Genomic DNA, 117435 nt, shown 5'->3' with positions numbered 1-117435 from the left:
AATTACAACTCTCTCTCTCTCTCTCTCTCTCTCTCTCTGTGTGTGTGTGTGTGTGTGTGTGTGTGTGTGTGTGTGTGTACATTAGAAGTGCTTAACTTCCAGTTTTCTGCTTTGTGTGTTCATCTCCACTCTCCCACTTGCTTGCTTACCAAGGCCTGTTCTAGAAGCCACACCACCTGTCTTAAGAGACTTCGTCTCTCAGCCTCCCTTTCAGAGGTGTCAAATCGACTGTGTTCTGACCAGATACACGTGAGCAGACATGCAACAGGTGTGGAATAGCACTGGAAGGGATTTTATTCAGCTTTTGTCCCATTGCCTGGTGTTTGGATTGGAGGCTGGAATTCTGTGAATGTCTTGGACTCAAAAGGATTCCTTGAGGAAGAAATCACAGACCAGTGACAGCAGAATAGAAAAATACCACTTTGTCCCTGATGGCAGTAAACTTGTAGCTAATGCTAGACATCTTTTTTTCTAAAAGTCTATCTTGCTAAATTATGTATAATGTGTTTTTTTGGTTTTTTAGTAAATGTTACTGAATTTTGTCTGTCTGTCTGTCTATCTATCTATCTATCTATCTATTTTTGAGACAAGCCCTCACTATGTAGCCTTGGCTGTCCTGGAACTCACTGTGTAGAGCAGACTCACCTCAAAAGAACAGAGATCTCCCTGTTTCTACCTTTTGTGTGCTGGCATTAAAGTTGTATGCTACCCCACCTCTCTGTAGCTTTTCCTTGAGATGGGTGTTAGGTATGCAGGGAAGAGAGTCATTTGATGTTGTGGACTCTTGTGTTTCTTATGATTTATGCAGTGGTTGAGTCTCTGTTGGCCAAGGGTCCAGTGTCTACCAGAGCCATCTTCCTTGCATACACAACTACTGACCACACTTATCTTTGCAATGTGTAGGCCGGACAGATTCTCCCACATTCCTAGGATTCTCCAGTTTATACCTCCTGAAGTAGCTACTGAATTAGCTCGAGGGCTCCTCTCAGGTGTGCTGGGCATGTGGGAAACAGCCATGGTTCTGAAATCCAAATAGGTGGACTTGGATTCATACTTTTTAAAAAAAAGATTATTTGTTTTATAAGCACACTGTAGCTGTCTTCAGACACACCAGAAGAGGACATCGGATGCCCTTACAGTTGGTTGCGAGCCACCATGTGGTTGCTGGGAATTGAACTCAGGACCTGTGTGACAGGTAGTGACACATCTCAGGCTCAGAATTATCAAGCTCCACATTAGTGCCCTTTGACGAGCTCTGCCCTTGGACCCTGAGGCTGGGGGTCACTTTCCCCTGAATGTCACTGCCTGCACCTAGCTCTTTCTTGCTTGTACTTTTTAACTTGTGAGCATTTAGCTCATGTACTCTTCACAACCTCCTCCCGGAGCTGCCAGTCACGCTGGGTCTGAAGTAGGTTGAATTCAGTCTAACTGACTGGAGGCCCTTCCCTGATCTCAAACCCCTAGGGCAGCTCAGTTTCGAACAGTAGATTTCATGTCAGGATGGCACCAGCCACAGCCCGCAGAGGTCGGGAAACTCCTCTCCATGGCTGACTGTAGCGGTGAATTGGTTAAACCCCTTTGAGCTCCCTCCAAGTAGGTGATTAAGCCTCTAGCCACCCACCAGAGCTGTCTGGATTCCCAAATGAAAGAAACACACACGCCAGCTAATTTTGATATGCTTTGACTAGCTAATGATTGGGTACTTCTGAACCTCCCTGTGGGTAGCACACACTTCCCTCCTGTATTCCTGAGTCAACGTCTTTTAAAATCTATATTTCATCTCTGTTACCTTAGACATAATCAAGGAGTGGCCCCTAGGGCCACTTTCCCAGAATCTTACATTCGACAGGCCTTTAAGTCTGTTTTCCTTGCTCCTCCATCATGGTGCTTCTCCTCTGCTCTTCTCCTCCTTGGTCAGTTGTCCACATAATCTAAAAGTCTCACCTTTGTCTCCCTGTCCAGCCATTGGCTATATGGCAATTCTTTATTACCAGTCAAAGCCAGCTAGGAGCAGGGAAAACTTTTGGGAGCCAAAGGAAGGACCATCCAGGCACTGCTCCAGTTGGGGATCCATCCTGTCTGCAGACACCAGACCTGACACTGGTGCCGTTGCCAAGAGGCACTTGCTGACAGGAACCTGGTGTGGCTGCTCCTTTGAAGGTTCCGCCAGCAACTGACCAATGAAGATATGGATGCTTGGAGCCAACCATCAGACGGAGCTCAGGGACGCTGATGGGGGAGCTGGTGGAAGGACTGGAGGAGCTAAGGAGGATTGCAACCCCGTAGGGAGAACGACACCAGCTGGATGGACCACCCGGTGCTCCCAGGCACCAGATCTCCAACTAAGGAGTGTCCAGGGAGGGGTCCAAGGCTCCAGATACACAGGTAGCAGAGGATGGCCTTGTCTGACATCAATGGGAAGGGAGACCCTTGGTCCTGTGGAGGTTTGATGCTCCAGGGTAGAGGGATGCTGGAGGGGTTGGGCAGAGGAGGGTGGGTGGGGGAGCATCCTCATAAAGGCAAAGAGGAGGGAGGTGAGGGCAGTTGTGGGGAAAAAAGAAAAAAAAAGACAAAGCATTACAACCATTTTTCAATATCTCAACCTTTCTATAGCAATAAAAAAAAAAGACTCTTGGGGTTGGGGATTTAGCTCAGTGGTAGAGCCTTTGCCTAGCAAGCACAAGGCCCTGGGTTCGGTCCCCAGCTCCAAAAAAACAGAAAAGAGAAAAAAAAAAAGAAAAAAAAAGACTCTTCTATCAGATTATATTGTGCGTAAATGTAACAATTAGGTAAGTTACAAAGTATGATACATAATTAATGCCCAGTCCATCATATTTCTCAATTAGATAAAGTACCCTGTCATTTATCCTGACTTAAGGAGCTTACAATTCTATATCTGAATTATGTTTAGATTTTAGCTTGCATTACCATCTGAAAACCATTCTTTCAAATCTATATCATCTCTATCAATGCTAAATAACCTGAGTTTGATTATGAGACTATAACGAGTCCTCAACTCTGTCAGAAGTCTGAGAACGAATTATTACCTGAATATGTATATGAAGCACAAAAACATAGCTTCCAGAATCTAAACAAATTGTAGAGAAAGCTGACTACTTGGACAGTCCCCTATTACTCAAAATGTCTTCAGACTTCTGGCCCAGAACCATCTGACAGGCCTTGAAATGAAGCAGGATCTATGAAGGACTGGTTTACTTTGTCTTGGCAGAGCTAAGCTGTCAACTATCCTGTATCCTGCCCTTTACTGGACAGTATTTTTTGTCTGTAGATGAACAGGGCAATTTTTGTCAAATGGCTATTTTGATAAGACTGGAGTAACTCCATATAGAGGTTTTGATGTTCAATTTCTTCTTTGAACAAAAAGGGGGTATTGTCAGGAGTAGACATGTCTCTAGTCAAATGATCCTTAATAATGAATTAATATTAAATGTCATATTTTGTGGTTTTGATGTTTTTGAAGACTATCTATGTAAAGTATATCTGAACTGTTACATCTTTTTTTTTTTAATCTTTACTAACTTGGGTATTTCTTATTTACATTTTGATTGTTATTCCCCTTCCCAGTTTCCAGGCCAACATCCCCCTAACCCCTCCCTCTTCCCTTCTCTATGGGTGTTCCCCTCTCCATCCTCCCCCCATTATCTCCCTCCCCGCAACAATCACGTTCACTGGGGGTTCAGTCTTGGTAGGACCAAGGGCTTCCCCTTCCACTGGTGCTCTTACTAGGATATTTATTGCTACCTATGAGGTCAGAGTCCAGGGTCAGTCCATGTATAGTCTTTAGGTAGTGGCTTAGTCCCTGGAAGCTCTGGTTGGTCAACATTGTTGTTCATATGGGGTCTCGAGCCCCTTCAAGCTCTTTCAGTCCTTTCTCTAATTCATTCAACCGTGGTCCCGTTCTCAGTTTAGTGGTTTAATGATGGCATTCGCCTATGTATTTGCTATATTCTGGCTGTGTCTCTCAGGAGAGATCTACATCCGGTTCCTGTCAGCCTGCACTTCTTTGCTTCATCCATCTTATCTAGTTTGGTGACTGTATATGTATGGGCCACATGTGGGGCAGGCTCTGAATGTTCCTTCTGCCTCTGTTCTAAACTTTGCTTCCCTTTTCCCTGCCAAGGATATTCTTGTTCCCCTTTTAAAGAAGGAGTGAAGCATTCACACTTTGGTCATCCTTCTTGGGTTTCATGTGTTCTGTGCATCTAGGGTAATTCAAGCATTTGGGCTAATAGTCACTTATCAATGAGTGCATACTATGTGTGTTTTTCTGTGATTGGGTTACCTCACTCAGGATGATATTTTCCAGTTCCATCCATTTGCCTATGAATTTCATAAGGTCATTGTTTTTGATAGCTGAGTAATATTCCATTGTGTAGATGTACCACATTTTCTGTATCCATTCCTCTGTTGAATGGCATCTGGGTTCTTTCCAGCTTCTGGCTATTATAAATAAGGCTGATATGAACATAATGGAGCATGTGTCTTTGTTATATGTTGGGGCATCTTTTGGGTATATGCCCAAGAGAGGTATAGCTGGGTCCTCAGGTGATTCAACGTCCAATTTTCTGAGGAACCTCCAGACTGATTTCCAGAATGGTTGTACCAGTCTGCAATCCCACCAACAATGGAGGAGTGTTCTTTTTCCACATCCTCGCCAGCATTTGCTGTCACCTGAGTTTTTGATCTTAGCCATTCTCACTGATGTGAGGTGAAATCTCAGGGTTGTTTTGATTTGCATTTCCCTTATGACTAAAGATGTTGAACATTTCTTTAGGTGTTTCTCAGTCATTTGGCATTCCTCAGCTGTGAATTCTTTGTTTAGTTCTGAACCCCATTTTTAATAGGGTTATTTGTCTCCCTGCGGTCTAACTTCTTAAGTTCTTTGTATATTTTGGATATAAGCCCTCTATCAGTTGTAAGGTTGGTAAAGATCTTTTCCTAATCTTTTGGTTGTCATTTTGTACTGACAACAGTGTCCTTTGCCTTACAGAAGCTTTGCAGTTTTATGAGATCCCATTTGTCGATTCTTGATCTTAGAGCATAAGCCATTGGTGGTTTGTTCAGGAAATTTTCTCCAGTGCCCATGTATTTGAGATGCTTCCCCACTTTTTCTTCTATTAGTTTGAGTGTATCTGGTTTGATGTGGAGGTCCTTGATCCACTTGGACTTCAGCTTTGTACAGGGTGATAAGCATGAATCAATCTGCATTCTTCTATATGCTGACTTCCAGTTGAACCAGCACCATTTGCTGAAAATGCTATCTTTTTTCCATTGGATGGTTTTGGCTCCTTTGTCAAAAATCAAGTGACCATGGGTGTGTGGGTTCATTTCTGGGTCTTCAATTCTATTCCATTGGTCTATCTGTCTGTCTCTGTACTAATACCATGCAGTTTTTATCATTATTGCTCTGTAATACTGCTCGAGTTCAGGGATCGTGATTCCCCCAGAAATCCTTTTATTGTTGAGGATAGTTTTAGCTATCCTGGGCTTTTTGTTATTCCAGATAAATTTGGAAATTGTTCTATTTAACTCTCTGAAGAACTGGATTGGTATTTTGATGGGGATTGCATTGAATCTGTAGATCGCTTTTGGTAAAGTGGCCATTTTTACTATATTAATCCTGCCAATCCATGAGCATGGGAGATCTTTCCATCTTCTGAGGTCTTCTTCAATTTCTTTCTTCAAAGGCTTGAAGTTCTTATCAAAACCTGAAAATCTGCAGGAAATGGACAATTTCCTAGACAGATACCAGGTACCTTGGTTAAATCAGGAACAGATAAACCAGTTAAACAACCCCATAACTCCTAAGGAAATAGAAGCAGTCATTAAAAGTCTCCCAACCAAAAAGAGCCCAGGTCCAGATGGGTTGAGTGCAGAATTCTATCAGACCTTCATAGAAGACCTCATACCAATACTATCCAAACTATTCCACAAAATTGAAACAAATGGAGTGCCACTGAATTCCTTCTATGAAGCCACAATTACTCTTATACCTAAACCACACAAAGACCTAACAAAGAAAGAGAACTTCAGACCAATTTCCCTTATGAATATTGACACAAAAATACTCAATAAAAATTCTGGCAAACCGAATCCAAGAGCACATCAAAACAATCATCCACCATGATCAAGTAGGCTTCATCCCAGGCATGCAGGGATGGTTTAATATACAGAAAACCATCAACGTAATCTATTATATAAACAAACTGAAAGAACAAAACCACATGATCATTTCATTAGATGCTGAGAAAGCATTTGACAAAATTCAACACCCCTTCATGATAAAAGTCCTGGAAAGAGTAGGAATTCAAGGCCCATACCTGAACTGTTACATCTTGAGTACTCTTGGCTATTTCTATTTGAATACTGTAGAAAGCGCCTTAATACAATTAGATCAGAGTCTAATATAACCATGAGTTTACTCTCTGGCCCTTATCCTAAACAGTTTGTTATAGCAGTTATTAGAAGGACTGGGTCTAAGTCTTGCATTCTTAATTGAGTTGTATAGGCACAATGCCTATGTAAGGGTAACAATATTAATTTTGTATCAATATAAGAAATGTATACCGATGAAACCTTAAATCTGCCTCAATCTATAAATTCTGTACCCACTGAAAATTGTAGCTTCAATTTGTATCAATTATAAAGATTTCTACTAATGTAAGATTGTGGCTATATAATGCTTTGTTTAAGAATAAATTTAGCGGGGTTGGGGATTTAGCTCAGTGGTAGAGCGCTTGCCTAGGAAGCGCAAGGCCCTGGGTTCGGTCCCCAGTTCCGAAAAAAAGAACCAAAAAAAAAAAAAAAAAAAAGAATAAATTTAGCAATCCATTCTATCTATTCCCTTCCTGTTCAAAATCATGACCATTTACAAATTACCCCTTCAAATGACAACCTATCCACAATTTATAAAATGACCATAACCAGACACCCCAACCCAAGGGCAACCCCAGGGTGACTCTCCATAGCTTCTTCCTGCTGAATAGGGCTAACGAAAATTCTTTAAAGGGGTGTGGAGGGGTAGGAAAATTAGAAAATTTGGTTAGCTTAGGAAAGCTAGCATCTGCTATCCAGACTCTGTATGCTTAGAAGACTCAGGGCTTGACTGAAGTTCTAACTGGATCTGTCTGAAAGGTTAGATGAACCGAGTCCATAAGAAATCAGCAGCAGTGTCTGAAGCTATTGTGGAGGCAAGTCTCTGGACAGAGTCAGGAAGCAGAGGGCAGTAACAGAAGGTCACTTCAGCATCCCTGAGGATGAATCTTGCCAGAGCTGTATATGAATCTCACAACAAAAATTTTACTACTATTAAGATACCCGTATGGATTGTGCAATGTCCACGGATCAGTTAAGGATGAACTTTGTTCCTTCTTTGAGCAGGTGAAAGACATCTATCTTTTATGGTTTAATCTGATCGATAACCAATTGTGATAAATCTTCATTGGTGCCATATGCAGGAGGGCGTGAAGACTCATAAGGATTCCAAAACCAACAAGATTTATTGTCTAAATTTAGGTGACATTTTGGCTAGAGATGCTTTTTTGTCTAAGCCAGTTATTGGGCTATTCTTATGTCAAGGAATCAGCAGATTAAGTTACCTTTCCTGTATGTTTTTTTTTTCTCGAATTTTTCTTTTGTGTTGCTAAGATATTCAGGGGGTCTTCCTCTGTCATATCTGATCTTATCATTCTGGAAGGAGTCCAAAGCTTTTTTTTTTCCTTTCCTGTCAACATAAATACAGAGACTCTCTCCCAAAATAGCATGTCCTTGGTCCATTAACCAGAAATCATTAAAGGTATAGAGTGAATTAAATTAATAGCTTGGCCTCTCCCAAAGGATTTTTAGTATCACAAATACCAAACTTTTAATCTTCATTTTGGTAATGGAAACAACTCAGGGCGATTAAAGCATTCTCAACAAATGTCTGCTGAGATAGTGCTGCTCCACAATCTCCTGTTTTGTTCTTACACAATTAATTTTTAATAGTAAGATCAAGGTCTAAGTTTCTATTATCTGAGATAGATTAGGCTCCATATCCCCTGCTTTTTGACCTATAATTTAAGATCAAAACCATCAATTATTTAGATATATAAATATATGTACATATTTAAACCCTCCCTTCTATGGAGAATAATATCTCTGTGGGTACATATGTCTCCTTCTCTCTGTATAATTTGAATTAATGTAAAGTTTCTTTATCTGTCCGAGATACCTTTTTCCATTTATCACCTGTTCTTTGACCTGTAATTTAAGATCAAAAGCCTCAATTATTTATTCATCTATGTATTTAATTTTAATTAAATTCCCTTTTACTCATTGTATAAGCCTATATCCAGGCTCTACTTTTGTCGTACCAGGCTGAACAATCCCAGAATTCCCAGGTATGCCATGTTCAAAGGAATCTGAGTATTTGCCCTGGCATAGGCCTTTTCAATTTTTCTTTAAAGCATTCTTTTTATTCAATCTCCCTTCTATCCGTGTCCCTTTGTTTAATCTGTCTGTGGGAGGCAGGCGACTTCTATTGTGTGCCTCTCTCTGCCTTCCTCTGAGCAGCCAACCTGTCTCTTTGCCTAGCAGGGGCTCCCAGCCCCTCTGAGCTCAAGCTCTTTGTATAGTTCTGAACTGCGGGAAGAAATCCCCATGTGGCATGGGTAAAATCTGTAGACTGCTAGGAAGCCAGTTCTCCCCTCCGCCTAATTTTATATCATGGTGTGTGTGTATTCCATCTGAGAACCTCTAAATAATTTTAAATAATGAGTTCTATATTTCATCTCTGGTGTCCCAAACATAATCAGGGGAGTGGCCTGGAATCTTACGTGTTGGTAGACCTTTAAGTCTGTTCTCCTTGCTACCCCATTATGATGATTCTCCTCTGTTCTTCTCCCCCCTCCCCGCCCCAGTCCCTGTCCGAGTAATCTAAAAGTCCCGCCTCCATCTCCTGCCCAGCCATTGGCTGTATGGCAGCTCTTTATTACTAACCAAAGCCAGCTGGGGACAGGGACCCTCAACATCTGGAAGCACAGCTTTCGGGAGCTAAATTAAGACAAAGCGTTAGAACCATTTCCCAACAGCTGACCCCATCCTGCTGGAGGAGTCAGGCTTGTCTTACAGCTTGGACTGTCATTCTCCTTCCACTAGGACTGCCAGGTCATCTTTTGGATAAAGCTTCTGCTCTCCTCCTGTCCAGGAGAGCCACACTGGGATTGTGCTCAGCTCAGTTTTCTCCTTGCTGGTGCATTGCCCGTTAAATGTCAAACTTGCCAGCTGTCCTGTCACTTCTATGGGTTTCCTAAAGCTTTCTGTCTCTTCCTCTTTTTGGCATAGAGTCCATTTTTTTTCCCCTGATACTGGCATTTCTTCTCTGGTGGGTCACATGGAGGAAGTCTGCCATTCTACCCAGAAGTCTTGAAATATTATCTTTTAAAATAGAAAATTAAGAAAAAAGTTTTTAAAAAAATTAAAGAAAATAAAACTGAGTATGCGGCTTACACACTCTTATCTAGCATGCACAAAACCTTAGGTTCAATCCCTAGTATTCCAAAATTAGTGGGGATAGTAGAAGAAGAACAAAGAACTAAAATGTGGGTGGGAAGTTTGTTCACACACACACACATACACACACACACACACACACACACACACACACACACACACACACCACAGAGAGAGAGAGAGAGAGAGAGACCATAAAGCAAAGCTAGAGTACACTTTTTAAAGATTTATTTATTTATTTTGTATATGAGTACACTGTAGCTGTCTTCAGACACACCAGAAGGGGACATCAGATCCCATTACGGATGGTTGTGAGCCACCATGTGGTTGCTGGGAATTGAACTCAGGACCTCTGGAAGAGCAGTCGGTGCTCTTAACCACTGAGCCATCTCTCCAGCCCTAGAGTACACTTTTAAAAATCCTTATCCTATGCATTTTTCATATCTCTATACATTTAGCATGCAAATTAAAACTAAAGAAAAAAAAAGGAACCTAAATTATGTGAGGAGCTACTGGCTGTGTGTAGCCAGGATAAGATCCTTAACACTAGATGGACATTTGTGGGGCCGTAGGCTGTGAGAGGAAGCCTGGTAAGGTTGAGCTAAGGTTAGAAGCCATGGAGAACCTGAAGGGATGGTAGGAGTTTTGCCTGCTCCCGGAACCAGGCCCCTGTAATGCAGGCATACCCCTCCCCCCCTTAGAGAAATTTGTGGCCATAAGTCACATAGGGATAGCACCCCAAGCCCTCCCACATGTAGATGAGATATTCCCAACCTCTCAGACCAAGCCAATAGGAAGCATCGGCTGTCAGACCCACCCCCAAACTGTATATAAGGATCCTATCCAGAAAGAATAAAGGTGTGAGAATCACTCTGTAGTCTGAGAGCTTCTGTCATAAGAGCTGTAACACCACAGCCAGGGAAGAGACCTGCTCTCCTGAAACACCACCCCTGCACCCCTAGCTGGCTAGTCAGCCTCGCACTGGCTCAGCCCAGCCCACTCAGAGCAGAGCGCAGAGCGCGGAGCGCCAAGCGACCCGACCCGTGCAGCAGCGCAACATCTTGGAGCAACAGAAGGGACAACAGAGGAGGTGGAGGTGGAGGCAACTACAGCAACAGAGGAGGTGAAGGTGATTCCCCCTCCCTGCTCGCATTCTCTCCTCTTCCCCTGAACTCTTGTACCTGGCCGGGCCAGAGGTCTCCGAGGAAAGCCTCCCGTACACAGGCCCACAGACATTGGTGACACTCAGGAGGCAGAAGGCTTGATTTAGAGGCCTGCTTGGTCTATAGAGTGAGTTCCAGGACAGCTAGAGCTACACAGGGAAACCCTGTCCCAAAACTAAAACCAAACCAAAACAAACAAAAAGCAATCCCCCCCCCCAAACTCCCAAACCAAACCAAAAATAAGATTCCTAACTCCTATTACTAATTAATAGAGAATACACAAGTTAGAAACTTGTTTTGAAAATGCAGACTTGGGGACTGGGAAGCCGCTCAGCAGTTTAGCCTGTGTGTATACACCTTGCCCCACTGTGTGCATGGTCTCCCCTCTACCTACTGTGTGCATGGCCTCCCCCCTGCCTACTGTATGTATGCCCTCCACCATGCACTGTGTGCACACCCTTCCCTTCAACCCCCAACTGTATGCATGGCCTCCCCTGTCTACTGTGTGCAGTACTGTCTACTTCCTTTGACATCAGCAGTGAAGGATTAAAAAAAAATCAGACTCAGGTATAATTTATACCTGTAATCCTTGATATTTAAATATTCTCAGCCATGACATAAACTAAGATAGGGACTATTTTGTATGGGTATGCATGTGCTTATATGTGAGTGTGTGTGTGTGTGTGTGTGTGTGTGTGTGTGTGTGTGGTGTGCATGTTCTATGGTCCATCCTTCTACCACCCCGCAATCAAGCTCTGGGTGTTAGGCTTGCCAGCAGGCTACCTGCTGAGCTGTCTCACCGCCCAGTGAGCACTAGATTTGTAGATGTATTCTCTGTCGGCTGCTGTTTGTTCCTTTACTTGGACGCCCCACCAGATGGGTCACTCTAGACTGGGAATGCAGCTGGCTGCCCTAAAGGGGCCTACCTCGGTCTGTTTCTGCTGGACACTTGTAAGCCCCAGTTTGATGCTATTACCTTTCTGTCATTACTTGTTCTTTTACTTGGAAGCCTTTTGGAGGGGTCACTCCTCCTCTCAGAGCTCTATTGTGTCAGTGGGCTTCCTAGCTTTCTGTTACAATGTTTTAAGTCTCTGATTTGATGATGTTGGCCCTGCATAGCTCACAGGGCAGCTAGCCTAGCAGATGCTGCAGTGAACAGTGAGTGGCCCTGTCTCAAGTAAAGGGAGGCAAGGGCAGCAAGTCACTGGGGGTTTTCCTCTGACCTGCACACATTACTGTAGCATGTGTATGCCTGCCTTTGTTATATGACCACTCACACACTCACATCACACACACACACACACACACACACACACACACACACACACACACACACCATAAACCAATACAAGAGTTGTTTAACGCCCTACTATACATTGTTTGAGAGCTGTCCTGTCCTTTCTGTGCTGTTTCCAGCCAGACTTGATATTGTATCAATGGGATGACATTGTATCAATGAGCAGTTGGCATTCTCCACATGGCCTTTAGGAGAGAAAGCTTACCTACCACAATCAAGTGTTTGTGTGTTGGTCAGGGAGGATCAGGGTGAAGGCAAAGCCTGTCCCTGGATAGGCCTTTGCTGTCCTCATTTCCAGGAATGGCTGTGGCAAATGGAGCAGCTAATCTCACTTGGCAGGAAAGAAGGAAGCCAAAGGCTGCTGGAAGTCACGGAGCATGGGGGCAGCCAGGGCTTTGAAATAGCTGCCTCTGTTTTGTGGGTCATTGGAGAAAATCTATACAGAACTTGAAAACAAGTAGTAACAAACTGTGCTGGCTAGTTTTATGTCAACCGGACACAAGCTAGCGTTATCTGAAAGGAGGGGACTTGAGAGAGGAAAAGGTTGCCTTGAGATCTGCCTGTAGGGCATTTCCTTAATTAGTGATTGAAGCAAGAGAGCCCAGCTCATTGTGGGCGGTGACATCCAACAACCACAAGTGGTCCTGGATTCTATAAGAAAGCAGGCTGAGCAAGCCAGTAAACAGCTCTCCACCATGGCCTCTGGATCAGCTCTAACCTCCAGGTTCCTGCCTGGATTTCTGTCTTTGATTCTGTTCAGTAATGGATTTATGATGTAGAAGTGTAAACCAAATAAACACTTTCTTTCTCAACTTGCTTTTGGCCATTGTAATTTATCAATAGTAATAGTAACCCTAACTAGGATGCAGACCTCCTGCCCAATATGAGCATAGGTCTGTGAGGCATTTTGTGTTTTCCAGGGTTGCCTTCTCAGCTTTAGTTTCTCCTTCCTGATTTCTTTACTTCCTGGATGCTTTGCTTCTCCTCTGGGTATACCATTTTGCATAGTCAGTACAGAAAAATGCACTTCCAATGTGCCTTCTCATCTCCTCTTAGATGTCCTTGTCATCTACAGCTAACAGCTTATCTTAGCTTCTGTTAAATTGCTTGCCTCTACAAAGTCCCCACTCTCCTGAAGCTCCCAAGCAGGATGCCAGAATGTAGTTTCTACCTTCAAACACCTCGTGCTCTGGACACTCAGGGCCATACTTAGTTCTCAGAATACTTGGATGTGGTCCCAGGGGGCTAGAATCAAGACTTTAAATTGGCCATAAACTAACTTCGTCTGAGTGGTCATCTCTGGTGGTCTAGGTCTACAGTAACAATCAGACATGGAGATGTAGAATTTGAGTTTGCCCTGATGTTTTTGGTCTTGCTTTGGTCCTGTCCTTTCTCATTATGCTCCCTTTTCTCCCTATTAAAAATGGTAATGCATATTCTATGCCATTGTATGTTGGAAGTGTGTGATCTTTTTGATTCTGGCTTTATAGAGGGTTGCCATGAGTCTCAGAAAAGACTTTGGATTTTTTCTTATTTATTTATTTATTTATTTATTTATTTAACTTACTTTATAACCCACTCACTGCCCCCCTCCCAGTCACCCCCTCCCACAATCCTTCCCCCATTCCCCCTCCCCTTCTCCTCTTTGGACTTTTAAACAGTGTTAAGACTGTAGTAAACTATGGAGTCTTTTGAAGTTGGACCGAATGTGTTTTTGTATTATGATATAGCTACAACGGTATGGGGATGTAGGAGTGGAATGTGGTGGCTTGAATGAGAATGGCTCCCCTAGGCTAATATTTGAATGTTTGGTCCACTGGGAAGTGAAACTGTCTGATATGATTAGAAGAATTAGGAGGGGCTGGGGAGATGGCTCAGTGGTTAAGAGCACTGATTGCTCTTTCAGAGGCCCTGAGTTCAATTCCCAGCAACCACATGGTGGCTCACAACCATCTGTGACAAGATCTGATGCCCTTTTCTGGTGTGTCTGAAGACAGCTACAGTATACTCACATACATTAAATAAATAAATCTTAAAAAAAAAAGAAGAAGAATTAGGAGGTGTGGTCTTGTTGGAGGAGGTTTATCACTGGGGGTGGGCTTTGAGATTTCAAAAGCCCATGCCAGGCCCAGTCTCTCTCAGCTGTGGATCGGGATGTAGCTCTCTGCTACTGCTCCAGAACCATGATTTCTACCAAGCTCTACACCATAATGATAATGGACTAAACCTCTAAAACCGTAAACAAGCCCCTACTTAAATACTTCCTAGGAGTTGCTTTGGGTATGGTTATGGTTTGGTTATGGTTATGTTTTTGGTTATGGCGTTGTTGTAAAATTATATATATATATATGTATATATATATGTATGTATATATATATGAATGAAAAGCCGTCTTTTTTTTTTTTTCTTTTTTTTCGGAGCTGGGGACCGAACCCAGGGCCTTGTGCTTCCTAGGTAAGCGCTCTACCACTGAGCTAAATCCCCAGCCCCAAAAAGCCGTCTTTTACTCCCACTAGATCTTACACCACAGTGCCCCAAGATATCTAGTAGATATCTTGCCAGAAACACACATCCCAATTCCATGGCAGTCTAGTGTCTCTGCTGCCACACACTCTCCCAAACTCAAGTCGCCACAAGAAAGAACACACAACACAATAACCTCTGACCCAATTGATAAGATATAATTGCCCACCTAAACATACAAGGCCCTATACACACCCATCCTTTAAGAATATTCATAACAGGGGCTGGAGAGATGGCTCAGTGGTTAAGAGCACCGACTGCTCTTCCCGAGGTCCTGAGTTCAAATCCCAGCAACCACATGGTGGCTCACAACCATCTGTAATGGGATCTGATGCCCTCTGGTGTGTCTGAAGACAGCTACAGTGTACTCATATATATAATAAATAAATAAAATATTAAAAAAAAGAATATTCATAACAACCTGTAAATACACAGAGTGGAATCTTAACGTCAGCCTCCATGTTCTCTCCACGGCTTCTCTCCCAGTCTCTTCCCGTCTCCTGTCTCCTCCTCTTTCCTCAAACTTTTCTCCCACCCATCCTTCCTTCTCATCCAATGACAGGCCTCATTCTATCTTGTACCTGCCTTACCTGTATGACATCATCCTACAATGGCGTCTCTTCACAGAATGAGAACAGTGACTAAGACACCCTTCCACCCCTAATCAAAGTTCACCTTTCTTCTTTCTTCTTAGGTCTTTCCTTTCTGTTACGTGGCAGCTAGCAGCTAGCTCTTTCAACACCTCAGCCCATGTGAGTTTCTTACTTGTATGATGTCACTGGCTCATCTCAGCTAGCCATTCTGGAGATAGTGATGGGCTCTGAGAACTGCTTAGGAAGATTTTATGGACAATATTCTGTGGTGACACAGTATTCCTTTATCTGCATTCAGGTAGTAGCAGCCCCCAGATCACCCTGTGTAAGATCATAGGTGATCTTCATGCCTGACAGAATTATTCAGGTTTAAACAGTGTAACTGAAGAAGCAGGGAAGGTTCCTATCTATGTTTGGAAATATTTTATTTCCTGTTTTATTTTGGGGAGACACAACTGTATTTTCTCCATGAGTCAGATCTTTCTCTCCTTCTATACACCGTTCCCCACCAGGATTTCTAGTTGCCTTTACTCTTCCCTTAAATCTCTTTTTCCCCATTCCATTCCACTGTTTTCGATCTCATGTAGGTCATGTTTTGTTGGTCTGTGTTGGGGACTTCATTACAGGATTATTTTAATCCTACCCAAAGAATATAAAGCATGCTGAAGCCTGTCATTTGTCAAAAGGAGGTCTGAGTCTGAAAGCGGGAATAATATGTAGTATGATATGGGTGGTATTTTGGCTGTTTTCCGAAGTAACTGAACACCCCCCCTCACCCCAACCACCACCACCTTTATTCCATCAAGGTATCCATTTGTCATGAATTTCTCTTCCAAAGTTATCTCGGGTGATGGGAGCTTGTTTTGTGTGTAGCCTGGGAAGAAAGACATATTTATGCCCCCGCCAGCGGGGACTCAGTTATTCGTGGGGGTCGAGGGGACCCATACCTGCGGGAGAACGAGCGAGAAGGGGGTTCCTGGGAGGAGCTTCCTGTTTCTCAAGATTGTTCTCTAAGATTTTAATCTAACTTTGTGGTCAGCTAGTTCCTGGGAGAGAGTTGTCGAACCGGCCGATGTAATTACCCATTCTATGGTCCTAGGAGAAGCTTCCTGGAACATACAATTCCAGGGCCTAATCAGTTTTTTTCTTCTACTATGAACTTTTGTCTAGGGGTGGTGAGGCAACCTTAAAACTTCTACCTTTCATTCCCCACTTCTTCTAGTGGCTAGTTCTAAATTAAAACATGATACTGTTGGCATAACATCAAAATCTGAACAGCACTTACTCTTTCTCTAATGAAGGTAACTAGCTTATTTAACACACATGGACTTATAATCAGAAACAGAAGCAAAATTAAGAAGGGTCCCATAAGGGGAGATATCAGAGTAGTCATCCAAGGAGATCTACTAAACCAGCTCTCGAACCATCCCTGATGGTCTCTGTCTCTCTGTCTTTTGTCTAACCTCTTTTTAAGTTTACTCATGGAGTCTTTAATTACTCCTGAATGGTCTACATAGAAGCAACATTTTTCTTTTAGTGTAGCACACAGACCTCCTTTTTTAAGGAATATCAGGTCTAATCTACTATTCTTAAGGACTACCTCTGAGAGGGAAGTTAGGGATTCTTGGAGGTCAGCTAAAAAGTCTTTTTTACTCTTTCTATATGTAAGTCAATGGCAGTTCTGAATTCTCCATAATCCTTGTGTTGCAGGGCAACAGCAGATGTCCTTGTAGCTGCCCTTGTAGCACCTAGACTCAGCCTTAAGATAGCCCTAAATAATTCTCAACTCTCTTTTGTGTCTTACTAAGTCTTTAGCATCAGGATTCCAATCTGGACACTATCTGAACCTACACACAAAGGTCATGACTGCCTTTTAGAACTTCTAAACTTATACAAGTTGTGATCCCTGAGGCACAGTCCCAAGAAGTCTCAGGAGTACTAACATATACAATGTTACATCATTTGCAGTAGAAATCAAGCCTATCCCCACACCTATCCTGATGGAACCCAGGGCAAATCTGAAATTCTTGTTTCTAAAGCACACTCCTCAAGTGAACATTATAGATTTCCTGTCACAGCTACTAACAAGCATCTCAAGTGGGATGGTGAGAAAACGAGAAGAGAGTCCATAAAATAGAGGTCGGCTGAAAAGGACAAAAGCATTCAGTCACACAGAAAGACAATCCAAAGATTAACAGACAAAAAAAAAAAAAAAAAAAAGTGCGCACAAAACCAAAAAACAATTGGCTGCAAGATTGCCACAAAACCGAACTGATTCAGGTGGGAGCTTCCATGAGCTCACCAAAGACAAATGAAGGGGAGTGGATTCCACATCACTCCTCCTGCCCAACCAGAATCTTCCCATTGTCAAAGTCACAAGTAACACAAAACAAATACCTAAGACACACAGACAAAGACCACTCTGGAAATAGAGATGGCTGGGAGGGTGGGTCTTTTCTCCAATCCAGGAGAATCACTGAATCCTCACCGGCACCCAGACGGGAATCTCCCTCACCGCCTGGGAGGTCTCCCAGGGCAGTGCAATCGGTGAGCCCCTGGCACGTCTACCGCTCACACTCGATTCTCTCCTGAGACACGAGCCTCCCTCTCAGTCTGAGATGGGAGCGACTGCAAAACCAGAACTCCAGAACTCACGAGCAAATACAGACCCAGAGTAGCAAATACAGACCCAGAGTTTAGCCAGCACAAAACACAAAGACACAAAGATACAGACACTATCTCCTGAATCGGAACAGCCTCGGATCCTTTTTCTTACAATAAGTCATTTAAACACTTTCCAACCTTGTGCCAACTATAGGAGCTAATTTCTGGTCCTTCAATAATAAACCAAGGACAAGTTTCTGACACAAAGACAAAAAATTTAACAAGATCCTTTGTCTTAACTCTTACTCCCCTTTCCCTGAGAGAAGCCTTAAGGTCTTTGATAAAGACTGCTTCCTTAGACAATTTTTGCCCATTCTCAATTAGACAGAAAACTCTTACCTGCTACATCTTTCTCTCAGGAGCAGTGAGAGCACGCGGCGGTTAACACCAGATCAGCACAGCTACTGTCACTTTATCTGCGTCGGTTTCTGGACAAATACCTGGGGACCTCAACTTCTTTTTCTGTCCAGTGAGGGTCTGTACCTTGAACCTCACGTTGGGCACCACTTGCCCCTGCCAGCAGGGACTCAGTTATTCATGGGGGTTGAGGGGGACCCATACTTCCTGGAGAACGGGCGAGAAAGAGGAGCGAGACCAAGCAGTGTCCTTGTCAAGGTCTGTTTATTGAGAGGAGAGTACAGCATTTAAAGCTCTGAAGCAGGAATTGAAGCAGGAACTGAAGCTTAGGGCGGGGGGAGTACTGGGAAGTGCCCAAGAACATAAGGTGAATCATTAAACCATAAGATATTCTCCTTAGACAATGAGGCACCAGTCTTCCAGGGACATGTTCTTTCTTTGAAAAGGTCAAGCCCTTCTCAGGAATCTGCTCAGGGCAGGGCTCTAGCTTTGCCCAGTCTGGCAGTCCAGTCCCAGTCCCCAACATATTTATAATTTAAAGTTATACATCATGCAGAACTATTTCTATTTGCCTCTAGTTCCTTCCCTCCAAAAAAGGGAACAAACAAAACTCAGCCAGCCATTCCCCCCGCAAAAATACCTCCACTTAATGGTACATTCTGTGTTTTTAACTCCAGCCCCAGGTAAAGGAAGAGAGGTTTCCCAGTGTTCTTAGGGGTATCATAGATAGTGCAGACAGTTGTATGTAGAATAGTTAAAAGATACTGAGTTTAAAAAACAAAATTCTAAGTTGCCTGGCATTCAAGAATGCCACGTGCATCCCAACTTTAGGAAGATATTCTTGAGCTGGGAGGATGGCTCAAAATGTAAAAGCACTGCTCTGCAAGTATAAGTTCAAATCCCCACTGCCCATGTAAAAAGCTGGATGTGGATCTCTCTCTCTCTCTCTCTCTCTCTCTCTCTCTCTCTCTCTCTCTCTGTGAGTGTGAGTGTGTGTGTGTGTGTGTGTGTGTGTGTGTGTGTGTCTGTCTGAAGTCTAGCTTTGGTGAAAGGCAGAGAGGTAGACCCTGTGAGTCTGGCCAGCCAGCTTAGCCAAAACAGGGGGGTTGTGGGTTCAGTAAAAGACCATGTCACAAGGCAATAAGAATGAGAGTGCACCCAACTCTAAACTCCAAGTCAAGGTCTGAGGATTTATAAAGTTGCATGGAACTAAGGTTTCTGTTGGTAGATTAGTGTATGTAATAGGTAACACTACCATGAGAGTCAAGAACAAGAATTAGCCAAACAATATTTACTGTCACAGAGGAAGGGTGTCTTATCTTAGTGTTCTATTGCTATGAAGAGACATTGTGTCCATGGCAGATCTTATAAAAGAAAAGCATTTATTGGGGCTGTCTTACCGTTTCATAGGTTTAATCCATTATCATCACGACAGGGAACACAATGTTATGTAGGCAGTCATGGTGCTAGAGGAGTACCTCAGTGTTTCATATCCATTTCACAGGCACCAGGAAGAGAAAGACACGCCTGGCTTGGCTTTTACCACACACATCCTACCTCCCAGTGACACACTTCCAACAAGACCACATCTCATCCCTTTCAAGTAGTTTCCCTCCTCCATAATCAAGCATTCAAATATAGGAGTCTATAGGAACAATTCTTATTCAAACTGCCGCAAGAGATACAAGATACATGCTGTTAGGTGCTAGAAAATGGAACAAAAAAGTATGAGGCCCAAAGACAAGATACCCATCCAAACAAATCATCACAATTTATTAAAGAGATTCAAGAATATAAATGTTCATGCACAAGAAATCCGTGGTGCCAAAAGTAGAAACTGAATACGTGTGTGTGTGTGTGTGTGTGTGTGTGTGTGTGTGTGTGTGTGTGTACATACTCAGGAGGAACCCAGCCCAGAGTTACCTATCTTTCCCCCTCCCCAGATGACAACACTATACTTTGTAGCAGGCAAAGGTTGTATCTAAGCAGCTTGTATCTAAAGTTTATATACAAGCCTGTCTGTAACTGCTTACTGCTGCCTAATGGGAACAAATAGGATTTCCACTGCTGTTGGCAGAGTTCTGCTGTAAAATTTATTGAAGATGAATGATTCTGTCCATTGTGATGTAAATAGATGCATTTATGAATTCAGATGTCACAGGCAATCGAGTGTGGTGGTTAAACATTGTCTTCTGTGGAATGCTGTACCCAGTACTTAGTGGGCTGTGTAATCTTGGATACTCATCTATAAATTGAAGATAAACGGTCACATTAATAACCTCATAGGTTGGGATGAGAACTAGGTATTAACATTTTAAGTAAACATCCACAAGAGCACTTGGTACAGAGTAAGCGCTCTTATTTTAACATTATCCTGGCTTTTAACCAATTCACTGGGCAAAAATAACCTGGAGTCTCATAGGTGCTGGAGGAATCCTGTAAGGTGCGTATCAAGATAAAGTTTATTAAGAAAAATGAGGGTGGGGCTGGAGAGATAGTTCAGCCATGAAGAGTATTCGTTGTTCTTGCCAGAGGACCAGGGTTCAGCTCCCATTCACCTACACGGTGGCTCGCAATCACATGTAACTCTAGCTTCAGGGGATCTGATGCCCTCTTCTGACCTCCTCAGGCACCAGACATGGCGTGCATGCGTGCATTCAGACAAAACACTCAAACAAAATAACACCAAAAAATGTAAAAAAAAAGTTTTAATACTGGAAAGTGAGCCCATCCATGAATTTATGACACATTTATTGTATTTGGGGCTGACTTTCGTTCAGTTAGAATATTAACTAAGGACAGTTTTTTTTTTCACATTAGAGTGTGACCTGGACTCTGGCATAGTTAGGGTATAAACTAGTAAACATTGACTACAGTCTGTCTTCTTCTCTCTTTCCCTCCCTCCATCCCTCGAGTGTACTCTGTGTAGCTTTGGCTTTCCTAGAACTCACTCTGTATACCAAGCTGACCTCGAACTCAGAGATCCACCTGCCATTGCCTCCCAAGTGTTTGCGATTAAAGGTGTGCACTCCTTTTATATAAATAATCTTATTTGACCTAGTTGTGGCATTTTAAATTAAGAAAGGGTAGAATGGGAAGAACGCGCAGAAGCTTTTAATACAAGAAAACTTCAGAACACCCAGTATTAGGTATATATATCATCAAAAACAACTTTTTTTTTTTTTTGGTTCTTTTTTTCGGAGCTGGGGACCGAACCCAGGGCCTTGCGCTTCTAAAAACAACTTTTGAACTTGTATCACTGGAGGAAAATATGAGAGTATGGCTTACATATGGGAGTATGACTTAATGAATTTCTTCGTCAGGTAACTTTAGACCCGCTATGATACGAACACGAGCCGTGCAATTCATGTTACTTGGGCTTGACAATCAAAATATTTGGACAAAACTAGTCTTGCAAAATTCCTCCTCTTAGGAAGAGCTGACACCTCAGCTCCACGCCCGAACCTTGGGGGCGGAGCTACCAGGGCAACGCCTGGCCTAGGGGGTCAAGTTAGAGTTAGGGTTGTGCAAGTCTGTATGGTGGGCAAGCGCGGGACTCTGGTTACAGAAGCCGCCGAGTACTGACAAGGACAGCCGAGCGTTGCCGAGGCGCCTAGACTTGCCGAGGGCTGCTGAGGACAGCTAAGCGTTGCCAAGAGCAGCCAAGCGCTGCCAAGGTGCCGAGCATTGCATAGGTCTGGCAAGGACTGCCGAGCGGCGCCGAGCGTTGCCGAAGACTGACAAGACAGCGGAGGGCCGCCGAGCGCGGCCGAGCCTTACAAAGGGCTGACTAGGATAGACCGTAGCACGCCCGTGCTATGGGTCCGGTGGTGGAGCGGCCGGCCGAGCGGTGCACGAGCAGCGCCACGGAGCTGGAGCTGCTGAAGCAGCGCGCGGCCGAGCGCATCGACGAGGCGGCGGAGCGCCTGGGCGCGCTGAGCCGCGCCATCTGGAGCGCTCCCGAGCTGGCCTACGAAGAGCACCGCGCGCACGGCGAGCTCACGCGCTTCTTCGAGCGCGAGCCGCCGGCCGCCTCGTGGGCCGTGCAGCCGCACTTCGGGCTCCCCACCGCCTTCCGAGCGGAGTGGGCGCCGCCCGAGGCCGCGGCGGGGCCCGGCGCGCTGCAGCTGGCTTTCCTGTGCGAGTACGACGCGCTGCCAGCCCTGGGCCACGCCTGCGGCCACAACCTCATCGCGGAGGTCGGAGCGGCTGCGGCGCTCGGCCTGCGGGCTGCGCTGGAGAGCATCGCTGCGCCGCCGCCGGTCAAGGTAAGCCACGCCGGGCCAGCGCGGGGTGTGCTGGATCCAACCCGGAGTGCCAGAGCAGTAGAGTACCACACCAGTTATTTTTGGTGGCTACAGTTTGCTAACTAGGTTGCGTGATCTCTGGAGGAAATAAATGTTGTCGACTCAGCAACAACAACAACAACAGCAGCAAAACCAAAAGATTTTGATTTGAGTAATTGGTGTTTCGTATAGTAAATTTCAGTGTTTAGAACTATCAGACTGCCAACCCTCTAAAAGAGCAGAACTAACGGAGAAGCGAACAAAACATTTACTCCGTAGATGGGTTCTTGTTTAAGTGTACATTTTTATTTCATATTAAGCAGGCGTCTTGATTCTTTAAGCAGGAGAAGGTCGTGCTTGTCCGTCTGTCCTAGGCAGGTCTGATCTTGTGTTTCAGATGGTATATTTAATTCTGTGAGCCAAGAACCAACCATCTGTCACTCAGCCCGGTTCACCCCACAGGGGCAGTAATCCTCTACAGCAGTTCATCTCCCGTGGCCGGTTCCCTTTCACTCCTGTCTCTTTTATGCCTCTGGGTTTTTGTTTTGGTTGGGGGAGGAGGGCGTGAGACAGACTGGACAGACTTAGGGCTAAGTTCTCAGCATTTGACAATGGGCCCAGTAGATTCGGAGTAAGGGGCAACTGCTCAATACGCAGGAGCGGTAGTGCATGCCAGGCCGAGCTGTGTTTGAGGTCAGCCTAGACTACATGAGCTCCAGGACAGTCAGCGTTACATAGAGACTCTGTCTTACCCCTCCCCCCAACAGCAGCTCAATTTAAGATAATTTATAAACTTAAAAAAACAGATAAAGCCAGACTTTGAGAAGTATACCAACTTCTAATTTCAAGGGGTTGTTTTCAGCAACGTTCCTCTCTTACCAGAAAATGGAATACGAGTGGATCCCTTTCGCAAGCAAAGCCTTTAAAAAAAAAAAAAAAAACTCATCTTGTATCATTGTATTTTTATACATGACTTTAACAATACATTCATTTTATACAGATGATTTGTCTTTGCTTTCTTAAAAATTGTTTGAAAAGTTAAGCTTAAGTATCAAAGTAAAACTTTTATTCTGTCAAGTTCTCTTTTATTTGATTAGGTGTTTGGTGACCATTCAATCTTCCTGGTTGAACTGGTGGAATTGAATTAGCGGGTTTGTGTAATAGTTGGCAATTTCTAACCATGGCACTGAGATTGTTAAATGCTCATCGATGAAAGATTAGTAAGATTAATAAAGATTGAAGTGGTTTCTCAGTGAGGAATCAGAGTTCCAACCGGAAGCCCAGGAGAGCCATCTAAGAGAACTGTAGCTCTGAAGGCTGGCTCTGTAAGCCAGGAAGCCTACAGCCTGCCCGAAATGATACAGACTTCTGACTACCTCACAGGTTTCTCGTGAGGGCGACAGGCCACTTGCAAGGTCCTCACCAGTAAAGCTTATGACTAATTATACCTGTTATACACATACGCTAACAGGCTTAGCCACGAAGAAACTTTAACAGATAAGTCCTCGCAAACGTTGAAGTACATAGAATTCTACTCTTTTAGGTCTTTATTATAACTTAATTTAAGTTAAATATAAAATTGGGGAAATTTTCCTATAGCATTTCTGGCATGTATTCACACCAGATTACTGTAACAATACAAATTAAAATTTGTGGTTCTGCACCGTGTGTTTTAATTCATGGTATAAATGTCCGACTATAACTTCTCTTCAGGGGTTAAGGACTTAAACACCTACTCCAAGTGCACACACACTAAATAAAACCCATGTAACGTTTTCTGGCTAGGAATCTCTTTGCTAACATCTGCATTTCCTTGTAGGTAATTGTCCTGGGAACCCCTGCAGAAGAAGAAGGTGGTGGCAAAATTGATCTAATCAAAGCGGGTGCTTTTGAAAACCTTGATGTTGTTTTTATGGCTCACCCGTCTCAAGAGAATGCCGCCTACCTGCCGGATGTGGCCGAGCATGAGTGGGTAATCACACTGAAGATAATCTCTTAGTGGGCAACAGACTGAAGAATACTCAGACCTAAGGCGAAAGCATTTGTCATGCAAGCCTAGAGACCTGAGTTCAATCCCCAGAACCCATATCAAAACGGAGAGAACAAAGTTGTCCGTTGATCTCCATAGGTGTCCCATTGCAGGCACACACACACACACACACACACACACACACACACACACACACACCCGCCGCCACATGCAGATGTAGTTTTAAAAAAGAAAGAAAAGTAAGTCAGACCCCAAACCTCTGCGTTCATACATTTAAAGTCTAAAATGAACTGGACACGGGCTACTGGGCTACTCTCCTATCATCTAAGCTAAGGCAGGAGGAGTGTGAGGCCAGCGTGGGCTGCACACGAGACCCTGGGCCTGGATGACACTGATGGGAGGTTTGCTGCGCATCCTCGCCTCTGATCCTAAGCTGTTATTATGGTCATAAGTGAACTATTAAAGGAGTAGCAAACACTTGTGTTCTCTCCTGAACTTAGTGTGGCTCCTGGAAAACAGCTGTCCTTTGGGAAGGAATTGATTGTCTTTACCAGGGACAGCTTTGTTAAGATTTGAGAAGAAAGCACTTCCTCATGCTGTTTTTAGCTTGGTTCTGTGGAACTGGAGGAGGGGTCTCTTTTGCATCTAGAGGGATGCACCTTTGAACTGGCGTGTGAATTTTTAACCACTAAGGACAGTGAGAGTAGAGACAGCTGTGGTATGCTGGGCTGTGTCAGCTAATTCTGTGGTAGCTGGGACTCTGGGGTGTGATAATAGAACTATCCGTGCAGTGTAGCTGTGCTAGGGATTTCACTTCTCTGAGCCTCACCGGACTCAGAGCCTCACTTGTTTTCAGAGCTTCCTTCCTTCCTTCCTTCCTTCCTTCCTTCCTTCCTTCCTTCCTTCCTTCCTTCCATTCATCCATCCATCCATTTATTTGCTTTTCCAGACAGGGTTTCTCTGTGTAGCCTTGGCTGTCCTGGAACTCACTCCGTAGACCAGGCTGGCCTCGAACTCACAAAGTCCTGCCTATCTTTGTCTCTAGAATACTGGGATTAAAGTACTGGGATAGCACTGCCCAGTGGTATCTTTGTTCTTACCAACTGGGAACTGTTACTGTGAGAGTAGAAACAATTCTCTTTGTTTGGGGGCGGGGGCAGATAATAATATGATCTCTGTACTTCTGGAAAATATTAGAAGTTACCAATCTTGGCCAGTACTTGTGGCTGGAAGAGGCCCGCAAGCTGTAGGCAGTTTTCCCAGACTACTAGGATTATATTTAGGCCTTGATCTCATGTTTGTCTTGATCTTAAAGTCAACCCAATTGGTTCCACATATCCCAGCCCCTTGGTTAAGGTCTGGTATATAGCACAGGCTTGCCTGGAACTCACTATGTAGTCGGGGTTGTCCTTGAACTCCCTGCCTCTGCTACTGTAGCACTGTGATTGCAGGTATCTCTGTGTGTGTGTGTGTGTGTGTGTGTGTGTGTGTGTCTGTCTGTCTGTCTGTCTGTCTGTCTGTCTGTCTGTCTGTCCATGTCTTGTTTGTGTGGTGTTGGGGAGCGAATGAGCCTAAGCCTTTACACATGCCAGATAAGCACTCTGCCATTTGAACTGTGTCCAACCCAGCTTGGTTGGTTTGTGTTTGTTGATTCAAACAGTCTCATAATAGCCCAGGCTAGCCTCAGATTTGCTATGTAGTTGAAGATGATCTTGACCTTCTGATCCTCTTGCTTTCCCAGTCTGGATTTCAGGTCTACACCATTATGCCTAGTTGTATATGGAGTTAGATTGAGGCCAGGGCTGCGTATCTGCCAGGCAAGCATTCTACTAGCGGAACTCTGGTGGTATCTATACTACACACACACACACACACACACACTTTACTCTCTTTACTATGTAGCTTTGGCCAGCCTGGAACTCAATATGCAGTCTAGGCTGGCCTTGAATTTGTAAAGTTCTACCTGCCCCTGCCTCCTGAGTGCTGGGATTATTTATTCATCGTTAGCATGTAGGTATGTGGTGAGGGGGCATGTATGTCTTGGTACACACGTTGCAGTCAGAGGACACTGGTGGAGTTGGTTCTCCCTGTACTGTTAAGTGGGTTCCAGGATCAAACTCAGGTTCCAGGGTGTCAGACTTTCTTGGCAAATGCTTTTCGTGCAGAGCTACCTTACCACCACTGCCCTCCACTTAACAGTTTGTCTTAAAAATAATTATATATCAGTTAAACAAACTGCTATTTTATCAAAAACAGACCTTTGAAGTTAAAATACTACTATGGATATAAAAGATACATTAATATTTCTTTTTCTTATTTACTGTTCTTTATGGTTTTAAACTTTGTGTTTAATATAGTCAAATAAATTGACAACCTCTTTAATTTTTTTATTGTGTGTGTGTGTGTGTGTGTGTGTGTGTGTGTGTATGTGTGCATGCGCACAAGTGTGTTCCATAGGACAAAAATGATAGCCAGAAAACATCTTATAGGGGTCAATGTCTCCTTCCACCAGTCCCAGGAATCAAACTGAGGTTTTTATGCTTAGAGCCAAGTATCTCCCTGCTGAGCCACCTCACCAGCCCTTCATAACCATTTATATAGTAGAATAATTCATAAAGTTTAAAAATATTACTGATAATAACCTTTTTATAACATAAAGAAAATTTTGGTCAGAAATAGCTGAGAGTGTTAGGATACCCTATAAAGATATGATCCTTGGATTTTCAAATGTTGTCCTAATGTATTTTAATCATTTTCTCGTTCCTTGACCTTCCTTCTCATCATTTTTCCCTGGACGTAGGGTCTCACTGTATAACCCTGACCAGCCTGGAATTTCCTATAGTTAGCCTTGAACTCAGAGATCTGCTTGCCTCTGCTTGCTGAGCACAGGGATTAAAGGAGTGAGCCACCACTCCCACCTGACCTTTGGAAGACAGGGTTACCTGAGTCCTTGCAGCTTTTGATACAGAACTGTCTCACACAACACTGTGTAAAGGATGTGGCCGTGTTTGTGCTCCGTGTTTGCTTGAGCTCAGTTGTTAGGCAGTCTGCTTAATCTGCGCGTGGATTTTTCTTTTCTTTTGTTTTTTTCTGTCTCTCTAGAAATGGAATGCAGAGCCTTCCACACGGTAAGCAGGCACTCCCAGGGAACTGCGTTCTCCCTCCCACATTCCTATGCTTTTACTACAGATGCTTTTTCATTTATCAGTGGAAACTGCTTCACCTTTGAGCGCTTGTATATGAAACTGTGAGCATGAGTGTGTGATTGTGTTGAAGTGTCTCTGCTTTCTTCTCTTTGGCTCTCTTTGCAGAAGTAGATTAAGTTGGATTAACTTTTTTTTTAAATAAGTGAAAGATTTATTTCACTTATTTTATGTATATGAGTACACTGTAGCTGTCTTCAGACACACTAGAAGAGGGAATTGGATCCCATGACAGATGGTTGTGAGCCACCATGTGGTTGCTGGGAATTGAACTCAGAACCTCTGGAAGAGCAATCAGTGAGTGCTCTTAACCTCTGAGCCATCTCTCCAGCCCCTACAGATGCTTTTCAAATACATATTCCAATATGGGGGCTAGCAGATGGCTCTGTAGGTAAGAACTGGCACTATGCCGCCAGAGAACTTGTTTGGTTCCTAGCACATATGTCCAGCAGCTCACAACATCCTGTAACTGCAGCTTCAGGGTTCTGATGCTCCCTTCTGGCCTCTTCAGCAGAGCATTCGTGTGTACAAACACCCTCTCTCTCTCTCTCTCTTACACACACACACACACACACACACACACACACACTGCATTCACAAGTACATACTCAGCACATAAACACACACACAACTAATTAGATTTTCTGATCTTACTGATACTGGAGAAAGTAATTCCCAGTGATTTCTTTTGTTTTATTTCCTAGCGTGACTGTGAAATACTACGGAAAAGCATCTCACGCTGCTGCTTACCCTTGGGAGGGGGTGAACGCCTTGGACGCCGCCGTTCTTGCCTATAACAACCTCTCTGCGTTAAGACAACAGATGAAACCAACCTGGAGAGTTCATGGTATGCACCCCCAAATATTTGCTTGTTATAGTTCAGTGCAGTTAAATTATTTAACGCTACATTTTTTAAAATTGGGGGTTGGAAGCTAGGCGGTGGTGGCTCAAGTCTTTAATCCCAGCAGAGGCAGGTGGATCTCTGAGTTCAAGGCCAGCCTAGTCTACAGAGTTCCAGGATAGCCAGAGCTACCCAGAGAAACCCTGTCTTGAAAAACAAAACAAACAAAGCAAAACACACATGTGCACAAACACACATGCACGCATGTGTGTGCTCGAGAACACACACACAAACACACACACACACACACACACACACACACACAGCATGGGGATGTAGTTCAGTTAGTAGAATGCTCACCTCGAATGCACTGCGTGCTGGGTTTGATTCCCAGCACTGCCTAAAGCCTCACATATCACACACCTGTAATCCCAGTACTTGGAGTCAGAAGTCCGTGATCATCCTCAGCCACGTGCAAATGTGAGGGCAACCTGGGATAAATGAGATTCTTTCTCACAAAAAAGACATGTTGGTTACTAGTTTTACTCAGGGGCTATATACTCTTAAAATTCTCTGTATAGAGATAAAGTAGCACAGTCTTTTCTAAAGGGTACACATTTCCTCCTACCCTGTCCGGGATTGTATGCATGAGTCATGACACTAATTTACAATATCCTTTCCTTCCCCCACCCCCTCCCTCCTTTCTTCCCTTCTTTCTTCCTTTCCTTCCTTCCTTCTTCGGTTTATTTCTGTACAATCTAGGAAATCGTGCTTTAATCACTACTTAATTCTAAAGAATACTCAATTTTGCTGTATGCTAAAATCAGTTTGTAGTTGTACTTTTGCAAGTCTCTTGTCTTAATTACCTTTTCTGGTTGGAGTAGCCGGTGGTTTGAGGTGGGTCCTCACTACGGGGTCCAGGCCGCCCTCAAGTTCATGCAGTCCTTTGTGTCAGTCTTCTGAGCTGAGGGTGCAGGGTTCAGGCCTGGCCTATCTTTCCACTTGCTAACTAGATGATTGGGAATTCAGTTTTCTTTCTTCCTCCTCCTCCCTCCTCCTCCTCCCCCTCCTTCTCCTCCTCCTCCAGATGAGGTCTTTTGCTCTTTTCTTGCTCTCTTGCTTCTTGCTCTTGCCCTCTTGTCCTCTTCCCCTTTGTCCCTTTTCCCTATTCCCCTCTCCTCTCCCCTCCACGTGCTCATGGCCGGCCTTTACTCCTCTTCTTTTCTACTCTTCTCCTCTCATTTAACCTCTCCATGTGGAACAAAAAAAAAAATTAAGTCTTTTACAACCTCTGTAGCCAGGATTGTGTAGCCAAGGATAGCCTTGAACTCATGATCTTCCTGTCTTCTCTTAAGTGCTGAGATTATAGATTATACAAGTGGCTGGGATTAGATTCTCCGTGTCTCTTTTAGTTATTAATAGCAACAGATAAAACGTTATTTTGTCTGGTCCCAAACAATTGTGTGTTCTGACAGTTTACAGTACTTTGGAGTCTTTATTCTGCTTTTGTTTCTAGACATGACTGTAGCCAAGGGTCTGAGAAGCAATCGTAGCAGTCTCTACTTGGTATGAAAGTTATTTCTGCACTGCTAAGGGTCACCTAATATATTCATAGGGTTTTTCAAATGTGATGGTGGTTACAGAGCCTCATGCTTGTGTCAAATGTTTTTTTTAAACTGCACAGCTGCAATACAGCCTACAGAGATGAATTTCCTCCAGAAAGTTTAAGGTGCTGTTTGTTTCTTGTGGTTACATAACTCTGTATTTCTTTATAATTGAGATTATAATATCTCCTTCCTCACCCCCTTTCTGCTCCTTTTCTTTCCGGTTCTGGGAATTAAGCCCAGAATCTTACACATGCTGGGCAGGTGTTCTGTTGTTGAACTTTATCCTCCACACAAGCTGTAATTCCTTACATTAAATAGCTTCCTTAGAATAAGGTACACAGAGACAACTTCCCCTTATTAGCTGGGAAATAGGCCCTCTCTGTGCTAGTGTTGTACAGCATGCCAAGATCTTCATTTATCAGTGAAGCTAAGAAGGAATTATTTTCCCTTGTATACTAGTCTTTAAACAAATCATCAAATTTATCATCAGTCAATTTGGTTCTTCTTGTAGGTATAATTAAAAACGGCGGGGTCAAGCCCAACATCATCCCCTCTTACTCTGAATTACTCTATTACTTCCGTGCGCCCTCAATGAAAGAGCTCCACGTTCTGACCAAAAAGGCGGAAGATTCCTTCAGAGCCGCGGCTTTGGCTACAGGCTGCACAGTAAGAGCTTTTCGGATCAATTATGACCTCAGTTATGTGTGGGCTGTGTGTACCTTGGTTCTTTATCCCTTTGGTGATTTTTAGTTTGTGCTGGTGGTGGTGCTGGGAGCCTGTCTGGGCCTTGCCCTCACTGGTGATGTCTTGAAACTGCAGAAGGAGTTGGCTAAATATTTGATGTGAGATCCTTGAATGAGTGTTGGATGTGACAGCCTTTAATTCTTACGTATTTCCTCAGGGTCTGCAGTAGAGGATACTGTAGGTCACCTTACTCAGACAGCAGCTGGGGTACTTAACGTAACACTGTGCCGGGATCCCTGCCTTTCTACATCACTTTGTGTCCTTCCCATAAAGGGCATTTTAGGACAGTATCTGAGTATGTCATTGGCAAGGGTGTGGTATAAAAGTGTGTGTGGCGTGCTGGAGTGGAAGTCAAGATAGACTCGAGCAAAGGAGAGTTTACTGTAAAGTCAGAAACATTTCAGTATCAGCCATGTATGTGGCAACATGGGATGAGGTTCATAGCTACATAGAGTTCAGATACCATAGGGTCCGTCTGGGGAGACAAGGTCTTAGATGTTGCTTTTAGAGAGCCGAGATCTGTGTCTCATGGCCATTAGAAACATAGTATCTCTGAGGCTCTGTTTCTCACTGGAAAACTAGGGACAATCATGCCATTCCTCCAGGTTTCTTGTGAGGGACAGATGAAGTAACATCTGTGAAGAGATCCCAGCCCAGCCTTCCGTTCGTTCTGTCCTTGGTGTAGCAGTCGCTCACATGGTAGTATGTCTTATCCTCACGGTGTGCATCTTCTGTGTAGAACGGACAGTGTTGGATGAAGCAGAGCAGTTAAGACAGTTTCCTGGTGGGGCCTGTAGCTTATCTTGGCCAACACAAGACCCTGGGTTCAGTTCCCAGTCGGTGGGATGGGAGGAGAGGGTTTCCCGAAATCATGCAGACCGGAGTGAGCCTTGAAGGACAGTCATACTTCCACATACATGAACAATAGAGAGATCTCAGAGGTAGGGAATGTGGTCGGAAAGACAAGAATGCGCAAATGCTCATCTTGTGTGGTGAATAGATAAACAGGTGAACAAGACGTGAGTAAGAGAAGGACATGTCCTCTTAGGCCACTTGCAAAGAGATTGAGTGCACAACTATAGTTTCCACACCGAGGGAACTAAACACTTATTTCCTTATAACTATAAATAATCTAAATATTTATAAGTTAGACACATGAACTATCATTAGCTAGTGTCTCAGCGTATTCACGGAGTGAGGGCATAGAAACTGGAGAGATGACTCAGTCAGAAGAGGTGGGGACCTGAGTTTGACCTCCGCAGCCCACTTTAAAAAGAGAGGTGAGGTGCAGTGCACTTGTAACCCCAGCTCTGGGGAGCCAGACACAGGCAGGTTTCTGAACCTCACCAGCCAGCCAGCCTAGCTTACTTGGCGAGCATCCGGCCAAAGGAAGGGCTGGCCCTATCAAAACCCGACAAGGATGAGCTCCTGAGGACTGTCACCTGAGCTTGTCCTCTAATCTTCCACGTGCACACATGTGTGCACGAACACATGTGGAGTTCATTGTCGGATCTAAAGCTATATCTAAGTAGCCTTTCATTAATTTATATTCCAGCTGATTTATGAAATGTTTGCCATTATACCTACCTTAGATGTTGCCAAAAAAACAGAAGAAGTCTGATCTCCGCTGTTTGGTGCTTAGCGTTTGCTCACTGCAAACAAAGACTGTTAAGTGCACTTACACAGTCGCGTAGAGGCTGCTTCTGTGTCTTCGTGTAACATCGGTAAGCAAGGCCATTGTAAGTCTGCCTTACTGGGATGTCCGTATTCTCTGAGGATCCCTTTGAAACAAGGCTGAGAGGTGTCGGGCAGTTCTGGGTTAAGCATGTTGACTTTTGTTGATGTTTTGTTTTTTCCCTCTTGGAGACTGAAATCTAGAGCAGGATCCATCACAGTGGTCTGGAACCACCAGCATCAGAATTACTTGGAGGTTTAGGTTCTGACAGTGAAGTTTCTAGGCCCTCCCTACAGCGTTCTTAGGTGACTGATGTTGGTACTTGCTGGCCAGGATGGAATTGAGGAACTCTAATTTTATGATGCACTCTTTTCTTTTTTAAAGGTAAGAGGTTTGCGAGAGTTTATGTCTGGAATGGAAAATCCTAAAACCATTTCCCGTTGGAAACCATCGCTGTTCTGGACTTAGTGGATTTGAGCTTTTAATCTCAAGCTTTGTTTCGTAATTTTTTTTAATTAGGTAGAAATTAAAAGCGAAGCCCACGATTATTACAACGTTATTCCAAACAAGACACTGTGCAGCGCGTATATGGAGAATGGGAAGAAGCTGGGAGTAGAGTTCATTTCAGAAGATGCAGTGCTGAACGGCCCTTCAGGTAACTGAGCTGCCATAGATTGAGCCGTTTTAGAAAGAAAAAAAATGCCAGTTTATGTTCAACTGAGGCAAGGAGAGCTGTGGCTATGTCTTTCAAGCAGGGGCTTGGTGTAGCTCAGACTGGCCTCAAAATCTACACATAGCCAACATTGACCTTGAGCTTGACCCTCCTGCCTCTGCTCCCCAAATGCAGGAATTATAAATCCATGCCACCAGCCGGGGTTTATTAGATGCTGGAGATTGAACCCAGGCTTCCTGCTTGTTGAGTAAGCACTGCCAACCCTTAGGAATTTTTTTTAAATGTATCTGAGTATTTTACCTGCATATATGCATGCACACTGTCTGCTTGCCCACACTGTCTGCTTGCCCACACTGTCTGCTTGCCCACACTGTCTGCTTGCCCACACTGTCTGCTTGCCCATACTGTCTGTTTGCCCAGTGCCCTTGGAAGCCAGCCCAGGGCATTGTATTCTCCGGAATCTGAGTTTATAGGCAGTTAAGAGCTGCCATGTGGGTGTTGAGAACCAAACCTGGGAGCTCTGCAAAAGCAGCAATTGCTCTCATCTGCCAGGCTAATGTCCATCTCCCTAATGGTATTTTTAATGATATTCCTTCACACTTAGGTTATTGAAAAGAAGCTACTGAACTCTTCAGTGAGTGTTTTTAAAAAATGGTCAGTCTGCTAGGAGTGTTCTAAATATTTCTAGAGTTTAAATTTAATTGTATTTTTTTTCTCGTGATGCTGGGATCAACCCCATAGCCTTATGTATACTTAGCAAGTGCTTTACCACTAAGCTGTGTCTCCAGCCTTTACTTCTAATCTTTAAGTAAGCTACTAAAATGGGAAACGGGATTTTAACTCCTCTCAGTTTATCACAGCAGGCAGGTTATTAAGTATTGGGTGCATATTCAGACTCTGAGGAGTAACCCATCTTTCAGTTCAGCTATATTTGGGATTTATTTACTTACCGAGACCAGGTCTTCCTGTATGTTGTCTAGGCTGGCCTTTGCCTTGTGGTCCTCCAGCTCGAGGCTCTCAATTTTTGGGAGTACAGGTATGTGCCACCACATCCAGCTTACTAGAGTTAGTGTGTGTGTGAATGTGTGTGTGTATGTGCACCATGTATGGGCAGGAGCCCAGGAGGGCTCATGAGATCCCTTGGAACTGGAGATAATTATGATAAATATGGGTGCAGGGAATAAAATCCCAGGTCTTCTGCAAGAGCAGTCAGCACTCTCAGGCACTCAGTCATCGCTCCGTCCCCTATCTTTAAAGTTTTAATTCATTATTATGTGTATGTGAGTACATGATGTATGCGTATGTGCATGTATGTATGCATGCTTGTGTATGTGCGCGCCATGCATGCCTTTAATCCCAGCACTAGGAAAGCAGAGGCAGGCGAATCTTTGTGAGTGTTAAGGACAGCTAGGGCTACTACATAGTGAGACCCTGTCTCAGAACAAAAGGAAGGGGGGAGGAGCAGGAAGAGGAAGAAGAAGGAGAAGGAGGAGAAGGAAAAAAAGAAGATGATCAGCTTTAAATGAAAACAGAAAAAGGATGCAAACAGAAAAGATTTTTATGAGAAAACTGAAGTAGATGAAAAAGAGAAAAATAAGTAAATGCAGCAAGGTTCAGGAAAGAGGGTAAGAGTTCAGAGACCCCTCCCCAGGAAGCTGCTCAGAGACCCCTCCCTAGGACGTGGCCAGCACAGGGACTGAGGAGGAAGGCTGGAGGGTTAAAGGAAAATCCAGTGCTGGCTTCTGCAGCACATAAACTAAAACTGCAGTGAACAGATTTGTGTGGTCTCTGCAGATTGTGAAACTTTCCGTGGATCTAATTAAAGCTGGGTAAAATCAGTGGAATATATACATACCTCTCCTTCCGTGTTCACACCCACTCACAGACACACACCCAAAACATACATTCTGAGACAGGCTCTTAGGTAAGGCAGGCTACTCTTGAACTTGTCGTGTACTTGAGGGTGACCTTGAACTGATCATTCTCCACTCCTGAGTGTTGGGATCGTAGGCATGGAGCACCATGTTGGGTTTGAGGATCAGACCCTGGGCTTCTTGTGTGCTCTTGGCAAGCTCTCTTCCAAAGTATATGCCCACATCATCGGGGACTACATTAATGTAGGATTCTGGTTTGCACGGGTTGTAGTTTTGTCATCACTGGGACCTGTAGGATAAGGGATAGATTGCCCCTCTGATAGCCTCCAGATAAAAGAACAAATAGGTAATGTCACCAAATCTGTCGTCACGACCTAGCAGAAACTGGCTCCAGAAGCTGAGGCGGTCAGCTGGAGTCTGCGCTTTAGCTTTCTCCCTGGGCTTCCTGTGGCCGAGCGTCCAGATGCTCTTCCCCACCGCACTATTTACATCATGGATAAACAATAGCACCGTCTCTTGGAAATGGCCGACCTTGTAGCTGTGCTCAAGCGAACAGTCCTCTGCTTGCACTCGGCTGCTCTATTGTCACAGTTAGTGGGGTCAGACATCCTCAGACAAGGACACTTGGAGAACACTTTAGAAGAACACACTTGGGTCTGAAATGGGGTGGGATCGGGGGAACCATGCTTCCAGAGCCAGCTTCTCAGTGAGCTCAATCAACACGAGACAATTTCCCAAAATACTGTACACCATCGAGTGCTTAGTGTATATTACCGGAAACAGTGTATTTTACAGTGCCCCAAATCCTAACCTTTGTCACATAACTTGTAGCTATGAGACATTTAATGTCTGTAGGACTTGGTTTCTTCCCAAGTAAAATGAGAACCCTTCAGATGTAGATGAGAAACCTGAATATATACAGGTGTACACAAGTATAATCCCAGGACTCAGGAAGTTGAGACAGGAGGATCACAAGTTCAAGACTATCCTGTGCTACATATCAAGACCCTTTCTTAACAAACAAAAGGACAAAATGTAAAATCTTTAAAGTAAATGAGAACGTATATGAAGTTCTTAGAGTTTTAAACAAAGTAGTTCCCGCTGCCATTGGCTGAAGTATTGATTTCCTTCCCTCACATTTACCCTTGTGTGGGTTAACTGCCAGGCACACGGCTTAACCTATCAGGGTTCAGTAGGTAGCCATTGAATTAGCACAACACTTTGCTACTATTAGAATTTAGTCAACAGATGTTAGCTTCTGTCTTGTGACAAGCTGGACATGTGGCAATTTAAAATGCTAATTCTTGACTGATGTATTGTTGGTAAGAGACACTAGCCAAATAACCCAACAGGAAGTAAGCTGAAACTGAAAAGTGGCATGTTACTATTGTGCTTACCATGAGCGCCTCTGCTACAGAAACTACCTTCCTTGGTTTGCTCAGGGAGCAGCAGAGGGCAGGGAACAGCAAGGCTGGGGATGTGGCTTGGTTGGCAGCTCAGCCCCTAGCATGCCTGAAGCCCCGGGTTCTACCTCCAGCGTTCCATAACCCAAGTATAATGGCAGCCGGTGTAGTTCCAGTGCGTGGAAGACAGAGGCAGGAGGCTCAGAGGTTCAAGGTCATCACATACTGAGTTTGAGGCGATCCAGGGCCACATAATACCTTGTCAAAAAAAAAAAAAAGAAAGGAAGAAAGAGAAATTGAAAAACAAAAGAAAGAACGGTATGTGCTGACGTCCCGTTGGGGTATACATGCTGACGTCCGGTCGTCCGGCAGAGCATGGCTGAGGTCCAGCGCAGTTGGTGTAGGGGATTAGTGGAGCTGTCGGCAGGAGATCAGGTTAGAGAGGTGAGTGGACGAAGCATGATTCTGAGCTATCTGCGAGGTGGTGTGAATAGGTGGCCCGTAGCAGAACACGATGAATGAATCTGATTCTCGCTGCACTGAGCCTGCTTAAGACATCGAGGAAGAGCTATCAGGTGGGCAATAGGATTTACAAGCAAGAGGGCTGGAGGAGAACTGCGAATGCATTCCGAGTGGCTAATCTGAAACAATAAGTAGAGAAATATCTGAGGATCTGCTGTGAGAAGAGGGAGGACTGGCATCAAATCTCAAGGAACCAGTCTCTCACAGTCTGTGGCCCTGGGACAGAGAGGGAGGAGCATCAGGGTTCCCAGTGGAGTGCTGGTGTGGCTGGCTTTGTGGCTGGAGATTCCTTCCTTTGTTAGAGCAGCTTGGCCACTGCAGAGGTGGGTGTGGCCACTGCAGAGGTGGGTGTGGCCACTGCAGAGGTGGGAGTAGGCATAAGCAGAGGTGGGAGTGACCACTGCAGAGGTGGGAGTGGCCACTGCAGAGGTGGGAGTGGGCACTGCAGAGGTGGGAGTGGCCACTGCAGAGGTGGGAGTAGGCATAAGCCGAGCATCAGACAGCTCTCCTGGGAAGCGAAGCTGGCCCTGGGAACCATGACAGAGCTCAGGACTCTAGTTACAACCATTCAGAATGTTTAACCAAACACCCCTTTCTTCCTTTTTGTGTTTCAAGGCTCCACTGATTTTGGAAATGTCAGTTTTGTGGTTCCCGGGATTCATCCATACTTTTACATCGGGACTGATGCCTTGAACCACACGGAAGAGTACACAGAAGCCGCAGGTGAGCAGGAGATGTGTGTATGCAGGGTCCTCTTCCTCCTCCTGCTAAGTGCAGCTCTTCAGCCCCGCTCTTCCATAAAATCAGAAAATACTGTATTGTGCTGTGCTGTGCTCAGAGAGTGGAGAGGCAGTCTAGATACTGAGAGGTAGCCCGCGGGATTAAACGCACTTTACTATGTAGGGAGGCATTTTGAGTCGTTTTCTTTTCCTTTTAGGATCACAGGCAGCTCAGTGGTACACTTTGCGCACAGCCAAGGCGCTGGCGATGACTGCACTGGACGTCATCTTTAAGCCTCAGTTGCTGGAAGGAATCAGAAAGGAGTTTAAATCGAAACTTCAAGAAGAGCAGCTTTTAAATACACCAGCATAGAAGGAAGACTTCGGGACCGCTCAGGAAACATTGTTTTGTTTGTTTGGTTTTTACCTCCATTGTTTTTCAATGAAATAGAGCAGTCTTGGTGAGGACAGGAAATAGGAAAGACACTATCTCACTCTAGATTTAATGGAGTCTCTGATGCTTCAGGCACTGGTGTGTGATACCATCTGTTAAGCCAGATGATACCTGATCTGTAACATTTGGAAATGTTTTGTAAATGTATCTGTTGTATAGTGTTACAAGTCCCAAAGGTCCCAGAACTTAACACTCATGAACTCTGTGGTTCAGAGTAGCGAATGTCTTCTCAGGAGTTTAGATTGGGGGGAATTTATTAAGTCTAACTGTATCTGGGTCTAAAGAAAAACTTATAATAAAAATACACTTTCAGACACTCTTAGAATTTCCACTACAAAGACTTAGCTTTTAACACTTAGAGAGGAGAGGAGAAGGAGGAGTGGGAGGGGAGGGGGAGGAAAAGGGGGAAAGGAGGGAGAGGAGGTGATGCTCTTTATTTACACGCAATTACTCCAAGAAGTGGCATAGGGGCAGGAGAGTTTTTCCAGCGGGGTAGGGTGTTGTGTGTTCTTACAGGAGTAGGCAGGGTAGTACAGGCTAGGTGTGCTCTGATCTCCAGTGTCCTGCACGGTTCCCACTACCCAGCAGCCCCTCAGGAGAGTCCCAAAGCTGGCCCAGGAGTAATATGAACCTGTGGCCTTGGAAAGGAGGCTCTGTAGTTCAGACTGTGACTCAGTTAAACTTCCTGAGATTTCTCTGGACTTTCTCTTTTGCCTTCTCCCCTCACTCTCTGGTTTGTGTCGCCACAGCATTTGTAGAACCACAGAAGACAGTTGCTTTTTTCTAGGTGGAAACCTGAAACGTCAGTGGTTGTCAGTAGAAACACTGTCAACAGTAACTCTGGTGAGGAGATGGGGAGGGAGTCAGTTAAAGCCAACAACGTTTCCTGATTCTTACTTTAGCATGAATTTGGTTTTGGTGGGGCTGAATTTAAGACCAGTCTTCCTTTCTGCCTCTCCCCTCCCGCTCTCCTCTAGCTGCAGTCCTGCAGCTGCTGCCTCTCAAACGCTGGGATGATAGCCATGAGCACCGCACACCCACCCTTTAGTGTGAACTTGTTGCACATGATTAAAGTGTGAAAAAGCTGGCGAAACCAACTCTTAGGCGGTTGGGGCGGCGTTCTAGAATCAAAAGGGGAAGGACACAGGGAACATTTGGCTTTTGTGGTGGAAGCAAGGCACTCTCCCTGAGTGACGCCAGCTGTCACCTGGAAGGCTAACCATCTGTGACCTTCCAGTCTCTAATTCCTATTTGATGAGTATTTCAGAACTGTGAGAGGGGTTGCTCCCGGCTCTACCCTGACTTGATATAGGCCGGCGTTTGCTTGCTTACTTGCTTTTGTGCAGCTAGTATACTAAGAATAGTTTTTGCATTTTTAGAGGAAAAATAAAACCACCACTACCACAAAGAATAAGGTATTTACCGTCTGGCCCTTTGGGGGTGGGGGTGGAGCGCTCGGGCCCAGTCTATCAGGTGGTTTCTGATTTCTATTCTCTCAGGTTTTCTTGAGAAGCCTCAAGCCCTGTATTGGAAACACTTGAGTGTGTAGATGGGGCTCCCTGACAGAGCGGTCTGGACTTCCCACTCTCTGCTTTGTCTTTCTAGACAGAAGCCTGTTTCCGCTCCCCTCACCCTGCCCCTCACCACAAGTCCTCAGACTTGCCTCTGTGCACACTACTCTTTCTGTCTTCTCATAACAACATTGAGAACTCGATCTTTCATGACACCCTGTGTCTGGATAATCATAACCGAGTTCATCATATTAAATATGAATTTTGTATAAAGAGGGACTATCAATGAAAGCCTCAATCAAAACATCAGACATGTCAGAGATGCGGTTTTTATTGACCGACTTAAGTCTCCTGAGTAGCCGTTCTATGTGTTCCTCACAGCCTAAGGGATAGGGGTTTTTGCCGATTGCTTTAGTTTTGGGTTTTGCAGGGCTGGATATTGAGACCAGGGCTTCACACACGCAAACCCAGAACTCTCGCACTGAGCTGCATCCCCAGCCCGGGGCAGGGCGTTGGCCTCATTTGCTAGGATCTGGAACCATCCTAGAACAGCTGTTGTTACAGACGTAGCCCAGCCTCTGAGAATCACACAGCTGTGGCTCTTATGTGTGCCCTGTGTTTGGTTTCCTTTTTTTTTTTTTTAAACTAAAATTGAATTTTACTTCTGCATAAACAATGCCAGCTTTAGGTAGGTAAGGATGGGAAGGCGCTATGTTATCTGTGTTTCTGGTTGGAGGCTGTTGTTGTACAGTGGGCCTCGTCTGCTCTTTTATCTTTCCGTGTGCACCACTTACACCATGTACTTACGCATGCCTTCTCCTAACTGTCCCCTGGGGGAGGCATTAAGTCAGTACACTCTAGAACGAGTAAGTTTCACTAATGGTTTAAGTGTAATTACGATCTGAAATTTATTTTTCTTTTCCAACTTAATCTTAAGGAAGTTCGAATACAGGACCTGTACAGTATGTGTTAAAGTTCCTTTTTCCTAAATGCCTGAGACCCGTGGTGTTTCAGATTTTAGAATAAAAAATGTTTTGAAATATTTGCATCTATTATGTAATCTATATTTTATACATATATACACATATGTATATACATATAGGGAGGGGGGAAGAGAGATATGGAACCCAAATAGAGCTATAAAATTCCTTTATGCTTCACACGCACTTGCCCTGTGCACATAGCTTGAGGGAAACTGCGCTCAATGTTTTAGTGTCTGAGGGTGACCGACCTGCAGATCATAGGAGGCCAGTTGTGCGGTTTTCACCCGGGTCATGCCATTCAAGGTTGGAATTCTGGAGCATTTCCGGTTTCAGGTTAAGTGTGTTCAACCCGGACTGTTAACTAGTAAGTTGCTGTGTGTTCTATGACTGTAGCTAATGTTTAGCTTGCCTCAAATTTTTTGAATTGATTTTTAGTCTTAAATTCTCCTTAATGGATGAGCTACACGGGGAATTTTCTTCTTTTTAACCATGTCTCTGTAGCATAATTACTGGGGTAAAGTAGACTCTGCATGTTCTTGTGAGGATGTAAACATGAAGGGGACCCACAGTCTCCCGAGGGTCTGTAGATTCATTGTTGCTGCTGCTGTTAAACTGTGCAGTCTCAACATCTGAATGGGCAAATATTCGCAGAACACTGGAGACAGGCAAAGAGCACCGGACCCTGTGCTTGGTGCTACGTCCTCCCAGGATTTGGTTCATATGGACCACATCCCAAACTGCCTTGGGAAGTTTTGAGGAAGGGCTTCTAAAATATTTTAAAACATGTGAATCACTTCTGTCTGTTTAAACAGAAAAAAAAAGTTGATGTCAGGTCATTTTTAGAAGAATAGTTCTCTCACTTTATAGTATCTTTTTTAAAGAAAGAAAACCTTTCCGAGGGCTTTTGTGTTCTGTGATTTCTAACTTTTACTTGAAGCAGTCTTCTGAAGCATGTCCCACGCCATTGGACTAACTCGATGGGGACTGTCCTCTCTGTGCCCATTAGCAATCTCCAGTCAGCCATAAGATGGGATAAACTACTTTGCTACTACTGTAGGCCTCTGTGGTCTAACAGCATAGCTGAGGATGGTGTGTTCGGGTGTGTCAGTATTTTCAAAAGCAATCTCTGCTATTGTGATTATAATTATTTTTGTTTTAATAGATGCATATTAAAATTTGTAGAAAAAATCTAAGATGTCTGTGTGTTTATCTAATAGTTATTTTTAATCACATACACGCACACACATCAAAACAGAGATTTCATAAAATAAAGCATAAACACCTAAATATAAGGTTGCATACTGTTTTCTTACCGGAATTGTGGAGTTGGATCTTTTCCTTCCTGTGTAAATGTTATATTTATATAATATGAATTTTAAGACTAAATCTTTTAAGAATGAGGTTTGTGCTGGACATAGTAATGCACATGTTTAATCCCAACACTTGGGAGGCAGAAGCAGGCAGATCTCTGTGAGTTCAAAGCCATCCCGGTCTACAGAGTGAGTTACAGGACAGCCAGAGCTATTAAGTGAGATCCTGACCCAAGAAAATAAAACAAAAAACAAAACAATAGATTAAACCAAAGCTGAAATGAGTGTTTTACTTCTCTCGGAAACTGAAAACTGGGCATCCCTGTGCTAAGTGTCAGCTACATAGTTACAGCCTCACACCTGACTTTCACTGTATAGACAGCTCTATCTTCATTAGACAGCAGTTCAGAACAGTTCCTACCAAAGCTGAGGAACTCATGAGAGAAACAAAGTATCCACGGGCCTTTGTGTGAATTACTGCCTGGTCCAATAGAGCTGTCTCAGGGTTTCTGCTGTGAGAGCATCATGAGCAAAAGCAACATGGGGAGGAAAGGGTTTATTTCAGCTCCCAGCTTACAGTCCACTATCCAGGGAGTCAGGGCAGGACCCAAGGCAGGAAGTTAGAAGCAGGAACTGAAGCAGAGACCATGGAGGAGTGCTGCTTGCTGGCTTTCTCAGTCTCCCACCAGCCTAGGGGAGGCATCTTCTACATCGACCCAGAGTGGAGCAGGCCAATGTGGTGGGAGCTTTTTCACAGAGATGCCTCTTCCCAAATAACTCTAATGTGTCAAGTTGACATAAGACCAGCCAGCATAAAAGGTTCCGATCTTTTCAAATTAATTTTTGTCTTTAAGACTGAGTCTTACTGCGTAGCCCTGGCTGGCTGTAAGCTCACCGTCCTTCCTCGGCCTCTCAACATCTAGGATCATAAGCATGTGACACCAAGCCCAAGTCTATGCCCATTACTGTCTTATGTTTGGTTTGAGTATGATTTCTTCTGTTTCGTTATCTGGTATTGGGCAAAAGGGATGTAAGTGATGTAGTATAAAAGAATGACATGTGCTTAAGAGGATAATTCGGGGTCGGTGAGAGGGCTCCAAGCCTGTCCCCAGAACTGACTTCCACACGTGTCCACACTCACACATCACACACACTAGTCATAAGCCTCAAACAACAAGGGGCATTCCCACTGCCCTTCAGTTGACTGCCCCTGAGCCAGACCTCGACCTGCCTTCACCTGGGGTTACCCACCTGCACCACCACTGTTACAATACAAAGCGCAGATTCCTTTTTTAAAAGAAATCATATAATATATTTTAATCATAGTTTCTCCTCACCCAGATCTCCCCCATATTCCTACCCACCCGACCCCATGCCTTCTTTCTCTTTAGAAAATAGGCAAACAAGAAAAAGAATGAAAATTTTAAAAACGAAATCAAGAAACTCACACACACACACACACACACACACACACACACACACACACAACCCAAAACCCTTAAAAACACAAAATCAGAAACCGTAATAAACAAACAAAAGACCAGTAAGATTTTTTTTAAAAAATGCCCAAACAAAGCAATATGAGACAGAAAAGTTAGAAAAGCACTAATGAGTTTGGTTTGTGTTGGCCATCTACTGCTGGCTGTAAGGCCTCTCCTTACGTGTGTGGTTGATGTAGATTTTATTGGTTGAAAACAAAAACAAACAACAAACAAAAAAAACAAACCCCCTATTTTTTCCTGTGCAAGAGGTTGTCCGTGGAAAACAGCTTCTTTGTCACAGATGGGAACTTGTGTCCACTTCCCCATCTTGGCACTGGGGTCCCATCTGGCATGAACTTACGCAAACTTAGTGTGTGCCTCCGTGTCTGAGTACATGTGTGCATTAGTCCCTTTCTGTCTGGAAGACACTATTTCTTTTGAGTCACCCTTCATTTCTGGCTAGTAACAGTCTTTCCTTCTCACTTCCACATAGATCCCTGAGCCCTGGGGAGAGGTTTGACGAAAACATCCCATTTAGGACTGATCTCACCCTGCATATTGCCCAGTTTGGGGTCTGTCTGTTAGTTCCTATTTACTGCAAAAGGAAGCTTGTCTGGTGAGGACTGAGACACTGATCTGTGGGTTTAGCGGAATATCATTATGACTCACAGAGGAACAGCTGGGTTCCTTTAACAGAACAATAGTATTGATTTTCCCCTGGGCCTCTGACTTATCTACTCTCAGGTTCATGGCCACGAGAGTGGTGTTGGGTATTGGTTCCCTCTCACAGAGTGGGCACTGAATCCAAGCAGAAATGCATGGTTACTCCCATGACTTTTGTGTCACTAGAACACCGGTGTATCATGCAAGCTGGTCTTCATAGGGTTTGCAGCTGGGTTGGTGGTTACTTTTCTTGTAGAACGCAGAGCACTGTGGATACTAGTCAGTAGGGGTGAAGTCTCTAGTTAGGCAGCAGCTTGACTTTCTGTGTTCAATAAGCTACGTAAACATGAGTAGATTTCTTATCCTGAGATGGCAGTAAAGCCACTGTAACTTAAAAGGCTTGTTATAGGGCTGGAGAGATGGCTCAGTGGTTAAGAGCACCGACTGCTCTTCCAGAGGTCCTGAGTTCAAATCCCAGCAACCACATGGTGGTTCACAACCATCTGTAATGAGATCTGGTGCCCTCTTCTGGTGTGTCTGCAGACAGCTACAGTGTACTTACATATAGTAAATAAATAAATCTTTAAAAAAAAAAAAAAAGGCTTGTTATACTGTGTATCTGGTGCGTCCCCAAAATGCCATATCAAGATTCGTTTTCACTTGAATCTTGAATTCAGGATGCAGCAGAATCAGGAGGCACAGGGCTATGCTGCCCCAGGCTGCCTTTCCTGGCATCCTGTGAAGGCTTATTTCAGATAGTTCAGAGCTCAACATAGGAACCGAGAAACTGAAAAGCATGCAGGTTGTGTCTCAACACCATCCCTAGATGTGCGCAGGAGATGATCTCGTACCTGAATGGAGGTTGACTGTGAATGAAGCAGGCAGCATGGCTGAGAAGCAGGAGGAAGCATCTTGCCTGTAGCATTCCGTGGGCAGGTAGAGGCAATCCTCCCAGGGGGGTAGAGAAAATTCTACTGCAGGATATATAGGAAAGTCTATAGTATGCAGATTGTACCAGAATCTTTATGATGTAGGGTCCAAGTGGAGTAAGTTAAGTTACTAGGGACATGTTATCGAAGGGACCTTGGCATTCAAGCCCTTCTTCTGCTTGTCTCTGCTTCCCAGCTGCTCTGAGTGCACAGAGCCTATGTTCTTGTCATGATGTGCTACGCTGGCTATCTCCCCAGTCTCCTGAATTTTTTAGATCTAGAGTGGCCCTTTGAGTCCTATCTTTTTTTTCCCCCTGCAGCTGAGGACCAAACCCAGGGCCTTACGCTTGCTAGATAAGTGCTTTACCACTGAGCTAAATCCCTAACCCCCAAGTCCTATGTTTTAAAAAGAAAACAAAATTCATATATTTGTGAATGCATGTGTGCCACAGCACACATTGTGTGACACACTTTTCCTGGGGAGTTGCAAACAAATATCTACTCAACCCAGGTAGATAACCAATGACATACCAAAGAAAGGCTAGCCTCAAAGTCTGATTGGTGAACACACACACACACACACACACACACACACACACACACACACACACAGAGTTTGCTTATTACCAAATGGAGCTGGGCCTCCATACCTATAGCTTCTGCATCCATGTATTCAACTAACTTTGAATCAGAATTTATCAGTAATAACATGCATTCATATTGAACAGATGTAGGCATTTTTTCATGTGTGTGAGTATGTGAATGTGGTGTGTGCGTATGTGTGTGGTGGCTTCACATGATTGCATTCATAAAGACCAGAGGAGAATATCAGGTGACCTGCTCCATTACTGTCCACCTATTCCTTTGAGTCAGGGCCTCTTTCTGAATCTAGAGCTGCCTAGCTTGCTAGTGGCCAGCAAACCCTGGAAGTCCTATCTCCACTCTTCCCCCTATACACACTCACACATGCTACATATGCTCACACATGCACATACATACACTCATACACACATACACCTACACACATGTACACACACATTTACACACACGCTCACACATATACGCATGCACACATGTACACATACACTCATACACACACGCACACACATATTTACACATATACACACACATAAATACACATGCACATAAACACACTCATACACACATACCTACACACATGTGCACACATGCATGTATTATGTACATACACACTCAATACACCTACACACATGTGCACCCACACATATTCACACACACATATACACACACACACACACACACACACACACACACACCATAGCACTAGCATTGTAGGCATGCACATGGACACACACACAGCTTTCTGGATGGGTGCTGCTGACTTCAACCCATTTCTTCAAATTTGAGCAGCAGTGCTCTTACCCACAAAACTGTCTCTCCAGTCCCCAGATTTTTTTCTTGTCATTCCCTAAGTAATATAGTACAACTATTTATATAGTATTAGATGTACTAGGATGCAAATAGATCTCCATGGGTATGTGTTATGGAAATCAACATGATGGTGTTGTGTGACACTGTTCCTGTACATACGTGAACAAACATGTACCCACTCCAGTTAGAAAATCAGTGACAGACCAGAGTAAAGACACCACCAATGTCCAACGGGATGAACCAATGAGCTTTATTGAGGTTATTTAGAGGTGCAGAAATGACTCAAAGACAGTTTCATTACAAAAGCCTGCCCCATCGTGGGTGACAGCTCCCATAGCTGGAAATCTGGAGCTCACAGCATGACTTGCAGGCAGCTAGATGGGTTGGAACTGTCCCTTCTAGGCAGCTTGGCTGGTCTTTGTCTCTTCCAGAATTTTTGGATTATCTAAAAGTGACCTCAGCAGTTCTTATTGTTTGTATATACTTGGGGGGGGGTGATAGCTTATCAGTTTCAGGGACTTCCTGAATTTGTTATTTGTTTCCTGAGCTTAACCTGAACAGGCTTCTTCCCTGTGGGATGGACAGCATCACCTTCTTTAAGTACCTCCTAAGTCCTAAGGAGCTTCCCAAGATGAAGAATTCCAAATTGGAGGAGATCGCTAAAGAGCAAATGGTTTTGAGACAAGGCTTTTAAAGAAGTAACTAAGGTTAAATGAGGCCATGGATGTGGGCCCTGATACAATGTAACTAGGGAGAAAGGGATCTAGACAGAGGTTGTTGCTACAGAGGAAAGAAGGCAAGGATGCAGCAAGAGAGTGGCTATTGGAAAGACAGCAAGACAGGCCTCTGGGGAAACTGCGTCGGCCAGCACCTTGACCTTGGACATCAGTCTCTAGAACTGTGAGAAAATATATCTCTGTTGATTAAGCCATCCAGTCTGTGCTCTTCAATATAGCAGGTTAGCAGGCTAGGAGAGCATTCTACACACTGGCTCAAATGGTGGAGTGTCCCAAACAGTACAAAGGGCTTAGTTACAAGCTCTGGAAACCTAGACAGCTCAGTGGCCTTAGTGGTGAGGAAGAAGACAGTGGCAAAGTTGTTGGCTTTGATGGTAAATGTTTCATAAAATAAAAATGAAAAGCCAACCATTTTAAACCTCACATAGCCCATGCTTGCCTCCAATATGCCGTAAAGCAAAGCTAGCTTTGAACTCCAGACCCTCCTGATTCCACTTCCCAAGTGCATGGGCAAACCATGCTTGGCAAAACGAACGGTCATTTTGAAAATCAATGATAATTACTTAATTTATCCCTCTAAGTCTACCACTTGAGTTTGATAAAAGCTTTTGATGACCTTTTATTGGGGGAAATGAGAGACTGTCTTCTAAGTAGGAATTTGCAAATAGCTCTTTTTATGACCAGAGTAAAGAATAGCCATGTGTATGATACTATTTAGTATTGATCCCTTAAGTTAACCTTGAAATGATGGGAGCTATAACGACATATATGAAGATAGGTTTCGCAGCACAGAGGATGGTTGCCCCTGGACAGGTCTCTTAGACCTCCTCTATATTTATTAACCATATGTTCCACAATATTAAATTATCATTTATGTTTCTCCTGGGATTCTCTTACTGAAATCTGAACACAACCACAACTAAATGGGCCAGGACTTGGTTAAGATGCTTCAATGGCCGCTGGGATGTGGCAGATGCTAAGTAGTTGTCTCTCTGAGTGAAAGACGTGGCCCAGAGCAAATGACATACTGCTCAATACTGTTTGAGCAAGTTCGGTTGGGGCTGCTATATATCTTCTAGATAAAGACTATAGAGGCTTCTATTTTAAAACAATACATCAAATTACAACCCATGGCTGACATCAGTTGCTATGGGCCAGCTTATCTGGTCTATGGGATGCTCAATCTAGAAGATAATTGCTTTCTAGTTCCCAGACAGCACTTGCTGAACGGAAATGAAGATGTCTGTCTGTTTCTTTTGTTTTTCAATGTTATCTTTCTCTTAAGAAACAGTTTGCTTCTCATTCCCATGAGTTAGAAACAGCCTCGAGTTTTCTTGAAATGCTGACTATGCAGAAGAAATGAATACCTCTTCAAGCGCCTCAGTCAGTGATGCTGTCATGCGACTGAGAAAAGATTTTATTTTGAAGAAAGCACCTGCTCTGTGGTAGAGAGGAGGGAAACGGTGACTAGAAGGCGTGGAAAGGGACACGGTTTTCTAGCTTTGTTGCCCCCTCAAAACAGATGAAATGATCCATGTATCTCTATCTTCAAAGTCTACTAGGGACATTTCAGCCATGTAAAGGGCATTTCTTAGAAGGAGAGAGCCATGCAGCTTGTGGAAAAGAACCCTGTGAGCGCCACTGCCTTCCATTAAGTATGGGGATGTGGAGCAGGTGCGGAGACAGACGAAGCCTGCCCTTTCAGCCGAGGGGGTTTATGTGCCTGTGAGCCCAATGCAGATGAGTTTTATTTAGGTCCTTCCCAGATCTACGTAGTCTAAAGAACATGGTCCACCGACGTAGAAACCCCTCGATGTGAAAAGCATCCAGAGCCCTGGCCCTGGACCGCAGCATGTCCACATGTGGCCTCTGTGCTCTTCCTGGGATCTGGGAGCCGCTAACATCAGTTACTATCATGGCAACGTCCTGCAACGCCTAGTATACTGCTGTGCAGACAACTGATACTTAATAAGTGCAAAAACAAGGTGTCTTGTTGGTGCAGCTTTGGAGAGCTGAACAGGGGACAGAGAAAACCCAGGTAGGAATGGCTTTAAACTGTCATTCTCATTTTTACAGCAACTTCTGTGGTGCCTGCCAAGATTTACACAATCACATCTATCTAAGAGAAAATTGACCAGTATATCAGATTGAATAAAATGTAAGCAGCTGGGAAAATGATCCTTGAGTATTTGTCAATGGCGTGGGTGTTGATCCTCATGCTCACATAGCTGCCTCTCTGGCTTTTCCTCTGTGGGGAGCCCCTCTCGGAGGCCAGGGTCAGCTGCACCATCATCCGGTCGGGTTTCTCTCCGTTCTCAGGCATGTAGCCACCCAGGTCGTTCACCTCCCCGTCACTGTAGCTGCTGTCCAGCATCACCCCTCGAGGCTGGGGCAGCCCACAGGTGCAGGAGATCTGTGAACACACAGGGCTGTGTGAGCGGAGGACCGTCGCTCAGAAGCCCGCAAAAGCCCCGTGCATGAAGGGTGTAACCCAGTGGCCTCTTGAGCAGCTGGATTATAGGTTGTTGACACCACACTAAGTGGCACTATTAGAAGGTGTGGCCCTGTTGGAGGAAGTATGTCACTGTGGGCATGGGCTTTCCAGCTGCCTGGAAGCTGGTCTTCTCCTAGTGGCCTTCAGATGAAGATGTAGCCTCTCAGCTCCTCCTGCACCATGTCTGCCTGGACAGCACCATGTTCCTGCCTTGATGATAATGGACTGAACCTCTGGACCTGTAAGCCAGCCCCAATGAAATGTTGTCCTTTATAAGAGTTGCCTTGTTCAGGGGCTGGAGAGATGGCTCAGTGGTTAAGAGCACTGACTGCTCTTCCAGAGGTCCTGAGTTCAAATCCCAGCAACCACATGGTGGCTCACAACCATCTGTAATGGAATCTGATGCCCTCTTCTGGCATGTCAGAAGACAGCTACAGTGTACATATAATAAATAAATAAATCTTTAAGAGTTGCTTTGGTCATGGTGTCTGTTCACAGCAGTGAAACCCTCACTAAGGCAGCTTCTGAGTTGCAAACTGGGAGAAAGGGAGGGTGGGAGGAAAGATCACTTAAGAAATGATGGGCGCTATGAAGAGAAGCTTCTAGTACAAATTATGGTTGTAGACCTCCTCCACATTCCTTAATAACATGTCCCACAAATGTTAAGTTATCATTTAGTTCCCACCTGGGATTCTGTCCCTAGACTAGAGACTTTCAATCTTCCTACGGTTTTGTCTTGCTTCCCTTTAATACAGTTCCTCATGTTGTGGGGATTGCCAACCATGAAATTATTTTCATTCTACTTTATAACTGTAATTTTGCTACCCTTATGAATGTAAATAATAATTATGAATGTAATAATTTATTGTAACGTAAATATCTGTGGGGTTTTTTTTTTTGTTTTTTTGTTTTTTTGTTTTTTTTTTTGGTCTTCTTGGACAATCCCTGGCAACCCACAGACTGAAAAGCACTTCAATACATTCTAAACAGAAGCGCAATTAAATAAACTACGTCTTAACTTGGTTTGGTGGCTGCTAGGATGTAGATGTTGAATGAATTTCTTCACTGGATGAAAGATGTAGGGGGCTGGTAAGATGCTCAGGGGTTAAGAGCATGGTTGCTCTTCCAGTGGACTCTGGTTCAATTCCCAGCACCCGCACGGCAGCACACAACTGTCTGTAACACCAGTTGCAGGGGACCCGGCACTCTCACACAGACATGCATGCAGGCAAAACACCAATGCCCATAAAAATTCTTTAAAGGAAAAAAAGACGTAACTGTCAAATATTAAAGCATACATCATTCCATTTGCTAGTGACCGTGCTTGGAAGTCAGCTGAGGAGAGGGCATTGTAGCCACAATTTACAAGGAGGGCTGGGCCTACCCACAGGCCCAAAGCTAGCCCAGCATACGTCACGGTAAAGTCACCTTCTCCCGAAGCTTCCGTTCCTTCCGCTCCTGCACTGTGGTCAGGTAGTTGACAGCTGCGTACTCCAACACCGAGAGAAACACGAACACAAAGCTGACCCAGAGGTAGATGTCCACGGCTTTGATGTAGGACACTCGAGGCATGGAGGCGTTCACGCCCGTGATGATGGTGGACATGGTCAGCACCGTGGTGATGCCTGCCAATAAACAGTGAGAAAGAAGCATGTGCTTGCCTTCACCAGATACTACAGGCCTTGGCCCTCTGTGGCTCTCTCTGTCTTTTGTTCTCCCTTGGCCTAGACAATTAACACCTGCTCTCTCCTCCTGTCTCTCAAGAGCTGGCTACCACAGTTCTCTTACGGGTCCTCTGCCCCTCATCCCCACTTCCTCCTCTGTATACCTACTGTATTCATTACATCCTTTCTACAGAAAGCCCCAGACATTTTAACATGCAGGTATTTCTCTCAAGGGTTTGTCTCAATGTTGTGTCCTTTGTGTCATAAAATTTCTATACTCCTGAGCCTTTCCCTTTAGCCGACAGCCACCCCATGCTGGACCTGTGTGCCCCTCCAGAAGAACTACCTTGAGTATCTTGACATCAGTTCTACCAGGATCATTTTGCTTATAGGAGACAGATTTTAATATGATAGCACGCGTGTATTTAGCACAGTACTTGTTGGAGTGTGACAGCTAACTGCTAGAGAACAGGGCATCTGTCTGTGGGAAATTGCCCAGGATTTCAAATTAAGCTCAGAACATTTGTTTGGAAAACATCAAATCACGGAGGATTAGGGTCATCCTAAGGGCCAACTCCAAACCATTTCAGTGAAGCCTGGTGGACCACCCTGTCACTTGCAGCCTGTGGCTAAGTGAGCTCAGGGCTTGGGATGAGGAGAGTCGATGGGGCGCTGTGAAAGGAAAGGAGGGGCATATTAAAAATGCACATCCTGGCTGGGCACAGAGGCACACACCTTCCAACCCAGCACTCAGGAGGCAGAGGCAGGTGGATCTCTAAGTTTGAAGTCAGTCTGGTCTACAGAGTGAGTTCCAGAACATCCAGGGATAAACAGGGAAACCTTATCTTAAAAAAAACCAACCCCCCAAATACAGGTCCTTACCTAGGAACTCTGTCTTTCCCAGCCTTCATTTTTAACATCCCCTCAAGGGTTTTATTGCAAAGATCTCTTGAGAAACACTGCTACAGAATCCATTATACTGACCAGCATGGAAATCACCCAAAGACTGGGAGCCCTTAGGACAAGGGCTCTTAGAGGACTACAGGTGTTGTGGTTTGCCCTGGAGTTTTCTGTATTTTGATGCTAATTCCACTGCCCCAAGGATGGCTGCCTAGTCATGTACTCAGGACTCAGGTGACTTCACCAGAACCTTCTCCACATTTAATTTGTAAAATACAGGTGAGGGCAGGTACAGGATAGAAGGAGGCCTGTCACTGGATGAGAAGGAAGGGGTCTGAGAAAAGTTTGAAGGAAGAGGAGGAGACTAGAACGGAAAGAGGGAGAAACAGAAGGGACAGGGAGAGTAGCCGGTAGACAACGTGGCAGGTGACGTTAGGATTCCACTCTGTGTATTTACAGGTTGTTATTAATGTTCTTAAGGGATGGATGGTACTGGGCTTTGTATGTTTAGGTGGGCAATTATATCTTATCAATCGGATCAAAGGTTATTGTGTTGTGTGTTCTTTCATGTGCAGGTTTAAGTGTAAGGGAGTGTGGGGCGGCTGGTCTGGGGAATTGGAATTCGTGCTTCTGGCAAGATATCCCGCGGATATCTTGGGGCACCATGGTGCCGGACCTAGTGGGGATAAAAGACAGCATTTTATTTTTTATATTTTTACAACAACATACAGGTGAGCTCTTTGGATGAACAGGCGTGGACGCCTAGACAGAGTTCCAGAGTGGCACTTAGACTGTGGGATGCTACTCGAATCAGTCCCTTGAAGCATTTCCTTATGCTGTGAAGAGGAGAAGAATGAGCTGTATTTCCAAATACCTGTAATGTACACTTGAGATAGCCCTTACCTAAGGGGACTCTGGCAGGCACAGCTCTGCGGTCGATCCAGAAGGACACCCAGGACAGCATGACCATGAGGGTGGCAGGAAAGTAGGTTTGGAGCAAGAAGAAGAAGATGTGACGACGTAGAGTGAAGTTGATGTACAGACGGTTGTACCAGCCTGGGGACACAGGGAGAAGAGAGAGCATGCAGCATAGCTGGCTGCTTGGCTCCTTCAGAAAACAAGTTTTATTGAGAGAATCGTAAACGTTGCCTAAGACACCCCCCCCCAACTGGAACCATACCTCTGGGGGAGGACAGGAAAAAAACACTGATGGTATCATGTGGTGACCCTTGACATTTGTGTGAACGCACTACAAGAAATCTTTGTCCCCTTCATAAACACAAAGGGAATCCCTGAGAACATTATTTAAAGTCTTGTTTTTCAAAATATGGCCTGGGGTCCCATCAGCCTCATGGTTTCAAGGGAGTTTCTTAGAAGTTCAAATGTAGCTCACAGGTAGAGTCCTTGACAGCATGCACAAGTCCTGAGCTTGATCCCCTCTCACCCTTTCTCTCTCTTCCCTTCCCTTCTCTTTCTCCAGATTCCTAGGCCATAGTCCAGACTCACCAGAGCAGAATCTTCCTTCCTCCCTCCCTCCCTCCCTCCCTCCCTCCCTCCCTCCCTTCTTCCCTCCCTCCCTTCCTTTATTTCTTTAAATATGGAATGTTCATGAATTTACATGTCATCCTTGCACAGAAGTCATGCTAATCTTCTCTGTATCGTTCCAATTTTAATATATGTGCTGCCAGAGCGAGCACCAAATCTTTCTTGAATAGCAGTCCTGTGAGGTTTGTGTGCATAGCCAAGCTCAAGAAGCACTGACTAACAACCCTATTTCTTTTCTTTTTAAAATTTTTTCTTTCTTTCTTCCTTCCTTCCTTTCTTTCTTTCTTTCTTTCTTTCTTTTCTTTTCTTTTCTTTTCTTTTCGAGAAATGGTTTTAGGTTGCTCTGACCAGCCTCAAAACTCATTATGTAGTTGAGAATGGCCTTGAACTCCTGATCCTCTACCTCTGTCTTGCAAGAGCTGGGGTGATGGTGAATAACCCCATGCCTGGCTCCCTTCTTAGATTTCTTCGTGGGAAGAAATGTGTTTTGGGATAGAAGCTCAGTATTTTATCTAGGCATGGAGTAGCAACCAGTGGTCCATTAAGCTGTACTCTGCCTTTGTGCTTTCCATGAAAAGAGGTGTGAGGGAGGAGGATGCCCAGGACTGAGGATATGTGGAGACTGGGCAGACCCAGTATCCTCAGCGAGTGCATCACATGAGACATGCCTCTCAATGTCAGCAAGTGATTGTGGAGGGTTTTCAGAAGACTGATGTTACAGGAGTGAGTTGAACTGCCACTCCAAACTGGAATATTAGTGCTAACAGATTAAAAAGTCTAGGGTGTTCTTACAAGGTAGAAGTCCAGCAAGAGGAACTGCAAAACCTTCTGAAAGGTGACTGTCAAAACAGATGCAAGGGATAGAGAACATTACCCTTAGTTGTCTACCAGCATGGACCAGCAGCTGGGGAAGACCTCAGAGCATAATCTCAGGCAACAGGAGGTGACCAGGCCTATACAGATCTTTGACTCATAAAGCCACAGCCAGATCCCCATGATGAGCAGAGAACAGCAGTCTGAATTAGAACTTATTTGGTGCTGGAGAGGAGAGGCTCTGGTATGCTTTTCAGGGATGCTGTGCCAACTTAACAGGTACTCACTTGGCTTACCTTTGAGCCTTAACTAATATTTCCTAGGCAATTGTCTTGGATACATTGGTGGATCAAAAATTACCTAAAAGCTAATGGCCTTGGAGCACACCTATAACCCTAGAACTGGTGACACTGAACCAGAGGGCCAGACTAGATGCAGTGTGTATAATGAGTTCAGGCCAGCCTAGCTCATAGTTTATAATGAGTTCGCCAGCCTGGATACATAGTTTATGAGTTCACCAGCCTGGATACATAGTATATAGTATAATGAATTCCCAGCTTGACTACTGTAGAGAGTCTTTTGAGGCAGCTGGCTTCTAGACACTTGACAGGAATTTGGCCAGGACAAAAGAAGTAAGTTTAGGGCAGGAATCTGACTAGGGGCCCAGATGAAGAACATTTACATTTGAGTTAAGGCGAAGCTCAGAGAAGGCTCAGGGGAGGTATAGGTGGTCTTCCTTTTATCCTGGTCATCCTGACCAGCCCTAGAAAGGCGTTTACAGGGTTTTGTTTAATGCCTTGCTTGACCCAGAACTGATCTTATCATTTTGCATGTACTTGAAGTGGTATAAAAGCAGACTGGAAAACAGTAAACCCGCTTCAGCCTCAGCACTGGCTGGAGTCATGTTACAGTGTTGTCTAATTGTCACTAATCCTCACTCCTGCCCTGGAGAACCTGTTGACTGACTGAGCTGGGCTTCGTGAGGCTACAGAATGTATAATGAGTCCAGGGAGGCATGGATAGTAAAGTCACCCCAACTTGATGCGTACCACCTACCAGACTTCATTTAGGTCTAGTTTCAAAGTGTTTAGGTCTTCTGTTTCAAACCTTTGAACACTTGATGCGACAACCAAATCACACACTTCTTAACTAGAGCCTGAACCATCTAGCCAGGACAAAGGCTCCTGGCACTCAACCCATGCTCTGAGCTCACCTGTACTGCTGTAGAAGGCTAGTTTTGTGGTGGTGTGGAATTCTTGAATGAGGAACTGAGAGAGGGAGATCCTCTCATCTGTCTTTAAGGAGTCATTGCCTTTTTTCCAGTACAGCATGAGGTCGTCTTCTGTGTAGGCATCTGGGAAGAAGAGATCCAGTGTCAGGCACGGGGCGGCAGGCAAGCCAGGCCTGCCTATGGGGCTGTGTGACCTCTGTGTCCTTGGCCCCCACACAGACTACTTGGCTTGTGGTAAGAGAGCAAACTGCAAGCTAAGTAATATGGGAGACAACTCGAATCCTTCCCAGTTCCTCAAGAGTTATCAGAGCAAGGCTCTGAGGCGCCAAAGGCTGGAGGTTCCTACAAAAAGCCTCACCCCACAATCCCGCTGCAACCACTAGGGTAAACCAAATGCTAGTGCTGTTCATAGGGCAGAGACAGTTAAATGCTGGCAAGGGTTCAGGCTGCCACTCGGCTCACCTTTGCATACTAGAACCCAGCCAGCTCTTTCTCCTCTTGCAAAGGGAAATGCTTCATCACTAATGGCCAGACCATGACTCGCTCCCAGGTAGCATGTGTGGAGAAGGGCTTCTCCTCAGACCAACTGTGCCCATTTCCACAAAATAAGGTGGAAGTTACTGTGGCCATCACTCCCTCAGAGGCTGCCAACTGCCCACCATGCTCCATTCAGGTGAGGCCACAAACCCATGTGCTGCTGGACATAACGGAGGCAAAACCTCTTGGAGCTGCCAGTAGCATCTGCACATGCATAGTCTGTTCTTCCAAGGGCTCTCTATGCCTTGACTGTGTGATAGGAGATGTTCTGTGTCAGCTGGCACAGCTCTAGTACACAAGGTGGGATAACTGTTGGGAAAGGACACTAATCTGTGAAGGCGTTTTGTAGAAATGACTAGCATTTTCAACCAGCAGGCTTTAGGTAAAAGAGATTATCCCAGGTCTAGGAGAACCTGATCCCAGGAGGTGAAAGGCAGGAAGAGCAAAGCAGAGTTCCTAGAAGAACTCTCCCTGCTACTGAGAGAGGTGTTTAGAAGTGCTGGTGCCAGGCTGCATTTACTCACAGCTTTCGATTTCGAGGGAGCAGGTCTGTGTGTCCAGGGGAAACCGGCTGAAGTCCATGTTGCACATCGCTGTCACTGTAACTCTGGAAACAAAAGGGCAAGTTCTCAGACAGACGCAGAATGGTGAAGCATGGAGAAAAGGCCCTGCTTCCTTTTCTCAGTTGACTTCAGGAAAGACTCTTAGGCACAATATGCTCTTCAGAGTCATCTCAAGAGTTTGTGTTTGACATTAGGATCTGCACAAGGCAAATGAATCTCTTGGCTAACATCAGCACATTCCAAGAATCTGGAGATACAATGTTGTCAGTCAGTATAACATTTTAACACACACACACACACACACACACACACACACACACACACACATTTAATTTAAATTATTGTTCAAAGAAAAAAGTATTCTCAAAATAGAAGCATCCAAATATTTGGATAACTACTCAAAACTCACTGCTTCTTAGAGATATTAGTACACTTTACAGTTTGCTGCACTCCTGCGAGGATGACGTCTCCTTTGTCTGTGTAGTAGGAACATCACAGAACACTGAGCCCCTACCAGACCCTACCCTATCTACTACTGTATTATGCCGAAGGAACACTGCAATGGATGACCCTTGATAACAGTCTGCTACTGTCATGATCAGTGCTTCACCCAGCCATCATCAGAGAAGCTTGTAGTAGGACTAAAGAGTTCCACAAACAAGGTGCATAGAGTGACAGACCAGGAACACTTAGCACTAAGTGGAATGTCTTTATCAAACCTTCCCCTCAAGGCTCAGGTATCCATACAGACGAGACCATAAGAGGCTGAGGTGGTGGTTGATGCCAAAGAGCTATTTCTCCAGACACAGCAGAACTGATCTACATATGCATTCACAGAGACTGTGACAGCACACACAAGACCTGCCCAAATTCAAACCAGAAAATTCCCAGCAAGGAGAAGGGGAAGAAGACAGAATGCTCCACCCCCAACCAAGAAGTTGGTTGATAACGGTTGGTTGCAGTTGATAACTGTTGGGAAAGGAAAATCCATTTTCTCCAACAGGCACGTCACTGAGCATGTCAACCACTCCTCAGGGAGGGTGCCTTACCCATGAATGGTTGGCCAATACAAATGGACTCCATGTGTTTTTGTGCACGTTTGTTTTGTTTTTCAATAGTTTCGTTCTCACTGGATTTTGTTTTGATTTTTATGGGTCTTGTGTTTTGTTTTGTGTTCAGTGAAAAAACATGAAGTTGGGTGGGCAGGAAGGTGGGAAGACCTGAGAGGAGCTGGGAGTAGGGAAAGAATATGACTGAAGTGCACTGTATAGAGAAAGATTTTAAAAATAAAAGCAAGTAAACAAAGAGAAAAAATGAAATGTGTGTGTTTAAAGGCATTGCTTTGAGAATGACACGGATGTTCGGGAAATGTTCATCCAGTATTTGAGAGCCATTACCCAAATCGGCCAGTAGGGTTTGTACATCTTGAACAAGTGAGTAAAATCCTACGTAGTTCTCTTGTCTCACTCCTTGCTTATTAACATTAATAAAAGCATCAGCCTGTGCTCATCTGTCATCTGAGCAAGCAGACATCTTTGCTATGGTCCGTCTCACTTTGCAAAGCTGTTCTTGATAGCAGAATTATCAAAACTGGTGAAGGGTTTCACAGGAAAATAGTAGGGAGCCATGCTCAAGTTAAAATACTTGTAAATGATAGGTGAAGAGCACTGTGTATTTTATTTCGCTTGTGAATAACATGCTCTCTGTCTTAGTTCCGTGTCCCATTGCCGTGGCAAAGCAACTCAGGCTTATTTGGCTCACGAGCCCAGGTTATCTCCAGCCTGTGGAGAAGTAAAGGTGGCAGGAACTTGAAGCAGCCAGTCACAGCAAGCCACAGGGAGAGCAGGGAGCAATAAACAAATGTCTGACTTTCTCTTTTTATTAAGTTCAGGACCCCTATCTCAGGGAAAGATGCTCACCACCACGAGTTGACTCTCCTTACCATTAATGAATTTAAGATAATCCCCCACAGACCAACCTTATCTAGACAAGTCCTCTTTCCAGATGATTCTACTTCTTTTTTTTTTTTTCTTTTTGGAGCTGGGTACCGAACCCAGGGCCTTGCGCTTGCTAGGCAAGTGCTCTACCACTGAGCTAAATCCCCAACCCTCCAGATGATTCTAAATCTTGTCAGGTTGATGATCAAAACTAACCATCCCAGCATCCTTCATATCAGCAACATTTATAATGAAAGAAAATGCAGCCAAAAAGTCAGAAGTTTAGAAATGCTATCTCACCCCTAAGGAGCCCTAAATACCTCAAATTCCAGACCCTGCCCTCTACCAGTAAGTAAGTAAAAGGTCACATTTCTTGAGCCTGCTCTCCCAGGAACTAGACAAAAGGACTTAAGATAAGGCCCTTAGATATGTGATTCCCAACCTTGTAAAGATAACAGAAAGCTTCTCCCAGGAACTAGCTGACCATAAAGTTAGATTAAAATCTTAGAGAACAACCTTGAGAAGCAGGAAGCTTCTCCTAGGAACTAGGGGACCATAAAGTTAAGCAATCTTGAGAGACAGGAAGCTTCTCCTTGTGATTTTTCACTGGTATTCTCGACACTTTCCAATGACGCCATCCCTGCCCCCTTGGGTTGTGGCTTCTTCCTTTAAATACCCCCATCCCAGCTACTGGTGGTTGAACTCCTGTGCCCCTGCGTGGGATATGAGTCTCGACCCCAGTGCACTGGTTCCTATCAATAAACCTCGTGTAAATTACAGCAAAGATGGTCTTATGTGAGTTCTTGGGGGGTCGCGTCATCCCGAGACTTGAGTGAGGGTCTCCCCACACTGGGGTTCTTTCATTTGGGGGTTCCTCTGGGATGGGTGATCACCCTCGTCTCTGAAGACCCACTTGGAGGTGAGATAGCATCTGTGTCTTTGTGTTTTGTGCCAGCTAAACTCTGGGTCTGTATTTGCTACTCTGGGTCTGTATTTGCTCGAGAGTTCTGGAGTTCTGGTTTTGCAGTCGCTCCCATCTCGGGCTGAGAGGGAGGCTCATGTCTCAGGAGAGACATGAGTGTGAGCGGTAGATGTGCCAGGGGCTCACCAATTGCGCTGACCTGGGAGACGTTCCAGGAGGTGAGGGACCCCAGGGACGCCTGGGAGATTCCCGTCTGGGTGCTGGTGAGGATTCAGTGATTCTCCTGAATTGGAGAAGAGACCTGCTCTCCTGGCCATCTATATTTCCAGAGTGGTCTTTGTCTGTGTGTCTTAGGTCTTTGTTTTGTGTTACTACTGCACTGAAGTTAGGCTAGAACACAAAACTTGTCAGTTGAGATTCTGATTGGGAAAGAGGAGTGATGTGGAATCCACTCCCCTTCATCTGTTTTTGGTGTCCCCTTGGGAAGGAGGAGTGAAGTGGAGTCCTCTCCCCTTCATCTGTCTGTGGTTGAGAAGGAAAAGTGATGTGGAATCCGCTCCCCTTCATCTGTCTTTGGTGAGGTCACGGAAGCTCCCTGAATCAGTTCAGTTTTGTGATGATCTAGCGTTGGCCACTCATTTTTTATTTTTGTGCGCACTTCTGTTTTTTTTTTTTTTTTTTGTCTGTTAATCTTTTGATTGTCTTTCTGTGTGACTGAATGCTTTTGTCCTCTGGCGGACCTCTATTTTCTCAACTCTCTTCTTGTTTTCTCACCATCCCACTTGAGATACTTGTTAGTAGCTGTTACAGGAAATACAGAATCCTACTAGAGGCCAAAAAAAAAAAAAATGTTCCAGACACGGATGAAAGGCCCTCACTTCTGCCTGTTGACTTCAATACGCCTGAAGGTAGGGAGCACCAGGTCTACCGTCAGACTCCAATGGTGGGTCTCTGAGGGGCTGAAAAAACGCCCCACCAATTTGGCTAAAGTAAGAAAAAAATATGAAGAAAAAGTTGCAGAAACTTGAAGGGTTAAGCTAAGTTGCTGAGAGAGTTAGTGTAAGTTGCAGAGAAAATAAGGTTGATGTGTGGTTCAGGGTGTGTGCACAAAAGTGTACAGCACCTAGTAGCTGTCAGATGTAGACAGAGAGACTGAGAAAAAAAAAAGAAAGAAGACAAAAAGAGCAGAAATCTAGGGAAGAAAAGAGACAGAAAAAAGAGGAAGCTAAAGAACTGAAGAGAAATAAAAGACAGGAGAAAAATTTATACTGGCCACAGTAGTTAGAGAGACTAGGAAGACAGTACCTGGCAACAGAAGAGAATTCCTGGCTAAAGATCAGTGGGTCTATTGTAAGAAAAAGGGCACTGAGTCAGGGACTGCCCCAGGATAGAGGGGAAGCCCAATCAGTGTTTTGTGGATACAGGGACCCAACGCTCTGTGCTCCTACGCCCCAGTGGGCCAGTGTTCATCAGAAGACCTTGGGTACAGGGGGCTACCAGCAACAAACGATACTTATGGACTACCCGAAGAACAGTGGACCTTGGCATGGGCTGGGTAACCCACTAGTTCATGGTCATCCCTGACTGCCCCTATTCCTTGCTCATGAGAAATTTGCTCTCCAAAATGGCTTGCATGGGCTGAAATGGCTGGGTGAGGTCATGTGTATGCATATCTGCAGACTGTGTATGTGGCGTTTAAGACCTGTCTCAGTGCACCAGTACCTGATGCTGGGAGATGTGTGGCTTAGTGCTGTTCTGCCTGGAACACACTGCTCCTGCCAGCCAGGCACTAACAATTATCACCCAATCCAGAACTTAAACTTTGGTAAAGTGGCTGATGTTTTGCCTTGAAATGGAATGTCCCAGAGGATGGGACCACTGGTCAGCTGACATGAACTAGATTCTCCACTGGTTGGGGGCAATCTGTTCACCTTGCTGCCCAATCCTGACCTGGAGCCACCACAGCACGAGTGTCAAGCACTGGCAGAAGCCCATGGGTGGAGGGAAGACCTCTGCGACTGACCGGTTGACCCCTGCTGAAAGCCGAGGCTACCTTGTCCACAGACGGGAACAGTTCTCTTCATGAAGGTCAGAGATGAGTGGGTGCTGCCATGGTGGACACACAAATGTCATCTGGGATGACTGAACCTCTATCCCCCAGCACATCAACACCGCAGATGCCTTTGCCATCTCTTGGATGCTCTGATGAAGCCAGCAACTGTGAGTATTATTCATTGCTCAGGACATCAGGAGGGAAGAGATTCAGTGGCATTGAAAGACTGGGGGTCTTTCAATAACTTATGTTGATATATATACATACATACACATATATATATATCTCAACATATATACATAGTACTCACATGTAATATATATAACACACATATATATATGTATACATATTACTCACATGTAATATCATATATAACATATAATGTGTAATATTTAACATACAATGTATAATATTTAACATACAATGTATAATATTTAACATATGATGTATAACATTTAACATATGTATAATAGAACATGTAATGTATAACATATATAGTATATACTATGGTATATACTATGGACTATATAATGTATAGCATATACTATGTAGTATATTATATGTAGTATGTGATATATAGTATGTAGTGTGTGATAAATATGTAATATTGATATGTAACATGTATCAACATCACATATCATATATACTATATCACATATACTGTATCATATATAATAATATATATTATACACACAGAGCTCATGACAGGCAGTTGCTAAACATTTACTAGAACACCACAGGTTATAGGTGTTATGATCTGGTTCTTTGCAATTCTTCAAGGCTGTAGGACTGTATTGGTTTGTTGGAGAATTTTATCTTGAAATGAGGATTCCAGAGAGAACAAGCCTGCGATTGCTAGAGAAGGAACTGACAATCCATGCCCTCTGGGAGGACATCCAAGATGAGGACAGAGGGGTTGTTCAGATGTCCCAGGAACAATGAGACAGGTATTCAACTTCAATGTTAGTGTTTGAGTTTGTCTTTGCCGTTCTTCCACAAGTGAGCCCAAAGCAAAGTGTGTCGACCTGAAACTCACCATCCACATGCTATACAGGAGCCAATCCCAACCAGGGGCCACTCCCTCCGGTGAGAGTTGAGTTTGCTCCATTGGGGGGGGGCGCTGGGGGTGAGGACCACCAGCTTCTGCAGCTGTCCTTGCACTGAGGTTTGGGGCTGGAGATTTCCACTGGCAGTTAAGCCCCAAGCTTAATTTAATCACAGGAGAAATTTGAGTGCTCTCGCTCTCTCCCTCTCTATCTCTCCTCCCTCCCTCCCTCTCTCTCTCCTCCCTCCCTCTCTCTCTCTCTCTCTCTCTCTCTCTCTCTCTCTCTCTCTCTCACCCTTCCTCCCTCCCTTCCTCCCTTTCTCTATCCATTCCTCTTTTCCTCTCTCCCTCCCTCCCTCTCTCTCCCTCCCTTTCCCTTCCTCCTTTTCATTTTTCTTCTTTGGCAGTGGGGTGGGACCCAGGGCTCCAAACTTGCTAGGCAAATACTCTACCACAAGCTATACACCCCCAGCCCTCGATTTTGTTTTTAACATTGTAAAAGGGATACTCAGAATGACACTGTCCTATAGTGTTTCAGGATGGAAACTATGTTGGCAAGATGAAAAGAAATATATCTATTTAAACCTAAGTTCTAAAGAATACCCCAAACAAGGGAATCAGAGAAAAGAAGATGTGCATCTGAGCCTCTGAAAACAAGCTTATTTCCCTGACTCTTACTAGAAAAATAAGGGGGTTTTTGTTGTTTTGTTTTGTTTGTTTTTCAAAATAGGCAAGTTTTCAGGCTGGAGAGTGACTCCGTGGTTAAAATCACCGTCTGTTCTTGCAGAGGACCTGAATTTTATTCCCAGCACCTACGTGGTGGTTCACAACAGTTTGTAACTCTAGACCTATGAGTTCTGGCACCTTCTTATGGTCTTTGCAGGTACACACATGGTGTACAGGTACACATGCAACCAAAACATCTATTCATATAACACAAAATAAACATTTAAGTAGATTTTTAAAAATTAAAATACCGGGTGGGGCCTCTCGGGTTCCGCCTGCCCCTGTCCCCACCTGAGGCTGTACAGCACTTTCCCGTCTGGCTGTACCCGCAACATGACGTTGTCTGTGGTGGTGTCGTGGATGAAGGAGCGTTTGGAGTGCACAAAGAACATGTCGGGAACCCATATCTTCTTTACAAGTCGGCCGTCAAATGTCATGCTGAGGTTGTTGGTACTGGGAAAAGACAGCCTCTCGTCCTTCCAGTAGTGCCTCAGATAGAGGGTCATGGTGAAGTCCTGCAGATGGGAGACAGAACAGAAATGCAGAAACGCACCCACTGTGGAGCCAACACCAGTGGGGAGCGAAACTGAGGCGACTGGACTGAGCATTGCCACAGGAGAAGGATGAGACCTAGAACAGACTGTCCCTGAACTCCACCCACCCCACCATTCATCTCCATGGCAACTGCCTCACAGACATCAGTGACTCAAACTCAAAGTGCCCGCGTCAGTGCTGTGGGCACCTTGGCTGGAGATTAGTCCAGTTCCCAGACCCTGGGTATGGCTGGCCTGAGATATGTTCTTCACCGCTTCCTGGAGGATGCTGTGGAGGAAGGCTTGCTTGGAACACAGCGCTTTTTTACCTGTCCCCCTGCCTCATTGTTCTGTTCTGGCTTGGTGTTTTCTGGGAGCATCCCCCAAGTCCACGATGGGCTAGAATTCTTCTTTCAGGCCTGCTTCTTGGAGGCTCTAAGTCAAGGTAGAGTTTTAAAAAAAAATCCCTAACTTGTCGAGTGCTCCCCACCCTGTCTTTTTAATTTTTGGAACAGGGTCTCACTGTGTATGTAGCCCAAGCTGGTATGGAGCTTTCTTTGCAATAGACCCGGCTAGTCCCTAAGATAACCCTCCCTCCACCTCTTAGGTGTTGACTTGAAGACATGCACCACCATGCTGAGATGGCGACATTTTTTTTTTAATTGGAATCCACTGAAAACCAAAAGGGAAAAGTCCCACAGTCCCAGATGTCCAGAGCGAGACAGACTCTGCAGGAGTACAGTGGGTCTGGCTGCAATCTGGGCCTGCATCGCACAGGGCATTCATGCTGGAGAATAAAGGCCAAGTCTGTCGCCTGACTCTATGTCATACCATCTGGGAACTCCAGACGAATGGCGCCTGTAAAGTATGACAGTCCCCAACTGCCAAGGAGTTACCATTCTGATGGAATTCCACTGAGCTTCTGCCCACACAGGTCCACATGAACCTCCCCACTGCCCAGAGCTCTGACTGGAGAAGCACTCACCATGTCCACCTCGGAGATGCTGTCCAGACTCTCCACCTGCACATCCACACCCACAGGGATGGCCGGACCTGGGGAGGACGAGTCGAGAACGTTCGTTCACTCGCCCACTCTGCCCCTACTTTTTCGCTTTACCTTCTTTTTAAAAGTTTGTTCTTCTCTCATACATTACATGAAGCAACCCAGGAGGAGGAAAAGGGTCCCAAAAGCGGGCAAAGGAGCCAGAGATGGCTCCCGCTCCCACTGTTAGGAGTCCCACAAGAACAAGAAGCTATACAGCCATCACACATATGCGGAGGACCTGGGTCAGACCCATGCAAGCTCCCTGACTGTCAGTTCAGTCTCTGTGAGCCCCTGTGACAAAGCCTTGCTATGTAGCCCAGGCTGATCTCAAACTCTCAATCCCCCTGCCCCAGCCTCCGAAGTGCTAGGGTTATAGAAGTGTGTCATCACACCCAGCTGAACATCCTTTCTTTCTACTTGAACTTTAACTATGGAAAAGGCAGGCAGGGGTGCGTCAGTCATGTCAGAGTCAAAGGTTTGAAGGTTTGGTCATGCCCACAGGCAGTCAAAGAAGTAAATGAGCAGGCTCAGGGGTTGGCTCCTTGGAACATCCCAACCAAAACAAAATTAGTAATGAAAATGCTTTGCCCCTTGTGAAATGACGTGGTTAAATTATTTTGTTGTATATGTATAAATGTTCTTTCTGCAGGTATGCCTGGTGTCTATTGAAGCCGGAAGAGGGCATCTGATCCTCTAAGACTAGAGTTATAGACCATTATGAGCTTTTTTGTGACTGGGAATCAAACCTGGGTCCTCTCGAGGAGCCTAATCACTAAGCCATCTTCCCAGCCTCAGAATGGCGAGGTTAATATGGTCAATTCCTTTCTGGTTCCGTGTGTTCATTTGAAACTGTGGTGAAGACCTCGGCTGAGTCGGGGTCTGATCTAAGGAGCAGCCAGTTTGCTCCTTAGCGTCAATTGCCTACTGAACCTTCTCTGTTTGCACCTCCTTTCTTCTTGGAAATACTGGTCACATCCAGGTCATTGTCCTGCCCACTCACTGTATCTTTGTTACATGGTGAAGAAGCTTCCAGGAAGGACAGGACATGCCAAACGGCCTTAAATAAAAAACATTACATTTTTGTTATTTCCAGGTCATTTAAACTTAGTACTGACAGAGAACAAGATGCTTTGGGATGTGGATTGGGTGTAGGGTGTGTTAGCAAGACATGAGGAGGTAGGATTGGATCCAATAGCTGCATATGACAAAGAGATTAAAGGCCTTCCGAGAAGTTGGGGGATGAATGGTCTGGAGGGGATCAGAGTGGAGGCAAACATGAAATAAAAAAAAGAAAGAAAGAAAGGAAGGAAGGAAGGAAGGAAGAAAGAAAGAAAGAAAGAAAGAAAGAAAGAAAGAAAGAAAGAAAGAAAGACAGACAAGTATGACTTCTAGAGACTGGAGGGATGGCTCAGTCAGTAAATACCTCTGGCCTGGCCAGCATGAAGACCTGAGTTCAATCCTGTGTAGAAATACTGTGTGTGGTGTTGTGTACTCCAGCACTGGGGAGGCAGAGGCAGGAGGATTTCTGGAGTTCACTGGCCAGGCTGTCTAGCCTAATTGGTGAGCTTCAGGACGGTGAGAGACTGTCTCAAAGGAGGCAGACAGCATTCCTGAGGACAGCACAAGGGTTTCCCCTGGTCCCTGCAAGCGTGCATACCCACATTTACATACGTGTATTTGCAAACACATGAACACACTCATAAAAAAAAAATATTTTCCCCAGAAAGAAAGAAACCAAACCCAGGTCAACACGATGGCTCAGGAGGTGAGGATGCCCAGTGCCCAAACTGAAGCCCCTGAGCTGGGTTCCCAGAAGCCACACGGCGGAAAGAAACTACTTCCCCCAAATTGTCCTCTGACCTCTACACATTTCATGATGTGCATATCACACCACTCACAAACTAATAAATAAATAAATAAATAAATAAATAAATAAATAAATAAACGCATGCACGCGCGCACGCGCGCGCACACACACACACACACACACACACACACACACACACACACACACACACACAGGTGCACCCGCAAGGAAACCCCTTTGACAGTGAGAAGGCCGAGGCCTGTCAGCCGCTAAGCCTCAGAGCTCAGGGCTTTGTGCTCTGGAGCGACTCCTCAGCCTGTTTTCAGTTCATTAAACCCAGCAGACAGGACTCTGATCTGTAAGTGGAGCTCCCCTGCCAACTCGAAATGAGAACAACTCCAGAGGTTGTCGCATTGGGACTTCAGAGCATCCTCAGGAGGCAGCCCTGGCTGCATCTGCCCTGCCTTCCCATGCATTCCCGTCTCACTGACCCTTAGTGAGCCTTCTCAGGAGCACTGCTCTGGGGCAGCTGGCCAGCCTTGCTGACCACACATCGGCAGGTACTCAGCCAAGCTCAGCCAGCGTGCTGATGTGATAAGCAGATCTGGGTGCACAGACAGAGAACCCCAGGAGAGGAGAGGCACCTCCCCCACTTTTCCAGGGCACACCCCATACCTCCAAAGCCAGGCCTCATGCTGAAGTCGTGGTCATCTATCCTGAGCAGCTGCTCTGACTTGGTGAGAGGCGACTTGGTTATGTCAGAGCTTCGTTTCAGAATGGGGCTGCCACGGAGGGAAAGCAGGCTGATTACACATGCCGGCTGGAGTCGTCGTCCGCCTTCTGCTTGCTCTTGGCATATATGATTGCGTGTGCTATGTCTCCCTAGAGACCCTCTGCCTCCCCTCTTCCTTTCCCCAACTTTCTGGATAAAGAAACTGACCTGGAAGTTCCAAGATTGGGGTCCCTAGCCACATGGAAGGGATCCTCAAATGCCAAGGCCGGACCCTCTCTCTGATGTCCTGGAACGGGGGACTGAGGCTGGAATTTTTTAAGGTTTCCCAAGGCAGGGAGAGTAGCTCAGTGGTGAACTGCTTGCCCAGAATAGGCATGACCCTGGGTTCCATCCATAGCACCGAAGGGGAAAAGCTTCTTAGAGATGTAACATATCACCCAAACTGAGACCTGCTGGACCTGGTCTTAGTGACAAGCTAGACTCCTTCTAAATGCTTTGGACATTGGGGACAAGGGCTGACTGGAGGAGAAGCTCTACATCTTGATCTGTGCTCATTCTGTGGAGGTGGTCACCCTTGTACCCTGTCTCTAGGGAAAGAAGCTGCTGAGTTGCTGATAGGGACACTTTTACCTGCTTTTGTTTGTTCCTAAATGTGTAGTGTGTTTTTGGTGGTTGACAGCCTCCCCCGCCCCTCTCTCTGTCTCTGTCTCTCTCTCCCTCCTCCCTCCCTTTCTTTTTTTCTTTTTATTGTAGTTAGGGACCAGAGAAATGGCTCGGTGGTAAAGAACATTGGCTGCTCTTCCAAAGGACCCAGGTTCTATTCCCAGTCCCTTCAAGACATCTTACAAGTCTGTAACTCATGTTCAAAAGATCTGATGCCCTCTTCTGGCCTTGCCAGGTACTGCATGCACATTTTGAACTGACATACATTCAGGCAAAACATCGCACACATAAAATATTTAACTAAGCATGCAGCCAATTCTACTGACCTACCCCTATCCATAGGTACTTGTCTTATTGGTTCCTTGTCTGTCTGCCCAGAGTTTGTTATAGAAATATGTAAGTACTAAAATATAATATTATTTTTCTTTCTTATACAATTAATGTCCTACAAATGCTTCTTCATCTTGCTTCCCCCTCATTTAATAATATGCCCTGGGTTTTCACACATGGAGTCCCCATCCCCCTTATATTTGAAGAGTGCCCTGTCTAGCCAGTCCTTCCATAGCAGAAGGTATGCTGCTCTGGGTCCTCTGTCCCCACAGTAAGCAACACCTTTAATTCTTCATTACCCTACAGCACAATCGAATCCTCACAATTAACTAACCACTTCCTGCTCCTGAGGCTGACGCCAGGCAGTGTTGAGACCTTCCCATCTGTCTTCTCCCCCAGCGCGGATGCTCTCACACTTGATGGGAGCTCATTAGCTCACTGAGCCTCACAGACCTCTGTTTGTCTGATGCAGAGGTCTAAGCTGAGGTTGTTGAAAGCCCTGCTCGGGTGCATTATCCGCCCTGTGGCTGGCTCAGCTGTGTTAGCCTCCACTTTAATACCGTTCCGTGGCTTGCTCCACCCAGCTCTCAACACTTACTATGTTCTTCCCTGAAAGAACCTCTAGTGTTCCTAAGAAACAGGAGGTCAGGAAACCAAGGCGCTCTCGCCTCTCTTCAGAACATGGCTGCTTTGTACTGTTAGGCAATTAGCTTGTTCCCTGAAAGCCGTGTTGCTGACTTAAGTAGAAAGGCTGTAAGCGCGGGCTGTGGGGTGTGAAGGTTGAATGGGACACATAGGGGAAGTACCGCACTTGCTGAACAGAGGAAGGAGCTGGGGCTTGGTCAGGGGAACGCCCACTGCTTCCTTGTCCTTCCGGGGGCAGGGCTGAGGTTGCGGATAAGGGGGCCATACCTGCCTTGCTTGTGGGCATCGTCATGTGCACCTCGTCTCTGTCTCTGAGGTCTGCTGTGGAAACAAACAAACAAAAAAAAGGTGTTCCAGAGACTGTCTAAGGACTCAGTTCAGCAAAGCACCCTGGCGTCTGTGCACACTTCAAATCTAGACAGAATAAAATGGGGGGTGGGGAGGGAAGATGGCTCAACGCATTAATCTGGTCTGATGAGCATTTTCCAAGTACTCACAGGAGCGGGGAAGGAGGATTAATTATTTAGAAGGCCTGATTTACAGAGATCTGACTTAACTACCTCCCCCACCAACCCACGCTTGTGCATGCGCACACACATACCCACATTCACATTTGTACAGTCATATAAACGCTTATACACACACTTATACACACGCATTCATGCACACTTACACAATTCATGCACATTCTCACACTTGTACACTCACACACATTCATGCACACTCATACACACATACCTTACACATTCACACGCATTCATACACACACACAACCCTGTGCACTCACACTCACACACACACTCACACACAGTTATGCACACATATGTGCTCACACAGACACATGCAGACACACACATATGCATGCATGCACGCATGCGCGCGCGTGCACACACACACACACACACACACACACACTCATACACAAACTCACACCCATCCAGGATTGGAATTGAGCCTTAAAAGTGGGCATTGTAACTTGGACCCACTTTGAAACTGTGCCATCAACAGTGCCAGTGAACTGTGCCCTCTCTGCTGTACTTGCTTCTGACCATGAATGTGGCCAAGTGGGCAGAGCAGAGAGTGAAGGCGAGAGCCAGGCTATTGCATTTATTGCTTCTTCTTCAGTGTTGGTGACTAGCAATGCACTGTGCCTCTGCCTTGGGCACATGTGGCTTCCTGTTCTTCCCCTTTCTTGGGGACATCAACATGCCTGCTTAGGGCCCTGAACCCTGCCCACATCTCTAGGAAGAGTGCTTGGTTTTGATTATTATTAGTTAAGCCCCTCTGAGTGTAATGCTATTTTCTGCGAGGACTCCACTGGTGACAGGGACGGGGATTATGTCATCTGTAGCACAGTGGAGCAGGGCAGGAATGAGCTTGGCAGGAAAGGGATGAAAACTGGACCAGATAAGATGGGAGAGGGGATAGGCCACCAAGGACAGAGTCCTGTGCATGTCCAGCACCTGCAGAGCTGACTGCAGTAGACTCTCAGTAGCTGGATGAGAAAGGAACACGTGTCCTGTACTTGGAAAAGAGCGTATAAAAAGAGACCAAAGAAGCTGAGCAAGGAGTGTGGGATAGAAAGCAAGTTGCCTATTCTGACTTTACCTTTGGGCTAGCCTGCAGTGCAACCCCTCACCAACAGACAGAGGACAATCAAACTCTGAAATACCCCACAGTTGTCTCTGCAAAGCTTAGACTCTAGCCTAGAGGACACAGATAAGGATCCCCCAACATCCTTCCCATTGTTGTTAATACTTTAAAGCATCTTTTCTTGTTCATAAACATTTACAAGCTGGAAAACAGAGTAAACATAAGGCAGATGAAAGGAACTCAGAAATGACTCGAAAGCTTTTTGTGCATATCCTTAACAGAGCCCGTTGTCTGCAGGCCTTACCATTAGCCCCAGTTTGCATGTAAGAAAACCAAAACTAGACACTGAGAGCTCAAGTAGCTTTTAAAGCCACAGAGGTTGGTGCTGGATTTGGCCTTGGAAGAAGCATTGGCCACATTGTCTTGCTGGATGACACTGCTCTCTCTCCACCCTTATTTATTTACTGTTTGAGCCAGAGCCTCTCACTGAACCTGATTCGACTGTCATGGCCAGCCTCTTCTATGGGTGCTGGAACTCTTTACCAATTGAGCCATCTCCTGGGCTTGAGAATTAAGCCTGGAAGGTCTGCATTGCTTCCATGACCACATTGCCTCAGAGAGGAGAGAGCTTGGTTGTGACAATGTAACAAGGATGGGCTGATGCAAACAATCTTGCTTTCTTGGCCTTTTAGCAGCCAAGGAAAGAAATCTTTTATGTATCCCAGAATCCCCAACACCACCTGTGATTCTTCCTTTTCCTCCCACCCTCACCTGGATACATCTAGCACTTACTCCTTGCTTAGAGAACAGGACAACCAGGGTCATAGCACCCAGTTAGTTCTGGCTGAACCTTCACCTCAAAACCATGTTCCCTGTCTTACCCTCTCCATCCCCGCCACCTTATGAACTGAATCGCATGGTTCTCGACAAGGGGTGGCACCCTGCTCTGTCTGCCCGAGCCATTACAGCAACAGTGTGAAGATCAGACACGTGATTTTCCACTGAGAACCTTTCACCTCCAATGTCAAGTCCACAGAAGTTGGGCAATAAGGCTCCTAGTAGTCTACCACCCATCGCCAACTGACTGAATTCCACAGTAGTCAAGGTACACATGTGTTGGACTACACAATCCTGCCAACAACCAGGAAGTGACTGTGCTGGTTGGCTTTTTTGTCAACTTGACTCAAACCTAGAGTCATCTGGGAAGAGGCAACTCAACTGAGAAAATGGCTCCAGCAGATAGCCCATAGGCCAGCCTGTAGGGCATTTTCTTGGTTAATGATTTGTGTGGGCGGGCCCATCTCACTGTGGGTGACGTCACCCCTGAGCGGATAGTCAAGGTTGTATAAAGGATCAGGTTTAGGGGCTGAGAGGTTGGCTCAGCAATTAAGAGCTCTCGTTGCTTTTCTGGATGACTTAGGCTCAATCCTTAGCACCTGCATGGCAGTGCACAAACATCTGTGTCCTCTGGCCTTGGCAGGCACCAGGACCACGTGTGGTATTCATACATGTATGCAGGCAAAACACTCATACACATAAAATAATAAAACAACTATTACAGTTCTTAAAACAAAAGCTGAGCAGGCTATGAGGAACAGGTCAGCCAGCAGTGTTCCTCCATGGTCTCTGCTTGAGCTCCTGCCTGGACTTTCCTTCCCGATGGACTGTAAGGTGAAAGGAAGACTTCCCCAGGTGACTTTGGGTGATGGTCTTTATCACATCAATAGAAGCAAAGCAAAACAGTGACATATGGTCCATTCTGCTGAACAAGAGATACAGACAGGAAGCTATCTAATGACTCATCCAAGGCCAGTGGTAGTTTATAGCTGTGTCAAGTCTCAAATCCAGGGCTTCTTATCGTTTGGAGACTCTCTTCCTACCACTGTTCCCCAGCTGGAGGTCAGGATTGATTCCTGTTGCTAGAACCATTACATCACACTTCCCGGGAGCTTCTCAAAAACACAGCCAGGACTCTATCAGGCCTTGAAGGCATGTGGACTCTAGTTTAGACAATAACCATGTTCTGGGGGATGGGGAGGAGGCTGAGATGGTTGTTTCAGAACTCGGCTAGAGAAACTCCTGTGAGGAGGTGACAGTTACAGAGGCATAGTGTGGGTGAGAGGACATAATGATATTCAGGCAGAGGCACAGAGTGGACAACGGCTGTGGTGTGGAACTCACTATTCTCAAGGAGCAGCCAGTGGGCTAGCCAGACCACACTGGTGAAGAAAACAGAGCAGGGAGACTGGACCAAATACCTGGGTTTGCTCTGTGGCTTCTCAGGTCAACCAAGCCCCTAGGTGAGGTGTCTGGCTGCCAGGGTAGCTACTGAATATTGGTCTTGGGTGTGATTCCTGGAAGCAGTAAGCTAGAGCAAAGGACATCTGACCTTGAACCCCAGTTTTTCTGGCCTGGCGAGTGTCTCCTTAGCTATGATTGGAACCATGCATTGGTATGGAGTCTATAATTCCAACACGTAGGAGGCCAAGACAGGAGGAAAGTTAGTGTGAGTTTGAGCTCAGCCTAAGCTATAGAGCCAGATCTTGTCTCAACCGCTTCCCAACACACAAATAAAAGAAATGATGAATTAGGCCTGTCATTGAATGTATTGGAGTCTGTTGCAGAAACATCACTAGAAGGCACTTGAAGGTCTCTGTCTGCTGTCTGAGGACGTATCTAGCTGCCCCATAGGCTCAGTTCTTACACTCTGAGGACACTCATGGGATGTGATTGTTTTCATGGACTGTCTGGGAGCTTATGCATGCTCCACATGATGAATATTCTGTGTTTTCCTTCCATTCTAAATGGTTCATCTCCCCTGATGCCTTATTGAGTGATTTTGGTAACAAATGATCTGCTTCTTGAGTTACCTACTACCTCAGTCATTGTTCTATTGCTGAAGAGACCTGATGACCAAGACAACTCATATTAAAGAAAGAATTTAGTTTGGGGCTTGCTCATGCTTTCAAAGGCTTAGTCCAGACAGCATGGTGACAGGTAGGTACGGTGCTGGAGAAGTAGCTGAGAGCTGACCCACAAGAGAGAGAAAGACTGGGCCTTGGCATGGGCTTTTGAAACCTCATAGCCCACCCCAAGGGACACACTTCCTCCAACAAGGTCACACTTCCTAATGCTTTTAATCCTTTCAAATAGTGCCACTCCCTGATGACTAGCATATATGAGCTTATGGGGCCATTCTTATTCAAACCACCACATTCCACTCCATGGTCCCATAGGCTTGCAGCCATATCATAATGCAAAATGCATTCAGTCCAGTTTCAAAAGTCCCCGTAGCCTCAACACTGTTTAAAAGTCCAAAGTTCAAAGTCTCTTTGGAGACTGGTGGCGATCTCTTAACTGTAACCGCTGGAATAATGAAAATCCAAAAGCAGATCACAGATTTCCAACATACAATGGCACAGAATATACATTGCCAGCCCAAAAGGGAAGAAAAGGAACAGAGTGAGAAAATGCTAGACCATAGCAAGACCTAAAACCAGCAGGGCAAACTCCATATGCTACATGTCCATGTCTGATATCAAAGTGCTCTTCAGATCTCCAACTCCTTTCATCATTGCTGACTGGAACTCACCTCTCTCATTTGGGCTGGTTCCCCACCCATCTGCAGTTCTCCTTGGCAGGTATCGCACAACTCTGCTATCTCCAACATCTTGGGGTCTCCAAGGCAACCCAAGCTTCACCTTCACAGCTTCATACAGTGGCCTCTCTGGACCTCCATGCAGGGACACCCTGACCATGCCTGGCCCCAGCAGCTTTCCCTAGCCATGGAGAGAGAGTCCACAGTGCCTTTCTTATATTCTTGACACTAAAATGAGAACCATGTGGCTGAAGCTGCCAAGTTCTACTGCTTGCTGGGCCTGGAACATGCCCCCCTCTTTCAATTACATCAGCATCAGCTGTTGATCATCTCCTTCGATGCTTAAGCTTCCCTTTAATTTCTTTTAACAAGTTGGAAGCTTAGCTGGATGGGGTCTTGCCTTGAGGCCACCACTTCTTTTACTCCATTTAGAATTTTCTTTAAACTTAGTATCTCTGTGAGTACTGGACTTAGCTCTGTTATACTTCCTGGTGCTCCATTGCTCCTCAGACTGTACATCTGTATTCTTCCCTGCTCAATTTGCTCCTTTTTATTACAGTTCTGCATAAGAGTGACCACTAATAACCAACTGACAGAGTCAATATTGAAATCTGTCTTGAAATCTCCTCTGACAACACCATTAACCCAAAACTCATCAATTTAGCCTCAGGACTAAGGACAGAAAGCAGCTACATTCTTCACTAAAATACCACAAGAATGGTCTTTAGATCACTTACTAATATTCTTCTCCTCTGAAACATCTTGAGCAGGGCCATCATAATCTACGTTGCTCAAAGCACTACTGTCTTCCACACTCTTACTGGTAAACAAGTTCCAGTTAAAGCATTCAACTGCTTTCCTATCCAAAATCTCAAATTCCACATTCAGCCAACAAGCAGCATGGTCAGACCTGTCAAGATCCATCCCCCTGGTACCAACTTTTGCCTCAGTCACTGTTCTATTGCTATGAGCAGAAACTACGGCCAAGGAAATTCTTACAAAAGAAAGTATTTAATTGGAGGCCTGCTCACAGTTTCAGAGGCTTAGACCATTACCCTCATGGCAGAGAGCATGGCGGCAGGGAGTTGTAGTGCTGGAGGAGGATCTGAGAGCTACATCCTGATCCACAAGCAGAGCTGGAGAGACTGGAGCTGTCATGGGCCTTTGAAACTTCAAAGCCCACCCCCAGTCACACCTCCTCCAACAAAGCTACACTTCCTAATCCTTTTCAACAGTGCCACTCCTCAGTGACTAAGGATTCAAATATACGAGCCTACGGGGGTTGTTCTTACTCAAACTCCCACACATGTCCTAGAATGTTCAATGATGGGTTTAATGTAAACTTTCTAGGCTATGCACATAGTTTTCCATTAAATATTGGCCTTGATGCTCATGCAAAGATATTTTTAAGATATGGTTAACATCTACATCAGTCGACATCAGGTAGACAAGTCTCATCCCATCAGATGAGGGTCCTTAAGACTAAAGTCTTCAAACCAAGAGGAATTCTGCTTCTGGATTGCTTTTGTAATTCAAGACTGTAACAGCAGCAGCTGCAGGTTAGGCTTGACATAAGTTTCTTCATTAATACACTTACTTATTCATTCATTTGCCCATTCATTTGTTCTTTCCTCTTTCCTCTTTCTGTTCTGTAACACTAGGTAGTCTAGCCCAGACTAGCCTCAACCTCACCATGTAGCCCAGGCTCGCCTAAAACTCATGAGAGTCTTCTTACCTCAGCTTCCCTACTGAGCTGGAATTTTAGGTGTGTGCCACCATACCCCTCCACCACAGATTTCTGAAAGTCGTTTTTAAAAAATTAATTTATATTTATCTATTTCATTTTATGTGTTTGAGTGTTTTGCCTGCCTGTACATATATTCACAAAGTTTGTGCCTGGTGCCTGTGGAGTTTAGAAGAGAGAGTCAAATCTCTGGAAACTGGATGGTTGGGACCCACCATATAGATACTGGGAACTGAACTCTGGCAACACATGCTGAACCATGTCTTTCCCATGGATGGGTGAATGAGTAGAGTGGGAGATAGATTCATAGCTATACATCCTTAGCTCGTACATACATGTCTTATACATGTATAAGAATAGCTTACACATACATGTCTGTTTCCATGAAGGTTCATGACTTTTTACATGTGACCATTCTGACATGGAAGTCTGAACATGGAAGGGAAGTTGGGCTGAGGCTAGACTAAAAGGCAGCTCATCGCACTCACCCAGCTATGACCTACTACTCAGTTTTTTCTTGGAGTTATTAGACCAAGCCATCTGTCTGCCACTGTCACTAATAACTGTTCCCAAGAATCTGGTGGGGTCCTAACACAAAGACCTGGCCTGCTAGTCATTATCCTTCCCTTGGAGAATTCCCACTGAGAATGGGTTTGTCTGGTCTCTGCCTCGGGCAGTCTCTACCTAGACCATTTCTGTTTTGCTGATACATGTCTGAATATAAGCTCCCTGCTCCTTCCAGATGCTTTTTACATTTAAAGTTTACACCACACACACACACACACACACACACCCCACAATTCCTTGACAGAATTTTCAGATTATACTTTCCTTAATTCCCATGGAAGGGCCTTTCTGTTCCCTTTCATTTCACCCTTTTTTTTTTTTCCGGAGCTGGGGACCGAACCCAGGGCCTTGCGCTTGCTAGGCAAGCGCTCTACCTCTGAGCTAAATCCCCAACCCCTTCATTTCACCTTTTTAAAAAAACATTTTATGTATATGAATGATTGTATGCATGTATGCATGTGCACCACACGTGTACCTGATGCCCACAGAGGTCAGAAGAACACATCAGACCTGGAACTGAAGTTACAGTTGGTTGCGAGCTACCATGTCAGTTCTAGGAGCTAAACTTGGGTCCTCTACAAGAGAACAAGTGCTCTTAGCCGCTGAGCCATCTCTCCAGGTCCAGCAGTCACATCTTACTTACTCTGTGTTTGTGTGACTTTGAACACGTGGGATCCTCACTAAATGAGTGAAATTCCCATCGATGAGTACGTGTTTTAGGCATTAGAAACATAACACAAGAGTGTGCTTCTCATGGAGAGAGCCTGCAGTCCAATGCTGTCAGAGGGGAACTTGCTGAGTTCTCCACAGAGTTGCAGCCCCATCTCTGCCCCAGGGATTGGAGCAGTGAACTATGGACTCCTCTGCTTAACCGCTGATGTCTGTCTCTTGTGAGAGCCATTAAAGGTGGGGGCTCCTATATTCTGTTTTAGCTCTGGGTCTTCTATCTGACTTGGTGTAAACAGACCCTATTAACCCTTCTATCCTCACGAAAGCCCTGGCACCTCCCCAGTCTGAGGTCTCCAGAGGTTGGTGAACGTCCACTCAGTAACTGCTATAACAAACATGTGGATGTCACTGAATGCTTCTTAGTGTCCTTGACACCTCTCTACTCTCTCTGCCCTCACCTGTCTGGTCCCTAGTTCCACATCCTCCACAGTCTTCTTCCTCAAACATCTTTCTTTTGTGTAAGTGTGGGGAGCTGCAGGCTGGTACTGAACACTGAACCCAGGGCCTTATGCATGCTAGGAAACCATTTTATCCCTGAAGTATATACTCAGCCTTCCTCTTTCCCTTCCTCAGAAGCCCAGGCTGACCTCAAACTCCTGTACCTAAAAGTGATCCACTTTCCAAGTGCCGGGATTACAGGCTCATGCCAGCACAGCTGGTCCCAAACTTCTCTTTCACTAAGGTGTTCATGGTGACTTTGAATTTGCTATGTAGCCCACCCTTAAACTTATGATCCTCCTGCTTCAGTCTCCCAAGTCGCTGGGATTACAGGCCTGCAGTGTTGTATCCACTTCCCCTGACTTCTTACATGTTCCTCTTCCTCTGCCTTTGTTCCCACTCTTAATTCACAGTGTTTTTCTCTCTCAGGGTCCCTTGACAACCACCGTTCAAGAGTAAGCCCTTTGAATCTGCCACCACAAGCCTAGTTCTGTCTAAGCTGCCTAACCCTTCCCGAAAATGTTCAGGGGACTCCCCACAGTCTTTGAGTGAAGCAGGGACTGTGTCCTTTCTTCACATGGCTCTTCCTACTCTCCTGCCCCTGAGGTGACTGCTTTCCCAGACAAGCAACCCAAATGCCTGCTGGGTATTCACCTGAAACAGCTTTTTTTTACCCCAATGGCATGCACATCCCGGCAATTCTAAACTGCTCTGGGCTCCATCTCTCCATCCCTGTTCATCCCTCTATTGTCCCAGACCACACCCAATCTCTCGCCTGTGCCAAGCGTGGTCTCTGGTTATTTTCTGCCTCCCTCCTGGGACCCTGCCTACCTATCTACCATATCTCCTGGTGTGCTAGCAAATCTGGTCTCTCTGGGATGGAATTCTGCCGAAGCCAGCTGGGTTTTCCTTGCTTCACAGGAAGTGCGGGCTTTAGTATGGCCAGGAGTTATAGAACGAGCAGGCTCTGGCCTCTGGTAGGATGAACTCATGCTGCAGAGCCTGGGCCGGCTTCCCCAGGGCCTGTAGTACATGCTTCCAGCCTTCCAGTGATGATAGGAAAGACTGTATGAATCAGTCCATTCTCGGAACTTTGCTCTGTGTCCTGTGTGATACATCAAAGTGAGCACATTTGGACATGCCTTTGGAGAGATTTTAAGAATCTGGGTGACGCATCTTTTAAAAGTTTAGGCTACATAAAAATAAAATTTAGCTTGGATGGTGGGATATAAATTGGTCCACTTTCTGTTTGTAAAGAAATGTAATCAAATCTACTTAGAATTTTAGTTTTTATTGTATTTATTTACTTATGTGTATGTGTGTGTATGCCTGTATGTGTGTGTCTGTGTGTGTATGTGTTTGTGGTGTGTGTGTGGTGTATGTGTGTGGTGTGTGTGTGTGTGTGTGTGTGTGTGTGTGTGTGTGTGGTGGGTGTATACACAATGGTGCACATGCGGAGGTCAGAGGACAACTTGCAGAAGTTAGCTGTTTCTCTCTGTCTACTTTGCAGGACTCAGGGATGGAACTCAGCTCCTCAGACTTAGCAGCGAGAGACTTTCCTCAACCAAACGTCTCCAAACCCATACTTAGAGTTCTACCTGTCCACATGCAAGTTGATCCAGGACTCTGTCTTTATTTTATTATTTTGTTGTTCTTATTTTGAGACAAGGTCTCACTATGTGGCTCTGACTGTCCTGGCACTCACTATATAAACCAGGCTGGCCTTGAACTCACAGAGATCTTCCTGCCTCTGCCTCTTGAGTGCTTCAATTAAAGCTGTGTGCTAGTACACCTGGTTGATCCAGGATGCTGTCAGGAGTCTATCCTAACTAAACAACCATGTATAATGTTTGTAATAGTAGGGGCTAGAGACATGGCTCAGTGGTTAGGAACATTTGCTGCTCTTGCAGGGAACTCAGGTTCAATTCCCAATGGTTCCCAGCTCCCATATGGTAACTCACAACCTCCAATACATTTCCTGATCTCTATGGACAGTATATACATACATACATACATACACACACACACATACATACATACATACGGGTAAAACATTTGTACACAAAAATAAGTAATAAATCTTTTAAACTTATTCGTAATAATAAATGGGATGAAACCAAATGTTAATAAATAAAGGAAAATGATTAAATAGTGACACATTATGCATATTATACATTATTATGCAGCTAGTCAGATGATCATTCTGTAGGTTTAAAATAAGTAAATATGTAGGCAAAATTATATTAGATATAATAATGTTACAAAAATATATTCACAGAATTAAAAAAAGTGCTATGTGTGTCTTCCATTATAAAAAATGAAAACGTTTGAAAAGTCACCTTTAAAAAGAAAGTCTACTTCACTCGGTAGAAATAAGGCTGAGAGGGGTTGGGGATTTAGCTCAGTGGTAGAGCACTTCCTAGCAAGTGCAAGGCCCTGGGTTCGGTCCCCAGCTCAAAAAAAGAAAAAAAAAAAAGGAAAAAAATAAGGCTGAGAGGAACACTAGTGGTTTCTGTTCAGCTAAGTACTACGTGTTAGAACTTAGCCAGAGCAGACGCTGCTTGATGATGACATGTTCCCGTGACCCCAGGCTCTACCCAAAACTGCTAGAAATGATAAATAAATGGAAAAGTAAATAAACAAATTCAGTAAAGCTGGAGGACACATAGAAGCATGTTTCTACACACAAGCAAGGACCTGTTCAAAAGAGTGTTTCATAAAGAGTGTTGGGACAACTGGATAGCCACAGGCAGAAGAATAAACTGGATTCTTATCTCACATTGAGTACAAGGATGAACTCAAAATGGGTTAAAGACTTAAGCATAAGGCCCGAAGCTATGACACTACTGATAGACCACAAGGAGAACTCAGGCCATTGACTCGGTGATGGTATTCTGAATGTGACCTCAAATGTTCACACTACAGAAGCAAAACCAGGGGGGTTATATCCGACTCACAGCTTCTCCACAGTGAAGGGAGCAATTAGGGGACAAAGAAGTGACCTACAGGCTTGGAGAAACTATCAACAAGGCCTACATCTGAGAAGGGCGCCACCCAAATTCCTCAGGAAATTCAGTTCAGTAGGAGAGCAAACAACTGGATTTAAATCAGAACGAAGGCACGTCCCTGCCTGCCTGCCATTTTTCTCTGTCTAGAGGAGCCATCCAAGTGGGAACTGGAAGAGTGAGTGAACAAGGTGTGAAGAAGAGGTGTGACCCGTGCGCATTGTTGGTGGGGGTGCGGACTAATACAGCTACTTCACAGAACCACGAGGCTCCTCAAAGTACAAATAAAACTATCACGCCGCCATCCTTCAGAGCTTACAAGTAAAGGTTTTTTAATTCAGTGCTCTGACCGGATGTCTGCATTTCCACGTTCACCATGGCACTGTTCAGCCAAGGTACGGTACCAACCAAGGTGTCCGTGAGGACAAGTGACGAGGATGTGGTGTGTCTTTAACAGGACAGTAGTCAGCCTGTTACAAACGGAGACAGCTGTCTGTGACAGCAGGGACATGAACCTGCCAGTGTTATTCTAAGTCAACCAGCTAGGCAGAGGACAAAGTCTTAAGCTGAATATTCTCAGTCTCCTTCATAGGCCTAAAATCTGACCCGAATCTAACCCCCCTCCCCCCCCCCCCCCCCCCCGCTTTTAAATACCAGGAGGAGATCTCCACAGCACATAAAACCAATGTATTCTTCTTGTCTCCTTCATAACCCACCCCCACTCTTTCTCCCTCTTCCTTTCTATCTCTCCTCCTCCACCCCATCCTCTGGGTTTGCTTTGAGACAGGCCTCGACCCTACTATGTATTTGAGGATGACCGGCCGTGACCTCTCAAGTGCTGATATTACAGATATGGGACCCTACACTCTTAGGCACAATTTCTTACATCAACCGCACATCTCACTTACAGACAGACCCCAAAACAAAGAAGCAGACAGCACAAGGACATTGCTCAAGACTGGGTTTGGAGATGCTGGGTGAAGGGCAGACCACTTCGTGCTGAAATACTATTCAGCAAGGTGTCTGCAGGTATCAACATTCGTTTTGTGTTTTCTCACCAAAAATAAAATCCTAAGGGGGCTGGAGAGATGGCCCGGTGGTTAAGAGACCTGGCTGCTCTTCCAGAGGATTCAGACTTAATTCAGACAACTCACAACTCCCTTTAACTCCAGTCCCAGGGGATCCAATGCCTTCTCCCCTGAGTACACGCAGGGTGCACAGACACACAGCCACACAGACAAAATACCCATACTCATAAAGTAAATAAGTAAAATATAAAAAAGAAGCCCTGAGGATCTGAGGTGACACATACGTTGAGTAGTCTGATTTAATTATTCCACATTTATGCCTATATAATGCTCTATACCCTTTAATAATCAGTTTATAATACTTTAACTTTTAAAATTAATTTTAAAACTTAATTAAAATTAACTTTCTAAAAGAGTCTGCGCAGTCTTTATGACTTCTCTAAACAGGTTGCTGTTCTAATTGTGTCTTAGGGAAAAGCCTGAGGGTTTTGGGGTCAATTAGCAGTGTTAGTTGGTTTTAATTCTCACGAGCACATTTGGGTCAAAGAATCCCTGCATTCTGCGGGTACATCACTGCACATATTCCATTCGCCCAAGCAATTCCTGACGCTCTCTCTGGGCATAGCGGTTCTCCTCAGTAACCCAGACTCGCTGTGACCACCGGACTTCGGAGAACCTAGTCTAATGACATCGTAGAAGCAGACAGAAACTAGAGAAGCGAGCATATCCGGGCTGTGAATCTTCTTTGGGGAGGACTCTGGCATCAGGAGGGAGCACAGAGGAACAAAACAGGTGGGGCTATGGTTCCAGACTTTTGAGAGACACACTTCCCTTATGTTAGCTGGTCTTTCTTACTCTGCAGACTTACATCCACATGGAAGGAAAACTCAGGTTTGACCGGAAATTAGTGCTGATGAACAAAAGATGCCCTTTTCTACATCTGTCTCCTCGGGAGTGAAGGAGTGCGGGGCCTGTCTCCAGCGTCCGGGTGTGAAAGGTGCAACCAAGCTCAGGTGGCCTTGGAGCCAGGTGAGGCCAAAGGCCAGGCCCCTGGCTACAGAAGCTCGATCCCCCAGGCTAGAGCGGCACGTACCACCTAACCCCGCCCAGGTTGCAGGTCGGGGACAACCTACTGATGCCGCTAGCTGTGCATCCCACAGAAAACTGTTTTTAAGACAGAACCGAAGAGTCCCACCTTCATAACAGAAATAATTAGTAACTTGTAACTCCTTCCCACAGGTCACAACTTTCATCAGTCCCTTGAGAATCTGTGCAGATATCAATCGTCCGTGGTTTTCAGAAAATGTATAATAATCTCTTTTCCAGAATATTTTTAGTTGATTAATAACAAATTTAAGAAAATATGCTTAATACTATCGAGTGTGGTACTATTACAATGGAAAACACCATTCTAGCTTTCTGAAAGGGGACGAGAAGGAGGGGGATGGGAGGAGGTGCTCCCACACAGATCCGGCCATGCTAAGACTCAACCACGGAGAACCTGCTTTTCATCCTTTGGCCGAGGCCGAGGCCGAGGCCTCCATGTCACTCACCTGCCTTTCCTAGAGGGCTCATGAACTTCTCTTCCTGGCCAGTGCACTGTGCTCTCAGCAGCCAGAACCCATCCCCACCACAAAAGGAATATGCCAAATTTCATATTCCGGACAGCCAACATAGATTTCCAAATCAAACAGTTCTCCCGAGAAGCCGTGAGAAGGAGCCGGTGAGGAGCTGCCGTCCGACCGTCCTCTCTTAAGGCACCATTGCTGTGTTTGTTATTAGAAGGATGTTTACCCTGCAAAAATGAAGCTGCAGTCTGTAATCTGGCCAGCGGGAGAAAGCAATTTCCACTAACCCCGCAAATCCTCCTGCGTCAGATGTCAGGGATTTTCTAAACTGAGGTTGGATTCCTGTGTCCTGCGGGACAGTTCCTGGGGCTGGTCTAAATTAGTTCATCATCAAATGTGGTGAATGTATTGGTGAGGGTTTGGATTTTCACGTCGAATGAATAGAAAGAAGAAAGTAAATGTGGAAAGGCAGAGACACTATCTATCTGTCTGTCTGTCTGTCTGTCTGCTCGATTTGATCCTCCCCTGATCTATTGATGCTCCTAGATACTTCTAGTTTGCCCATGGTTTCTGCAACCTTGGGGTTGATATCTTGTGGGCAGCAGTGGTTGAGGTTAAGAGGTCACATGGGGGAAAGTCTCCCCCACCCTGTGCAAAGAAAAGACTAAAGTCCGTGTCAGTCACAGTATTCTTGTACCAGCCTCATTGGACTTCTACATTTGGACATGCCTGGGCATAAATGAACTGCCAACAAGTATCATGTCTTCTTTGATGCTTGCTCAGAAACCTTGGCACAGAATCTATAGGCCCAGGTTCTGTCTCCATCACAGGACAGGGTTAGAGTCCCATGAAGTAGGGCTACATTCAGGACTCCAAATTATTTGCTCCTCCAAGCTGAGTGCAGATAGTTGAGACTTTCAGACTGTGCTGGAAAACTGAGTCAGAATTCTTAGCACCCCCTACTGAAAAGGCAACCTGAAACCCAGGTAACCTGGGCTGGACTTGAACTCTCTCTATATAGCCAAAGTTGTTTTCGAACTCCTGATCTCCCTGTTTCTAGAGGGATAAACTCTTTAAGAGCGAGGGCTTAGGCCAGGTGTTTTCGTGCATAGCTATAATGTCAGTATTCTGGGAGGCTGAGGCAGGAAGATTATACGTTTGAAACTAGCCTGGGCTACACAGCAAGACTACACTGAAGAACCAAGGAGCTAAATGAAAAGGAGGAGTAACTAGAGGAAGAAGAGAAAGATGAGAAGAAGGCAGAAGAGAACGAGGTAGGATCCACTGTAAGATAATTACATCATGAGGAGGAGGTGCCATCTTTGATAAGATTAATGTCGCTCTCAGAAGACCCTGTTATTAAAACAGCAAAGGTGATGCCTATCCAACCTCTCCACCCAGCCAGATCTTGCCCATCTTTTTCCAGAGTCTCCCATTGAATCTGCCTGACCCTCTCTTCTAACACTCTCCCCAGCCCCAGTCTAGACCAGCTAGCACCCTGGTCTAGACTGCCCAACTCTGCTGGAGTCATAACTAATCTCTAGGCTTCCGCCAAGACCCATTCCCACCAGTCTCCAAGTCCACAGGCCCCTCCAAAACCAAATCCAACCTCACCAACCAACCAGATCTACTCCAACACTCCAGGCCTGGACTAGGATGCATATCCTGTTCACCAGCCCTCTGTGAACCTGACTCCATTCCATCTAAGCCATTTTCAAACTTTAGGCTCAGTTCACCTGCACGTTCTCTTCTGCTCCAACCTACTCTGCCCATAGCAGACTTAGAACAAAATAAGTCCACATGCCCAGATCTCATGTGGGAGCTGGGGGTGGGCATGAATGATCAATCCAGTATTTTCTCTCACAAACCTACCAGTCCTGTGGAAATGTTTGCCAACGAGAATTACCTGGATGAACCCCAGGACGCAGGATTTAAAAGACCAATCATAAACTTCATCAAATAATTAATGAGTATAAAGAATACACAAAGAAATAGCTTAATGATATTAAGGAGAAAGAACTTAAGCAGAAAAAAATACCTGAGTGATGCCCAAGAAAACACAAGATGAGGCTGATGAGGATGATGAAGACAATCCGAGACTAAAGAATAGAATTCAATAAAGAGAGAAAAATGTTAAAGAGGACTCAGCTGAAATGAAGACGGAATTGAAAAAGTTAGTAACCCGACAGGAAAACTCAAAGGAAAACCTCATAAGTAGAATGAAGACAGAGCAACAGGACTCAAAGGTAAAGCAGAAAATTTAAACCAGATAAGGAAGGAATGTGAAAATAAGAAAGGAACATACAGGAAATATGGGACTAAAAAACTAAATCTTTGAATAATAAGCATAGAAAAGGAGCAGGAATCCCAAGTCAATGCCACAGACAAGATCTTCAATAAAATCATACAAGAAAGCATCTAAACTAAGGAAAGAACACACCCATAGAGATACAAGAGGCACACAGAATACCAAATAAACAATATCAGAAAAGAAAATCCCCACAGCATCTCATAGTCCAAACACTAAGTATACATAACAGAAAGTATATTGAGAGCATCAAGAGAAGAAACACAAATTGTTTATGAAGGAAAACCTATTAGAACAACAGCTGGTTTTCATTGGAACTTCGAAAGGCAGAAGACTCTAGAGCAATGCTTTCAAAGACCTAAAAGACTTTGATGGGAAACATAGATTAATATAACCAGCGAAACTGTCTGCCATTGTTCAAGGAGAAAGAAAAACTTGTTGTGAAATAAACAGCCTTTAAAAATTATAGGGGTTGGGGATTTAGCTCAGTGGTAGAGCGTTTGCCTAGGAAGCGCAAGGCCCTGGGTTCGGTCCCCAGCTCCGAAAAAAAGAACCAAAAAAAAAAAATTATACCTAAAGGGCTGGAGAGATGTCTCAGTGGTTAAGAGCACTGACTGCTCTTCCAGAAGTCCTGAGTTCAATTCCCAACAACTACATGGTGGCTCAAAACCGTTTGTAATGGGATCTGATGCCCAGTTCTGCTATTTGAAGACACCTACAGTGTGTGTGTATATATGTATGTGTGTATATATATATATAATAAATCAATCAATTTTAAAAATTATACCTCAAAAAACAAACACAAAGAAAATGTGTAGGGAGCAATATTTGGGGTGAAGAGAAAAATGAGCACAGCTGATAGACCATGGAGAGAAATACGAATCCATGATTACTACACAAAATATCACTGAGAATACAAATAACAACATTAAAACCAACAGTACAGGGATCACAAGCAACATACATGTTTCAATAACAACTTTACATATCAATGGCCTCAAGTCTCTGATCAAATGACATAGTTTGACTGTGTGGATCAAGAAACAAAACCTGTCGATTAATCTATCTATAAGGAGCATAGCTTTCAAGAAGAAACTGCCTTAAAGAATAAGCAGGCATGCTCCAATCAAATGGAACCAGGAAGCAAGCAGGCATTGTTATAATATCTGAAAAAATCGACTTCAAATTAAAATTAATCAGAAGTGATAAAGAGAAACACTTCATTCTCAACAAGGGAGTAGTCAACTAAGAAGACATGACTATCCTAAATATAAATACACCAAACTCTGACACACCCAGTTTCATTTTTAAAAAATGAACGACTGGATTTAAAGGCACAGATTAAAGCCAGTCGTTAGTGGTAAGTGATTTCAATACCCCACTTTCTCCAATAAACAGGTCATCTGGACAAAAATTAAACAAAGGTACATCAGAATTAAATGACATCATATATAAAATGGACCTAACAGATACAGAACATTCTATCCAAAAACCAAAAAATACACATTCTATTAAGTAGCTTGTAGAAGTTTCTCTAAATAGACCACATCCAAGAACACAAAACAAATCCTATGGATTCAAAAGATTTAAATAACTTTATGTATACTATCTGACCACAGTGTAATAAAACTTAAAATCAAGAGAAACAAATTTCTAATAAATATGTGGAGATTATGAATGGGTCAAAAAAAAGACATTAAAAAAAGAAATAAGGGGTTGGGGATTTAGCTCAGTGGTAGAGTGCATGCCTAGCAAGCACAAGGCCCTGGGTTCAGTCCCCAGCTCCGAAAAAAAAGAAAAGGAAAAAAAAAGAAAAAGAAATAAAAGACCTAAGCCTGAAACGTGAAACACCAAAACCTCTAGAAGAAAACACAGGATTGGTAAAGATCTTTTCCCAATCTGTTGGTTGCTGTTTTGTCCTATTGACAGTGTCCTTTGCCTTACAGAAGCTTTGCAGTTTTATGAGATCCCATTTGTTGATTCTTGATCTTAGAGCATAAGCCATTGGTGTTTTGTTCAGGAAATTTCCACTAGTGCCCATGTGTTGGAGATTCTTTCCCACTTTTTCTTCTATTAGTTTGCGTGTATCTGGTTTTATGTGGAGGTCCTTGATCCACTTGAACTTGTGCAGGGCAATAAGAATGGATCGATCTGCATTCTTCTACATGCTGACCTCCAGTTGAACCAGCACCATTTGCTGAAAATGCTATCTTTTCCCACTGAATGGTTTTAGCTCCTTTGTCAAAGATCAAGTGACTATAGGCATGTGGGTTTATTTCTGGGTCTTAAATTCTATTCCATTGATCTACCTGCCTGGCTCTGTACCAATACCATACAGTTTTTATCACTATTGCTCTGTAATACTGCTTAAGGTCAGGGATGGTGATTCCCCCAGAAGTTCTTTTATTGTTGAGGATAGTTTTTGCTGTTTTGGGATTTTTGTTATTCCAAATGAATTTGCAAATTGTTCTAACTCTATGAAGAATTGAGTTGGAATTTTGATGGGGATTGCTTTTGGCAAAATGGCCATCTTTACTATATTAATCCTGCCAATCCATGAGCATAGAAGATCTTTCCATCTTCTGAGATCTTCTTCAATTTATTTCTTCAGAGACTTGAAGTTTTTGTCATACAGATCTTTCATTTGCTTGGTTAGAGTCACACCGAGGTATTTTATATTATTTGGGATGATTATGAAGGGTATCATTTCCCTAATTTCTTTCTCAGCCTGTTTATCCCTTGAGTAGAGAAAGACTACTGATTTGTTTGAATTAATTATATATCCAGCCACTTTGTTGAAATTGTTTATCAGGCTTAGTAGTTCTCTGGTGGAACTTTTGAAATCACTCAAGTATTCTATCATGTCATCTGCAAATAGTGATATTTTGATTTCTTCCTTTCCAATTTGTATCCCTTTGACCTCCTTTTGTTGGCTAATTGCTCTGGCTAGGACTTCAAGTGCTATACTGAATAGGTAGGAAGAGAGTGGGCAGCCTTGTCCTAGTCCCTGATTTTAGTGATTATTTTCTCTATTTAGTTTGATGTTGGCAACTGATTTTCTGTATATTGCTTTTACTATATTTAGGTATGGGCCTTGAATTCTTGATCTTCCCAAGACTTTAACATGAAGGGGTGTTGAATTTTGTCAAATTCTTTCTCAGCATCTAATGAGATGATCATGTGTGTTTTTTCCCTTTGAGTTTGTTTATATAGTAGATTACATTGATGGATTTCTGTATATTGAACCATCCCTGCATCCCCGGGATGAAGCCTACTTGATCATGATGAATGATTGTTTTGATGTGTTGCTGCATCTGATAGAGGGTTGATATCAATATAGACCAAGAACTCAAGAAGTTAGACTCCAGAGAATCAAATAACCCTATTTAAAAAATGGGATACAGAGCTAAACAAAGAATTCTCAACTGAGCCAAATGACCGAGACTCATTCAGGTGACAGCAGATGCTGGCAAGGATGTGGAGAAAGAGGAAAACTCCTCCATTGTTGTTGGTATTGCAAGCTGGTACAACCACTCTGGAAATCAGTCTGGAGGTTCCTCAGAAAATTGGACATAGTACTACCTGAGGACTCAGCTATACCACTCCTGGGCATATACCCAAAAGATTCTCCAATATATAGCAAGGACACATGCTCCACTATGTTCACAGCAGCCTTATTTACAATAGCCAGAAGCTGGAAAGAACCCAGATGCCCTTCAACAGAGGAATGGATACGGAAAAGGTGGTACATCTACACAATGGAGTACTACTCAGCTATCAAAAACAATGACTTTATGAGATTCATAGGCAAATGGATTGAACTAGAAAATATCCTGAGTGAGGTAACCCAATCACAAAAAACACACATGGTATGTACTCACTGATGAGTGGATATTAGCCCAAAAGCTCGGATTACCCAAGATGCAATCCACGGACTACATGAAATTCAAAAGAAGGATGATCAAAGTGCGGATGCTTCAGTCCTTCTTAGAAGAGGGAACAAAAATATTCACAGGAGGAAATACTAAGACAAAGTTGGAGCATATACTGAAGGAAAGGCAATCCAGAGACTGCCCCACCTAGGGATCCAGCCCATATACATACAGCCACCAAACCCAGATCACATTGCTGATGCCAAGAAGTGCATGCTGGCAAGAGCCTGCTATAGCTGTCTCCTGAGAGGCTCTGCCAGAGCATGACAAATACAGAGGTGGACACTCACAGCAAACCATTGAACTGAGAATGGGGATCCCTTGGAGGAGTTAGAGAAAGGATTGAAGGAGCTGAAAAAGTTTGCAACCCCATAAGAACAACAACCAGAGCTCCCAGGGACTAAACCACTACCCAAGGAGTACACATGGACAGACCCATGGCTCCAGCTGCATATGTAGCAGAGGATGGCCTTGTTGGGCACCAATGGGAGGAGACCTAGTGTAGGGAATGTCGTGGAGGTGAAAGACCTCCAGAGAGCCGGAGAGGACCTTTCCTCAGGAGGAGACCCAAGCACCCAATGACCGAGCCGAGTCCACTCGGATGCAATCAGCAAGAGGGTTTATTGGAAAACACAGGTACCTGCGGCACACAGTCTCTTCGGAGGACTTGCGCGCCCAGCAGCTCCAGCATGGGCCTTTTATAGGGTTTGGGGAAGCAGAAGCGGGCGTACAGAAGCAGATGCATAGTTACGGGGATTGGTGGATTCAAACGAGGCACATAGACATGTTCACATATGATTGGCTATTTCACATGATGAGGTAATAAGGTATAGCTACACACATTGGCAGGTTTGGGGCGTCCTGGATGTCGGGGGGCTGGGGGCTTATCTCTTCCTGCCAGGTGGCCTGTGAGTCAGATCCGGTACTCCTAGTCTGTTCTGCATTCCTTTCCTTTTATGGTCTGTTAGTTCTAGGGGCAGGGCGGGGCTGCCTGGACTTGCTTTTACAGTGTTTAGCCCTGAGTTTGTGAATTTTGAAACTTACTCTTTTAACTTCATATTTTTAAACCTTAAATCTGTATAATTTTCCTTTCAGCGGGAAGGGGGGAACACCCTCATAGAAGAAGGGGAATGAGGATGAGATATTCCCATTTATGGACGGGAAACCGGGAAAGGGGATTGTTGTTTAAATATCGGCCCACACAGAGATAAAGCAACACGGTTCCACATGGAGAGATTTAATGGGAGAATGAAACAAGGGGAAGGGACGAGAGAAAGAAGAGAAAGAGAGAGAGGGCAGAAAATGTCTGCCTTTTATTTGGAATGTGATGTAACTGCTCCCAGGTGAAGTTGGGAACTAAGCCAAGGGTATACTGGGAATGTATGGCTGTTGCCATGGCAACAGTGACAGGTGGTGTGACTGCTGGAAGTGAAAGCAATTCCTGATACCAACAGGGATAACATTTGAAATGTAAATAAAAAATATTCAATAAAAATACATTATGGAAAAAAGGACAAAAAGGAGTGCATATATAAGAAGGTATATGATATTTTTCTGTGAATATATAGATGTTATAAGGGGAAAAAAGAAAGCATAGGCAGTACCTTACATGATATAGGTGTAGGAAAAGACTTCGTGAATAGCACCCATTTGCCTAAGAATTAAAGTGAACAACTTTGCCATGAAACTAAAAATCTGCACAGCTAAGGAAACGATCACCCTGGTGAAGAGGAAGTCCACAGAGTGGGGGAGAATCTTTGTCAACTACATGTCTGACGCAGGATTAATGTCCAGAATATAAAAAGAACTGAGAAAAAGGAAGGGAGGGAGGGAAAAAGAAAGAAAAAATGGACCTGGGGCTTGAACAGAAAGTTCTCAAAATAATAATTAAAAAAAAAAGTGGATAAAAAATTATCTGAAACAGCATTCAGCATCTCTAGCAATTAGGGAAATTTAAATCAAAATAACTTTGAAATTCTATCTTATCCCAGTCGGAATGGCAAAGATTAGCAAAGCAAATGACAACAAATGCAGGGGGGTGGGGGAAGAAACCCTCATTCTCTGTTGGTGGAAATCAGTGTGGAGAATCCTCACAAAGCTAAAAGTAACTCTACCATATGGTCTAGCTATAACACTCCTTGGCATATGCCCTAAGTCCTTGCTATTCTACTCCACAGATACTGACTCGGCTGTGTTCATTGCTGCTCTATTAATAACCTAAATGGCCTTCAAAGATGAATGGACGGTGTCAACGTAGTGTGGTTCCCCTGCCCCATCCCCATCCCCACCTCTCCACTCCCCAATCCCCCCTAACCCCAAACCCCGCTCCCACATCCGCCAGAGGTCTCCAGATAAGGAGCAGCCAGGGAACAGGGTTTTAGGTGGGGGTGAGTGCGAATGACTTGGGAGACTGTTTCAGAGAACAGCTTGTTTGTTGACATCGTGGGGTTGACTTACATAGTCAGGGGAGAGGGAAAGAGAGACAACAAGGGAGGAGGGGCTGCAGCAGGGCAGCGGCCTTCCAAGCTTATTGGCTACGTTGGCAGACTACCTGTCACATGATTCTGAGAAACCCGTTCTCTGGAGAGAAACAGTAGCCTATCTGGCTCTGTCGAGATGTGGCTTTTGTCTCTGTGGAGGTGAGTAGGCCCAAGCCTCATTCGGGTAGGGTGAGGTCCCATTCCTGCCATGTTCTCTGAGATATGTCCGAAGTGTGAGCAATGTTCTATCGTTCCTTATCTGGCCTGGGGACCCACAATGTAGTATACATAGTGTATGTATGCATTCAGCTGTAAAGAAAGATGAAACCATGAATTTTGCAAAGAAATTAATGGAACCAGAAAAGATCATATTGGGTGAGGTATCCAGACCCAGAAAGACAAATATCAAATGTTCTCTGTCATCTGAGACTTCTAGCTCAACGTCTGCAGATGTAAATACATATCTTGTAATAACTGCAAAAACCAGAAAAGTAAAAAGAAAAAGAAAAGGGGGCCATTGTTGGTGATCAGGCAATATATAGGGAATACCAGGGCACACGGGATCTGACTGGGCAAAATGAGAGGGGTTGTCTAATTAGGGAGGGGAAGGGAGATAAATAAATACAGGAGAGAGAGGGTAAAATGACAGGGAAGATGTCTGAGAAAGTCGTGAGGAGCTATACTATACTATACTATACTATACTATACTATACTATACTATACTACCTAGAAAACCTACCATACACTTAAATCTGTATATAAACACACAGTTTGATTGAAAATTTCCCATCTGGGCTGACAATGCTTCCTTCGAGAGCTGAAGACCCACCAATAAAGCCCCCAGCACCAGGCATGAGAACTCGGGCATGTTGAGGGTTCACTCAGGGTTCTCTAGGAGGCTCTCCAAACATTACCGATTGTTGCTATTGCCTTTGGTTGCCCTCTAGAGGTGGAAGGTAAGTCACTATTGCTCAGACACAGAGAAGCACAGTCCTCGAGCTGGAACTGATTGTAAAGCCTCCTCCACGAGGACAAGAAGGCACCATGAAGCTTCCAAAGGAGGAACAGTCCTGCCCAACTATGATGCCTATGAACCACGATACCAACCAGTATGGCATGAGAACGCCAAGGATGCAGTAATGACACACACATCTTGGCAGTAACCAACAGCTCTCTAATTGGACTTACGACACGCTCAACCAAGGGAGAAATCACGCCTGGTACTGGAAACACAGTCAATTACTCGGGCCTCGTGAAGTCGTGGATATTGGAGGAGAAACTACTTCTGCTACTTTACTAAACCAGCGGAATCCCTAACTAACTCAAAACATTTGTCCTTAGATATATAGATAAGTCTGGTCTTCATTCGTCATCAAGAAAAATTCGCAGAGTTGTGGAGTTCAGTCCTAACTCATACATACATCTAGGAAACACTCCTGTATCAGGGAGGGTCTGATATAAGTTCAGGCTACATCCAGTGACAGCCTTTCCTTCTGCTGCTTTCAGATCAAAACGTAGAGCTCTCAGCTCCATCTCCAGCACCAGGTCAGCCAGTATGACGCCATGATTTCCCTCATGACGATAAGGGACTAAACCTCTGAAACTGCCCTTTGTAAGAGCTGGCTTCGTCACAGTTTCTCTTCACAGCAATGAAACCCCAAGACAGACTATAAGAGGGAGTTTTCTGTGAGACACTGGGTGGGCGATAATGGGCCTTAACCCTACACAAAGAACTACAGCCAACCAAGGAATGCTGGGAGTGGTAGAAATAATCTTCTTCAGGGAGCAGCACACCAATTGGTTCTCAATACCAAATATAACCCTGAAATATACATACAAGCCTTATTATACAGACTGAACAGGCTGTATTCATGTATTTAGGAATATATGTGTATCTTTGATATATATGTATATTCCTATATATAATATATGTATATGTTTCTAAATATATAAATATGTTATATATAAAAATCATGTGGTAGGTTTTGGGTTTGTTTTTTTGTTTGTTTGTTTGTTTGTTTGTTTCTTGTTGTTTTTTTGAGACCTGAAGAAAAAGTAATTGTCCTGAATGTTTACATACTAGAGGAAAAATTGTCTTTCTAGAAAAAATTGAGTTTCTAGAGTTCCTTGGCCTTGGTTTCCTTGTCTCGTTAGGATAGCGAACAATAAATGCTTTTAAAGATTTTTATTTATTTTACGTATGTGAGTACACTGTAGCTGTCTTCAGACACACCAGAAGAAGGTTTCGGATCCCATTACAGATGGTTGTGAGCCACCATGTGGTTGCTGGGAATTGAACTCAGGACCTCTGGAAGAGCAGTTGGAGCTCTTAACCACTGAACCATCTCTCCAGCCCAATAAATGCTTTTTAAAGTGCAGTCCGGAGCTGGAGAGATGTCTCAGTGATTAAGAGCACTGACTGCTCTTCCAGAGGTTCTGAGTTCAAGTCCCCAAAACCACAGGGTGGCTCCCAACCATCTGTGATGGGATCTGATGCCCCCTTCTGGTGTGTCTGAAGACAGCTACAGTGTAGTCTTATACATAAAATAAATAAATAAATCTTGAAAAAATAAAATAAAGTACAGTCCAGGGTTCCTTCTGATAACATCTAGACAGGGGCGAATTTGGAATTGCTCAACACCGAATGGCTCGATTTTGCTAAGCAAACTGCAAGAGGCTCCTGTGGAGATTAACACTCTTTCATGAACTTAAGGAGAGGACCGATTGAGCTAAACGCTGAACTAAATATTGGTCAGCACCTGACAACCATTCAACCTACAGAAATAGAGGCAGAGGATGTGATGTCTCCAGAGGTCAGGGTGAGCTCAGTGTGGTTAGTGAGCTGCGGTGCCTTGCTGATTTCAAGGATGAGTGACAAGGGGGGGGGACGTTCTGGGACCAAATACAACACAATGTCTAGGACAATGGGACACACCCTCCAGGAGTGCGAGCCTGAAGAGATTTTTGAATGCTAGATTAGAAAACGTTCTCCTAGGGCTTAGTACGTGAGTCCATTGCTCCTTGTGCCTGCTGCACAAACGTAAGGCCCTGAATTTGGTTGTCCAGGATATACACAAAGCCCAGGCATGGTATTGGGTACCTAACCTTAGCAGTGGGGTTTGAACAAGTGGATTCCTAGAGTTCACTAGCCCGTTCAGCCAGTCTAGATTCAATGGGATGTCCAATAAAAAAAAAATCATGTGAAGAGTCACAAAGGAAAGTATTGAGCCTTAATCTCTGGCCTCCACAGGCACCTGCACACACCCTACACATATCCCTTGTCATACAGGACATCCTCCAAGTGACTGGCACCATCCTCAGGAATTCTGCTGGGATGGCTGGCAAAAGATTGTCATAGCTGGGCAGTTGATGCTTACCTTCCCTCAGGGGGACTGGGGGGACAGGGGTGGGGGGAAGGGGAGCTCCGGCTTGTCCCCTGGATGATTGTCCTTAGCTTGGCAGAGGCAGGCTTGGTGGTGGCTGTGACTGGGGAGTGCAGAGAGGCTGGGAGAATTAAGCAGTGACCCTGTAGTTGAAGGCCAACTCCATGGCTCTCAATGGCAGCTCTTGATAAAAGAGAGACAGTCCACGGTTCGAAACAGTTTATTGTCATGGTGGAAAACGGACGCATAAAACCGTACCCACTTCTCAGAGTGGGCCTGATATTAAATACCCTTTCCAGGGAGAAGTGTCTGGGAAGGAACACTGATTGGCTAAGCCCTCCAGACCTCTAGGTTCCTCATTAGCATGGAGAACTCTGTCTTGAGCCTACGTAGCCAAAGAACATGTCTCTTGTATGTGAGAAATGTAGCACGTGTTCCAAGTCAGGAGCTGGCAGGGAACTGGGAGCCACCTAAACCTCAGGTGTGCACCCACTGAGCCTCCAGGTCTCGACCTGCTCTACGTCACCAAACTTCCTGGCATGGTTTTATGTCCTACAATTATATACAACTAGTATGTGCTGATAACAATACTGAAAATTAGCCTAGTCTGCTTATCAGAGTCCTGGTCTGTTTCCTATACGTTATGTCCTATAGGGTCCTGTGTGTGCAGAGCACTTTCACGGTGTGTGTGAGGAAGGCTGAACTGTACTTTGAATGCTACATTTTACATTTCGATTTTTATTATACTGATGATGACATGACTTAATACAAGGGAAGAAGCCTATTAAATTATTTTGTTTATAAAGTGAATGTTCTTGTGTGCATTTATGAGAGGGAGGGAGAGGAAGGAATAAGAGAGGGAGGAGGGGGGGGAGGAAGAGGGAGAAAAAGAGCCAGAGCCAGAAAACAGGCATATTTGGTCGCTTACCTGTGTTGGTGTTTGTTTTGTTCTGTTCTGTTTTGGTGTGTGTGAGTTTATGTGTGTGTATATGTCTGTGACTGTGTGTGTCTGTGTGCCTGTGTGTTCATGTATGAGTATCCACATGAAACCCCTACGATGATGCCTCTCAAGGCCAGTCCAACTCCATGGTTCCCTGCAGGGCTACATATTTTCCCCTGTGTCTACGGAATCTGTTTAGACATTAAGTCTTGGACAGGCAAATAGACATAACAAAGATATGATTCATGCAATGAGTAAGATTTGGGGGTATAGTTATTAACAGTTATTAATTTTATCATGTAGGAATTTATAATTAATAGTTATTATTTTTATCATGTAGGAATATATCAAAGAAAAATCCAAATATCTTAGACAGTTTTCGTATTATCAACTGCATGAGGATTTAATAAATTAAAAAAAATGGTGGGCTGGAGAGTTGGTCCAATGGTTAAGGGCATTGGCTGCTCTCCCTGAGTCCAATTCGCAGCAACCACATGGTGGCTCACAACCATCTGTCATGGGATCTGATGCCCTCTTCTGGTGTGTCTGAAGACAGCAACAGTGTACTCATATAAATAAAAATTAATTTTAAATTTTTTTAAAAGATAGCCATCACTTATAGTAAACATGTAATTATAGAATCAGCCTTTTTGGACCCCATTGAAATCCTGACTACATATCAGTTTTATGATATATATATATATACTTTAATTTTCCAAATTCTGCAAGACAAAACACATCCATCTGCCAAATTTCACTGTTTTGGGTACCTTTAGGGTTATTTTTGGCAGGTAATGGAGCTTGATTATACAAAGGACAACTAAGACATTGTCTATAGTTCCCTTGGCTTGTTGCCATGTTGTAGAAAAAGTTTTCAAGTCTATTGTTTGCATGATGACTTTTATGAAAATTTGCAGCTTCTAATACATGTTCTACTAATAACTGATCCTAGGGCAAACGGCCCTGGCAAACCTGTATGAGACCAAATATAGGCTATGTAAAATGGGCGATCTCTATTTCAAATTACCTGTTGTAGTTGTATAAATAATAAAGTTATTTCTGAACCATCTGGATATGTCAGCCCTCCTATGACTTTGGAAAGCCATGTTCTGCCAAGTCCTGCCTGTGCTGTGGACAGCCTGGATGATCAGTAACTGATTTGATAGCATTTTCAATACCTTTACCAGGAACATCTCCTATTTTGTGAATTGTCCCTGAAGTTGGGGGAGTGCTAATCTGTGTTTCCCAGAACGGCCACATAGGCCTTACTCTTCCTATTTGACCTTCTGGTCCTATACATTTAATCCACTTTAGGCTTTGTCCCAATCCCTAGGAGCTGTGTAGAAACCCTTTGAACAGGCCAAGTTGGATTCCAAGAATCTTGTATCCACTAGGCCTTCGAACATAATTTCATTTCATTGTAATTTCAACATTCATCTCTTATCATTTATAAAAGTTTGCCAAAATATCTGTTTTCTAGCACCTTCGGAATCTCCTGTTCTACCCACTGGAGCTGCTCTATTCCTGCTTAATGGCTTGATTTTTTTAGTTGCTCTCTAGAACAGTCTCTCCTTGGCTGACAGGAAACGAATGGCTCATCTTGTTTTTTTCTCATGGCCTGGGCAAAGCCCCTCAGAAGGTTTTCTGGAAGTAAGGAATTGCCTTGTCTATCTCTGGATGGTCTACAGTCACAAGCCTCGTGTCCACTCCTTCCACATCTTTTACAAACCCCAGGAGCTTTCTCCCTGGGCTCTCATTAGAAAACAATTTATCCTTAGGAACTGTTTGTCTACGTTTAGGAAATGACCTGGTCTTCCACAACCAAAGCACTGGACATTCTGAGTTCTCGTGCTTTTTGCAGTTGCCTGTCTAATCATAAGCAGGTCAGGAAGCAGGAGTTGATGCAGAGGCCATGGAAGGCCATGATGTTACTTACTGGCTTGCTTGAGATCCAGTCCTGACTTTCTTTGGTGATGAACAGCAACGTGGAAAGTGTAAGCTAAATAAACCCTTTGCTTCTTGGTCATGATGTTTTGTGCAGGAATAGAACCCTGACTAAGATAAATTGGTACCGGCATCTGTGACAACCTGACCATGTTTTGGGGAGGACTGTGGAAGGACTTTGGGACTTTGGGCTAGAAGAGCCATTGGGTGTTAGGAGCTCTGTGGGGTGTTCTGTAGGAGTTTGGAAGATAGAGAACAGTGCAGAAGATGGAGGCCTGGCTTGTGGGATTTCAGAGGGAAGATTAAAGACTCTTATCAGGGCCGTTGCTGTCTTGATTGTGAAGATTCTGTGGTTTTGGTTAGCTGGGGCTGAAGTATCAGCTGTGATTAACAAGATACCAGAACTACTAAAGGAAAACCTTTGCATTACTGGGACTATTGATGCTGGTCAGCTGGAGCTAAGAAATTAGTGGTGATTAAGAAGAGACCAGCGGAGAGAGACCTCACCGCCTGATCAGGTGGGCACTCCTGAGGCTGCAGAGCGGAGGAGACCACCAACACTGCCCACCCCTGCCCACATCCCTGGCCCAAGAGGCAACTGTATAAGGCCTCTGGGTTCCCGTAGGGGAGGGCCCAGGAGCGGCAGGACCCCTGCGCCTGAGACACCGCCGGAACCTGAAGGAAACAGACCGGATAAACAGTTCTCTGCACCCAAATCCCGTGGGAGGGAGAGCTAAACCTTCAGAGAGGCAGACACGCCTGGGAAACCAGAAGAGACTGCACTCTGTGCACATCCAGACGCCAGAGGAAAACACCAAACGTCATCTGGAACCCTGGTGCACGGAGGCTCCCGGAAAGAGCGGCGCAGATCTTCCCGGTTGCTGCCGCCACGGAGAGGACTTAGGCAGTACCCCACAAGCAAAATTGAGCCTTGGAACCACAGGTAGGACCAACTTTTCCCCTGCAAGAAACCTACCTGGTGAACTCAAGACACAGGCCCACAGGAACAGCTGAAGACCTGTAGAGAGGAAAAACTACACGCCCGAAAGCAGAACACTCTGTCCCCATAACTGGCTGAAAGAAAACAGGAAAACAGGTCTACAGCACTCCTGACACACAGGCTTATAGGACAGTCTAGCCACGGTCAGAAATAGCAGAACAAAGTAACACTAGAGATAATCTGATGGCGAGAGGCAAGCGCAGGAACCCAAGCAACAGAGACCAAGACTACATGGCATCATCGGAGCCCAATTCTCCCACCAAAGCAAACACGGAATATCCAAACACACCAGAAAAGCAAGATCTTGTTTCAAAATCATATTTGATCATGATGCTGGAGGACTTCAAGAAAGACATAAAGAACTCCCTTAGAGAACAAGTAGAAGCCTACAGAGAGGAATCGCAAAAATCCCTGAAAGAATTCCAGGAAAACACAACCAAACAGTTGAAGGAATTAAAAATGGAAATAGAAGCAATCAAGAAAGAACACATGGAAACAACCCTGGACATAGAAAATCAAAAGAAAAGACAAGGAGCTGTAGATACAAGCTTCACCAACAGAATACAAGAGATGGAAGAGAGAATCTCAGGAGCAGAAGATTCCATAGAAATCATTGACTCAACTGTCAAAGATAATGTAAAGCAGAAAAAGCTACTGGTCCAAAACATACAGGAAATCCAGGACTCAATGAGAAGATCAAACCTAAGGATAATAGGTATAGAAGAGAGTGAAGACTCCCAGCTCAAAGGACCAGTAAATATCTTCAACAAAATCATAGAAGAAAACTTCCCTTACCTAAAAAAAGAGATACCCATAGGCATACAAGAAGCCTACAGAACTCCAAATAGATTGGACCAGAAGAGAAACACCTCCCGTCACATAATAGTCAAAACACCAAACACACAAAATAAAGAAAGAATATTAAAAGCAGTAAGGGAAAAAGGTCAAGTAACATATAAAGGCAGACCTATCAGAATCACACCAGACTTTTCGCCAGAAACTATGAAGGCCAGAAGATCCTGGACAGATGTTATACAGACCCTAAGAGAACACAAATGCCAGCCCAGGTTACTGTATCCTGCAAAACTCTCAATTAACATAGATGGAGAAACCAAGATATTCCATGACAAAACCAAATTTACACAATATCTTTCTACAAATCCAGCACTACAAAGGATAATAAAGGGTAAAGCCCAACATAAGGAGGCAAGCTATACCCTAGAAGAAGCAAGAAACTAATCATCTTGGCAACAAAACAAAGAGAAGAAAAGCACACAAACATAACCTCACATCCAAATATGAATATAACGGGAAGCAATAATCACTATTCCTTAATATCTCTCAACATCAATGGCCTCAACTCCCCAATAAAAAGCCATAGATTAACAAACTGGATACGCAATGAGGACCCTGCATTCTGCTGCCTACAGGAAACACACCTCAGAGACAAAGACAGACACTACCTCAGAGTGAAAGGCTGGAAAACAACTTTCCAAGCAAATGGTCAGAAGAAGCAAGCTGGAGTAGCCATTCTAATATCAAATAAAATCAATTTTCAATTAAAAGTCATCAAAAAAGATAAGGAAGGACACTTCATATTCATCAAAGGAAAAATCCACCAAGATGAACTCTCAATCCTCATCTTCGGTTGGTTTATACACACGTGTGCAATTTCTAGGCTTGAAAGTAAAATGATGCTATCTGGTGCTGGATAGAGGAGCCTTATTTTTTATTATGGCAGCTCGTTATTTTTGTAACATAGTGATTTGGTTGAACACAATAAAGTACAGTAGTAACTGATCTCCCCTTCTTCCTGGATGAGTGAGGTGATGATTAAATGTTGATGTCAGCATCCTTGAGCATATTCAGATGAGCTTCTGCTTCTGTTGAAAAGGATGCTGTGTTTGATTGTGGTCCGAAGCTTTGAAGCACTACTTGGCATCTCCTTCCTTGGAGGTCTCACTGTTTAAACATAACAGATTTGATAGCTTGTTGGTAAGGTGAGGTCCAGCTTGTCTCCACTAGGTCATCTTCATGTGAATCCGGTGGTTATACGGTTTTGTTCTAGGGATATTTCATTTTTTTTTTTTTTGGTTCTCTTTTTCGGAGCTGGGGACCGAACCCAGGGCCTTGCGCTTCCTAGGCAAGGGCCCTACCACTGAGCTAAATCCCCAACCCCGATATTTCATTTTTTTAATAACGGTTTTAGCTGACATTCATGGAGAGAATGAATCCTTAGAACTGTGCCACTAGTGAAAGGAAATCCTGTCTAGAGTATGTTTCTTTACAAAGCTGTGTCACACCATCATTTGGGCCCTCTGCTGGAAAAGTAGAATCAAGTCTCAAATAATGCCTTTTAAATTGTATCCTCTAGTATTATAGATGTAGGACAGTACTGTATCATACCTCTGTGGATGTAAAATAGCTTGTACCTGCTTTATGATACGTAGTAGTGACCGTGCTTTATCAGAGCTGTTTTTAATGATGTTGCTCAGAATGTTTTCTTTCCAGATGATGATTGAGAAGCTAATTTAAAAAAAAATGATGCCAGGTACCACAAGAGTAACAGAACTGTGCTGTTTTCTTGGGTTTTGTTTTTTTACTTTTTTTTTTTTTAATGGAGTGTGCTGGATGTCTCTACAGTTTTGTTCAGATGACTGCAGAACCTGGAAAAGCGGTTGCTGCTGTTGATGCATAACACACTGCTATTATTGGTCTTTTTATATAAATATAAATATATATACAGATATATAATTTGAATTTTTTGAAACTTTAGCTGTGCTGTCAACTTTGGAAAAAAGTATCCCCGTTTACTGTGTTGAGTTGGCACTGTACAGAAATTAACAGCCATATTGGTCTAGAAATGTTGAACTTAAGTTTTTTCCATTTGTACAGGGGTAACACACTGTATTAAATATGTAAGGTCTTATCTACGTGGGTTTGATTACAAAAACTAATAAAGTATTCTCTAATTTAAAAAAAACATGTAAGAGATAATATTAATAGTAAAAAAAAAATCCTTAAGTGATGACTAGACAGAATATTATTCTCAAGAAGAATTTCTGAAAAATAAGTACATGTGCTCTGATAATAGCTATTCATTTAATTAATAATTATTTATAAAAAGACAAAAAAAAAAAAAGAAGAGACCAGCATCACTGAGGTGAAATCTTCTGGGAAGTGTTTTCTGAGAGCACAAAGAAGCTGTGTTCCAGAGATAGCCAAGGTTGTACCTCATGCTGTGGCTGGACTTGGTAATGTGTAAGAGTCACCCAGGTGTACTGGTTGAAGGCATGAAGGGGTCATGAAGAACAGCTGAGGGTGGGCTCTGTGTGAGGCCATGGGAGGCCATTGGTGAAGGCGCAGCCTCAATCCAGTTGACAGCCCAGGACTGAAGGGGTCATGCAAAGAAGCTGAGGCTTGGCACATGAAGAGAGCCTATGAGAGGCTATTGGTGAAGTCTCATTGCAGCGGAAGATAACAGTGTTTTGGAGATGCCAGTACCATGAAATGACCACCAAGAACAGCAGCAGCAGTGGAGTTCAGGCATCTGGAGCCTAGAAGACAATGTGTGTGCTACAAAGGGCAGAGCTGGAGAAGTGACCCAAGCCCCTGGAGGAGCCCAGAAGATCGTGAGTGGATCCCAGACATTGGACAGTTAGTTTGATTTTGCTTTTGATTGTGACTCTGCCCTGATGTTTCCCTCTTGAAGGAAGAAAGTATTTTAGTGAAGCCCACAGTTAAAAGACTTTGAATTTTAAGAGTGGAAATTTTAAAGGAATTGAAATTTTAATATGTAAGAATTTGTAAAGACTGTGGGATTTTTAAAGTTATTTAGATCTAGGGGATGAATAAGAAACTAAGGGTTGAGGCTTAATAGTGATGTGTTTGTGTGTCGAGTTGACAAGGGGTCGATTGTACTGGCTGGTTTTATTCGTCAACTTGACACAAACTGGAGTTATCACAGAGAAAGGAGCCTCAGTTGAGGAAATGCCTCCATGAGACCCAGCTGTAAGACATTTTCTCAATTAGTGATAAAGGTGGGAGGACCCAGCCCATTGTGGGTGGTGGTCTTGGGTTCTATAAGACAGCAAACTCAATAGGCGAGGGGAAGCAAGCCAATAAGTAATATCCCTCCGTGGCCTCTGCATCAGCCCCTGCTTCCTGACCTGCTTGAGTTCCAGTCCTGACTTCCTTTGGTGATGAACAGCAATGTGGAAGTGTAAGCTGAATAAACCCTTTCCTCCCCGACTTGCTTCTTGGTCATGGTGTTTGTGCAGAAATAGAAACCCTGACTAAGACAAGTGGAAATGGAATTCTGTCTGCTTTGGGGACCCTTTCTTCCTCCTGGGTTGCCTCATCCAGCCTTCCTGAGGGATGGTGCCCAGTCTTATCTCCGGTTGTCTTTCCATGTTTGCTTGCTATCCCTGGGAGGCCTGACCTTTTCTAAAGGGAAATGGAGGAGGAGTGGGTGGATGAGAATGGGGAAAACTGGGAGGGGAGAGAGGAGTGGAAACTGCAGTTGGGATGTAATATATGAAAGAACAATTTTTTTAAATTATTAAAATGAATTTTTTCATAAAACAGAAATTCTAGGACATCAGATGGTTTGATTTCAGGATCCCTGGTGCAAGAAATATCTGGGTTTCTTCCTTCCATCTTTATGCCACCTTCTTCTTTTGGCCATCTTGTTTATGGTTGCAATATAGATGCCAACAGCAACAAATTTGCTCATTCGTCTCTGGTAGAAAAGACTCCTTTCAGTGTATGGAAGATGACCCCTTCCTTGTCCTAGCTGATTAGCTTTTCCAGAGGATAAATGTGCTCTGATTGCCCTGGACTAGACACAGTCTCTCCTGGACCTGGAGTAGCACACTTGCAAAACCAATTCTGTCCTAATTAGGATGGCAGCACTCAGGGTAAACCAGAAGCTGTCAGTGAGGACCCCATATCAGGCGCAAGGCCTTCCCTCTGAGCTGAATGTGTAACATTCCCTGGCCACTCTTCCCAAAACCTCTTGGGCCTTATGGTCACTAAGTCACAATCTGTTTTTGAAAGTTGAGCTAAATCTGTAATGGCTGCGAGCCAGAGGCTCTCTCTACCACAAGGAGCTAAAATGGTGGCTACGGTCACAGGATAGGGAGGGGAGGGTGAAGGGAAGGAAAGAGGGTGAGCTGGCTCTTCTAAAAACAGGCTTCTAAGTTAAAATGGACTTCCTTTGGGAAAGTTCAGCCTTGTCTCCCTCTGCTGGTATCTTGGTAAAATCATATAAAACACCCTTGATCAGCTGTGGTGAACTTAAAAGTCTGCCTTTAAAGTTCACCACAGGCTCCCTGGGGTCAAGCATAACTTCACCAAAGTCTCCAGCTTCTTGATGATGGAACTTGATGTGTTCGTTGTGACTCCCAATGCCTGGGGCCATGTCTGTGGGACCGCTGTGCGGAAGAGATGTGTGATGAACATTTATGTGACTTGTCTGAGGACCAAATACAAAGAGCCCTCTTCCCTTGTGCCCCGAAACAGTCGCTGGGCTCGTTCTGAACGATGATAGTTCAAAGCATTTACTTAGCGGTTTCACTTCCTGGCCTCAGAACAGGTGTGAGAGGCTCGATATGCAAAGCTGTGCGCCCGGACCACAGTCAAGATGCCATCCCCACGAGAAACACCTGATCTGTCAAAATGCCACCGCCCCCTGAAGGCTTCTAACAGTCTGAGATGCCTTCGTTCTTGGGATGGCTCTGGGCATTTTCTTGGAAAATGCTCTGCCTGGCCTCTCTACCGCCACCCTAGCTTTTCATGGTAGCCGTCTCTATACTTACATCATTTTAAATAAGTAAATAAATAAATATTTATTTTCACTTTATGCTCTGCTTCCCCCTGAGCGGTGAACGTAGAGGTCAGAAGAGGATGCTGACTTGCTCTCCTAATAAAGGTCCCCCCTTCCCTTTAAAGCTGCGGTCCTGTTGGCCTCTTACGTACACGCACCACTTCCTGTCAAATGTTCTCTTTCCCACCTCAAAACCTGCTTGTGGTCTCAAGGTCACCTCGGTGTGTTGTTGTAAAAATATAAAGATAAAAAAAATAGTTGTCTTTTATCCCGATAGGTCCTGCATCGCGGTGCCCCAAGATAATTGCCCACTTAAACATGCAAAGCCCGGCACCATCCATCCCTTAGGAACATTGATAACAACCTGTAAATACACAGAGCGAGAGCTTTATATCAGCCTTCATCATCCTGCCATGGCTTCCCTCTCTCTCCCCCTCCTGTCTCTCCCTCTCTCTGCTCCAGTCCCCTCCTCTTCCTTCACACTTTTCTCCCACCCATCCTTCCTTCTCATCCAATGACAGGCCTCCTTCTATCTTGTGCCTGCCTCACCTGTGACATCATCCTACATCGGTGACCACATTTTCTAAAGGGAATGGCTTGTGCATCTGATTCCCCTTCCAGGACTGACCTATGCTGCTCTTTCCTCTGTTTCAAAGAGAGACCAGAGATCAGTCAGCTGAGGCTGCAGCCTGGTCACTGTCCTAGCACAGGACCTACCAGCCCTGCCGAATGCAGATTCCCAGCCTTCAGACTAGAGATGTGCATGCCATGAAGCCACCAAACCTGTGCACTTCGTCACGGCAGCCGGAAGTCCTGAGCCAGCTGTGCTGCAGCTGCTGGAGGGAGAACCACCGCACACCTCCTAGCACTTACATGCTGCTCTCAGGTTGGTAAGACTCTCTGGACACTGTTTCGTTGTATGAGGGTGGACTCTGCTGTAACTCGGAGAAACAGTTTTGTTCTCACCTTCTAACTGTACCTCAAACCATGCCTGTTTCCTTTAATTGATTGCAATCGGTATTTAGCAACTGTAAAACATTGTTGGGGGAGGTATTGTCTTGTGCTTTGTGCTAACCGATTCTTTTACATTCTCTGCCCTCAACCCGGTATCTATCCCGTGCAAGGCTCGGGCTGTGCCTATCTTGTGAAGAGTAAGAGGTCATTACACACAGAGATAAGCACCAGGGAGCCAGAAAAAGTTGAGGACGCAGGCTTGTCTCTTTAAGGAAAGAGATGTTTACCCGTCTTCCACCCAGAATGCTGGGAGGGGGTGTAGTTTGCGACCTGGTGACCTATCTGTAGGCCAGATATCACCAGAATCCCCTGGAATTTTGTTTGTTTATCCCAGGCTTTTACACCTATATCTTAAACATGGCTTTTCAGTCCGTTAAACTCATCCTTACAAGGGAAGCCATTTGTACTTTACAGCAACAGCCTAAGTGACTTCTGTGTCATCTTAGGGACTGGCCACTCCTGACTCCCACAGGCACTGGTTTACCTCAGTCATTCTCCTTAGTCCCTGTCTTCAGCATTGCTTCTAAGTTAACAGAACTCATCCTTATGGAAGAAGGTGCACGTACTTTGTAAAGGGCTTCGAAGTAAACATGTTTTAAGCATGTGGTACACATGGGACTGAGTTAATTGCCATCGGAAAACCTTTTTTTCCCAAAATTGTGCTGTACTTGAATGTGGTTAAAATAAACTGTCTGGGGTTAGACTCCAATAGTTTGAACCAGTGCCGTCTAAGTCACCATGAACTGAGTTTCATTCTTGTCTCTCATCTGGTGGTTTCACTGTGGGCCATTATGTATGCAGCAATGCCCTCCCCCAACACACACACACACACACACACACACACACACACACCTGTCACTTTCTTAGATAAGTACATGCCTGCCTTAAATATGGCCTCATAAGCACAATTAACCAAACAAAGACAGATTAAATGGGCTTCATCAAAATGACAACTATTGGGTTTCAGCAGTCATCATAAGACAGTTAGAGAATCAGTTGTCTGGAGAAACTATTTGCAAAGCATAAATCTGATATGGATTTGTATCTAGACTATATAAACAATTCCTGAAACTCGGTGATGAAGAGGCAGCCAAATTTTAAAGTGGGCAAGCGATTTGAATGAACATTTGCCAAAGAAAATACAAGAGGCACCCATAAGACACAGAAAACTCAGCACCACTGTCAACAGGAAAATGTGAAACCAGGCCACAAAGAGAACACTTCATCCCTGCTGTGGAGAGCGGCCTAAAAAAAGAGAAGACAATATAAAGTGTTGGTGAGGATCTGGGAATGTTAAAAGGCCTCCCGTATTGCTGTAAGGAATATTAAAGGATGCCTGCACTTTGGAAAATAGTTCCTCTAGGGGTTAAACACAGAGTTACCCTATAACAGCAATTCTACTCTTAAAATATTCTACTCTTGGGGCTGGAGAGATAGCTCAGCGGTTAAGAGCACTGACTGCTCTTCCAGAGGTACTGAGTTCAATTCCCAGCAACCACATGGTGGCTCACAACCATCTGTAATGGGATCTGGTGCCCTCTTCTGGTGCATCTCAAAACAGCTACACTCTACTCATAAACAAAAATTAATAAAAAAAATTTTTTTAAATATTCTACTCTTAAAATATTATACCCAGAAGAATTGTTTAAAAGTCTCTATAAAAACTTCTGCATGGATGTTCATTGCAACATGTATAATAGCCAAAAGTCAAAAGAAATCAAATGTCTTTCTATGATGGAAGAATACATTGCTATAAAAGCGCTCTCTCTCTCTCTCTCTCTCTCTCTCTCTCTCTCTCTCTCTCTCTCTCTCCTTGAGATAGTTTCACAGACAGTTTCCCTCTCAGTTTCTCTCACACTGCTGGAAAATCCTAGGCCTAGGCAAACCGTTCTTCCTCGGGCTCTGGTCCTACAGCTCGAAGGCATTGGGCCCACAGCTCAGCCACTAGGTTACTGCATGATGACCTGGCAAGTCTAATCCTGGCTGCTTGTTATTAGCTATTAATTTGTCCTCAGGACGCTGAAAGCGATAATAGTAACAGCCTCTACTCTCATCCAATGGGTATCTGGCATTCATCCATACCTCTAGGCTCCCCTCTGGGATACCTCCAGGCTCGCTCAAAGGTAATATCTTCACCACTACTTAAAGGCTGCGGAATTCACAGGCTAAATCTGACTCCAATCCCCACTAATAACTCTAAAGCTACCTAACGGTGCTTTAAAAACAAAACAAAAAACAAAAAAACCCTCCCACCAGCCATCCAAATAATGGAAAGATTGTTGTGTAGACTTTTCCCCTCATTTGCTCCAAACCACCTATTCTTCCACCCTCCGATTTCCGCTCTCCCCCTCGCTCTCTCCCTGCCCGACCTGACCCCACGGTGCACATGATTGCTGCAGAGTTGCAGGAAGCAGGCTGTCCTGAGCACAGCTACAGGTGCTCACACCCTCCCCGATTCACTGCTCTCCACCGCTGCCCGTACCCTACTCTGCCAAGCCGCCGCTGCCAGTTGTGTGTTCCATCGGGCAGTCATAAATCCCCGTGCTTACTCAGATCCTCCACGGTGACAGGGGCAGCCTACCGTAACAGGCAGAGACCTCCTGTCCCATTCTAAGGTGTAACTAACATGTGACTTTCCTCCACAGGTAGAGCTGCCATCTTACCTAAGGGCAGTCACATGAGTGGCCATAGCTTCAGCGCCGTCTTGTTAAAGACAGTCTCATGACTATCGGCCATCTATGTTATGCGCTGATAAGATTTTCTTATGCTATCACTTCAGCACCACCTTAGCTAGCGGCTGTCGCATGACTGGTTATAGCTTCAGCTGACTCATTTCCTCCAGCTCCTCTCCTCTCTTCTACTTACATTTTCTCTGGGGCAGGCACTGAGCTGGGTATTTGAGTTTATTTGCTTTTAGTTTCTATTTTTCCTATGCTGGGGTTGACCTTAGGTCTTAGCAACTCCACACAAAGGCTTTTCTACCAAGAGAGCTCCCACCACCCATTTGCTTCTCGTATCTACCCCAATAAGTAAGAACCACCACCTTTAAAAATTGTTTTTACATGAGATGAAAATACATGGAAATTAAATGGCTCAAAATCACACAGCTCGCAAAGTCCCTTCCTTCTTTTCTTCCTCTTAATTTCTTTTACTTTTGAGACAGGGTTTCGTGTAGCCTGGCTATCTTCAAACTTACTCTGTAGCCCTGAAGGTCTGATCCTCCCTGCCTGAATGCCACCGTGTCCAGTTTATGCAGTTCTGGGAAGCAAGCCGAGAGTTTCTAGAATGTGGGCTAACACTCTCTCCCGGGAGCCCACAAGGTGCATACTTTTACTCTCTAGACTCCTGCCTCTACATGCAATAAGACTAAAATATCTCAATCGCCAACAGGAAATGATGTGATGTAAGTAGCTGGCATAGGGCCTAGGGCCTAGAGGGCTCTGATAGAGAGGAGTTGGTCAGTCTTGTCTTTCATGAGTGCAGTGAGCATCTTTCATGTGCTAAGCACTGTCCTGGACCCTAAAACGAAGCAGTTAGAAACACAAGCAACTCCTTGCCCTGGGGGAACTTCCTTTAGCATGTGTTCCCCTTCTGCCCTGTATAGTTTTACCCTCCCCCTGCCCACTCCACACCTCTTACCACCACCAAGTGCCCTGCCTGCACTTAGAGCTCCACTCTGCAGCCTCTCAAATGCCATGGTAGCGGGACAGTACCCATGGATGCCTGCTTCCTTGTGAGGCATGACACAAGGGAGTGGGAAAAGGGGGAAGCAGAGAAATGGCTGCAGAAAACACTGGAGAACGCTGGGCCTGAAACAGTCAGCCCTGTGGGTGGCAGGCCCTGCCTGTCTCTCCCATCCTTTGAACCCACACCACCAGGAAGCCAAAGGCTTCTAGATAAATCCAAGGGGTATTTAAAGAAGAAAATGGGGGCTGGAGAGATGGCTCAGTGGTTAAGAACACTGACTGCTTTTCCAGAGGTCCTGAGTCCAAATCTCAGCAACCACATGGTTGTTTGCAACCATCTGTAATGAGATCTGATGCCCTCTTCTGGTGTGTCTGAAGACAGCTACAGTGTACTTACATATAATAAATAAATAAACGTAAGAAAAAGAAAACGCAAACGTCCCCCAACAAACAATTACCAAAGCAAAATCGAAAGAACAGCAATGACAAAACGAACAACAGCAGCAATAAAGCCAGCAGGAAGCTGCCAAGTGGAACTGACCGGAGCTGGGGGCTGCTGTTGCTATCTGCTTCCACAGCTCACCACACAACCATACTTCACCACCGGCTCTTGGAGGATCAGGTCCCTGTGATAGCCATGGTTGGTGGTTGAGGGGTTGCTCTCATTTGGGCTGGTGGGTTTGCCCAAGAGCAGGGCAGATAAGTTGCTGAGGAACAACAAGTGTGGGCTGGCCTTGGTCATGGCTTGGTCAGTGGCCTCGTAGCCACACATTTTACTCATCCCTGACTTCCACCTCTTGTCTCCCGGAGTCCCAGGGAGTGTGGCCTCAGACCATGTCCAGAGAAAAGCCTCCACATCCAGACAGTATTCTCCTAGAGAAATGTATTTCTGACTTTAGTACCAGCCTAGAGAGAGGAAGTGGGGAGAGATCACAGGCCACAGAAGATTTAGGAACTTGGGAGTCAAAGGTCAGATGTTAACTTCTAAAAGATTTATTATTTGTGTGTGTGTGTGTGTATGCGTGTGTGTGTGTGTGTGTGTGCGCGCGTGCGTGCATGCGTGCCTCTATGTGTGTGCTCATGTGTGTGTATCTGTGTGCATTTGTGTGTGCCTCTGTGTGTGTATCCATGTGGGTATGTCTCAGTGCGTGCCCACGTGTGTCTGTGTCTGTGTATCTGTGTGCATCTGTGTGAGTGTGTTTGTCTATGTGTGTGCATGTGTATGAGTTTATGTGCACTAGAGTTACAGATGGCGGTGAGCTTCGAAATTTGGATGCTGGGAATTAGCCAGGGTCCTCTGAAAGAACAGCCGGGTATTCTTAAATATTCATAACCACTGAACCTTCTCTCCAGCCCAGTTCTTTAAGAAGACAGGTATGGTATTGACATTAGCCCGCGCTGACTTTTCAACTCAGATCTTCCTACCTCAGTCTCCACCACTCATGGCTCATTAATGTTTTCTAAGCAGTTCCCCCAGGTAATCCATCACATTCCCTCAGGGCTGAGAACAGCTCAAGGGACATAAGGGAAGAGCACATAGGACAGTGTTGAGGACAGACATTCAAGTACCCTCTATAGAAGCCGCTCGAATGTCAGCCTTTGTATCATCTATGAGAGCCACGGCTGTGTCCACCCAACGTGGGGGGCAGAGGAGGGCACAAATACTCCTAAGGTCTGAGGCGTGGACCTGACGACCCCGTCATAGGCTCTGTTCCTATACCACTGCCCCTCCAATCCCAGCGCTGTTTATGCTTATTTATTTATATTCTATTTTTACAGGTTAGGGGATCCACCATTGAGAAGACAACGTTCATTCGGGACAAGTATGCCACTATGTCATTTTTTTAAAATTCTCTAAGCAATCAGCCACAGCCCTTCGGTAAGCAGCATTTTGGTTTCGAATTAAGCTAAGGTTTTTCTTCTTAACCGAGGATGGGATGAATACTTGCACCTGGTCTCCAGCCTACACCTTGCCCTCTGGTCATTCAGCCCTTCTCAGTGTTTATGTTCCTTGCTCCAACTTGTCTGTCTCTGCTCCCTTCAGAGCTCTCTTCCCAGGTTCAACCATAGTCTTTTGTTGGTTGACAATCCAGTAACAGGTCCTGCTACTTCACACACTACCTCTTCTCTTCTTCCCGCTTCATGGCCTCTCTTAGTCTAGTAGTCTGAATTCTTATCTGCCTCCCAGACCAGCACTAAGCGCTTTTTATTTGACATTTTCCTGCCACACTCCCCCACCCATCCTCCATGCAGAACCCTTTTTTCTTTCTCTTTCCCAGTCCTTGTGGATCTTGTTTTACACACAGCTGAACTTTCTCTGCTATTATGGTCATTGTTTTTCTTCAATGGTTTCCTCAAACAGTTTTTAAATTCCTGGTCTTCCTTCTACAAATGTTTACAGAAAGAAAAAGCCAATGAAAAGCAGTTCTGGAGGGTTCTAGCTTTCCACACGTAAACTAACACAATCTCTGACCATCTTCCACAGACACGGCCCAGACCAGATAAGTAGAATTCCTTGGGTTTAGTCTGAGTAGAGGGAACGTTCCTACCAGAACTGTGGAACTAGAAGGCTGTGTTCATGAGACATTCATGGCTACCTCCCTCTCTCCTCATGACCGCCACATCTAACAGGGAAGGAAAGCCCATCTGAAGTGAGAGCAGAGACAGGTACTGAGAAATGACTCTGGAGAGACATAGGGAGTCCCACCTCAACTCTGTAAGTCCCCATGATGGTCAGCTTTTGTTCTATGAGCCCTTTGGTGTTTAATTTGCACGATTTATGCCCCTGGCACCTAACTGGGATTATACAAACATATATGCCATTGGCAAATCAATTACCCAAACTATTTATTCCTTACTTAGAACCCTTCTCGGTCCACACTTGATTTTCAAATCTAATCTCTTCTGTACATTATAAATGGCATTTATTTACCATCCCCTGAACACACTTGTACTTTCTTTCTTACACCCAGACTGAAGCAAAACAGTTCCTATCTGTGAAGGTTTGCATACGACGCTCGGCCCAAGGAGTGGCACTATTAGGTGTGACTCTGTTGGAGTAGGTGTGGCCTTGTTGGAGTAGGTGTATCACTTTGGGTGTGGGCTCTAAGCCCTCCTGCTAGCTGCCTGGAGGCCAGGATTCTCCTAGCAGCCTTTTGATGAAGATGTAGAACTCTCAGCTCCTCCTGCACCATGCCTGCCTGGATGCTGCCATGTTCCTGCCTTGATGATAATGGACTGAACCTCTGAACCTGTATGTCAGCCTCAATTAAATGTTGTCCTGAGGATTGCCCTGGTCATGGTGTCTGTTCCCAGCAGTAAAACCCTAACTAAGACACTACCCATTGCTCAAAAATTACCACTTGGTTCAATCCCAGGTTTCAGACTGCCCCCCCCCCAAAAAAACCTGCAAAAAGTACATCTCAAGTCCTGTGGTATTATTTCCCTCCTTTCAGCCACATTCTCTGTAGTATACACTCCTCAGTGACTGAGATGTTTCCTACTGACTTACCCCCAACCCACTTCCAGCAGGAACACTTGATAGGCAGTACAGAACCCCTTGGTATCTGTAAACCACACCTAGTTTTGAATAGCATCTATTTCTTTTTATTTTTCTAGTAGGAATATTTTTTTACAATTTAATATTAATCACTGGCCTGCCACATGCAATTAGCAGCATTTGTTTTCTTTCTTAGTGGTACCCAAAATCAGAGTACCTATCGTATCTGATATATCTTAGATTCTGGGAAATAAAGCACCATTCAAATGCCCCATAACACGGGTTCATTCCAGTCTCCTCAGTATTTCCCCAGCACTGGCCACTTCCACTCCTGTCTCCACTTGGCCTCCTTTCATTTTTCTCAAGCGGAAGCAGACCCTGAGATCACAATGGGCCTGTGAAAGACAAAAGTGTTGCAATCGCGTGGCTGTGCTGCACAGTGGGATCACTTAGGATTCTAAACGTTGTAGGATTCATCCCAGTTACTAGTGAGAACATCCTTCGTTCTGTGAAGAGGCAGCTTAGCAAGCCACAGTTCATGAGGGCAACGTAGTCAGTGAGGATTCATAACAGAGCAGTACTGTATACCTAAGGATTGTAACTAAGATTCGAGGCTTTAGACAAACCCAGAAGCCCTATCCCACACAGCTAGCCATTCTAATACGCAGTTCTTCGCTGAACTACAAAACTGGAAAACCCAGTGACCTTGGCCAGGCAGGTCCAGGGAAGGGGAGCTGTCCCTCTGGCACTGGTGTGGTAGAGACCTACCACGAGCCTTACCATGGAACAGCTGGGCTCTCACCCGTCCTTCCCACAGTCTGGGATCACTGAAAGGAATGACCTGCCCATGTGTCCTTTACTCTGCGTTTCCAAGCTTCCTTTCTCCTCCCATCTGTTCACACAGGCTAATCCCTTCATCTATGACAGCAGTTCTCAAACTGCGGGTCACAACCCCTTTGGAAAACCTCTATCTCCAAAACCATTGACATTATGAGTCATAACATTAGCAAAATTACAGACAGAAAGTAGCCACAAAAATAACCTTATGATGGGGGTACGGGGGTCACCGCAACATGAGGAACTGTATTAAAGGGTTGCAGCATTAGGAAGGTTGGGAACCACTGCTCTGAGGATCCCTCCATCCAGTAAGAAAGCCTCAGGTATTGGTGGCTATTGAAGTCAGTGCTAAACTATGGCCAGTGCCACTGAGAACCGAATATCAATTTTATTTAACTTTAATTAAAATTTAAATATGTGGGTGGCACATGGCTATCATATCAGAGAGCACATGAACAGACCACTACCTCAAACAGAAGCCAAGGCCCTACACTGAACTCAAAAGTTCCAGGAAGCAACTGTTTGGGGATTGTAAGAGAAAGGCAGCTGACCCTAACCCCAGACGCTCTCTGGTTATAAAAGGCCCAACAGACCATGCAGTCTCAAAAACAACTTGTCTAAGGAGAACACCCAACTTCCCCATTCTACCCCAACAAATCTCTCTTCCTCTTCCCTGTTCTAGGCAAAAAAAAAAAAAAAAAAACCAACCTAGGGCTTGTAATTTGCATTCTCTTGAATTCCGGTCATTGAGTAACTGGGTCCTATGACCTGACCATTGTGTGGCCGGGATTCATGATGCGGCCTCTCTGGCAGTAAACCAAGTCTGCTCTAGCTGTTTGAGGTCACTCAAATTCTCATCTTTTCTTCCCACAAACTTAATTCTTGCTTCTCCTGGCAGAGACCTAGCATGTAATTGGCCCCATGTTTCCTATCCAAATGCCCATCTGTGAAGAGCGTCTGAGGGACATCTTTCTCCTTGAGACCCAGTCTTACCTTTTTCTTTCCTTCTTCAAAATTCACAGCACATGTTGAAGACTTACTATGGCTCTAACACACGATTTAAATGTGGCCCTCAAAGATTCATGTGTTAGAAACTCAGTGATAATTATATCCAAAAGCAGGGCTTTGAAAGGCTTCTGTGGTTTGAATATAAATGTCTCCCGAAGGCTTATGTGTCTGAATGCTCTGTCTCAAAGGGTAGCACTATTTTAGGAACCATGGACTCTTTGGGACATGTGGCCTGGCTACATGTTGGTTGGTTTTAAAGGTTATATCTGCTTATGGTTCTCTGCTATCTGGTCCACTTATAGGAGTCTCAGCCACACATTCCTGCCAATCTGACCTCTTCCCCACTACAGCAGACTACAACCAAGATCTAAAATAAATTCATCCACCTTTAAATTCCTTCTGTCAAGAACTTTGTCACATCAGCACAAAAGTAACTAATACAGGAAACAGAGTTAGAAGACAAGATTGGATGAGGCCCTTTTTCTGGGACTTCCCACCCTCTAGAAGCAGTCAGGTACCTGCTCAGCTTCCAGAAAGGCTGGAGACTAAGATCAGTCATGTGGACCATCAACCATGCCAAGCTTCCATAAAGCCTTTGTACACCTTGATTGGTGTTGCACATGCCCTTGCTGGGGAAAGCAAGCACAATCTTTATAGGTCCAATGGGAGTCAGCAATTCAGAGTCCTGCATCTGTCTCTCCCGGACCCTCTCCTATGCGCCTCTTTTCTTTGGTGAGTCTAGTTTAACATTATAATAATAAACAACCACGAAAATAATGGCTCTTCTGAGTTCTGTAAGTCCGTCTAGAGCAGAGGTTCTCAACCTGTGGGTCCTGACCCCTTGAGAGGTCAAATAACCTTTTCACAAGGGTCACAAATCAGAAATCCTGGATGTTACATATTTTCATTACAATTCATAACAGTAGCAAAATTACATTTATGAAATAAAGAACGAAAATGAGCTTAGAGTTGCAGGGTTGCCACAAAATAAAGAACCGTGTTAAGGGGTCGCATCTTTAGGAAGATCGAGACCCATTATTCTAGAGAATTCTTAAATCTCAGAATAGCCTTAGAAGCTTACTGAGTTTGCTCACTCAGGGTAAGACAGGTCACAGCGGAAACTGGACACACCTGGCTGAGTCCCATCTACCGCGGAGCCTCTGAACCAGTGGGCTAGAAGCTACAGCTGAGGTCAAGGCTGGTGGCTAAAGATGACAGATCTTTAGCACGGGCAAGGGACTGTTGAAACAAATAACCGGAGCCAGTTGATAGGAGATTAAGGAAGTACGGAAGATGGGGTGGGGGGGGTGATCCTGGTATATCGATTCAAGAGCCAATCACGCTAGCGGAGCGAGAGGATCAGGCAGCTGCAGCAGGTCCCTCCCTGGTTTCCTACTCATGGAGGTTCTGGTATTCCTGTGCACCTGCCTGGGCCTCGGAACCAAATCCTTCCCGGGAGCCTCTTGCTGTGCCGCAGACTACAAGCCAGAGCTTACTAAGTCTGAAGCAAGCTTCGCCCTCCTTTGTGGATCGCTGTTCTACTCTTGGCTATATACCCGGTCCCTCACAGGAAGCTAGTGAGGACAGTGTGAGAGTGGGCAGAGTGGTGTCCTTCAGTGAGCATGGATGCAGGGGGACATTCCCTCCTGCCCCTCAGCCTCTGACTCCAGAAACTTTGACTTGAAGGAAGAATTTCTTCTTGAAATCATAGCCTATTTATACGACCCAAAACTATTGAGTGTCATCTAAATAGGTCAGATTACCTTCATTCTGTCTCAGCTTCGATCGAGAAAGAGACACTTGCACACTCTAGAGTGTAGGAGCCTTCTGGGTGGAGTAGGTACAGCCTCTGGACTTTGGCACAAGAATAATGAATCGGCTGAGGTGGAAGGGGAGGAGCCTGAAGCAGGAAGTGAGGGAAGCATCTACTGCAGCCCCTTCTCTCCGGGAACACACTGTGCTTTTATCCAATACTCAAATCCTATTCTCCTCGGCA

At 44.6% G+C, this 117435-nt stretch overlaps 2 protein-coding genes, 1 long non-coding RNA gene and 1 other non-coding gene across 10 annotated transcripts; 2 read left to right on the top strand and 2 right to left on the bottom strand.

Annotated features, from left to right (window-relative positions):
* The first annotated feature begins 21712 nt into the window (after positions 1–21712).
* On the top strand, positions 21713–41783 carry Pm20d2 (peptidase M20 domain containing 2). 3 transcript variants are annotated; one of them, XM_087548854.1, is made up of 9 exons: positions 21833–22378; positions 24216–24364; positions 27489–27593; positions 27930–27980; positions 28294–28436; positions 30549–30703; positions 32976–33111; positions 37544–37651; positions 37866–40654. In XM_087548854.1, exons 1-9 carry the CDS (start codon positions 21929–21931, stop codon positions 38018–38020), a joined length of 1452 nt encoding a protein of 483 aa, XP_087404980.1. In that variant the 5' UTR covers positions 21833–21928; the 3' UTR covers positions 38021–40654.
* Positions 41784–46614: 4831 nt separating this feature from the next.
* On the bottom strand, positions 46615–115623 carry Gabrr1 (gamma-aminobutyric acid type A receptor subunit rho 1). 3 transcript variants are annotated; one of them, XM_087547792.1, is made up of 10 exons: positions 115425–115623; positions 69579–69632; positions 67616–67722; positions 65074–65141; positions 63847–64070; positions 56834–56916; positions 55755–55895; positions 53087–53239; positions 51048–51244; positions 46615–49538 (listed from the first exon to the last, which is right to left on the bottom strand). In XM_087547792.1, exons 3-10 carry the CDS (start codon positions 67632–67634, stop codon positions 49245–49247), a joined length of 1179 nt encoding a protein of 392 aa, XP_087403918.1. In that variant the 5' UTR covers positions 67635–67722; positions 69579–69632; positions 115425–115623; the 3' UTR covers positions 46615–49244.
* On the bottom strand, positions 53775–53880 carry LOC120103194 (U6 spliceosomal RNA). Its single transcript, XR_015621636.1, has one exon. It is a non-coding gene; the product is annotated as a U6 spliceosomal RNA (small nuclear RNA).
* LOC102555980 (uncharacterized) lies at positions 105772–116209 on the top strand. 3 transcript variants are annotated; one of them, XR_015620776.1, is made up of 4 exons: positions 105772–106281; positions 107459–107685; positions 111875–111974; positions 113068–113382. It is a non-coding gene; the product is annotated as an uncharacterized LOC102555980 (long non-coding RNA). The 3 variants fall into 3 exon arrangements; XR_015620775.1 differs by lacking the exon at positions 107459–107685; XR_015620777.1 differs by lacking the exons at positions 107459–107685; positions 113068–113382 and adding an exon at positions 115742–116209 and having other exon boundaries at positions 105958–106281.
* The last annotated feature ends 1226 nt before the right edge of the window (positions 116210–117435 follow it).

Source organism: Rattus norvegicus, chromosome 5 (assembly GCF_021556685.1).
Source record: "Rattus norvegicus strain SHRSP/BbbUtx chromosome 5, alternate assembly SHRSP_T2T, whole genome shotgun sequence".
Classification (NCBI taxonomy): domain Eukaryota; kingdom Metazoa; phylum Chordata; class Mammalia; order Rodentia; family Muridae; genus Rattus; species Rattus norvegicus.
This window is presented reverse-complemented; position numbering and strand designations above follow the sequence as displayed.

Coding starts and splice junctions, on each gene's coding strand:
- Gabrr1 (XM_087547792.1), bottom strand. Junction 64,071..65,073: donor GCATCTCCGAGGTGGACATG/GTGAGTGCTTCT, acceptor TCCCATCTGCAG/GACTTCACCATGACCCTCTA. Junction 56,917..63,846: donor AAAGTGCTGTACAGCCTCAG/GTGGGGACAGGG, acceptor TTTTGTTTCCAG/AGTTACAGTGACAGCGATGT.
- Pm20d2 (XM_087548854.1), top strand. CDS start 21,929: ATGGGTCCGGTGGTGGAGCGGCCGGCCGAGCGGTGCACGAGCAGCGCC. Junction 22,379..24,215: donor CTGCGCCGCCGCCGGTCAAG/GTAAGCCACGCC, acceptor ATTTCCTTGTAG/GTAATTGTCCTGGGAACCCC. Junction 27,594..27,929: donor AGATGCTTTTTCATTTATCA/GTGGAAACTGCT, acceptor CAGCCCCTACAG/ATGCTTTTCAAATACATATT.